The sequence below is a fragment of the Monodon monoceros genome, unplaced genomic scaffold (assembly GCF_005190385.1).
Source record: "Monodon monoceros isolate NGI ecotype Baffin Bay Population unplaced genomic scaffold, NGI_Narwhal_1 Super_Scaffold_7, whole genome shotgun sequence".
Taxonomy (NCBI): domain Eukaryota; kingdom Metazoa; phylum Chordata; class Mammalia; order Artiodactyla; family Monodontidae; genus Monodon; species Monodon monoceros.
Window position 1 is genome coordinate 12,952,481 of NW_021703784.1, and position 117,262 is coordinate 13,069,742.

Here is a 117,262-nt window from a genome sequence, read left to right on the forward strand (position 1 = left end):
ATATATATTCTCTCTATATATATCTATATATGTTTCTCTATATATATCTCTCTCTATATATATATCTATATATGTCTCTCTCTATATATTCTCTCTATATATATCTATATATGTCTCTCTATATATATTCTCTCTCTATATATCTATATATGTCTCTCTCTATATCTCTCTCTCTATATATATATCTATATATGTCTCTCTATATATATTCTCTCTATATATATCTATATATGTCTCTCTATATATATTCTCTCTATATATATCTATATATGTCTCTCTATATATATTCTCTCTATATATATCTTTTACCACTCCTGGAAATTAGCCAGGATGGGACAGGCTACGCTGCAGTAACAAAGGTGGTGGGAGAGTCAGAGTTAATGTTTATGCAGGGTTGATCGTGTGCAGGGTACTTCGTGTAGCGTCTTGTATGTATCATCTTAATTTATGCAACACCCATATAATGTACATATTATTGTGATCCTCATTGTACAGGTGAGGAACCTGAGGCTTAAGGAGCTAGAGTGTGGTGGAGTCAGGATTTAATCTGAGTCTGTGTGACTCTAGAGCCCCCGTGCTCTCAACAAGTATGAAACAGGAGAGAGGAGAAGTGCTCATCCTTCTCTCTGCCTCTTTCCTTCCTGCTAAAGCTCAGCTCTTTCAGAGCATGTCTGGACATTAGCCCAGAAGGACAAGGGCATCTGGAGCTTGGAGGGGTGCATGGTGCCCCTCAGAGTGCCAGTGAATAGCATGCTCCCTGGAAAGGGCTTTTCTCTCTGCTCGTCCCCAGCCCTCTCCCTCCAACAGCACAGGATCGGGGAAGGGACTCCAAAAGACCTCCTTCCATTAAGAGTCTAGAGAAAAATCCCAAGCTCGTCAATAACCACAGGCTCCTTTTGGTCATGATCTTGTACAGGGCTTATCTGATCCCCCTCCTCAATCCCACGAGCTCAATACACACAACGCAAATTAGGGCCCCCCTCCCTGACCTGAGCCCACCACTTCCACAAGCGTCTAGTCCCACATCTAGAGGAGGGGCCTGGTCCCTGGGCACTGCCAAGATGACAAGTCATAACCAGAGCTCAACCCAACACTCCTGGTTTCTTTCTCCCCACTCCCTCTGGGGGCGGGGGAGCTGCTGGGGCCCCAGGTCTTTTCCTTTTCTGGTACCCCACATCCCTTCAGACAGAGGAGGTCCAGCCCCTGCTTCCGGGTTAGGGTATGGGTTAGGAAGTGCTGGGCTGAAGTGAGCAGAGCTGTGGCCTGTCCTTTCCCCAACCCCCTTGGCTCTGACCAGAGGGAGGGAGGAGAGAGAGAGGAGAAATTCCCACTCATCTTCCTCCCCACAGGGCCAGATGCTGGTGGAGGAGGAGCGGGGAACTGCCGTGGCACCCGTCCCTCCCTGGTCAGGAGAGGCTTGGGAAGGACAACACCACAACCCTCCCGGGCCTCACCGCTGAGAGATTTCGCAGTCTGCAGAGACTTCCCACCGTTTCTTTTGTCTCACCACCACGACAGCTCTTGAAGGTCAGCAGGGAAGGGCTTGTTCGTCCCCATGGTGTAGATGAGGAAACCGAGGCTCAGCAAGGAGCAGTTACCTACCAAAGGCTACGCTGTGAGCTTGGATTGGTGGTCTAGCCAGGACTGTCCTCTGCTACCTCACGTTAACACGTGCGTTTTCACCTGGGTGTGTGTGCACAGATGTATGTTTGCACATGGGCATGTATGAAGTGTTTAAATATCCCTTGTGCAAGCCTTCCTGACGCGATCAGTGCGAGGGCCATGTGCAGGGCAGTGTCTCCTTAGGCCGGACCCCAGGGCTCCAGACTCTGTTCCTGGCAAGTGTCATGCCCCCACCACCCTGAAAACTGCTTACTGCTTATCCCCACCTTCTGCCCTGCCTCCCCCTCCCACAGAGGTCCTCCTCCTTGGCTGAGATCCCCAACTGGCTTTGTTCCTGCTGCCAGCAGAGCTATGTGGACATTGTGGGGCCGCCAGCACGCTCACTGTGACACGCTGGGCCCCTACCTGCTGCCCCACCCTCTCTTCTTTCCCCAGTGCAATTAGTAGGAAGTTCACCTTGGATCTAACCTGCCCCTCTACTGAGAAAACCGCCCCCCTTCTCCATCTCAATTTGACTGGGTGCCTCCCCCGGACTCTCGTCTTCTGCTAGCCCAGGATGGCCTTTCCCTCATTGGGAGAACAAGGCTCATCCCCTCGATACTCGAGTCGTGCCTTGGGGGAAGCCTCGCTTGCCTCTCACCTCTCTCTACGTGGCAGAGCAGTGAGCGAGGAGCCAGGGCCCCCTTTATTGCCGTCAATTTTCCACCTCAACTTACCTGCGTCTTCACATGGTGTCCTCAGACAGGGGCTGTGTGTACGACAACCAGGTTGAATAAGTGTTGCATCCTTCCCATCCCCCTAATTCCCCGTCCTCTTGCTGAGGACAGCTGGGTGTCTCCCTGGCTTCCGGAGAAGATGCTGGTGTATTGTCACCTGCCTTTATTTGATTAGTGTCTTATTCAAAATGGCTGGGGCCATCGCGCCACAGAGAGGAAGAGAGAGGGAGAGGATGAGTCTCCCCTTTGCCTTCTGCTGCCGGAGCAGCTGGTCCCGGGGAGGTGGCTGGGGGTGGGGGGGGCAGGACCACAGGAAGCAGGGTGGGGAGATGGCGTCACGTGAGGTCAGGGAGGCAGGCAGAGGAGAATCAGAGGAGCCAAGCGTTGAGGACTGTGAGCCTAGGATGGAAACTCCCAGAACTCGGATTCATAAACCTTTCCAGGCATCTCATGTCCACCCTCCACTTGCCACTGTGACCCATGGAGGCCCCTCCAAGCTCCCACGGTAGGAGCTGGTTCGATACTTGGTGTTTTCCCTCATGCAGGAGAAAACTCGAGTCCTGGCGGCCCCCGTGGTGAATGCTTGGTGCCACTGTACCAGAGGCCCTGGATCCTGGTGCCCCAGGGTCCTCTGTGGCCTCCTTGAACACAGATAGACCAGAGACCCAAGAGCCATCAGACAAATAAGCACCTCAGAGCCTCGGAGCCCTGGAAGGCAGTGGCTCCATCCAGGCAGCCCTGCTCCAGGGCCAGAAGAACAGCTGAGCATTCGCTACCTTCTTACATAGGGTCATTGGCACCATCCTACTGTCTTATTCAATTTTCTCAGCAATCCTATGAGACAGCTGATATTCTTTTCATTTTCCAGATGAGACAGTTGAGGCCCAGGAAACCAGATGACTTTCTGAAGGTAACAGTCAGCAAATGGTAGAACCAAGATGCAAAACTAGGTCTTCTGATGTCAACACCAATCCCCCCGCCATAACTCAAGCTAGTCTTGACAGTGGCTGAAAGGGTGGCCCCTGCTGACACGTGAGCTGCTCACCTTACAAGGCACGTCAAGAACACAACAGTCAGGAAGGCGGAGGCCCGTCCAGCCCCCTCAGACAGGTGTCTCCTTGGGTGGCTGTCTTCTTTTGCAGGTAGTCGTGAGCCAAGCTGCCGGATGTTTGACACAGATCCCTACTGAACCACAGCTGTGACATGCATCCTCACGTTCACTTCCAATAGACTGGCAGATGCGCCCGTGTGCCGAGCTTGCTGGCGTTCCTTTTCACACCCCCGCCTGCATCCCCTGGGAATCTATTCAAAGCTACTCAACGGAGCAGCCAGGAGAAGAAGATAAACCCATATCCACACTGTGTTTCTCTTCGTCTCTCTCCTTGTGGAAAAAAAAAAAAGGAACAGTACAAAGCCTCATCCAATATTCACTGGGAATCATCCTGACATGATCCCAGGAAAATAAGTTCTTTTCAAAGCCACAGTTCCACTGCATCCTCTCCCGTGGCTGAGAGCAGGCAGAGCGGGCTGTGTGCGGGGCTCCGTGGCTGGCAGAGGCACCCGGCGGTAAGGCTTAATTATGATTCACGGAGCTGCGTTGCGGAGATGGTTTAAAGCCACTTAATTAGTGTAGGAATAAACCACCGTAATTTTCCTGAAATATGGCCTAATTAACCTATGGAAAAGCCAGGGCCACTGGTCAGGAATGCCGGAGACGTTAATAGTCTATTAATATACCCGGCCCACTCTCTGGCACAGCTTTGGGGGTTCACTGGGCTGGAGGAACAGACAGAGGAGAATGGGGTTTGCCCTGCAGGGTGATGATTTAAAAATATATGAAGTGGGCAGGGAAAGGAAAAAGGAAATAAGATTTACTGAGCACCTATTATGAGCCAAGCAGTGTTTTAATCCATTCCTTATTTAATCCTCAAAATAATCCTTTAAAATAGATACTAAAGTTCAGAGAGGTCCATTAATGAATCCAAGGTCACACAGCCATGAAATAGCCAAACTGGAATCCATTCTCTAGTCAGGCTGTTCCAAAGGCCACACTCTTCCCTTTATTCCTCACTGCCTTTGGCAGGTACAGAAGACTTGGGGAAATGGACATAATAGAGAAAAGAGGCCCCTTCAACTCTAAGGAAGCACCACTCCCTCTGACATTTAGAAAATAGAGTCATTCAAGCTTCCTGGACACTGCACAGCCCTAGGAATCCCCATTCACATAGGCTACAATGGGAATGATGTCCCCTCGAGAACACAATGCACAGCCTGCACAGCCATTCACAACAGTCCTGAGAGACCAGCTTGGATGACTTTAATTTCCTTTTCCACTTAAGTCTCCAGCCCCAACCCTGGCTTTGAGTCCAGATGTTGGCCCTAAGCCAGAAAAGCCACGTCTTGGATAATTCTTAATGAAGCAGGATTTGAACCCAGTCCTCCCCTGGGGATACTCCAGTGCCCAGGGACGCTCAGACACCAGGACAAAAGTCCAGAGCCCTCCAGGGGGAGCCCGAGAGCCAGACTTCCACCTCCCAGTCTGGCCAGCAGGTCGAGGAATATTCCAACGTCTTCATTCTTCCCCGATCAAAGGAGCTGGGATGGAACCTGCTGTAATCACCCTGTGGGGAGTTTGCTTAAAATTCCCCTAATTATGGGAGAGCAGAAAATTGCTGCCTCAGACTGAATAGAGAAATCGAAGGCGCCCTGCTCCAAGCTGCCTAGGGGATGGGAAGCCAGGATGGGAACGGGGTGGGGGGGGTGCGGGGGACAGTGCGGGTACTATGATGACCGTGAGGGGAGGGGAGAGGAGCTCCTGGTCCGTGCCAAGGAGTGGGAGAGGAAGGGAGAGAGCCAGCTGCAAGGGGGTCACGGTGCCTGGCTCAGGTGGTGCACACCGTCCACCCCCCACTCCCTGCAGGGAGAAGGGTGCAGGGGCAAGAAGGGTGGGGAAGAATTAGCCAGGACGCGCCCTCCAGTGGCTGGAGCTGGCCTTCGGGAGAGGCTGGGGTAGCCTGTAACTCTGGCTTACTTTAGAAAATAGATTCTGGAGCATCTTCTCTGCCAGGAGAGGGAAGGAAAGAGCAGAGAGACAGACCAGGCAGGGACCAAGCTGGAAGGACAGGCTGCTTCAGGCACCCTCTCTGGGCTCTGCTCTATTCCAGGCAGGTGGAAGGTCTAGAAGGAGTGTGGTGGGAGAAGGATCCCGCCCTTGGGGAGTCTCAGTCTGATGGGGCACACTGAGTGAGCGTCCCAACCCAAAGTAAGAAGCCCTGTACACCAGTGCCCAGCACATGACGGCCCTGAACTCTAGGAAGGGGGTCCGGACTGTACTGAACTGGGTGGAGTCAGAAGAGGAAGGCTTGCTGGAGAGGCGAGTACTGAGCAGGAGAAGACAGGAGGAGGGGGAAGGATGGGAGAAGGGAGGGGAATGTTCGAAGGAACACTGCAAAGTACCAAGGGGTTATGGGTATCATTTGCGGGGAGGGAAGCACGGCCCAGGGAGGTGAAGTCAGTCGTCTAATGTGACACAGCTCATCAGTGGCTGAGCTGGGGCTCAAACTCCTGGTCTGTGTATTACACCTCCCAGGGAGCAGGAGGGGTGGGGAGGGGCTGGCCGGAAGGCAGAGTGCTAGCACGAAAGGGGAGGCCGCTCCCCGACCAGTAGATGTTGACTCTGAGGGGCACGCAATATTCTAACGGGTCTCCCCTTTGCTAGCCTGACCCCTTGCAGGAGCTCCCCGGGCTCCCCACCTCTAATAGCTTGGAAAAGGTTGACGCTCCACAAGTCTCATGCTTTCCCAAGGGATTTCTCAGTTCCTCAGGCAAGTCCCTGCACTGGCCCAGCTTGGGTCCTCTGCGGCCCCAGCTGCACTATTGTGTTTGTCCCAGTTATAGGTGTTGGGGCATCAGCTGAGACTCAGGGATTGCAAGTTACAGAATCCACTCAAACAAGCATTTAACTAAAAGGGGGAGTTTATGAAAGGGACACAGGAGTGTCACGTCCCATGTCCCCCAGCGCAGGAACGCAGTCAAGCCTCAGTCAAAGGCATCAAGGACAGGGCTTCCCTGGTGGCGCAGTGGTTGAGAATCCGCCCGCCAGTGAAGGCTACGTGGCTTTGAGCCCTGGCCCGGGAAGATCCCACATGCCACGGAGCAACTAGGCCTGTGTGCCACTACTACTGAGACTGCGCTCTAGAACCCACGAGCCACGACTACTGAGCCGGCGTGCCGCATCTACTGAAGCCCGTGTGCCTAGAGCCCGTGCTCCGCAACAAGAGAAGCCACCGCGATGAGAAGCCCACGCACCGCAACGAAGAGTGGCCCCCGCTCGCCGCAACTAGAGAAAGCTCGCATGCAGCAACGAAGACCCAATGCTGCCAAAAATAAATAACTTAAACAAAAAATGTTTTTAAAAGAAAGGACATCAAAGACAGGAACGCCAGCCGGAACCTGGAGCTCCTGCCTTCCTGCTCCGCGTCTCGTATCTGCATCCCCATCTGGTCCTCGGCTTCTCCTTGTACACCTGGGCAGACCCCCAAATTCAAGATGGTGACTCAGGGCTCCCAGGCCTACATGGCTAACCCTAGTAAAGAAGAGCATGAAGAGATGGTCTCTAGGCCCCAATTCCAGTACCCCAGAGACAGAATTCTGACCATCCCAGCTTGGGTCAGGTGCCTGTTCTAGTCCGGTCAACCTCAGGCCAGGTGTCGGTCACACTGAACAAAGGCTGCTCTGTGCCCTCCACTGTGTGTGAACAGATCAGGTCAGGGACCGTGGAGAGCCGGACAGTAACTCCACAGGGAGAATGTGCTCGGGTAGTGGATGTGCGGTGGATGGGCCTGGAGGTGGGGCTGGGGGCTTACCTGTGTCAGCAGGTCCCTCAAGAGGGTGAAGCCTCCACTTGAAGCCAGGTGGTGAGTGTTTCAGTGGGTCAGACACCAAAGCTATGGCTGAGGCAAATCCTCAAGTGGGAAACTGAGGAGCGGGGGACCCGGCCTGGGCCCTGGCCCCTGGCCCCGCGGGAGCCAAGTTGTGCAGCGGCAGGCCAGTCTGCGAGGGCTGGAGTCTGGCCTGAGGCCTGTGGGAAGGCAGGCCAGCGTCTTGAGCTCCAGGGTGGTTATCTGAGACTGGGAAACCTGTACTTTAGAAGCTTGACTGTTTTCATGCTGTTTGTATTTTCTGTAATTACTTCCGTTTTGTTCTCCCGTAGTATTTATGCAAGTCCTTTGTGAAAATTCCAGCGGATCCCAGCAATGCTGAGAGGAAACAGCAAAGGGGTTTGTGTCTCTTCCTAGGCTCAAGGTAAAAGAGAAACATCCCCTGGAGCCTGGGAGGGGTGGTGCTGGCAGGAACGTGGCCAGGAGGGCTTGGGGGGCGGGGGCAAGGATGGCAGCTGGGAGGCTCCTCCTTCCCTGGTCTCTTTCCAAGCTCTTTCTCAAAGGTGGGGAGGCCCTGGGCTTCCTTTGAATATAAAGTCGGTTGTCCTGAACTGGGCAAGCGGGCAGAGCTGCCCACTTACTCTCTGCCCCATCCTGGGAGGCAGCCGAAGCCACCCTCAGACCAGTCTTGCACATAAACTCCTGAGGAAGCTGTTCCTGTGCCCTGGATGCTCCTTGGGTGCTGGGGCAGGGAGGGGACCACCACAGGTGCTAGCCCAGGGCAGGGACCCTGTCTTGAGACCCCGGGAATGGGAACTTGGGCACCTGGGATAAGCCCTCCCTTGATCCCAGTCTCCACGGGGTTCTGAATCTTCCTCCAGTCTCATCTGCCCCAGCCCTGACTTCTTGCTGGGCTCTACCTTAAAAACCCCACACAGGCATCAGAGTCCAGCTAAGGTGGGGCTGGGGGTAGGGGGCACCTCAGTTTCTCCCTGGGTCTAAGGGCCTGCCCTTGGGTGAGGAGATGGGTGAGGCTCTGGTGTAGGAGATCAGAGGTACCTCTGTGGTTTCTAAAAGGGGAAGAGCTGAAGGGCCAAAGTGGTAGAAAGGACCAGAGAAAGAGTCACAGAGGCCTTTGTCCTCTGATATTAAATTATTAATTAATTATTAATTTAATTATTAATTAAGCAAATAGTCACCAGTGCATCACTGGAAAGTCCTGGCCCTGCCCCCATCCCCACCACCATGGCCGTTCCTGACCAGATGGAGTGATCCTGGGTGGCTGAGCAGCCCCCAGGAGCGACGTGTCCGCAGGCTGAGAACCGGCAATGACATGGGACGTTAGGTGCTGATGGCTTTGCCAAGCAAGAAAATTGCAGTTAAGGATGCAATGGGTCCCTCCGGGTGCTGTCAGACAGGATCTGGAACAAGACGCAAGGGAGCTGGAGTGGGGAGCCAGCACAGGGCTGCAGGGGTCCAGCCTCCATCCTCTCAGCAAGTCCGTCAACAACAGAAATATCATAACACCTGCATTTACTCAGTGCCCAGCAGGCCCCTGGTTGGCAGGCGGGAGTGCAATTATCTCCATTCTACAGAGAAGATAAGGAAACTGAGGAGTAGAGGTTAAGTAACCTGTCTGAGAGTGGAGATGGAATTCAGGCCCGGCTCCATCTGGCACCAAAGTCAGGACTCAGAGCTGCCCTGCTGCAGTGCCCTCTTCTAAGGGTTCCCCAGACTGGGCTCAGCACTGCCCCTGGGCTTGAGGCTTCAGGGTGGGGGGGGGGTGCGGAGAACCCACCCAGACTCCCCGGCAGCCACACCAGGGACACACCTCTCCACCCTGGTGTGGAGGAGGAACATCCGGCCTGGCTGACGAGTGGAAGCCACTCCAGGGAAGGTGGCAGACCCGGGAAGGTGGGAGGCGAGGAGGGGCACACACGTCCCCTCGAAGCTCCCCACTTACCTTGTTCATATCTCCCACCTTGCAGAGCCCCCTCTCCCGGTCCTCTCACCTCGGGCTTTGGGCAGTGACCTCATTGTTACTAACAGGCTCTTCCTTATCTCTACCAGCCCTGCCTGGAGGAGGGGCACCTGCACCACTCCCCAAGCCCTGCTTGTTTGCACGTGCCCACCATGCCCTAGAGTGACCTTGAGGGTCAGGTGGTATGTGGGAAGCAGCCCATGAAAAACTGTGCCCTTTTTAGGAGCTGATCATATTGCACCCAACGTGGAGGATGGGGAGAGAGTCAAGGAGGGGAGAGGTAAGATGAAATGAGAGGAAGATGAGAAATGAGGTGCTCAGAGGGCCCAAACCAGGTAGGGGCGCCTCACCGCAATGCTTGCAGCAGTGCTGACCTGGGCATCGGGGAGCCGCTGAAAGGCGGCTGAGAGCCGGAGAGACTGAGTCATTCAGTCTTGGCTCAAACCTGCTCCCTCAGGCTGGGCACTGAACCTGTCCTGGAAACACTCTTACCGCAAACTACCCGTCCAGGGTCCTGTTCCATCTGTTTGGAGCCCAAGGAGGTGAAGGGTGATTGAGACCTGAGGTTGCCCCCACAGGTGTCGCTGGTTTGCTGGGAAGAACCTGGGGGCCTGGAGCCTGCAGGACTCACTTCTGACAGCAAAGCCCCATCCAAGAGTTGACGAGAACCCTGAGAGAAGGGGAGAGCTTGCGGGTTCAGAAAGGGAACACAAGAGTGAGGGAATTCAAGATGACCCCCAACTTTGCCTTGAATGCCTGTCCCTTCATTCCCAGCAGCCCAAACCTTACCCATCCTTCAAAATGCAGCAGAAATGCCACCTCTTCCATGAAGCCTTCCCTGACCTCCAAATGAAGTTTTCTCTCTCCCTAAGTACTTTATCCACACTGGTCTCACAAGCCTTGTCATTTTCTTCCTTGCATTGTACCTACCTGGCTAGACTTGGAGCTCCATAGGGCAGAGTCATTGTCCCATCAAGAGCTCCAAACCTACCTGTCGGATAAAGGGAGGCTGAGGGAGAGGAGGGTTCACTAAGGACAGGAGGTGAAGTGCTCGGATCAGAAGGCACAGGGGGGTTCAGGAAACACCAGCTGAAACAAGACTCAGAAGAGCCATTATTCGCTACCTGAAATCCAGGTTGCATTTGGGGACCAAATACAAAGGAAGCTTGTTTCTCCAGAGTCCTGGGCAACTGAGAAACCAAATGTAGTGCTCTCACAGAAGGGGCAAGTGCTGGCTACTGGGAGAATAAGTTTTAAAGGAAAAAATGCCCACCCCCGCCCCCATGTGGTTCTGGTAATGGCAGCAGCAGAAATAAAATCATTTATTTGTTCAACAGTATTTTTCATTTCAGATATTTTATTTTCATCTTTGTAAATTCATATTCTAAAAATCTTCCATTTCTCTCCTCATCATGTTCACGTTTTCCTCTACATTTCTGAGCATATGGTGCATATTTATAACCACTGCTTTAGCATCCTTGTCTGCTAATTCCATCATCTTTCTCATTTAGGGGTCTGTTTCTGTGGATTGATTTTTCCTCTGGTTATAGATCCTACTTTTCTGCTTCTTTGCATGGCTGTTAATTTTTTATTTGATGACCAATATTGTGAATTTTCCATCGGGTTCTAGATTTTGTTGTATTCCTTTAAAGAGTGCTGGACTTTGTTCTCCCTCACAGTTATTTGGAGTCACTGTGACCCTTTTAAGTCTTGTTTTTAAGCTCCATTAGAATGGGTCCAGGGCAGCTTTTGGTCTCAGGCTAAGGTAACATCCTTCTGAGGACTGTATCCAACGCATCACATACTACAAGCTCTCTCCACTCTCGCCGGTGGGAATCTGAACCATTCCCAGCCCTGTGTGAGCTCCAGGAATTGTTCGGTCTTATGCTTTCCAGCAGTTCTTTCCTTAATTATGGTGTTTCACCCCAATTGTTTGCAAATCAATGTTCAGCCAAAGTTTTGAGGCCCCTTCTACAGATTTCTGGAAATTTCCATGTGCAACTCCCTTCTCTCCAGAATTCTTCATCACAGATCCTAACCTCCTCAGCCTCAATCCCTGTCTTATCAACTCAACCCCCAGACTCTGTCAGGGATTCCCCCCCTCCTTTGCCTTGGCCTGGAAACTTTCTCCAGGCAGTAAACTGATGAGGTAGTGGGGCTGTTTCCCTTCTCTCAGGGACCACCAACCTCTGCTAACTGTTCCCCACTGTCTGAAAGTTGTTGTTTCATACCTTTTGTCCAGTTTCCAGTTGTTTTCATCAAGTGGGCAATTACCATAGCTGTTAATCTATGGGCCGAAGGGAAGGCTTCCCATGCACTAAATATTTATTGGGGAAATCTCCAATGAGATTTCCAGTGTGTGAGGCCCTGCTCTAGGCGCTGGGTATAAAGCGCTGAATTAAATGGACAGAATCTCTGCCTTTACGGAGCTGATATGCCAGTCGGTGGGGCAGACAAGAAATAATAAACATAATAAAAAATTGTATAGCGTGTTAGAAGGTGAAAAGTGCTGTGGGGGAAAAAATAGAGCAGTACGAGAGAGAGAGAGAGAGAGAGAGAGAGAGAAAGAGAGCTGTGGAAGGGAGCAGTATTTTAAATAAGGGGCTCAGGGAACACCTCACTGCATAAGTAAACTGAGCCTAGTCCTGAAGGAAGGGAATGAATGAGCCACAGACACAAGGACGCTGAAGTGGGAGCAGGTCTGGCTTGCTCAGGGAACAGCAGGGAGACCAGTGTAGCCATGCGGGATTGAATGAGAAAGAGACACAGTCAGAAACCAAGGGGAGGGGCTAGACCGTGGCGAGCCTTAGAGGCCACAGAAGGAGAGCAGACAGTTACTGTAATAACTGAGACAAGAGAAGGTGAGACCTTGGACCTGGGTGGCGGCCACAGACATGGTGAGAAATGAATTCAGAAGATTCTGAATGCTATGTCAAAAGGCTGAAAGAGAGAGGAGTCAAGGATGAGCCCTGAGTTTTTTGGCCTGAGCAGCTGGAAGGATGGAGGTGCCATTGACCCATGCAGGGAAGGTTGCAGGTCAACTGAGTCTGTAGGTGGGAGGTGGGGGAGATCACCTTGACGGTGGACCTGTTAGGTTTGAAATGTCTCCTAGACACCCACGTGGAGGTATCCAGTGGGCAGCTGGACACTAGTTAGGAATTCAGTGGAGAGATCCAAGACAGAACGGAGGGGATGAAGCTGGGGAAATAACCCACTGGTGAGGTCTTTCCTGGTGACACCCTGGGTCACCAGAGAGCACCTTGAGAATCCTCCTCCCCGGACACCCCTCTGCCTCCACACAAGGGGGCAGGAGCTGGCAAACCAGGATGGGACCTTCAGAGGCCAGCTCATCCCTCCTCTTAGTCCAAGAAAGTTGGTCCAAACCACTAAGAGCTGTCAGATCACCTCATTGCCCAGGAACCGCCATCCAGACCTTCAAGAGGAAGCTGTATCAGCACCTCTGTCCCCCGGGGCCTGTCATCGGCGACTTCACAGGCTCCCTGGCTCTCATTCATGACTCTGGACCGCGATATTTGCTCCCCTTGGCTCTACGATGGCTCGCCTTGATACCCCACGTCTGACACTGAGTCTCCCAGCTCTTGCTGGCTGTGCTCTCCAAGCAATCCCCGGTGCATCTCTGGTCTCAGGCTGCCGTCACTCTGCCTCACAGCTGGTGTGTGACTCAGGGGAACATTTCTCCCACTCCCGATAGAGAGAAGGTCCAAGAGCCCTGGGATCTGAAAATCATTCCAGGTAGCTAACCTCCATCCTTACTGCTTTTATCTGCTGCCCCTGTTTCTTCCTCCCCTGGGTGCCCTCCGTCTCTTTGTCCTTGAGATTTGTCCGCACCTTCCTCGCTCCCCCTCTGCATGGCCTCTCCCCTGCTCTCTCACCCCACTCAATCATTCATCTCAGACAGTTAGTTTAGGGGAGTGGAGATGAAATTCTTGCTGACTCTGGTGAAGGTCCTTTCCTCTCCTCACCCCGGGGAGGCCAGCAATTATCTCGATGCCCCCAGAGCCCTCTCCGCTCCAGACGTCTCCCTCTCCCTTAGATGCTTCCCGGCCCTCCCTACACTGTCGTGCTGCCGTATCCTGCTGTCCTCACATCGTCCTGACTTTGCCAAAGAGACCTGTCCCTCAGGAGATGAACACCTTCACCTCCATAGTGACCACCCCTCCTGTCCCCCACCCATCACACACACACACGCGCACACCGCTCCTTAAGTGTGGGTCAGGGCAGTGGCCAAGAGATCCATGGCTCCTTTCTCTTCTGCTGCTATGGTAAAATATGGACAGCAGGAACCATGGGAGAAATGAGGCATGGAAATTAATCTGCTTTACAATCTTCATGAATATTTAAAAGCTGATGAATATGTAACTACATGTCTTTTCTCCTCCATTAGTGTCTGCTTTTGAGTTACTCTATAGCTCCCTTGGTTCCTTTGGGGTCTGGTTGGCTAGACTGATTTTTAAATTGGTTTTACAGATGCCTATAGCTCCTGGGTTCCCCACAACCCCAATCTTCAGAAGAGGATTGGTCCCTTTAAAATTCCCCAGGAAGACCTGGTAGAGAGAGACAGAGAGAGAAAAAACTCCCTCTGAAACTCACACTGTGGGTTCCCAGAGGGAAGGGCAAATGTTGAGAGAGTGGGACTCCCACCTTGCAGTGGGGCTCACAGAGCGCTCCCTTTGGGGGATAAACCACCTCCCTCTTCCCTGAGCTTCGGCTTCCCCTTGAACACAATGGTAGGCCCTCGCTCCCCAGCCATCAAGGGTCTTTCAGGGCCATAGTCCAGGGTAGCCTTGAGAAACCAAGAAATTAGGTGGCAAAATGTTACCTTCTTCCTACTCAGAAGAATCCAATATTAGGCTAACTGTTTGGTACTTTGCAACCATCTCCTGGCCCCTGGCACAAGCTACTCCATCTAGAACCATGCTTCGGAGCATCCCCGGTCATCTCTCTGGCCTGTCCTCCCTGCCACTCGTCTTTGGCTACCCTGGAACCCTGCTTCCCAACCACTTCCACCATCTGAAGCAGTGTGGGAGGAGGCAGCCTCCTCACCCACCCACCGCAGCCATCAGTCACCCCAAAGGGAAGCAGAAGGAGCAGGAGGGCAGCTTCCCAGAGCACCAAGATTTGTCTTGGAGCCTGAGGCCGAATCCAGCACCGAAATGGCATCCTGTAGAGGGAAGGCTGGGTACTGGCTGGGTGGAGGAAGGCGCCATGGGGCGGGGCAATGGGCTGTGGGAGACACCCATCCGGGCAGCAGGGCTGGGTCAGAATGTGCTGAGGGTCCTAAAGTACCACAGCTGTCCAGAGAACCCCAGGTTCCGTAGCCAGCACCCGGAATTCCAGGTCATAGAGGACTGCTGTTAATTCCCGGGTGTTCATCCACCCACACCTGTCCTCAGTCTCTCCATCCGCTCCTCATTCTACACAAAGCCTTGCAAAGCATTTCACACTGTTTTGATCGTATTTCTTCCCTACTAACCATCCCCAGAGGCTCCTTAATTTCTGGCTTATCAAATTCACATCTGACCTGCCAGCTCCACCGTCAGCAACCCCAGGCCCCTCACCCACCCTAAGTCCCCCAAACCACAGCCATCCAAGCTAACATGCTCCCAATCCCAAACATGCTTTCACCCCTTTGCCCCAGAGCCTCTGCTTCCCCTCGAATGGCACCTGTCCTCTCCTTCTTTCCAGGCTCTTCTCAGAATTGCCTCCATCAGGAAGCCTTCCCTGGTTGACCCCAGCCCTACTGAACCACATGTCATCTTTTCTAGGTTCTCAGTTTTTCAGTACAGAATCCACAGGGTGTTCATTGGCACCATCTTCATGTGTGCGGCACACAGAAAGGACTGCTTGTCATGCAGTGTCTTTTAAAGCAGACCCACACACAGACGGCAATCAGTGTCGCAGCCTCCTAGGATGCAGGAATGGTGTCTGTGGATACACTCACCAGGCTGTCTCACTCTCTCAACACCTGTGCCTTCAAGTCAGCCTCACTCCACCTCCTGTGAATGCCTGTCCTGCTGCAGGAGCATCCCAATACAGGGACCCCTCAGGAAAGGGAAGGTGAGCTGCCCTTTCTCCCTCCTCTCAATGACCACCTGGGCCTCACACACACAGGGCCTCTGGAGTGACACGGGGCTGGGGACTCCATGGGAGGGATTGCCCAACTTGGGGACAGAGAAGTCTCCCCGAACAGCGAGTCAGGAAACCAGGCTCAGGAAACCAGGCTCAGGACCTGGCTGCGGACCAGGCTCCACCCTGCTATCTTGACAGAGCCACCTAATGTTCTTGGGTCTCCCTTTTTCACCATTCAAATGGGACTAAAGTTCTGTCCCTACATCAAAGGATTATGGTGAGAATCAAATGTGAAAATGCTTTGAAAAATACAAAACACTACATAAATATTAGGTACCTCTGCTATTAAAATAATTAACAATAAATTGTTATAAAAACCAGAGTATGTGACATCCCCAGCTCCCTCTGTTTCGAGGGGTCCTTCCTGGGCCAGGGGAGGGACAGGAGGCCCAATTGGATGAGTGCCCCTTGGGATCAGCATCTCATTATCCGCGATGGGTTCCCCAAGCAGCAACGTCACCTTCAGCCCCTGGCCTCTCCGCTCAGCTTCCCAGTTGCCTCGACAGCAGGAACAAGCGTGAGCCTTGTCAGACAAGCCCTGCATCTCCGTAAAACATGCTCTAAGCATAATTACCCATCGGAGAAGTGCACGGGCCCCGCCCTTATCAGAGAGCTGCTGCCACGGCTGGATTTTCACTGCTGCAGCAGCTGAAGGCTGACTTGTCCTGGACCAAAGAAGCAGGGGCAGTGCTCTAGCTAAGCAGGGTCGGATATGACCAGGCCTTGGATGGGAGCCCCGGGCCTTGGTTGTGAAGGCCCAAGCCCCCATTGGCCCAAGCAAATGCTGAGCTCAGCTTCTCTCCTCCCTTTCATCAGCCACCAAGTTAGCCCCTAACAGCCCATCTTGAGGCCCCCTCTGTATGGGGGCTGTACCCACCCTAGGCTCCCTGTCCCCTGCCTGAGCTCCTCTGCACTGGCACCTGGGTGGCCCTCTTATTGGTCCTGCTGCCCTCCCTATCCTGAGGTGTCACCTGTGTCTCAGGTGTGGTACCAGCAGCAACCTAGGCAAGTGACAGTGCTTGGAGATGCAGCCAGGCAGTTAGGGTGGGTCGCATTCCCCAGAGCCAGGTGCAGGGCAGGACAGGAGAGCTGCCACCTCCCACCTCCATCCCCTCCCCGTCTGCCTACATGCCTTTTCCCGGGAAACACTCCCAAACAACCTTTTGGGAAGATGTGTTCCTGTTTCCTCCACATCTCACCAGGCTACTGCCTGATTGATTTCATACCACGGACGTCACTCCTCCTTCCTTCTGGGGAATGGGAATGGCCCAAGCCCCTGGATCCAGCAGAGGTCTGTGTCTTCCACCTACCCGTCTCTAGACGGTGACTATTTCTAGAAAGAGTTGGGGAAACTGAGCCCTGGGCTGAGCACCCAACTCTTCCAACTCATTCTTCTGAGTGGAACACAGGCCAGAGGGTGGGGGAGATGTGTAGGGGTCCTTGGGAGGCAGTCCTCCTGGCCAGGCTGTCAGAAGAAGCAGGGGCACCTGAGGTGCTCACTGTTTATCCTTCTAGCAGTCTCACCTGTGGGAGCAGGTGCTCTGAAGGAGGGTGATTCTGTTTGCCCTCTTCCTGTGGGGGATAACCTGAAGCGGAAGAACAAGTCGACTTCCTTTATCCCCCAAGGCACCTCCTGGCATCCCACCGTCTGCCAGGCTCAGCCCCAGGGAGGGGCCGGCAGGGCTCATGCTATCCTCTCCTGAGCCAGGTGTGGGTTCCTCCAAGCAGCCCCAAGCCTAATCTGGGACCCCACATCCCTGCCCCCCAGGATACCCTGCCCAGTGCCATCTCAGGGCTTCTAGGGAATTATGCCCAAAAATCGAACTCCACACTGAGACCCAAGCCAGATCCTTCCATCCAGGATTGGAGGACATCCACACCAAGCACCAGGTTGCTTGAACCCTGAGCCTTATCCCAGCCTTTCCCCGCTAGAGCTCAGCTCCTGTGGGAGTGGCAGCTCTGTGGGAAGGATGCATTGAGACAAATGGGGCTGTGATTAACCAGCCATCAATATCTCTTAAAGGCCCATTACCTCAAAAGCTGGCAGGTCCCTCCAGGTCCCCCGCCCTGAGCCCAGCAGAGATCCCCAGGGCAGCTCAAGCCTCCCTCTTTCTCCCTCCTTCCCTCCCTGCTCTGGCCACATCAGCCAGATGGATTATGTCTTATTTCTCTTGGATTTGGCTGCAGGAACCAAACAGCATTTAAGGCCATTGATCGCTCAGAAGGCAAAGTGTATAACGCACCAGAAAATTAGTTTGGAGTGCCCGGCAGGAGAGCGGCTCCGCTCTGGCCTCAGATTTGCACTGCTCTGGTGACCAGGAGGGGGAGAGGGGCAGGGCCCAGTGTACCTTTCAATCTCTCCAGGAAGTTCTAGGAAGTTGTCCTCTCATCATGGCCACGCTGAGCCCTTCTTACCAGCTATGTGCCCAGGTGAGCTGCATGACAGTCAAACCTCTCCTAGGTTTCAGCCCCAACCCACTCGTCCTCCCCCCAAGACACACAGGCACAGACTACACTCACATTACACACCCAAGTGTTTTTTAAAATACCTGCACATATGCATGCACATGAGACGGGCATGTCATGCACACGCTTACCTATGTACACGTGAGACTGTCTTGGAGTCTAGACAAGAGGCATTCCCTTTGTCTGAACATTCTGGTGCCTAGGAAAGTACCTGACACAAAGAAGGTGATCACTGGGAATTCCCTGGTGGTCCAATGGTTAAGCCTTGGCGCTTTCACTGCCCAAGGCCCAGGGTTCAATCCTAGTCAGGGAACTAAGATCCCACAAGCTATGCCGCGCAGGGAAGGGAGGAAGGAAGGAAGGGAGGGAGGGAGGGAGGGGAGAAGGAGGGAGGGAGGGAGGGAGGGAGGGAGGGAGGAAAGAAGGAAGGAAGGAGGGAAGGAAGGAAGGAAGGAAGGAAGGAAGGAAAGAAGAAAAAAGGTTATCACTGATGTTTATTAGATCAATCAAAATGGCTTCTTGGCTAAATGAATCAGAACCATGGACAGATCCCATTGACCTCCTCTCCCCTCCCCTCTGTGATCAATTAGTTCACTGGGCCAAAAGCAGCGCCAGCCCACAGCCCGCTGGAGCTGTAGTGATGACCATCGTGGTAATCATAAAAATGGCTTTCGTTTTTGACCTCCTACTGTGCACCAGTCACGAGCCAAGCTCTTAGTATGAATCATCTCACTTGGTCCTCACCACCTCCCAGAATGTAGTTATTGTTATTCCCACACCACAGATGACAAAACTGAAGCTCATAGAGGTGGAGTGATTTCCCAAAGTTTTCATCGAGCTTGTCTAAAATGACAGAGGCCTGTCTAACTCCAGGGGCCCCTATTATATTGTACATACTTCATATGACAATAACTTTACCAGATGGGTTTTCCTTGAAAGCAAAGGAGGAGAGGTTGACATGTATCCGCCCACAGCAGCAACTCCTCCACGTCAGCCAGCACACCTTTCCTGCCTCCACCAAGGCCCCAGCCTGACGGAGCCAGGAAGAGTGTGCTGAGTGAGTGGGTAGGCTTGAAGCCTGAAAATCAAGGCCAAACTGAGCCAAAGTCATGGAGATCTTGCAAAGGGGACACTTGAGAGGCTCAAAGAAGTGTGTGAAAGTGAGATAATGTCCAAGGCAGTGGTATGTTACACAGATTCACCAGGCTTAAAGAAAGGAGGATAAGCAGGACTTTGCCAGAAGAGTTGCTGGCAGAACAGTTGTCCAGCCCCCTCCCCCCTCCTCCCCAAGTCCACTGAAAATATTGAAAAAGGTAAAAAAGATCCCATTCATTGAAAGAGATGATTAACAGTGAGAATGATGGCTGAAGAGTTCAGCTAACGCAAAGAAACAGAGTTCCACAAGAATACAAGTAATTGTGTTGTAAAGTTTGAGCTGCATTCTTGTGATAGAAGAGAGAGCTGTCTCATTATTGTGTCTTCCAGATAAAGTCAGACTGAGCAACACCTTTGGCAAGAAAATGATAATCAATGAGCTGCTTTGCCCCGGCTAAGCCAAGACCAGAGAGCCCACGTATTTGCCAGGAGAACTCCAGCTCCCCTGGCCAAAAAGAGGCTCCAAATCATGAGAAAAGATCATGGATCATTTGGTTTCAAACATCAGTGCCCTCCTTTCCCCCAACCCTCTCTCCCTTCAAATAACCAATCAAGCTTTATTTCACATGTCTAGATTCTGAAACATTTGAGAAATCTCTGTACCACCCAAAAGCTGGGGCCTGTGGAACAGTGAGTGTTGACACTACACTTCACTGAGAACTGTTTTCAAAGGTTTTTTGATCCAAAGAACAATCACCTACTTTAGTGCCTCACCTATTCTCCAGTCTTGAATCCAAATGACTTTGGGGTATTTCCAAAGATCCAGGTCACCCCAAGATAAACACTCACCAATATTCAAAACCATATGCCACAGACTTCCCAAGGGGAGTTGCGAAGGTGTGTTGACAGTGGGACATGATTGGAATATGTATCAGACTTTCCAAGTGGATTACGTTGAATGTAAAAGTTCTGACTTTGTGAGAAAAGAACTTCAACTAATTTTCTTGTCACATAAGCAGCAGCCACCAGAAGTGGATCTGAGTCCTTTCTTGCGTTAGTTGATTACTACCTTTAGCCCTGAAGGGGTAAGAAGACAAGAATGGTTTGGTGACATTGGAGTCAGGAGTCCTGGGTTTGATTCTGGCTTTACCTTTGACCACTGCGTGACCAAGGAGCTGAACCCCTTTGAGGCTTGGGTTTATTTCCTTTACAAAATGGTACCAGTAATGCCCCCTGCCCTCCCGTGGGACTGGGATTCTGGCTAACTGAGATAGACGACCCAGCACAGTGCTTGGCACGGCACATAGTATTCATTTATTATGTTAGTTGATTCTTCAGAAGGAAGGGGTCAAGCAGCCACAGGTCCTGGATAAGGTCCTGAAGCCTGGAAAGAACAAAGGTGAAGCTGGGCATTGGGGAGATAGAGAAGGAGGGCATGAATTGGTGGAGATGGGCAGGAACCTAAGAGACGAACTTACCCTACGTAACTACTTTGTCTAGGGATGGGTCCTATCACAGGGATACAGGAAGGAGGCAGGGTTTCATCACTTCTCAAATTGAATCTAGGACATGAACTCAGAAGGAGAAAGACAGCAAAGTGTGTTCTTAGAGAGAAGGATGCTCTTCACTATCCTAGTGAAGGGTTCAAATCGGCTTACATTGCATCAAAAGAGGGCAGTTAGACAAGAGGAAGAACTTCCACCTAGATCCACTAACTCCTTAAACAGGCTGCCGAGACAGGCTCAGGAATAGAACAAGCAATCGTCCGGAGACAGGGGAATGGATGAGGTGAACTAGTGAGGGACTAGATCTTCCATCTCTGAGGCTCTGTAAGTTGAGGTCCATCTTAAGAGCAGCTCTCAGCATCAGGAACGGGCTCTGCAAAGCCCCGGGAAAACACCAGTGTGGCAATTTAGTGGTGAGCAGAACGCTAATTAGTGCCAAGAATAACAGTGGCTTCTTTTTTTTTTTTTTTCCTCACTGTTGTGGCCTCTCCCGTTGCGGAGCACAGGCTCCGGACGCGCAGGCTCAGCGGCCATGGCTCACGGGCCCAGCCGCTCTGTGCATGTGGGATCTTCCCGGACCGGGGCACGAACCCGTGTCCCCTGAATCGGCAGGCGGACTCTCAACCACTGCGCCACCAGGGAAGCCCCAACAGTGGCTTCTTAACGGAGCCCTTAATGAAGACTCATTTTGGGTTTTATTAACATGGAGAAAAAGCACACACTCTCCCCAGCTCTCAGAGAGCAGACAGGATGAAGAGCAGCCCCCAAAATGGGGCCGATCCTATTCCGGGACCCTGCTTGGGATACCATAATAGGCTCTGGGAAGTGGGGTCAGAAGGGCAAGCTTAGAGCCCTGAGATGTTCCTTTGCCCTTTGGGCGATCCATTTAGACCTGTAGATCCCATACAGCCTCGGGGGAGGTTTCCAGCCGGGCTCAGCCCTGCAATTTACAGGCAAGCTGCAGATAAGAACGCAAAGGAGAGCCACCCGCAAGGTGCTGGCCGCGATTTCAAAGGCAGACGCATCCCATGGCATATTTAATTAGGGGGCTTCCCCGGTGGCGCGGTGGTTGAGAGTCCGCCTGCCGATGCAGGGGACACGGGTTCGTGCCCCGGTCTGGGAAGATCCCACGTGCCGCGGAGCGGCTGGGCCCGTGAGCCATGGCCGCTGAGCCTGCGCGTCCGGAGCCCGTGCTCCGCAACGGGAGAGGCCACGACAGTGAGAGGCCCGCGTACCGCAAAATAATAAAATAAAATAAAAAATATATATATTTAATTAGAATACAATCCCACCAAAGCTCTCGCACCATAAGAGACTAACAAAATGCAGCCCTCTACCCAATGCTGCTCACTTATTACCAAGTATACAGTCTCTGTTGGCTTCAAATATGGCAAGAAGGATTCAGGTTAGACCTAGAAATTCGGAACTTTAAAACTTGTGTATGACCTTGGAGGTCATCTAGTCAATCCCTTGTATTATGAGAAACTGAGGCCCAGAGAAATTAGAAACACTCAAAAATCAAATAGCTAGTTGTGTCTGAGCCGTAATCCAAGACATCTCTGGAAGTGCTCCCCCTTGACACCAGCCTCTGCCCCTGCTTGCCTCCCTCGCCCAGGGCTACATAACCTGGTTACTCAACCATCCTTGGGGCTGGGCCGGCATGAGCAAGATGGTACCTGGGGGGCACTTGTGGCTGAGATCTTGAGGTGTCTCCAATGCCCAAATGCTAACCAGGATGCAGCTCAGAGACGGCTTTCCTCAATCATTTAGGTGCTCAAACTCTCTTTGTGGAATGAAATAGGAGAACCCACTTTTGTAGATCTTTGACACCCTAAACTCAAAAGGGAAACCTCAACAGAGGGATGAAAATCATCCCCAAATAGCTCCAGCACTATTCTGGCCACACCTGCAACCCCTTCACCAAGAGTTAATGCACAATTACCAGGTTTGTAAGATGAACGGCCTGAGAGCCTGAGAAGGGAGTGGAGGGGGGACTTCTTTCTCATTAGCCGAAACCTGCAGGACGGGGACTGTCTCCGCTTGGTGCTCAGGGAGACCCAAGAGAGAGGGGAGGCAGTCTCTGCCTGGAAGGACCCAACCTGATGGGGAAAAGATAACAGTGCAATTGCTGAGCAACTGCTGTATGCCCTGCATCATACGAGGCACTTAACACAAGTTATTTCTCATTTAATTCTCACAACATCATTGTAAGGTAGGTATTACTTTGCCTCTTTCAACAGAAGAGGACAAGGAGACACAAATGGCTTAAGTCAACTGCCCAAAGTCACACAGCAAGAAATTGATGGAGCTGGGCTCCACCTCCAGCCACACGCCAGTACTTGCAAACTGAACCCCTCAGTTCCCAGGGGATCCTGAGCAGGTGACAGTCACTGCAGGGAGCAAACTGTGGATGGTCTCCTGGACAAAGTTCCCTGGGACTTTTGAGAAAGGCCAGCAGTAGCTGGAAGGACCTCATTAACGGTGGCAGAACTGTCAGAAAAAAAGCTGACATTTATTGAGCAACTGCTATGTGTGCTGAGCTCTGTGCCATGCGGCTCACTATCCAATCTCGTCTAATGTTCACAACAACCTTCTGACAAGAGTCAGGTTCAGACAGAGCAAGTGACTTTCCCAAGGTCACACAGCGAGCAAATGATCAATTTGGGATCTGAACCTAGATCTGTCTGGTACCAGTTGGAGAGGACAAAACCCAAGGGAATTTAACCTGAGGGGAGAGTGGGTGCTGGGGGGAGGCTAAGAAATAGCTCAGAGGCCACCACTGGAGACATCTCTTTCCTGGAATACAGGAGCTTATTTGAAGAGGCTTGGCTCTGAAAAGGCAGGAGAAGGGACCAGGTGTGCCTTGACCCGAGGGCCTTTTACCACTGCATCCATCCTCTTCCCCCAGGAGAGCCCATGGAGATGACAAAGGATCACATCGGTAAGATTCCATTAACACGCAAGGTTATTGCACAGCATTTAAGCATCACCACGGCCACTTTAATCTGTTTTCCCAGAGAGGTTTACGCCGCATGTGTTCACACAGCCCCTGGCACAGCACTGCTCACTGGAGACTGCTGGTTGGCATCCCCGTGAGCCCCGCAGCTCAGGCTGCCGGCAGCAATGCAGGCTTTCGAGACAGACAGAACAAAGTTCAAATCCTGGTTTCCCCAGCACTGAGCCTCTGTTTCCTCACCTCTTAAAAAGAGCTAATCATGCCTGTTTCCTAGGGTTGTCCTAAGCATTAAAGAGCTTGTCCCAGCCTCCCCCAAAGCCACCCTTCACTGTTCCCTGCTCCACACACTTCACTGGCCATTTTGCCTTCAATCATGGAGGAGGTTGAGTCCTCTGAGGCTCTCTCTACTCTGCATATAGAGCCACCCCTCCCTGGTGGAAAGGAGAGGAGTTGAGAGAGCTCCACCTCTGCGGAGGACCAGAGGGAGGTGATCCCAGAGGGTGGGGAAGCAGGGAGACAGCCCGGGAGATCCTGGAGGCAGAGGGATCCTGGGGACCCCAAGACTAAGTGGGCTGATGCCAGGAATCAGACCCCCTCTGCATTGAAGGCGTGCTGGGAAGAGCCTCCAGCTTCACTGGCCCTGTGTTGGGGAAATGGAGGCACTTGGGGAGTAAGACGGCTCCCCTTCCTGAGGGGCCTAAAAGGGGTCAGTGACAAAGGATCCAAATGCCCAACTCCATCCACACAAGCTCTCAGCATGCCGTGGAGGGAAACTGTGCCACGGCAATGTCACCAAGCCCAGGCAGCAGCTCTGCCTCCAGAGCCTGCTCCATCTCCAGAAATTCCCGAGGGATGAAGCCCAGCCAAACCCGCCCCGTCCTTCTTCCCCTGAAGTCATACTAGCCTCCTCAGGCCCCAGACCATGAACCTTCTCACCTTTGAGCCTTTTCTCACACTGGTCCCTTCTTGGTGATGCCTCTTCTTTGCCTCAGCATCTCCCTAAACCAGCCCAGCCTCCAAGGATCATCACGAGCCATCTCCTCTGTGAACCCGGGTACTGCCCTGGGACAACTCCTCACTCCTTCCCCTCCAGTGGGTCTTGTCTCTCCCCCACCTCTCCTCTGAGCACACACAGCCTGTGTGAAAGGAGTTCTTCTCACCCATTCCCAGAGCCCTGGAAGGCAGAGATGTGGCTGGTTATCCCTGTGTCCTCAGCACTCAGCACAGAGCCTGGAAGGAGCGGGTACCTGGGAAATACCCATAATTAACTAATTGCTGAGGAAGCCCTGTTCTTTCTTCCTCTTCCCCTTCTTCCCTGGCACCAGAGATTGGGTCTATGGAAGATGTAAACACAGGACATCTGACCCAGGTCAAACTTGGGTGATGCCCTTGACTGGGAGGCAAGGGATTGGTCCCAATGCCTCCTTGCTCCTGTGATAAGAGAATGATTTTTTTTTTTTTTTTTTTTTTGGTCCTTTACCTCCCCGCTGTAAAGCTCTTAAAGGGACCTCAGCTTCTTATTAGCTCCCTCCTTCCTCCTGCCAATTCTAAACCAAATGTCTGCTTCCTCTGGAGCTCCTTCCTCCCAGGTCTGCCACGCCTCCCCACCTCCCACGCTCTCCCTCCCACCCCATCCCTGTAGCAGGGAATGCAATTAGGCCTTTCCCGAGCACAGCACCCCCTCCACGCAGCTGAACTGCCTGTCCAACAGGGGATAATTTATGGAAATGGGTAAAGGTGTTTTTAAATTATTCAATTTAAATGTAAATAGGAGAGATGGTTTCTCTGAATAAATTGTCTTATTTATGTTCCACCCAAATCCCCTCCCAGGGAAATACGGAGCAGTTTGGAGCCCTCAGGAGACCAGAGCCCTCCACTTCTCTTTAAGGAATGTGGGAGACGGCCAGGCCCCTGGGGGGCAGTGACTGGGAGACAAATGTCCTGACAGCTGCTGTCCCAGCTGGGGTCACAGGACAGGCCGAGCTCTCACCAAGGGCTGTTTCACCCCACTCCACCCTGGAGAGCTGTGGCCAGGCCATGGCCCAGATGTGGACAGAAAGCAATTCCTCCATCTTTGTTTGCTGGGGAGTGACAATGGGGCAGGGGCTCTGTGCCCCTCCCCTTCTTCCCAAGGTCTCTTTCCATCTGACACCAAAGCAATGGAGGGCTTCACACATCCCTGATAAAGTCCTTCACTCTCTGAGATGCTAACTGACTGTGGGCCATCTTTCCTTGGAGCATTTCTGTCCTAAACAGGGCCTCCTAGACACAGGGCTGCCTTGAAAGTAAAGCCCTTCCTTGATACATCTCAGGCACTGTCACATGTGTCAATGGGAAGGCCTCTGAGGGTGAGGAGAGGGGCCGTTCTTTAGCCCCTCCCTTAGTACCACCTAGATGCCAGCATTGCCATCTCCTGAGATTGAACCGCCATTACATGGGAGCTACATGATCCATGTAGCTGTTAGGGGATTTTCGGGGGCAAAGGCCAGAACATCAAAGTAGCTGAGATTATATGGAAATTTACTAGCCCTGGAAACCTGGAGGCTGGGCAAAATTCAGGTGTAGATCTGGCGTGATCTGGAAGCCTTATCCTGTTTCCCTGTGATTCTTTTTTGTATATCCACCATCCTTGGACTAGATTACGAGATGGCTGGGGGCAGTTAAGAGCCTTAGATCCAACCATGGCGATGTTCAGAGAAAACCAGGAAAGGGCAACTCTCAGAGACTCTTCAAGAAGTGTGAAGCAGGCTCCCCGCCAACTCCTCAGAAAAACTCTCCTTGGGCTTCCCTGGTGGCACAGTGGTTGAGAGTCCGCCTGCCAATGCAGGGCACGCGGGTTCGTGCCCTGGTCCGGGAAGATCCCACATGCCGCGGAGCGGCTGGGCCCGTGAGCCATGGCCGCTGAGCCTGCGCGTCCGGAGCCTGTGCTCCGCAGCGGGATAGGCCACAACGGTGAGAGGCCCGCGTACCAGGGCTGGGGGGGAACTCTCCTTGCATCTCATTGGCCCATCCTAACCTAATGTGGGTAGACATTACCACTGGCGTAACGGTTGAATAGTTGAAATCAATACATGTTTTAATGGTTGAACATGTTTGTTTCAAACCACCCCCCGCTTGAAATGGCTCAATTCCTTTCTGCCTAATCCTAAGATCCCCAGGACAGCACCCCTCCACACAGCTGCCCATCTCCCAAAGAGTAGAGTCAGACCAGAGACCCAGATCTCAGGCTGATTGGCAAGACTGGACCAAATCAGACACAATCGCTGTCCAACACCTTAACTCTTTCCCAGGATACCCATAAATGGAGGAATGGCTTGTCCGAGCCCCACGATCAGCGTCGCCCCCTCACTGCCATTTATTCACTCATTCTACAAGTATGTCTGGCCTGCCTACCTTGTGCCAGACACAAGCGAGAGGCAGAAGTTTCACTGGCAAAAGAGAGCCCATTTCCTGTTCTTGCAGACTTACCATCCCTGCAGTGGACTTTATCATGTTTGTGGCCAGTTGTTTCGGCTGCCCACAAACATTTTTGCCAAATTTGGGAGTTTCCAGCCTCAGTGAATCACGCCTTCCCAAGGTAGAAACCAGAAACTCGGTTACCTGGTCTCCTTTGCAGCTAGGGCACAGACATGTGACTCAGACCCCACCCATCAGATTCACTCATAAGAGACTTTGCTCTAGAAGGGAGGGATTTGAGTAAGAAGGCAATGCCCAGAATGCACTGTGCTGGCAAGGGTGGAAGTGGAGATGTCCCGCTTTGGGTAGAAGTGGCAGCAGGGTTCAGTTCCTGGCCCGGAAGAGCAATCAGTGCGGAGCGGCATGAGAGGTTCCCTGGTGCCTGGTGGGAAAGCAGCAGCAGCTGTGGTTTCCCCATCAGTCTGCTTCTGTGTGCAGTGGGGCATCAGGCCTGGAAGCTTAGCCTCAAGCCTGGCTCTCCAGCCCTCCGTACGACTAGATAGGACACACCATATTCTTCTAACATATAGATTCCTCAGTCAGTCAGGGTCGCATCTATTGCCTAAGGCCACTAACCCGCCTGATGAAGAAGAATGTCCCATCCTTGGTGAGGGTTACTCATTGTGAAGACCTCGCCCAGGTAGCCCCTTCCTGGCATCCCACTTAGCCCAGGACTTTGCTCATGCCTCTTAACAGCAGTCTTTTTTTTGTTTTTTTTGTATTTTGGCCGTGCCAGGTCTTAGTTGCGGCATGCAGGATCTTCGTTGCGGCATGCAAGCGAGATCTAGTTCCCCGAGCAGGGATCGAACCCAGGCCCCCTACACTGGGAGCACAGAGCCTTACCCGCTGGACCATCAGGGAAGTCCCTTAACAGCAGTCTTAACAAAGGCGTGAGCCCCTCTGTGTGTCTCCAGTACACCCCACCCCCAACACACACACTAAACTCTGAGCTCCTTGGGACCTGGGACCACACCTTTTGCACCATTATATCCTCAGGTCTGTTTAGAACCTGGGTCAGAATAGGTGCTCACTAAGTATTGGCTGTGATGCGATCATTGCCACTGTCTTCATTAATGACACCAAAAAGGCCACCAATGGCTGACTCTGGGTTGAGCAACACACACAGGGAATGGCCCGTATCTTGTCCTACCTTCTCCAGAATCAGCGACCAGGTTCATATCCATGGGCTCCAGGCACTTCAGTCCCCACAAGAAAGTCCCCTAAAATACCACAGGACTGCCTTCTAACCCCTGCCCATTTCCCTAATCACCCTTGGCAGCCTTGCATTTACTCCTGCCAACCAGCTGGTCCCATCTCAGCCTTGCCCTCCTTCCCACCCTGCCCTGGGCAGCCTTGGGAAGATCTCCATCCTTGGACATGGAGATGACATCCCGAAGGCCCCTAGAGAGATATGCCCAGATGGGTTACTTAGCCAACCCAAGGGTATCCTTTATCCTGACCAGCCCTGCGAGTGTGCCCACACACACACACACACTCTACCCCCTCTGCAGGAAGAGCCAGAGGAAATGGACAAGGTTTCTGGAATCAATTTCACACCTTGGGCATGATAAACAACCAAGCAGAGAGCAGCACCCATCCAGGGAGCTAATGGCCTTGGTATCTGAGTGATACATCTCTCCATGAAAAAGAAAGCCTGGCCTTTTCTCCATACACCGCTCCGCTTGGAGCAGACTCACGCCAGCCCCATCTGCACCTTCCTGGGCGTGGACGAGACAGGCACTTCCCCCTTCCCCAGGCAGCACATGGCCTATCCTCAGCTGGGGGCCTGGGGAGGCCCAAGGCAGAAAGCACCTGACCCACTACCTTAGCTAGCAGGGCCATAGTTCAGATAGAGCCCAGCTACCTGGGTTCAAACCCCAGATCCACTTCTCACTCTCTGAGTGACTTTGGGCAAGCTACCTAAATAGTACCCAAGTCACAGGTTCTTCTGAAGATTAAATGAGGCTTTCTGCAAAGAACACATAATAAGTCTTCAATAATCTTAGCTATTGTTATTATTATTATGACTCCCTGTAGCCAGGAAGTTCTTGGTTCATCTAACTTGAATCCTACCCACTGCCTTTTAGGGCCATTGTAGTTGGTTCTCTTCCTGGTGGGCATGGAACTCAGCCGTCTCCAGTGTGATGCAGTAGGGAAAATAATGGTGCTGGAAGCAGAAGAGCTACGTTCAAACCCATCTCAAGTCTGTTAGCCATGATTCTCCTTATATCCAATCAGTGTAAGACAGATTCTAAATACATGATTACTAGCTGTGTGGACAGACAGATGTCACTCTGCTTCTGTGGGCCAGAGGCCACAGCATCCTTGTTTGTACAATAGGAAAAGAGCCAAAGGTCATAGGATGAGGTCAGATGCAGTAACATCTAAGAGAGTGCCTGGGACAGCGGGTGATCAGGGATGTTAGTTGAACCTGGATCTGCACAAATGCTCGAAGTGAGACTTAGTTCCCTAAGCCTGCTCTACCTGAGACATATAATGACCCCGTTTCTACAACCTTCTCCACTTACTGTCCAACTCAGCAAATCCCTCCATGTTTCTTCAGCCTGAGGAGCACTTATTTAATGGTGAGAAACCAACATCAGATTTTACCGGAAGTGAGTAAAATCCTTGCAGCCGTCCACGGCAATGCCGATGCCCGGGAGAGGGCTGGTGAGTAGCCATTGATGTGTGTCCCACACTCAGTAGTTAACAAATGTGTTCTCGGGTAGTATCTTAACAAATACTTTCCCAGTCCAGTTTTGCCAATGGGGAATCTATCTCAGAATGGGGCGCCAACTTCCCCTAAAGTGGTAAAGAAGGATGTGAACCCATTTTGCAACCAGTCTTTCGCCAACTCCCTTGGGCACTCTGCCCTCTTCCCGTACGTCGTCCTGCGCCAGCCTGGAAGGTCTTTACTGATCTTCTAGCTCTATCCCTGGCATAATGCCTGGCACAGAGTACAGTCCCAATAAGTAATCGTCACATTTAATCCAAATACTTCATTTCACCCACAGGGAATCTGAGGCAGAAAGAGACGTAGTGAGTAGCCCACCATCACACAGCTGGAAGGTGATGCGATGGATCCGCTAACAGGAGAGCATGAGCTCACCCCAAAATGTCAGAACTAGAAGAATCCTAGAAGGTCATGTGGTCAAGGCCCTGCCAGGTCTTCCCTGGTAATCAAAGCCAAGTTCTCCCACTCAGACCTTGGAGGGGGGACAAGAGGCTTCTGAGGCTGGAGGATATAGTAGATTGATTACAGAACGTCCCCAAATCCTCCCCTACCGATATCCATGCCCCTTTACAATGTGGCTTTGCAGCTTCTCCCAAGAAGAAGTAGAGTCTGTTTCCCCTCCTATTGAAACTGGGCTGCCTTGTAACTCGCGTTGACCAATAGAATTCAATGGAAGTCATGGTGTCCCAGTTCCAAGGCGAGACTTCAAGAGACCTTGCCAGCTTCCATGCTCCCTAGAGCCCTGCCAGCACCCTGTGAGCAGGCCTGGGCTAGGCTGCTGGAGGATGAGAGACAAGTCAGTAAAAGGCCAGTTGTCCCAGCTGAGGCCTCCCTACTCCTGTCTACGGCCAGCTGATCCCCCAACACGAGAACCCATCCTAGAGCAACAGAGGTACCTCCTCTGCCCATAGCCAACCACAAGGACATGAGTGATTCCAGCCAAGACCAGAAGCACCACCCAGATAACCCATAGGCTCATGAGAAATCATAAATGTAATTGTTTTAAGTCCCTGAGTTTTGGGGTGCTTTGTCACAAAGCATCATCTAACAGATACATTGGGCCTTAAGAAAAGACCCCAAGTCATAGGGCTGGAGAAGCTGAGGCCTGTGCTCCTGCAGGGCCTTGAGGGAGCAGAGCTCTTTTCTGCAAAGAGCCTGATTGAGTTTCTACCTAGTCTGTCCAGTCTCTAGGTCTGGCCCAGCCCAGGACCAAGGAAGTCAGTTCTAGCTCCAGCCCTACCCTTGCCACCCACCTTGGCACCTGCAATACCCACCCAGGGCAGTGTCCAGGAGGAGTCCATACAGGGAGGGCTGCGACAAGAGTCGAGGCTGTCCACAGACCAGGAGGAGTTCGCCTCAAAGACAAAGCCCAACAAAGTCCCGAGGTGGGGTCTCCATGGTAGAGAAGAATCCGAGACCAGACGACCCCCCCGCCCATCACCCAGGGGGAGCAATCAGCCCCGGAGGAGCTGAGCAGGCCGCTTGACATTTGATGGGAGTCATTATCAGACACTTATTCCCAATCAGGGCTCAAGTGTCTCTGAGGGCCCCTCTGCTGCCTTCTCATTCCAGGGAGCATTAACAGGAGGAGGGGAGGCGCAGGTCTGGGCAAAGGCCCTCAGACCCACCACTCTGACTCCAGTCCCCTTCTTGCTTCCTGGGGCCCCCAGGGGCAAGCTACCTCATGCCAGAGTGTGGAGAGTGGGGGACTCCAGAGTGGAGAGCTTGAGTCCTGGATCCTCGGGCACAGAGAGGCTCAAAGAGATGTGTGCAGGAGGGCTGGCTCAGAACTCAGATTGCTGCCGGGCCCAAGAAAGGCTTTGTCTCCAAGCCTCATGCCTCTGGGAGTCCTGAGTCCCCGCCCCAAGCAGCCACCTCCTCCCTCAGACAGTCCGGCAGGACCAAGGCCAGGCTCCTCCCCTTGCACAAAGACCAGAACTCTCTCTCTCTGCAGCCAGACAGCTCCGCTCAGAGAGAGCCATGACTCAGGAGTGTGAAGGCCTTGTAAGGCTCTCCTGCCTCCACAGAGAGATCTTGGCCAAGCTACCTAATCTCTCCTGCTCTGGAAAGAGGGCAATGATCCCTGCCCTGCCTCTCTGCACAGGTCTATTGCGAGAATCCTATTCTTTACTGCATGGGAAAACACTTGGTAAACTGTAAAATGAGGGCTGGGCACGATTGTCCCCACTGGATCATCATCACAATATAGGCGAGCTCAGATGAGCCAGGTGCAGGCGTGTTGGTGGGGTTGTGTGAGTCTGTGTGTGTGTGTGTGTGTGTGTGTGTATCTGCACTGGTGTCTCACTGTGTGCTTCTGCGCTCCAATACCAATATTTCATGGTTTCGGATTATCTGTGAGTTTTCACCATCTATGTCTCTATTCAGGCAGTGAATCAACTGTGTTCATGTGTTACAGCCTGAATACAGAGGCAGAGTTCTGAGGTTACAAAAGAAAGGGAGTAAAAACACCTTGTAGTGGGGTTTGACAGTTGAGAGAGAGAGAGTACAGACACACACACACATACACACGTACACACACACCTGTGCTGTCAAGGAACCTAAGGACTCAAAAAACCAAATGCAAAAAATAGAGAAAGAGGTGGGTGGAAAGTCATGGAATAATGGGCCCTGAGAGTGGTCAATCCAGAAGGCTTCCTGGAAGAGGAGGTAAAGTCTGAGCTGGATTTGGTAGAAAAGCAGGAAAAGATGGCTTTGGGAGAAGAATAGACATGAATGGGTTTTAAGTATTCTGTTATCAAATAATGGTAATTAGGGCTTCCCTGGTGGCGCAGTGGTTGAGAGTCTGCCTGCCGATGCAGGGGACACGGGTTCGTGCCCTGGTCCGGGATGATCCCATATGCTGCGGAGCGGCTGGGCCCGTGAGCCATGGCCGCTGAGCCTGCGCGTCCGGAGCCTGTGCTCCACAGCGGGAGAGGCCACAACAGCAAGAGACCCGCGTACCGCAAAAAAAAAAAAAAAAAAAGGTAATTATACTTTACCCTGGCAGAGCAACTGAGGATTTACAAAGCTTTTCCACATGTATTTTCTCATATGCGTCTCATTACAGTCCTCTGATCAAGACAAGTCAGGTTTTATAATCCCCATTTAATAGATGAGAAAACTGAGGCTCAGAGAAGATGAGTGATTTACCCAGTGTCTCCAAGCTCATAGGCAGTGGGGCTGGGATCCTGACTCCTCCCTAACCTGGTGCACTTTCCATTGTCTCTCTGCAACCCCACCCCACCACTTGGTCTGGTTCCATCTGTAAGCTCCTTGGGGGCAGGTACCATGTCTGGGTGATGGACTCTGGACAGTGCTTGGGAAATTAGTCAGTAGAGGGGAGTGGTGGCTTTAGAGTCAGAAATGAGGCTCAACCCAAGCTCTGCCATTTACCTTGACTTTGACTTGTTAGTTCCTCTCTGAACCTCTTGTTTCCATAGGCGTAGAAGAGATTATTATGAGGAGCAGAAGGGAGAACGTTTCTGAAGCGCTTAGCACTGTGCCTGGCACATAGTACTTGCTCAAATAATGGTAGCTACTGTCATTAACCTCTCAGTTATTCGTTTATTATTGCTAATTAAGAAGCCTTTCTTTCTTTTTTTTTTTTTAAGAAGCTTTCTTTTTTTTTTTTTTTTTTTGCGGTACGCGGGCCTCTCACTGCTGTGGCCTCTCCCGTTGCGGAGCACAGGCTCCAGATGCGCAGGCTCAGCGGCCATGGCTCACGGGCCCAGCCGCTCCGCGGCATGTGGGATCTTCCCGGACCAGGGCACGAACCCACGTCCCCTGCATCGGCAGGCGGACTCTCAACTACTGCGCCACCAGGGAAGCCCTTAAGAAGCCTTTCTTGATAGCCATTTTTCACCCATTTCTCCCTTCCAGGATAAATGGGTCCGTCATTCAACACACACACTGCCCATTCATTACTGTTATGAGAGATGGTCCCCAGTGGGCAAAAATAATTCACTTCTCCCTCCATCCACCTGGGCCCACATGTCCAGTCCAGACCCCACACCATGGAGGGGCTCTAGGGATGCTCCTGTACAAGTTGGTGTCGGGCCTGACCCCTCAGCCACCTGTTGAAATCCATTTCAGTCGCCAGAGCTCTCATTTCTATTAAAACTTCATTTGCCAAGAAAGCGGAAAGGTAATTATGAATCCTAGTCTTAAATCACTCTGCCGCTGAATTATTAAAGGGAAGAATTAAAAATAATCAGGCTTTTTCATTACACTTCATAGCAGGGAAATTAAAGGTCTAAGAATGTATTTTTTCCTCGAATTTAAGTATTCATTTTGGAGATTTATAGAGGAGGTGAAATGATTCCCTGCATGCGCAGCTTTCCCTTTTATAAAAGGGGGAGAGAGGAGAAAACCTTGTAAAATTAAAAGAGAGATAGAGCAAAGAAGGGATTTAACATAAAGAAGTACAACTGAGTGTTTTGCATTTTAATACATTTTTTCTGCACAATTACACCATTGAGTGATATGGCAGCGGGAGATTAGGTTGCTGCTAATTTCAGATACTGGGTAGGGAAATGCTAAGGGGTCTCACCAGTCGTTGGGTCAGAAAAGCCTACTGGGGCATCTGAGCCGGCTCCTTGGATATCCAAGGCCTGTGAAGCAGGGACCAGTTCAGCACCAAGCTTCCACACCCTCTCTTTTCTTCGTGGAAGAACAGGATGAGGGGCCAGGTTCATTTCACAGAGCAGAAAATCCAAGGTACCAAGGTGGGGCAAGCAGCATCTTGGGGCCTGAGACCAAAAGAGGTGGGGCACGGAAGAACTTCCCAGCTGGTTGTCAGATCGGGGTGACACTCCCTCTGCACTCCCGCCCAAACCCCATGCTCCAAGGCTGAGTGTGAGAAACAGAACTGTCTGAGCTAGGACAGAGACAGGATTCGGGAAGGCCTTAGAGGCCCTGATGGATGAGGCCAAGAATTGATCGAGGGCTTCCCTGGTGGCGCAGTGGTTGAGAGTCTGCCTGCCGATGCAGGGGACACGGGTTCGTGCCCCGGTCCGGCTGGGCCCGTGAGCCATGGCCGCTGAGCCTGCGCTCCGCAATGGGAGAGGCCACAACAGTGAGAGGCCCGCGTACCGCAAAAAAAAAAAAAAAAAAAAAAAAGAATTGATCAAGTCTCTGTTTCCCCATTCCCAGCCGGTCCAGAGGATGCAGACCAGACTCCCCCAAGTCAGGTGAGAAAGAGGTATAAACGCCTCCTCCCCTGGACCAGATGCCGAAGGAGGAGGAAATGAGAGCGGAGCAGAGCTGGAGGGGACCCATCCCGGGAGGCTTCGGGAGGAAGGGAGCAGGGGACAGGGACAGAGTTTGCAGGCAGAGAGAGAGATGGCAGAGGACAGAGCACGGCAGTGCTTCCCGCTCCACAGCAGCTGGAGACCACTGTGTTCTCTCCCTTCTGGGGGCAATGCGACAACAGAACAAGAATTGGGACACCATCAACACACAAGCATCATTGGCAGCAGCTGGGTAGTCCCAAATCGGACCCAAGGGGGGGTGCTAAGAGCAGGCTGTTCCCATCCAGATATTCTCCAACAGCTGGCCTGCCTTTTGGTGGGGATGCCAAGCCTCTATCCTGCGTCCCTTCCACCCACACAGGCAACAACTGGACAAGGAAGGGGGCGGGGCTCCCCATGGATCCGGGCCCAAGAGCTACTCAGCTGCCTGCCCCCCTCCCCCGAGGTGGTAATGAATTGCAGGGGAACGCTGCTGAGAGGTGTCAGAACAATTTCTATTAAACATAATTTCCTAATGAAAAGGTTACGAGGGAGCCCAGTGGAGCTAATCAGGATTGAATGCTCACTCCAATTTACTCCAAGGGAGGGGGCTCGAGGCCAGGGCCTTGGTTCCACCTGGTGTGGACTGGAGGGACGGGCCCCCGGGGCTGGATAAGGCCCTGAGCAGCTTCAGTGCATCCCTCTCAAGGTCTTGCATATGCCCATTATCGCAGGGTGCCAGGCACTGTGCTAAGTGTTTCCCATGTGTCATATCCTCACAACATCCCTGCAAAATTGAAATTATATTCCCATTTGAAAGATGAGCAAATTGAGACTCTGAAAGGTCATGTGACTGGCCCAAGGTCACCTCTCCGGAAATTAGGAAGCAAGGGTCAGATTCGAACCCAGGTCTGTCTGGCTGAAAGACGTACCACATCGTCCCTTCCCACCTCCCAGGGTCCCGTCCTACCCCAAGGTTGTAAAGTCCTTTGGAAGGGCAAATGGAGCCCTAGAAATGGGGCCGGGCTGGGGCAGGCCAGACGTGCAGCCGAGGCTGCCTCACTCCTGCCCAGCTATCCACACCTTGCCCTGTCTCTGATGATCACCTGGGTTATCTGTGAATAAAGAAACCACAGTCACAGATTCTAAATGATTCTGTGTCTCCTCAGAGGCTGGCGTGGTGTCCTACTGAGCCCAGAGGGGACATGTTTGTCCATGCAGCCAACTCAGGGGTGCTGAGAGCCCCTTGAGTCTATATCTTGAGAAAAGAAGTCACTGACCCCATGCAGACCCCCACTCTGGTCCCAGGCAGTGTTCCCAAGCCAAGCTTGTCTCTGAGCAGGGACCCTGCGCCTTTTTCTGCCCCATCACCCTGGATCTCAGATGCTGAATTCCTACATCAGGGCTGCGCTGAGGGTGGGGGCAGTGTGGCCAAAACTAAGAGAAAAGAGGGGGCATTTTTAGAACGTTCAGGGATTCTTCCCAAGCCCTCAGTGACAAGCTGTTTAAAAATGAGGGATGGAGGAGGAAGGAGCAAACAGGATGTGAATCTGAGACCGAATAGTAATGAGCCCTATTCGCTTCCATTCAGAGACTCCTGATACCACCAGAGCCCAGTTGGGGGAAATTACAGGAACACTGGGGCTTTGCTCTGCCAGAAACTTCTGCAACTGTTGAGATATCTCTTTGTAGGGAGAGGAATGTTCCAGATGTGCCCCTAGGGACAGAGGCAGGCCCTTAGAGGCTACAGCTGAAAATCTTCCAGGAAACTCACCGCCATCCTTATATCCTGGGGGAGGGGGGCTGGGCTACAGGAGGGGCCCAGATGACAGATTCTCCTCCTCTCCTGCCATCCAAACCCACCCACCACCTCCCCTGCCCCTCCCTGCTCCGAAGTCCCTCCACCTCGCCATGAGCTCCAGGCTCTACACCCCGCCCCCAGCTGGGTGCGTCTCCCATCCTTCATTACAATGAAGCTGTCACAGACTGCCATGTGCCTGCCTTCCCAGGACCTTCAAAGACTGGAACAGCATGAAATCTGCAGCTGCCTTCCCCCAGCGCCCACTCCCCACTCAGTTCCCTCCCTCTAATTGCTCTGCACAGATTAAACTTGGATGTTGCAGCTCTGGCTGAGGACAGCCAACACTAACGTTCTCCAAAAACATAGGAGGCTGCTTCTGCCTCTAGGCAAGAAGAGCTCGCTTCCTGGGTGTCTGGGGTGCTACCCCTCCTCACACACACACTCCCTGTGAGAACATCTCCTCTCAGCCCATCCACCCCTTAGACGGAAGGCTTCCTAGAAGGCAGGCAAGGTTTTTGCTGAGAACATAGAAATACAAATTCTCAGGCCCTACCCCAGATTCATTGAATCGGAAATCGGGGGTGCGACCTAGCAATTTAGGGTTTATCAAGCCCACCAGACAGCTCCAATTCACTGGTTCTGATTCAAGTTTGAGAAACATTGAACTAAGGACCAGTTCAATCAACATCTGATCAACTTGATGGAGCTCCCCGGGCGCCCAAGCCTGTGCTAATGCTGGCAGAGAGGGAAAATACCACCTCCCCTGCGTGGGCCTGGCAGTCTGTGACCGACAGGAGGGGCGATAATCAAGTACCCCGTGCAAGACCAACCTGAAAATCTGGAAGATGCAGAGGGGTTAGCTGGATGCCGCAGGAAATGAAGGCTCCATGGATGAGGGGAGTTAAACTAAATTGGGGCCTAAATAAATTGAGACCAAATGAAAATCAATGAAATATCACCTCATACCTATTAGTATGGTTACTATCAAAAAAAAAACCCATAAAATAACAAGGGTTGGTAAGGATGTGGTGAAATTGGAACACTTGTATCCTGCTGGTGGGAATATAAAATGGTGTAGCCACTATAGAAAACAGTATGGCGGTTCCTCTAGAAGTTAAAAATAGAACCATTATATGATACTGCAATTCCACTTCTGGGTATATATCCCAAAGAAATGAAAGCAAGATCTCAAGGAAATGTTTGTACATCCATGTTCATTAGAGCATTATTCACAATAGCCAAAAGATGTAAGCAACCCAAGTGTCCCTCAGTGGGTGACTGGATAAACAGAATGTGGTCTATACATATGATGGAATACTATGCAGCCATAAAAAAGAAGGAAATTCTGACACATGCTACAACACGAATGAACCTTAAGGACATTATGCTAAGTGAAATAAGCCAGTTACAAAAAGACAAATAGTCTTCAATTCCATTTATATAAGGTTCCTAGAGTAGTGAAATTCAGGGCAACACAAAGTAGAATGCTGGTTGCCAGGGGCTGAAGGGATGGGGGAACAGGAAATTGTTGTTTCATGGGTCCAGAGCTTCAGATTCACAAGATGAAAAATTCTGGACAGGTGTTGCAAAATAATACAATTACAATTAACACTACTGAAACATAGGTTTAAAAATGGTTAAGATGGCAATTTTAGGTTATGTGTATTTTACCATAATTAAAGACAAAAAATAATCTGGGCCAAAATTTGAGCAGGAAAAGGGACACGAACTCCAGCAAGCCTCGTGTGTGCAGTGCATCTCGTTGGGAGAGGAGCAGAGCAGGAGTGAATATCTGATTTTACAGGGAGACAAGCCAGGGAGGAGGGGTGCCCCACCCAAGGTCTGGACGCAGTGAGTGGAGAGCTGGGCCTGGGGCTCAACTCCTGACCCCCATGCCAGTCCTTTCCTCTCATGGTAAAGAGCCCTCCAGGCCCAGGAAGCTGCAAGCCCGCACCTTGGCAGGATCTTAAGGAGTTCAGGGTGGGGTTGGGGAGCCCTGGGGTCAGGCTGCAGGGGTGAGCCCATGATGTCCACGCCAGTATCACACCTGCTTCCCCCCACAGTCATTGACAACAGTCCCTTCAGTCTCAGCAATGCCCCAGTTTGGAAGACAGGTTATATATTCACCCCAACTACAAGTGACCAGAAAGCCAAGGAGCAGAGTTGGGTGGAATTTGGCAGGAAAAAGGAAGCAGCCCAGATTCCTGGAGAGGAGAGTCCTCAGGTGCATCTCAGAAGGTCCCCCTGGCTGTAAGCAGAAGACCCAAAGGATGAAGGAGGGAGGCTGTGGAGGAGGGGAGAGTCAGTAGACCGTGGACCCCAGGACCATCACGTGCCTCCTCCCGGCTGTCATGCTTCCCCACCCACCTTTTCCATCTCATTCCCTGGGTTCTCCATGTGGAACACAAGGGCAGGCCCTGCAGGAGGAATCAGCCATGGGGTTCTCTTCTCCCTCTGAGCTTCCCCACCTCGAGTCAAGGCAAAGTCCAGACCAGCCTACAGAGGCCATCCCATCCCATCCACCCATCTCAGCCCTGGCCAACCTCTCTTCTTCAACTCCCACCTCAATCCCCAACTCACCCCTCCCAACACTGTGCCCTGTAGCTAGAAAACCCCTGCGCCCTCAATCCTGAGACCCTCCGCATTCCTCCTCTAGGGCCCCTTCCACAGCTCCGAGGCCTTGCAGCCAGAAGACTTGCATCTGACTCCCAGCTCCTCCAGCTTGTATCTTTGTGATCTGAGGCAAGTCATTTCACCTCTCAGAACCTCAGCTTTCTCCGCTTCAAACTGGGACTGCATCCCCCACTCAGAGAGTGCAGTGAGGATTCAACAGGATGAGCGTGGGAGGGGCCTCTTGATGCCGGTGTTGTGTCTGATACTTCCTGTGCTGCTCAGCTCTACTCAGCATTTACGTACAAAGCAGTCCCTTGCCTTGCCTCTGTGAAAGTTTTCTCCACGAGGGGTACCCTTGTTCCCCTTTCCACCCACACCGGGGGCACGATGGACCAGAGTCAGAGACACACGGCAGGTGGAGAGTTGGGGGCAGAATCCAAAGCAACCCATGGCCCACCTTTATCCTTTGCCTTTGGAAAATGATAACGATGTCTTCTGCAAAGACTTTCCGCCTTGGGGAATGTTGTCAGTGCTGACATTGGCATGAGTTTATCAATCCCTGGGCTCCCCCGTCTGATAGAGAGGGCACTGGGGGCACATGGCCAAGCTCCCTAAGAACAGGGGCGGTGTGACACATCTCTCTACGCCCACACAGGTGCTCAACCATGTTTATAAGGAGGGAGAGAAGAGGAGGGAGTGGGGAGCCAGTCTTCAACCAACCCCAAGACTTTAGGGCTCAGGTATAGTCTGAGATTAGGGTTAGAGGTCAAGTGCCGACCAATACTAGGGCTGAGGTTAGAAATGAGGATAGTGTTTAAGTTAAGATTCATATTAAGGAAAGGATGAGGGTGGGGCTGAACTTCATATCTGTATTGGGTTCAAGTCTGCATTCTTGTTAGAGTTCTGGTTAAGCTGAACACTAGACTATAGGCTATAATCGGGTTATTGTTATCAGGTTAGGTTATTGTTATCAGGTTAGGTTATTGTTAACAGTAAGACTTGAGGTAAAATTCACCTTAGAGTTAGGTATGCCTGAAAGTTCTGGGACTTGCAGCAGGGGTCAGTGCCATGGGCTTGGGCAGGGGTTCTGGACATGACAGGCCTGGCAGACAAGCATCTGGAGAGATGTGGCCAGCAAGGCTGTGCCAGATGAGATCTGAAGCCAGCACCGTGGACAGCTCCAGGGAAAGTGCCTTGGTGGGCAAAGACACCGTAGACATTCCTAGTTGCCTTCCCCCACTGCCCCCTTCCACAGCATCACTTCCTCTGAGCTATTAGCCCAAGACTGACCCCTGAGAAGGCCAAGATAGCACCATATCCTCCAGTGAGTTTGGGTCTCTCATCTTTTTTTTTTTCTTTAATTTTTTTTTATGTGGACCATTTTTAAAGTCTTTACTGAATTTGTTACAATACTGCTTCTGTTTTTATGTCTTGATGTTTTGGCTATGAGTCATGTGGGATCTTAGCTCCCCAACCAGGGATCGAACCGGCACCCCCTTCATTGGAAGGCAAAGTCTTAACGACTGGACCGCCAGGGAAGTCCCGAGTCTCTCATCTTAAAGCCTTTGCCTTTCCTTCAGCATCATTCTCGTCTCTGACCCTATATCCCCTGGGCCTAGAATCAAGATCCTAACTGGGAAATTTCTGGTTTGGGCTTTTACGAGATGATCTTTTTCCTAAAAATCAAAGTTTTTCGAATTCCTCTTTTGACTGCCAGATTCACTCTACCATGTATGACACAACTCTTATTCCTCTGATCCTTCTTCCCCACGGGGAAATCAGGGAGATACCCAGGCCTGTCCCTCTCGTCTCTCTCCTCTCATCTTCCCTTCATCTCTTGAGCCCTGAGGAGTAGGACAGAACACAGGTGACGGCCTCAGGATGGAACACAGGTGAGAGCACACAGTGAACAGTCACCCAGAGGCAAGCAGTGCCCAAGGGTGCAGATTTCCACCCTTCCCTGGCGGACTGAGAGCTGCTCTTCCCTGATTATCCCCAGATACCCCAGCACAAGCAGAGTAGATGTGGAGCAGGGTCCTGCTAAAGGACCAAGTGCTGCACACACTCAGACCCAGGCCCTGGGAGGTCCGAGAGAAGACTTCCAAGGTCTTCGCCTCAGCCTACCAAGCCAGCCCCACAGAGTAGGGGGAAGGTAACCAACATGCATTTAGCACCTACTGTATGCCAGACTTTACCTACATTTTTTTCACTGAATCATCAAACAAGCCTAGTGTGGATTCCTTTCTACACATGAAGAGACTGACGCTCACTAGCAAATAGCAGATCTGGGATTTGAACCTAGGCCATCTGGCCCTAAGTCTGTAGACCCAAAGCCCATACATCTTCCACGACATCATGAACTCCGGTTGTTAAAGTGCCCTTCAAGTCAACTTGGCAGGAGCTCTCAGCCTTCGTATCAGATGCCATCATCAGGTCACCAGTCTGGCCTGGATCGCCACAGACATAGCCTTGTGCCCTGAAGCCTGGGAAGAGGGGTCTTATCCTCTGCCTGTGGCGAGCCCCCTCTAGGGCCCGGAAATTCCTGTGAGCTGCCTCCTAGTGGGCAGTGTGTCCATGCGATGGCCAAGCAGTTCAGCATTGTTGTTTCTTCTGATTCCTTTCCCCTACCCCTTCCCCGCTCCCGCGGGGCATCTCCAGGGGACAGATCTTCATGTGCTACAGGTACAGCTTGAAATTACCCCCTAGGGAGGGGACATGGGAACGTCCTTAAGCCCCTTTATGAGCCCTGGGGATGTATCCAACCCACCCGTTGGAGGTCACGGGGGTGGGGGGCAAAGGTGAGCCTGGAAAACAGGAAGGTACCAGCCTGGGGAGGCTCTGGGGAGCTGCAAGCGGAGCCTGGCTCCCCTCCTGTCCTTCTGTAGTAATTAACAGGCCTTTGTTCCTGTCCCTGATCGTGTCTGGCAGAGCCTTAATCATCCTTTTCCCTGCAATGAGCAGCCTTCTCATTAGGGCCTTAAGAACCTCTATTATAAACATGTAAATGGAGCTCAACGAGGAGGGAAATATTTGACTGCTCCAATTTCCTTTGTGCTGCTGCCAGCTTCGGGCTGCGCACGCCTGCGATTTCACTGCTCAGCAGCCCGGCGCCAGCACGCTGCCCCCACCGGCCTGTCACACCTCTCCATCTTCTCCTATCGGAATTTAATTACCTTCGCTGGCGAATGTTTGGAGAACCTCTCTCCATCGATCGATTCTGAAGTCAGATTTTGATTCCGAGATACTTAATGGCACTTGGGCTGTTGGGAGCCTGGGAACAGGTGGACCTGGGGCGCAGGGAACTCTTTAAGAGCAGGGTTAGGATGGGTCATCACCGTTATTCCCCTGCCTCTAAGCAGGTTAATATTTCAGCCAGCCCATCTGGATAGGAGTCGCTCTTCTTTAAGGTCTAGAGAGAAGCAATTCCTGAGACTCCTGCTGGTCTGGACTGGAAGTTCTTCCTCACGTCTGCCTGAAACTGGGTGAGCCATTTGGCCTTTTCTTTTCATTTTTGTCCTTGATGAAAAAGGAAGAGCCCCATTAGATAGAACGTCTGTCCACTGCCTGAGAAAAAAGCTGATGGTATGACCAGCACCTCTCCCAGGGCCATGATGGCTCTTGCCCATCATGGGCAAGATGGTGACTCACTCCCTGCAGGCCCAGTGCAGCTGCGGGTAAAGGACTCCCTGGGCATGGTGAGCCCTTCACGCAAAAGTCACGTGCCCCGGGCTTCCCTGGTGGCGCAGTGGTTGAGAGTCTGCCTGCCAGTGCAGGGGATACGGGTTCGAGCCCTGGTCTGGGAGGATCCCACATGCCGCGGAGCAACTGGGCCCATGAGCCACGGCTACTGAGCCTGCGTGTCTGGAGCTTGTGCTCCGCAACAAGAGAGGCCGCGACAGTGAGAGACCCGCGCACTGCAATGAGGAGTGGCCCCCGCTCGCCGCAGCTAGAGAAAGCCCTCGCGCAGAAGCGAAGACCCAACACAGCCATAAATAAATAAATAAATAAATATTTTTTTAAAAGTCATGTGCCCAAGTCCTCCTTGATTCAGAGATACTGGAGATGTTTGTCCCCACCTGCCTTCCTTCTGAAGCCCTTTTCAGATCTAAACCTCCATTCTGCTCATTCTTCAAAACCCAGATCATTTCCCTTCCTCCACGAAGCTGTCCCACACCATTTCTCCCACTACTAACTTCAGAGCACACCGTCTGCCCTGTTTGTCCATTTAATGGGTGTCACCAGTGTGACAGGTCCCTGCTGACCCTGAACTGGTCTTATGTCTCCCCAGCCTGGATAATTACTCCAAAGTGTTTCTCCTTCAGGGTGGAAGCTGTCCTCATAGCTCTGAGCACAGTGCCTGGAATGGGGTAACGTCAAGAAAACAGACTCAGACATAGAAAACAAACTTATGGTTACCAAAGGGGAAAGGTGGGGGGGGAATAAATTAAGAGTATGAAATTAACAGATACATACCCACTAAAAAAATAAAAAGAAAGAACACTCTTTTGCTGGGTTGGCTGGTAGGTGGGTAGATGGGCTGGTACATTGGTTAGAGGATTGCTAGTTGGCAGGGTATGGGGTGGGTTGTTGGAAGACTAGGCTTCTTAGCTGATTGGCTGATTGGCCCATGGACTCATAGGTTGGTTAGAGGCTTCCTGGGTTGGGGGGGAGGTGAGAGAATGGGCACGCCAGTTATTACCTTATTGCCTCTCAGCTTCAAATCTACTCTTCATTACCTAGTCTGTGATCATGGCTGGACTCTAAATGTTTCTCCTTTACCAGCTGCCTCTCTGTTAGGCTTTGTTAGTTGAAGCGGCTAAACACAGCAGGAGGAAGGGGTTTCCCTTCCAGGCCCCTGCAGTAAGGCCTCCGCAGCATACAGCTTCCTCCAGCGCCCCAAAGGCAGCTTCCCAGGAAGTTCCACCAGTGTGGCACCTCGCAAATTCTTCTGCCATCGTCCAGGGGGCCTCGCCAGCCATTCCCTCCCTTAGCAGGGTAGTGACGTCATCAAGCCCGGGGGCATGTTTCTGGGGAAAGGCTCTTCCAGGTTTGCTCCTTCCATTGTGCTCTGCCTCAGCCCCAGAGGCAGTGGCCTCTCCCCATGTCTGCTATTCCTTTGTTTCTTTAGAGTAGGTAAGCAGTCTCCTATTAAAATAGTTGGTAGGTAATCTTTAGGAAGTTATCCCCTGTCATAGTTAACAATGTCCGTATTAAACCCTTCCTGTTAATATTACCGTGTAGTTTCTGTCTTCTGATTGGACAGTAAGGTGATGCGTTGACTGGCGAGTTGGTTGATAGGCTAGTTAGTGGGGTGGTAGAATGGCGGAAGAACAGGTTAGCTGGCAGACTGGTTGGTGGGCTTCTGGTTGGGGGGTTGGTTGGTAGTTGCTTAGAAGGTTGCCAGGGTGGTGGTGTGGCACCATGTAGGGTAATACATTGGTTGGTGGTTACTGAATTGGTTAGTGGGGTGACGGCTTGATTGGTAAGTTGGTAGACTCGGGTGGTTGATGGGTTAGTTGGAGGGTTGGTGCTTTAGAACATGGGGTTAGCACCACGTCAGAGAGAAGGACAAGACCCGGGCAGGCCCCTCCCGTGGGCCTCAGTCTCCATTTCTGTCCTACCCACAGGGGCCCATCCTGCCCCCCAAGCTGGAATCCTCACGGTTGTGCCGTGGCTGCCAGAGCACCTCTGCGAACAGAAGCAGCGGCTGACGAGGACGCCTCTGGGGAACGTGGAGAATGGAGGGCAACGGAACCCTGAGGCTACAAGCTGGCCCTTTACCACCCATGCTCCAGAGGGCTCGGACAACGCCCCCGAGGGACCACCTGACTGCGCAGCACCCAGAGGGCCTTCCAGAAAAGGGATTAGAATTCACTGTCCTTCAGGGGGGATTTGTGCCTCTGCCCCATGAGATCGGAGATCCTGACCCAAGGCAGGGGCCTCCTTTAGGTGCTGGGCCACCCACGACCCAACCCCAGCAGGCTGGGATTCTCCGCTGTACCTTCCCCCACCCTTCTGCCCATCAGGACCCCCAACCCCTTCCTCTGGTCCGTCTCTGCCGCCCTCGGTCCTCAGCGTTCCCTCTGCCACACTCTCCCCCGCCCACACCTCCCCCTCTGGCCTGACCTTGAGGGCTCAGCTGGAACCCAGCAAGGCCTTAGTCCCTCCCCACCTCCTCCACTGCCCCCAGCCACGCCACAGGGCCCACCCAAGTGCCTTGTAGGTGGCCTGGCCCACACCCCAGCCAGAGGCACCGAGACATTTCCAAAGTGCATCTTTTAAGAATCAGAAAAAGAGATTTCAGGAGGAAATTGCTTTCCCCCCCCACCCCCAGTCCAGATGGGTTATTTTTTACTTGTCTTTTTCCCGCACTTACAATCTCAGTAAAAAATGAAATCATGTCTAAAGCTTTTCCCTGGGTTGGGGCCAGTCTCTAGCTGTCCTGAGGCCTGGAGGCACCAGAGAGGGCCACACCCCAGGAGGTGGGGGGCAGGCACCCAGCTTCCAGTCCTGCAGATGGGGCTCTATTCTAGGGCTCCCCAAGTCCAGAGCCAGGCCCTGGCAGCTGCCGGAGGAGGGTGCATGGGTGTGCTCACAGCGGCAGAGAGTAGGGCTGTGTTGGGACAAAGCTGTGAAGTGGGAGGTTCGCTGTGTCTCCTGAAGCCCCGTCCCCACCCACAACCATAACCTCACACTCGCACCTACCACCATTCCTGGCGGCCCCTTTCCTTCCCTCCAGGCCTCAGAGCAGAAGCAAAGCACCTGATTCCTCCCCTCACGCCAAGAATGACAGCCACCTGGGCCAGGCTTTGAGGGCCAGGCTTTGAGGGCCAGTCCCTGAGCCGGGAGGCCCAAGTTCTAGCCCAGCTCAGAAAGTCACTTCCCCTCTCGTGGCCTCAGTCTTCTCACCTGGAAGGGGTGTGGTGAGCCCTGCACTGCTGGCTCAGAATTGAGGCCGGCATCCGATGCGGTGATGCATGACCAGCACCTCGTAAAGTGACAGCCTCGTGCTTCTTGACCACTCATGCCACGCCGCACACCACGCTGAGTGTCTTAAACACTTGGTCTCGTTTTGTGTCCACAAGAACCTAACAGCTGGGTCTGTTGTTATCTCATCTAAAGAGAAGGAATCAAGGCTCAGAGAGGCTGTGGAGCTGCCCAAGGTCACACAGCAGACGAGGTGTGGAGCCAGACCTCAGGTTCCTGTTCTTAACCCTCACATGGTGTTGTCAGGTGCTATTTTGTGTTTCTTCATTGGAGCCTTTGGAAGAACTATGATCCAAAGAAATAAGTGGAGGAGGAATTCCAGAAGGAGATATAGGGGTGGGAAGAACCTTCAAGAACATCTCAAATGATAATAATGGTGGCTAACACTTATTGAGCACTCATTGTATGCAGACATTCTGCGGAATTCTTAGCTGTAAACTCAATTAATGTTTACAACACACCTGTGAGAACCCTTATCTCCAATGTGCAGGTGCAAACACTGAGGCACAGAGAAGTTACTTAACTTGTTCAAAGGCACGTTAGCAGCCACACCTTATAGCCTCAGCGATGGCACCAAGGAAGTTGCTTCCCCTACTGAGGTTCCTCTTCCTAGACCAGGGGGTATGTTGGGGGATGGGGGCAGCGAGGGGAGGGGGGCTAAGGGTCAGAGTGAGAACCCTGGACCCAGAGCCCACAGGGAGGGTGAGGATGCCTCTGCCTCTGGTTTTCAGGCCAAAGTCCCCTTCTCTCTTGGTCACGCCCCTCTCCCACCCCCAAGAGTCTAGTTAGTTGCTCAAGGCTGCAGTGCTGATGGAGGGAGAATGTAGTTAAAGGCTGACAGACGCGGGCACGCCTGTGACACGTTGGCCAGCACCCCATCCCCCCGAGCCGGAGCCTCCCAATCTCCCCCTTGAGGGTCTCCCGCCTCTGGCCCTCTGTGCCAGCTGCCCTTGTCTCCCCTACACCCATCTATCCCTTCTCCTGGCACCAAACTTCAGATCCAGGGTCGCCCCGGTCACAGTAACAGGGGGCCAAGGACAGAATGGTCCATGATTTCATGCCGGAATGAGGCTGTGAAGTCCAAGACTGGCTGAGGAGGGGGGAATTTATCAGGAGATGGCAGGCTGGTGACAAAAGTACACCTGGCCCAAGCAATGTCCGGGCTGTGGCTGAGCGAATCACATTGACTTTTAAAGAGGGCCTGTCAAGAGGAATGGCAGCGAGGGTCCCTCCCCCCAACACAAGAGGGGTATCACCTTCAGCTTCCTCTCTCTGGGGAATCCTCTACTTGGTCCCTCTCTCCAGCTGGAGCCAGCCTGACCCCACGCTGCACATATGCACATTCATCTCTAAGCAGGAATCTATGCACATCTTGCTGCCAAAAGATTCTGAAATAGTTAAAAAGAATGCATGTAATAGTCTAAGATTAAACATATAAATGGATGATTTCTCCAAAGCAAGAGTAGTGGGGTCCCATACTCAGCCGTGTCAGTGGGAAGGCAGGTCCGCAAGCGACAGAAGAAGGAAGCAGGGGAAAGAGACACAGAGGTAGAGGTGAAGACGCCAGAGACAGGGACCCAGAGAGGTTCCAGAGAAAGACCAAGGGGAAGCCTTGGTCCCCAGCCGCTTCCCGGAGTCCAGAGCCAGTCCACCAGACACTGTCCACTCATGATGAATTTCCCTTTTCTGTTAAAAATGATCAAGATTCAGGAAGAAGAAAAGTAGAATAACAAGGTATTTGGGGGTTTAGTGGGCAGGGGCTCCTGAGGGATCAGGTATGGGGTGTGAGGAAAGGAGGGAAGTGGGATGCCTCACCTGGCCCTCAGGGAGGGAGGGGGAGTTTGTTGCACAAGCCAGGAACAGAGCAGAAATAAAGTGCTGGCCACCAGCCTGGGAAAGGACCACAGCCTGTCCAAAGGCCCCCTGAGGGTTTCTGCTTCCATGCCGGCTCCGCACTCCGCCAGGTCCTCCAGGGCAGGACTGCAGCGTGCTCCTCTTCGACCTCAACACCTACACCTTCGAGGTGGCTCCTTGGATGAGTGACCCCACTAATTCTCTTCCTGCCACATCAAATAGAGGAGATCTGACCTGTCTAGAATTTAGTAGTTTGTAACCTTTCATGGCTTTGAGAGCTTGCTGAGAATCTGATGAAAGCCAGGGCTGTCCCCCTCCCTAGAAAACACACACACACACAAACACACACGTCACCTGTGATTTTAGTGACTTTGTGTTTCAAGGGTTCATGTCCCCTCTGGGACCCCAGGTTGAGCGAGCCCTGGGCTAGGATCTGGGTAAGGGCCCCTCCAGATCCGAGGTTCAGCCCCCGTTGTCCTGAGCCCCAACGTGGAAGCCTGGAGAGCCAAGAAGCAGACAAGGTGAGACAGGCTGGGTGCTGGCAGGAGGGAAGTGCAATCCTGGATGCCGGCATCGCTCCCTTCATCCAACTGCCTAGGCCTGGAGGGTGGAAAAAACCAATGACACCTGGTCTAAGAGAAAAATGAAGAAAGAAAATGAAGGCAGAAAAATGAGCACTTGCCATGTACCCAGATGTGTGCCAGGCACAGCCCTCATCTCCTGTCCTGACAATCACCCAGCAACACGGTGACAAGCCGGTCCTGCCAGCTGCAGTGTCACCCCACCCAACACACATGCACCAGGGCACATCTCCCTCCACCCCGCAGGACCCTGAGCCCGCACGCTCCCTCCAGGCCTGGCCCCTCGGCCTGCGCTGCATCTCTGGCTCACTTACACAGAAAGGCTTCTGGTTCTGCCAACGACAGCACGGTGGGCAGGCTGAGGGGCCGAAGAAGGCAGCGTGGACATCTGTGATGACGCCCCGGGGCCAGGCCAGCACAGCCCAGCTCTCCGGGTCCTAGAGCTGGTGGGAAGCAGGAAGGAGGGAGCAGGATGCTGGCAGGCGAAACAAAGATGAAATATTGATGCTCGTGTCCTGGTAAAGCAGAGAACGTCACTTGTCCATGAATAAAAGATGCGCTGGAGGAGCAGGCTGGGCGGCAGATTAATTAATCTAAGTGAGCGCTCTGCCCTGTGCCATGGGGCAGAGTGCGGGGGGGGGGGGGCAGTGGAGTAAACAGACTCATCTCCCAGCTGCCGGCTGCCGCCCCAGCCCTGCAGGCCCAGAGGGGCCAGCAGAAGTCCTCTGTACCAGGCAGGCAGCTGGTTAAAGCACGGACACGGGCAGAGCAGCAGTGCCAAGCCCAGATGGGTGGAGAGAGGGACAGAGGCAGCCGGAGTGTCCAGGACGGGCCTGGGCCTCTCTGCCCCATGCCTGCCAGGGGCCACACGAGATAGCAGTTTCCCCAGGCAGGTACAGGGTCTCTGAGGTCAGCGAGGGGGAGCATCTGGGGCTCCTCGGTCCTTTCCTGCTGCCTCCGTTTCTTCCTCAGGGAAATTGTGAGAATCGGAAAAAAGAGGGGGAAGGTAGGAAAAAGGGCAGAGGCAGGAGACCTAAGATTTGGCAGAGAAAGTTGGGCACAGGCCGGCATCGCTCTAAGGAATGCTGGCAGGGAGGATGGAGGACCACAAGTTCTAAGGCCCAGGGAAGAGCTGGATGGTGCTATAGCTGTATCCGTCCTCGGAAATGCTAAAGCCAAGACCCTGACGGCTTCTCACCTTCAGCGTAACGCGGAAAACGTGCTCATGGAAGGGAGTGGCCCACGGGTTCTCTGAGGTGGTGGCAGAGTCTCAACAGGAATTGGCGCTCACGGCCTCGGCTTGTATTTGTCTCCACAGTACGTGGCTCTGGAGAGTGTATGTTGCCTAAAGGTTACACTGGACTTGATGGGAAGGGCGGCAACATCCTTCATTACTCTCCTCACTCCAGGGTCCTACAGGAGGGCGTCATCTCCAGCATCTGAAGTGTCCTAATGACACGCCCCCAGAAGGAGCTCCCGATCCTGACGGTGGCTCCTCCCCCACCCTCACCAGCCTCAGTGGAACCAGGGTGCCCTTTGCTGGGGTCATCATCCTGGTTTGCTCTATGGACAGCAGTACCATCCCTGGAACCTCTCCCTGGGCAATTCATCATGAGTGGCCTGCTGACATCTCCTGTGCTCTGTCTCATACTTGTTATTTAATTATTTTCACCTAGGTTTAGTCCCGTATCTTCCATTCATTCTTAGCCCCTTGAATGCCAACCAAGTCTTTTTGGTCCTGATAGTGCCTCAAAGCCCTACACAGCCCCTGGGCTCACAGGAGGCACATCAGCCTGTGAGGGCTGCCCGGACAGCCCTCACACTCCTGTCTTTAAGACGGGAACTAGAGATTTCCCTGGCAGTCCAGTGGTTAAGAATCCGTGCTTCCAATGCAGGGGGCACGGATTCGATCCCTGGTCAGGGAACTAAGATTCCCACATGCCATGTGGCATGGCCGAAAAAATTAAAAAAAAAAAAAAAAAAAAAAAGATGGGAGCTAGTCCTTACTGAGGTGTTTTACAGGCACCCGAATTTCCCCACAATGAGGCAGGTACATCTCTCCCATTGTACAGATGACAAAACTGAGGCTCAGCTTTTGGCAAGGTCATCCAGCGGGCAGGTGACAGAGCCAGGAATGGGCCCTGCTCTGAGCCCAGGGTCCTTACTCATTCCTCCATGTGCTGATAGCGAGAAGCCGCAGGAACACAGAGCAGAGGGCACTTAGCTTTCCTCACTTCCTGTGGAGGAGGAAAAGGGTTCCCCTGGCTGCTGAGACTGGTCGGAGCTGGACAGAGCCCAAGTGCTCAAGGCTGCCCCGGGAATGCGGGACGGGTCCCATGGCTGAGAGCAGAGAGGAGACAGGTGGTGAAACCCCACTCCTCTCCCAGGGCTCCCTGGAAGATTCCCCAGGGTCTAACCAAATCCATCCAGCTGCCAGAACCTGGCTGCCCAATTCCAGGCACCTCACCATCACCTGTGCCTGGAGCTGAGGGCCGGGGCTGGTGATGCTCCTCAGCCCGAAAATAATCACAGGTCTTCAGGACCGCTGACAGGAGACAAAAAACTGGCAGAAGACTGACCTGGGAGGCGCATACATTGTCACACACACACTCCAGCATTTTATTGCGGAAACAGGGGCATCTAAGTGAGTGAATTTCTGGGGAAAACAGTGGCTGGGAAGCCAGGGACCTGCCATTTCTGTAGTCACAGTGCCACCTGCTGGCAGTACCTGGCATGGCTTATAGGGGCTGTTCTTGAGCCTGGAGAAGAACTTCCAGACCTCTGGTATCGATTCATTCATTCATTCATTCACAGATATTTATTCAGGGCCTGCTGTGTAACAGGCATTGTTTTAGGGGCTGAGTATATAGTAGTGAACAAAACAGACTAAAATCCCTGGCTTTTTGGCGCTTATATTCTAGTGTGGGAAACAATAAACAAGGCCCACAGCATGCTGTAAATATACAGCATGCTAGAAGGGTGAGCACTAGGAGAAAAACAAATCAAGAAGAAGGTAGGGGGCTTCCCTGGTGGCGCAGTGGTTGAGAGTCCGCCTGCAGATGCAGGGGACACGGGTTCGTGCCCCGGTCCGGGAAGATCCCACATGCCGCGGAGCAGCTGGGCGCATGAGCCATGGCCGCTGAGCCTGTGCGTCCGGAGCCTGTGCTCTGCAACGGGAGAGGCCACAACAGTGAGAGGCCCGCGTACCGCAAAAAAAAAAAAAAAAAAGGAGAAGGTAGGGATTGCCCAGGAGGTTGTGATTTTAGATAGAGCGGTCAGGCATGACCTCTCTGAGCCAGTGACATTTAAGTAAAGTCTGGAAGGAGATGAGGAGAGAGCCGTGTAGATTTCTGGGCAGGAACATTCCAGACAAGTGCAGAGGCCACACCATGCCTGCTGTGTCTGGGGAACAGAAGAGGCCAGTGAGGACTAAGTGGAGGGTGGGAGAGTGGTAGGAGGTGGGACCAGATTCCGTAGGAGCTCAGAGGCCACTGTAAGGCTGTTGACCCCACAAAATGGGGCTTCATCGCAGGTGCTGAGCTGAGGAATGGCACAACCCAGCTTGAGTTTTTAAAGGACCTCTCCGGGCCCTGTGTGGAGTCAAGGGTGGAAACGGGGACACTAGTTAGGAAGCCACTGAAACCTCCAATAAGGAGGTGATGGTGGCTTGGCCCGGGGGTAGCTGAGGCAGTGGGAGGGGTGGCAGGATTCCCTGGAGGGGGAGAGAAAGAGAGGCACCATCTTCGACTCCAAGGTTCTGGCATAAACTACAGAAAGAATGGTGTTGCCCTTACTGAGATGCAGGATTTGCTGGCTTGACGGGAGGAACTGGGAGCTTCATTTAGGGCTTGTCCAGTCAGAGTTGCCCATTGGATGTCCAGGGGACAGTTGGATAAATAAGTCTGGAGCTCAGAGGCGAGGTGCTGCCTGGAGATACAATTAGAGTCATCAGCTCTTGGATGACATTAAAGTCATGAGACTGGATGAGATCCAAGAGGGTAGAAAGAAAAGCGAGGGACCAAGGACTGAGCCCCGGAACCCTTGACTTATGAGGTCAGGAAGATGCAGGAAAATTAAGAGGAAGAGGCAGCAAAGAGAGGGAATCAGAAGGCTGGGATCCTGGAACCCAAGTCAAGAGAGAGGAAGGGGTGGGCAATCATATCAAAAGGCTACTGATCCCCATCAGGGCTGAGAAGGCTCTACTGGATTCAGCAAGATAGAGGGCGCCAGTGACCTTGAGAAGAACAGTTCTGGAAATGGATGGAGACAAAAAGAGTAAGTGCAAGAAAGAATGAAAAGAGAGAAATTGGGGACAAGTTGAAACCACTCTTTTGTGGATTCTTTTGTAAAAGGGAGGAGAGATGGGAAGATAGCTGGAGGAGGAGTTGGTTTGGGGTTTTTTAAGGTGGGAAAGAATAAGGACCTGCTTGAATGCTGGCAGGGGTGATTGCAGAGAGAGAGAGAAACCTGTTGGAGGAGACGTAGGGGAGAATCGTGGGAGCACTGTTCTCCAGCAGGTGAGAAGGGATGAGATCTGGTTGTTCATCCCGACGAGGTACCACTTCACACCCACTATGACCGCTAAGACCCAAAAGACAATAATAAGTGTCGGTGAGGATGCGTGTAAGCAGCTCTTTGAAGGAAACTGCCCTCAGCAGGAAGCCCCTTTTCCTGTCACTTTAACAGAGCCATATTGTAACCAACTTTTAAACCAGGCACCCCTATGCTCTACTCATCTCTGGCCCCAGCACACCTTTCAGATCTTTAAGTCACACAATACCTTGTCTAAATTGTCAGTTCTTTCCATAGATCGAAGAAGTAGACATGAAGAATAAGTAACTGGTGACCAGATCTCTTCCCTAGCTTCCCCTTCAGCAACCTTCTGAACAAACTGGGTGACCAAACTTTGCGGACAAGTTAACGTCTAGAGGAAGATGCCAAGGAATCGACAAATCCTCACATAAGCCTGCACACAGTGGGGGATGGCGACAACTCTTACCCCCTGTCTCAGTGATTAACTAGATTACTTCCCTGTTTCCCTTTTAAAAGCTTTCATGGCCGAGCAGAATCTTTGGAGGTGGTTTGGGGGGAACATTGTGTCCACCACCTCCCCAGATTGCCGGCATCCTGATTAAAGGCATCTTTCTTTTCTACCAACATCTGTGAGTATTGATTTTGTAAGCAGTGAGCAGCAGGACCCGATTCAATTCGACAACATGTGGAGAAATTGAAAGTCTTGTACATTGTTGGTGGGAATGTAAAGTGGTGCAGCTGCTTCGGAAACAGCTTGGCAGTTCTTGAAAAAGTTAAATGCGGGTGACTATAGTTAATAATACTGTATTGTATATTCGAAAGTTGCTAAGAGAGTTGATCTTAAAAGTTCTCATCAGGGCTTCCCTGGTGGTGCAGTGGTTGGGAGTCCGCCTGCCGATGCAGGGGACGCGGGTTCGTGCCCCGGTCCGGGAAGATCCCACATGCCGCGGAGCGGCTGGGCCCGTGAGCCATGGCCGCTGAGCCTGCGCGTCCGGAGACAGTGCTCTGCAACGGGAGAGGCCGCAGCGGTGAGGGGCCCGCGTACCGCAAAAAAAAAAAAAGTTCTCATCAGAAGAAAAGAAATTTTGTAACAATATTTGTGATGGATGTTAACTAGACTTCTTGTGATGATCATTTCACAATACATACAAATATTGAATCACTGTGTTGTACATGTGTGTGTATATAACATAATGTTATATGTCAATTATATCTCAATAAAAAAAACTTTAAGTTAAACATGGAGTTACCATATGCCCCAGCAATTCCACTCCTATGTGTACCCAAGAGAAATAAAGACATACGGCCACACAAAAATGTGTACACAAATGTTCATAATAGCCAAAAAGTGGAAACTGAAAAGTCCATCAACTAATGAGTGGATAAACAAGAGTGGTATATCCATACAGTGGAATATTATTCAGTCATAAAAAGGAATGGACTACTGACACATGCTGTAACATGGATGAACCTTGACAACCTTACACTAAGTGGAAAAAACCAGACACCAAAAGCCACAGATTGTATGATTCCATTCATATGAAATGTCCAGAATAGGTGAATTCATAGACACTAGACTTTTCCATAAAGTAGATTAGCTGCTACCAGGAACTGGTGAGTGGGGCACAGAATGGGGAGCAATTGCTAATGGGTATGGGGTTTCATTTGGGGGTGATAAAAATGTTCTGGAATCAGGTAGTGTGTGATGGTTGCACAACTCAGTGGATATGCTAAAAAAACATTGAACTGCACCCTTTAAAAGGGTGAATGTTATGCTTTGGGATTTTTTTTCTCAACAATAGTTGTTGTTGTTTTTTAAAGACCCGGTTGTGCAGAGTAGGGGGGCTGCCTTGGCCCCAGGAAAGACGCAGAGGACTCGGGCACTGAAGCAGGTAGGCGGTTGGGTGTGGTAGTGGGCGACTGTGGACGTTCTCCCCTGGTGGCTTCTACTGCCTCAGTGAGACAGGCGGTGAGGTCGTCAGCTGAGGGTGAGTAGGGGGGCGCTTCCAGGAAGAGCGAAGGTGAGGAATGAAGCAAGAGAGGAAATGGATGGACTCCACTCGCGGGACATTGAGTAGGATTGCAGGGCGGGGCTGAGGCCCAGGCGAGGGAGGCGGAGGAGCAGTAAGGATGCGCTGGGGGGCAGGGGGGAGCCCCAACAGCCTTGAGAGTATGGGGACCTGGGTCAGGGGCACCATGCTCCCCACACAACACAGCTCTCCTGATCTCTGAACACACAGGTACACACGTGGTGGTGCTGCACCAGCAAACCCTAAAGATGCCCACCCGTGAGCCTTCACAATTGTAAATGCACATCCCTCTCACCCTGGGATCCATTCCCCTTAGGGAATCTAGCCTCAGAGACTCTTGCACATAGACACAAGATGTATGTACAGGATGTTTGTGGCAGCTTTGTTAGTAAAAGATTGGAAACAGCCCGAATGTGCATTACTGGGGAAATGGTCAAATAAATTCTGGTCCGTCCATGCTATGGAAGCGCTAGAGCAGTAAAGACACTGGAGGAGCCTGTGTGTGTGACGGGGAAGGATGCTAAGACGCAGCATCATTAGGTGGGGAAAGGTTGCAGAACAATATGTGTAATGTTACGTGATTTTCTTTTCTTTTTTTAAAAACAAAAACAGTATTTATAAGTGTAGACATAGGTTATTAAAAGGTACAAAAGATCTAGAGAGGATGCAATTTACATTGTTAATGGTGTTTAATCTTGACGTGTGGGTTTTGGGAAAGGAGTTGAAGAGGGTTAAAGGGATCAAAAGGGTTTTAGAGGGGGACTTTCATTGTTTATTTGATACGTTTTATGGTTTTTGGACTTATAACATGGAGCATAGATGTTTTTGTAATTTAAAAAGGGAAGAACTGCTGTGCCCCCCACCCTATCCCTGGCTCCTTTCCTGCCCTGGGTCAGGAAGCCCTGCGGAGCCAGCGTCCCCCCAGCCCAGACAACGATGCCCTGCCATGTCCCTGGAGGCAGACACAAGGCCTGGCCAGAGCGCAGTGGGTCCCCAGCAGCCTTCCCTCTGCCTGCCCTTCCCAGCTCCACCCCCCAACCTCCCCTTCCCCTCCCCCCATACAACTGTTCCCCTCCAGCCACTTCCCTGGGGAGGAAGGTATCTGATCAATGCACTGGAACCAAAGGTACCAAAGGCAACGGAAGCAGCTACCCTAATGATAACACCCAGCATTTATATGGCATTTATTGTGTACCAGGCACAATTCTAAACACTTCATATATGAACTCCCAACAACCCCACAGGTTCCATATATTACTATTTTCACTCCGTAGCAGATTTTTAAACACAAACAAATAAGAAGGAGGCACAAAAGGCTAAGTCCCTTGCCCCAGGTGCTACAGCCCACTGACCTGAGAAAGAGGCCACCTCCCGGGAACCCATGGTCCAGGCCGGCCTCCTCCTCCCACTTCCCTCTCCCGCAGCTGTCGGTCCTGTGATGTTCTGATCAGGCCGTGTGCCTTCCAGGGCGAGGCTATGGTTTCCTCAACCCAGAGCCCCAGCCCTGCACACGCCTGACACACAGGCAGCACTCATCATGTTTGTTGAATTAATTGCTCTGTCCCCCCATCCCCCAGTCCACCGTGGCCCAATGGGCTGTGCCTTGCCCTCTGGGAATTGGTTTCCTCATCTATAAAATGAGGGGGTGGGTGCACTAGACGGCATCCGACCACCACTTCAGGACGAGAATTAAGGTGAAGCCAGTAGGGACTTCCCTGGTGGCACAGTGGTTAAGAATCCGCCTGCCGATGCAGGGGACACAGGTTTGAGCCCTGGTCCGGGAAGATCCCACATGCCACAGAGCAACTAAGCCCGTGCGCCACAACTACTGAGCCTGCGCTCTAGAGCCCGCGAGCCACAACTACTGAAGCCCGCACACCTAGAGCCCATGCTCCGCAACAAGAGAAGCCACCGTAATGAGAAGTCCGTGCACCGCAGCGAAGAGTAGCCCCCACTCGCCGCAACTAGAGAAAGCCTGTGCACAGCAACAAAGACCCAATGCAGCCACAAATAAACAAATAAATTTATTTTTTTAAAAAAAGGTGAAGCCAGTGCTCATCCCAATGGAGTGGCTGTCAATGGTGGGACGTGAGGGCCAGGGTGGAAGGTGGGAGAGCTTTTGAGACGCCTGCCCTCGTGGGCCTTCGGGAGCTGGGAATGCGGGTCTCACCCAACCACAGGCACAGACAGACACTTCACCCAACTGTCCAATCGACATGGCTCCAGGGGACAACAGCCCACACCCTGTGCTGTGGGCTCCGCAGGGGCTACCCCTGCCCAGCTTTGTGGAAGGTGGGGAGCTGCTCCTGTCACCAAATCAAAAGTCTTGGGACCCAGGTGGCCGCCACAGGTGGAGGAGATCACATGCCATGTGGGCGGCACGTGGTGGCTACATGTGGCAGCGTGGGCTGGTGAGCCTGTCTGGGACTCAGGGACACAGGGAGGGGTGGGGCTGAGCAGTGTTTCTGGTCTCCTTGGGCTGCGGCAGCCGGGGGGTGGGGGGGTGGGGAGGTGTGGATGTGCCCTCCCACAGTGCTTGTCTACCCAGCTGGAAAGCGCCAGAACAACCTGGGGGACAAAGAGCCAGTGGAAGGAGGAGGGAGGGGACCCCTCGGCACTGCCCCAGCAGCCACATTCACACATCTGTTCACAGTGCCCCATAGGAATTGGCTTCCTCATTCCTCACAGATGAGGAACCCGAGGCCCAGAGAGGCCAGGGACAGGGCCTTTGTAGCCAGCTGGGACCTGAACTCCACTCCTGAGTCCACAGCCCATGCCTCTCCTCATTCCATCTCCTCTGGGTGAACCAGGATTCTGCGCTGGGGCTCAGATGCAGCCGCCAGCCCTGTCCTGCCCCAGCCCTGGGCTTCCAGCCTCAGCTCTGGAGCCAACCCTCGGCGCCAAGGCAGTGAGTGGCCTCAGATCTGCGATCCAAGGGGTCCTGGGCTAGATTCCACCGGTGGATTCACCGTCAGCTCCTGAGCCCCCAGCCAGCATTCCCCCCACCTCCCCACCACAGCCCCTCATCATCCATAACGGCCCCATCACTTCTCAACAGAGTCTCCCAGCCTCCCAGCCCCATCACTGAGGGTCACACAGCCGGGCAACCGCAGGCCTCAGACTTCAAAGGAGGTCCAGGTGACCCATAGAAAATAAAGGGGGAAGGGGGGGTGAGCCCCTCATCCTCCATGCCCCAGAGATCACCCTCTGAGTGTTTCCTTTTCCCTTTCCTGGAACAGATTTAGGAGCTCTCTGGGGGAGCGCTGGACCTTGACCCTCTCGCATGGTACTAGGGAGGTCTGTGGTCCCAGGGACAGCTCCAAGCTGTTGGCAGACCCATAACCAAGGTGAGTATCTGGGAAAGCCGTCCCTCCGGCACGCCCATGCCACACAACCACGCTGAGACACGGCCACTCCCCCAAAGAGGACTCAGGCTACAAGTGCCCCCGGCCCCCCTACTCCCCCCTCTATCCCAGTCCCAGGTTGCCCACAGGTGGCCTCCAACCCCTGTGCTGCCAACTCAGAGGATTCAACAGACAGATGACAGCAGGCAGCCCTTCCCCGCCGCCTCCTCGGAGCCTGTTCCTGGGCCAGAGGCCAGAAGGATTTTCCCAGAATTTCTAGAGCCTCTGGCACAAAGATATCAAGAAACCTGGGGGAAGAAAGAACAGGACAGAAGCCGGCAGAACAAGCGGGGATTGGGGGGAGGGTGTTACCATGTGGGTCATCCATGTTCCCCCCACCCCTCCCTGTGCCCAGCGCTTGCTGCTTCCCTGCCTATGCACATGAAAGCTCTCACCCACCCCTCCCCAGAACAGACACAAAAGTCAGGGAGGCGGAACTGCAACCAGGTAACATCAAACCAAGTATAGAGGATGCTGCCCAGGCACAGAGGAGGGCCCCATCACAGACACTGTGGATCCAGGAGGACTTCCTAAAGGGAGTGCTTCCTAAGGCCTTGGGGGAAAGACCATTTCAAGGAGAAACAGCTTGTGCAAAGGCCCTGAGACAACAGAAAGCGTGGTGAGGATTGAGGAGAGTGGAAAGGGTCTGCACGGAGGCGGCAGCCAGAGCAGCCCCGCTCCACATTGGTGGCCGGTGGCTCACTCATCCTGCTTCCTAGACATGGCAGGAATGCGCCCAGCCTCCTGCTGGCCCCATGAGCATATTTGGGAAAGTATCTTGTCACAGACCTCAGCCCAGCCCAAGACTCCTCTGACCTCCCACATCCTCTCTGAGGCCGCTGCTGGGCGGGGTCTCAGCCCTCAACCCTCAAGGAGTTCCTGACTCATCGTGGAAAAAGCTAAAAAGACCAGTCTTCTCAAGAATCAGTCCAACTCTGGGGGGAGGGCGGCTGTGACCCCAGCTCCAGGACACAGGGACAGTGGAAGGGGGGGCGGGCAGGGAGCAAATCAGAGACAGAAGAAGATGCAGAAACAGAGACCCGGGCAGAGACTGATGGAAAGAGAGACAGGAGGTGCTAATCACAGACACAGGGACAGGCAGCCCAAGGCAGCAGGACAGAGATATACCAGGCAGTGACAGCTAACATAGGCCAGAAACAAAGCGATACCCCTAGGTACACAGAACAGGCTGCCAAAGACAGCCAAGGACTACAAAGTCAGCTGATCAGCTGATCCAGAGCCAGCCTGTGGACCCCAGAAGAGATTGGGTGGGGTGCCGGAAGGCAGCTCCCAGCTGTGGGATGGGTCCAATGACCGCACTTGCAGAGCAAGCCATGAGGGGGCGGTGTTGCTCCAGCCACTGCCCTTCAGCCGGGAGCCCAGCTCCCCAAAGACAAAGGCAGACTCCCTCCATCAGAAGCAGCAGACAAAGACCCAGGCTCACTGAAGGTGTAAGAGACTTGGATGAGGGAACCCAGAGCAACCACACCCTAGCCTGGAGACCCCCTCCTCATCCCAGCATCTCCTCAAACCTACCCCTTCCCTCCACATTCCCCATCACCATCCTCGTTACCCCTTTCCTGACCCCTGCCTGGAAAGCCCAGAGCATAGAAGGGCAGAGCCTGGGGATGCCGGCCAATTTCCCTGCCCTTTCTGTAAAGGACATGAGCAGATGCTAGGTCTGAGGACTGCCCTTGGCTCCTGCCACAGGACCTGGTCCCCTCCTTTACATCTTCCCTTGTAGGCTCTTAGATTCAAAGCATCCCTCACAAAGATACAGAGGTCTGAACCCACGCTTACCAGCAGACAGCAGTGCTAAAATCACAAGTGCAACCTTGGGCTGCATTAATAGAACCTGATGTCCGGTGGAGGACCGTCATCAGCGATGAAGTCCAGGCCTCTGGTCACTTCTCTTGAAGGGAAGTTAATAAACCAACGTGACCCAGGAAGAAGGCCACTGTGGAAACATGCTACACATACAAGATCCATCAATGAGCACCAACACTGCGTCAAACACTTCATATATTTATTTCATCTCACCTAATCCTTACGTCAACTTGCATTATCGTACCCATTTTACAGACAAGAAAACTCAGAGACGCTCCTCTTCCAGTGCCTATCCCGTAGGTGTATTTCTCAAAGCTCCATCTCAGGCCTCTTCTCTTCTACTTTGTACATATTTCCCGAGCATTCACATTCATTCCTGTGACCTAGACTTAATTCTCAAGTTAAGCCTTTTGCCGAGATCTTTCTCCCGGGTTCCAGATCAGTCCATCCACCTGCTTTCTCCTGATCTCCTCCTGGATGTCTTCAGGGACCTAACATTCTACATACCCAATGGCGACTCCAGATCTTCACGCAGTGGGTGACCCGGGCACACAGCCAGCTCCCCTCAGCCAGCCTCCACCACTCCCAACCCAGTCAACTTCCAGCAGACTCTGCCCTACGTGAGTCCAGGCACTGCTCTCCGCCCCATTCCATCTCCCTGGGCCCTGCCACCGTCATCCTTCACCTCCACCCCGCCACCAACTCCAAGCTTCAATATATACGGATGGACTCGTGTCATTCCCCTGCCTAAACCCATCCAGTGTTTTGAATTGCTCTCAGGGCAAAGTTCAAAGTCCTCACCGGGGTCTGAACTGCCCTGATGACCAGCCTCCCTCTCCAGCTGTCCATCGCCACGCCTCACTCCCTCCAGCCAGGCAGCCCTCCCCCACCACGGACCACCCTATGCCGCAAATGCCTCTTCCTCCTTTCTGCCCTGAAGCCTGTCCTGAAGCCCCCCTGGGTTAATGCTTGAAGAGCCCTCTAACCCTCTCCTTAGCATCCGTCGGGATGCTAACATGCTCTCGACGCAGTGATTATGTTCTCAGTGCCTGCCATCCAGCAGAGGGTGAGCTCTGAGGCGGTCGGACTCCATCTGTGTTGGTCACTGCTGGATCCCAGCCCCTGTGAGCCTGCACGAGTCTGGAGCTGAGTAAATGTTTGTTCAATGAATTCTGCCCCTTCCACACCTCCCGGGGTAGCTCAGCATGGCTCTGGACAGAGATGACTCTTGGTCATGTCTTCCTCCTAGTGAGCTGAATCCTCTCAAGTTCTTGAATCAACTTCCATTAGGGCAACTGGGGGAGGGTCAAGCGGCCATCCCTCTTCCTGCATCCAGCCTGATCTCTTCCCCTCTCCCTCCTCCACCCGAGGGCCCCTACGCCCTCAGCCAGCCCTCCTGGGCCAGGAAACTGTTGAGGCACCTCTCGGGCTCCTAGATGTCATCTTTCCTCCTCCCAATGTGTTCCTGGCAGGGAGGAGACGATGTGTTCCCTGTCTTCCGTCTCCAAGCCACCAGCACACGTGTGCACGCGCGCATGCGCACACACATACGCAAAACACACACACACACACACACACACACACACACACACACCCCGGCACACATCCTCCGACTACCTCACCTGAGCACACTGCTCCCTCTCTGCCCCAGTAGGGGGCGCCCTCTCCCTCCTCCAAAAGCTCCCCCACCCACACTCCCCCAGCCTCGTCTTGCCCCAGCGCCTCAGTCCTGGGGTCCCCCAGTCTGAGAAGCCGGCCTTGGGCTGGGAGTCCCTCGGTGACTTGTTTGTGGCCTCGGGCTTTCCCTCCCAGACCTCATCTCCACTTCAGTAAAAAGAAATGGTTAGATCATGAGATGACTTCTGAGGTCTCTCCCAGCTCTCGAATCCTGTATTAGTTTGCTTGGCTACCATAAAAAGTACCACAGACTGGGCGGCTTGCACAACAGAGATTTATTTTCTCACAGTTCTGGAGGCTAGCAGTCCCAGAGCAAGCTGTCATCAGGGCTGGATTTTTCCGCTGCCTCTCTCCTTGGCTTGCAGATGGCTGTCTGCTCCCTCTAGCTTCTCTCTGTGTCCTGACCTCCTCCTCTTAGAGGAGCACCAGTCATAGTGGATTAAGACCCACCATGTGGCTTCTTTTTACCTTGATCACCTCTTATTTTTTTTTAATTTTGAAGCCCAGTTTATGGATCTTTAATTTTATGATTAACACTTCTTTATTGTAGTAAAATATACATAAAATTTACCATTCTAGCCAATTCTAAGTGTACATTTAGTGACATTAAGTACATTCACGCTGTCGTGTAACCATTACCATCTCCATCTCCAGAACTTTTTCATCATCCTCCCGAACTGAGATTCTGCACTCATTTACACTAACCCCCACTCTCCCTTCCACAGGCCCTAATAACCACCATTCTACTTTCTGTCTCTCAATTTGACTATTCTAAGTACTTCACGTAAGTGGAATCATATAATATTTGTCTTTCTGTGTCTGGCTGATTTCATTTACTATAATGTCCTCAAGGTTCACCTTGATCACCTCTTTAAAGGCCCTGTCACCAAATACAGTCACATTCTGAGGCCCCGGGGGTGAGGACCTCAACCTATGAATTTTAGGGGGACACAATTCAGCTCACAACAGATTGAGGAGCTCGCCAAGGACAGCTCCCGGGCCCTTGCCGCTTGCTTTCTCCGCGCCTGCGCGGTATGCACCAACCAGGTGGGATACAGAGTAGGTGCTCCAGGCCTTTGCACATGCTGTTTCCCTTGCCTGGAACACCCTTCCCCTCCCCACACCCATCCCCATACAATTCCTCCCACACGTTTTAAGCTGCTTAACTTACCTCCTCCAGGAGTAACAAAGCCTTAGGTGTCACGCCATCTGGGAAGACTTGCTTGAACTCCCAAGGTTATGAGTGCCATGCCCCCAACCCACCCCACCTCTCCCCTTCCCCCAACCTCCCACCTCAGCTAAAGTTCTAAAGATGTGGTGTAGTTGTGACTGATGGTGTGGGCTCCAGAGTCAGAGTCCAGAGGAGGCCTGCAAATCCTGGCTCCTTCACTGACCAGCTGAGGGACCCTGAATAACTTACTTGCCTTCTCTAAGTATCAGCTTCCCCATCTGTAAAATGGAGAGAGTTTTTTGTTTGCTTGGGTTTTGGTTTTTCTTTTTTTTTTTTTTCAGCTTTCTTGAGATATAATTTACCTAGAACAGTGTGTAAGTTTAAGGTGTACAACATGTTGATTTGATACACTTATATATTACAAGATGATGACCACCGTAGCTTAGCTAACATGCCTTCCTGTCACATGATTACCATTTCTTGTTTGTGGTGAGAACATTTCAGATCTACTCTCTTAGCCACACTCAAGTAAATGATACAGTATTAGCTATAATCACCATGCTGTACATTACATCCCCCAAATTTGTTAATCGTCTTTTGTAATTATTGAGCTATAATTGACGTCTAACTTTATATTAGTTTGGGGTATGCAATGTGATGATTCAATATTTGTATATATTGTGAAATGACCACCACAGTAAGTCTAGTTAATGACAATTACCACACATAATTACAAATTTTTTTTTCCTGTGATGGGAACTTTTAAGATGTACTCGCTTAGCAATTTTCAAATATACAAAGCAGTGTTATTACCTACAGTCACCATGCTGTACTTACACCCTCAGGAAAAAATGAAGGTTTTAACAGTACCTATTTCATAAGACTATTTTGAAAATCAAGGAAGAAATTCCCCACAAAGCAACTTAGCACAGTGCCTGTCAAAGGCAATTCAAAACAGCACTTAGTAGCTATTATGATTATTTTACTACTGTAGAAGTCATTGCATTAAGGAACAACCCTCGAGGGGGCACCGCCTCTCTGGTTTACCATGAGACGTCTTAGCGGTGATCCTGCCGCAAAGTAGGTGCTCAATATAAAACTGTTGAGTAAATGACGACATTAACCCCTTAACTGATACCACTGAACCCTCTACTTCTAGCCATTTCTCTAGTTTTTCTGGTCCAGGCTCTTGGTGCTGTGAAGTGGGGATCCACCTGGCGGGAGAGGGTCAGAATGAGAGCCGTGGGAGGGAGGCGTGGCCAGAAGTTGGGAGAACCACCTGAAATGCCAGCGACAGCCTGTCAAAGACCAGCACTGTCTGCCAGCCCCTCTTGCAAGTGAGGCCATTCTGAGGGTCCCTTGCCGCCTGCTCCATGGGCCAGTTCTCTTTGCTCTTTCTTCAAACTGCCTCACGAGGTTTGCTATTAAACTTTCCATGATTTTTGCACCACCTGCTGCCAATAAATATGGGACAGGAGTAAAGTTGACCAACAGTTCAAAAAAAAAATTAAAAAAACGACCATCACTGTCCCATTAGGGACCCAGGGCCTGAGCGGGGGCAGCCTGTCCAAAGTAGAAACGTCCTTTCAAGGAAGCATCTTCTTCCCTCCAGCACCGCCACCCTGCTTACTCCAGGGTGCCCCTGGGTGCCTCCCAGACCCTGGGTCTTCCTTCTCTGCCCAGCTGGTTGGGAGTCGAGGTGTGCTGAGGAGTTACCCTTCCAGGAACAAGAGAAGGAACAGAGCATAGAGAGGCCTTGGGGAGCAGAACGTAAAGGTGGAGAAAATGAGTGGAGGCATCTCAAGTTAGAATTTAGGCCTGGAGACCCCCAACATCTGATGCAAGAGGCTGTGGAGTCTGGTGGCTCTGAGTTCTTCCTAATTTCAGTCCTGTCCCCAACTTGCTGTGTGACCTTAGGCAGGTTACTTATCTTCTCTGGATCCTAGCTTCCCCTCCTGTAAAATGCAAATTGTGATATTGTAGTAGTGACGACTATCACAGCTTGTCCAGCCAAGTTCAAGGGCAGTCCCACGGTCACTCCAAGTGACCACAGGCCCTGGGTGGGGTCTCCCTCTTCCTCTTGAACTAACAGATACAGCAGGAAATGAGGACTGAGAGCAAAAGACCACGTGATGGCACTTCCCTGGAGGTCCAGTGGTTGGGACTGCACCAATGCAAGGGGTGTGTGTTCGATCCCTGGTCGGGGAGCTAAGATCCCACATGCCCCATGCCCAAAAAAACAAAACATGAAAGAGAAGCAATCATGTAACAAATTCAATAAAGACTTTTAAAATGGTCCACATCAAAAAAAAAAAAAGGCCATCATCAAAAAATCTAGAAACAATAAATGCTGGAGAGGGTGTGGAGAAAAGGGAACACTCTTGCACTGCTGGTGGGAATGTGAATTGGTTCAGCCACTATGGAGAACAGTATGGAGGTTCCTTAAAAAACTACAAATAGAACTACCATATGACCCAGCAATCCCACTACTGGGCATATACCATGAGAAAACCATAATTCAAAGAGTCATGTACCACAATGTTCATTGCAGCTCTATTTACAATAGCCAGGACATGGAAGCCACCTAAGTGTCCATCATTGGATGAATGGATAAAGAAGATGTGGCACATATATACAGTGGAATATTACTCAGCCATAAAAAGAAACGAAATTGAGTTATTTGTAGTGAGGTGGATGGACCTAGAGTCTGTCATACAGAGTGAAGTAAGTCAGAAAGAGAAAGACAAATACCGTATGCTAACACATATATATGGAATCTAAGAAAAAAAACATGTCTTGAAGAACCTAGGGGTAAGACAGGAATAAAGACACAGACCTACTGAAGAATGGACTTGAGGATATGGGGAGGGCAAAGGGTAAGCTGGGACGAAGTGAGAGAATGGCTTGGACATATATACACTACCCATAGCACAGGGAGATCAGCTCGGTGCTTTGTGACACCTAGAGGGGTGGGATGGGGGAGGTGGGAGGGAGGGAGACGCAAGAGGGAGGGGATATGGGGATATATGTATATGTATGACTGATTCACTTTGTTATAAAGCAGAAACTAACACACCATTGTAAAGCAAGTATAAAAGATGTAAAAAAAAAAAAAAGACCACATAATGTGAGGGCTGAGGCTGCCACAGTGGGCTTCATGCCACAGGACTTACAGGGAAGCAGAAATCTAAGTGAGTGGAGCAGTCTGGCTGGCAGAGAGGGGAATGGATGCAGAGAGAAGCAGAGACAGCAGAAAGGCCATTCCTAGAGCTGCTTTGATGTCTCTGCATCCCCAAACCCCAATCTCTGGGTATCCAAGCCACAAATACCCCTTGTCACCCTAAGGTCAGAAAAGCCATAGCTGGAACCTGTATCCTGCTCACAGGGTCATCTTGAAATGAAAGCATTAGCCCAGAGTCTGGCACGGAGTTGGTGCTCAGTGATAATGATGACAGGGGGATGAGAGCCCCGCATGGGTGAGAAGTCTCAGGAAGGCCCCTGCCCTGATGCCCGCATACACGCTCCATAGTCCCCTGGGGGGCAGAGGACGGGTGGTGAGCGGCTGCACTCACTAAGCCTTCCCCTCCTGTTCCTCCCAGCAGCAGCCCGCCAGGCCTGGGCAAATGCCGATGTCCCAGCAGGGGCCATAAAGGTGAGGGAGGTGGAGACACACCCACAAGGACAGCCCTGGCAGGGCTGGAGGTTGGGGGTGGTGGTGAGGGGGACAGGAGCCGTGAGGCGGTGCCCCAGTGAGGTGCACTTTCGGGTGGCCTTGTTTAAGAGCACAGCTCTGAGCCAGAATGCCTGAGTTTGACCCTCTGTGCGACCTTGGGCAGCTCACCTAAGCTGTGTCTCAGTCTCCTTGCAGTAAAATGGGGATAAGAGCAGAACCTACTTCCTAGGGTTGAGGGGGAGGTAGAAAGAGGTCAGGATGGGCCAAAGTCAGAAAAATGCAGCAAACAGACAATGAACACTGCAGTTGGTACCTGCAGAGAAGTAGGCAGATGCAGACGCCGGCTTTCACTGGAGGAGAACAGGCCTGGCCTGGGTGCTGGGCTCCCCCAGCCGCGGTCTCAGGACCGCTGCCTCTGGGCTGCTCTGGGATTCCCACGAGCACCGTCTCCTTCCTCCGCCCACAGCCCTGCAGCCCACCTACCCCTCATTCCAATCTCGAGCTCCTTCCATACATCCTTTAGGCTCTCGCGCAAACATCAGCCCCTGGGAGAAGCCTCCCTAGGGGTCCTCTTCACCCAGGGCCCTCTGCTATTCTGTCTCAGACCCTGGGAGCATTTATCATAGAGCTTGAATCACAGGAAAGTCCTGCCATAACATTCATTCAGACAGAGGCACAGTTGGGGCTTTCCTCGTGCCTTCTAGCTACCCCCCCCCCATCAGCTGGTGGTGAACAAGGAAATACTCAAGTTCACGTCTTTGGGGGCAGGGACAGGATGTCCAAGAAGTACAGCCTGTGACCATTCGGGACTTTCTCATGTCAGTGCCAGTTTAGTTATGCATAGTGTAATTTGAACTGTCTTTACGTTTTGTGCCAGGAAAATAATCCACTTTTTAAATTCAGTGTTTGCTTTATTTCCGCTTGCAAAACAAAAATCAGTCCCCAAACTAAAAATGTATCAATTTCAAAGTATTCTTATACTATGACATTTGACTATGAAAATCATTTAATATGTCTTTTAAAATTATTTCATACAGGGCATCTATTTTTTTTTTTTTTTTCTTGTGGTACGCGGGCCTCCCACTGTTGTGGCCTCTCCCGTTGCGGAGCACAGGCTCCGGACGCACAGGCTCAGCGGCCATGGCTCACGGGCCCAGCCACTCCGCGGCATGTGGGATCTTCCCGGACCGGGGCACGAACCCGTGTCCCCTGCATTGGCAGGTAGACTCTCAACCACTGCGCCACCAGGGAAGCCCCAGGGCATCTATTAAAGCTCTGGGTTGGGCTGCCTCGCTGAGAGCAGTGCCATAGCTCAGAATTTTTAGAGGCATAGCAAAGGTATTTACTACATTTTAAAATTTATTTTATGCAGAAATTCTTTTAGGACAGTGACTATGGCTACCTAAGGTCTCCTTTTCTTGATGATGCTAAGAAACCGTGTTCCCAAACCAGAATATTTTTTTCTTTTCCATTATGGTTTATTACTATATTGAATATTACTATACTCAACTAGTAATATTGAATATTACTATATACTTATTATTATATTAAATATAGTTCCTGGTGCTATATAATAGGACCTTGTTGTTTATTCACTCGGAATTCTTGTTTTCATTTGGAATTTTTTAATAAACATCTTTTTAGAGCAGCTTTAGGTTCATAGCAACATTGAACAGAAGGTGCAGAGATTTCCCGTACAGCCCGACTCCACGTTGCATAGCCTCCCCCATTATGAACATGCCCCACCAGATAATACACTTTTCATCAACTTCACAGGAGCATGGTCTCTCCTTTTATAATTGGACTATTTGGAACCCATTTAGCACAAAACTATGGGGATTGAACCTTAAGACACTTACTGGGTACCTGGATGTCTGCTCCCCCAGTGGGATGTAAGTTTCACAAAGGAGGAGTTCAGTCTGGGCTTCTCAGTGCTGCATCCCTGGTAGCCTATATAATGCTTCCCAGGAGTGGGAGCTGAACTTGAGAAAATGAATAAGACCCGCCACAGAAGCAGAGATCAAGCCACGGGTCAGGAGGCCTAACCAGGTAGCCAGTGATCACAGCCACATCACTTATCCTCAGCGTTAAGGGGAGATCCAAAGGCCAGCAGGCCTCACCCCAGCCCTCTCCTGTGATCACAGGATTCCAAGAAGCCCAAAAAGAAAGACCATGACCTCTCTTACTCCCTGGGGAATATGGCTCCACAGCTGAACTGCTGGGGGCTCTGCTCTGCCCTCACCCAGGAGCGCTGGGGGTGAGCCAGGCTTCCTCAGTACCCCCAACCTTACCATGATTTATGGAGAAGACAAACCCAGGAAGGAAGCCTCGATCAAGGACCTGCCAAGAAACATAATAAGTTAATGAATTAAGCTCATTTGGATGGTTTGGGGGTTTTCTCCATTACATTTGTATCTTGATTCCAATGGTGTGTCTCTGGTGGGACCCCCAATACATAGGTGTCTCTGGTGGGGGGGGCCCAATAAATAGTCTGGTTTCTGAACAATTTGAGAAATAAAAGAGTAAAAAAAGAATCCACCAAGATGCAACAGTGGGGACCTTGTTCTCATGCAGGGCCATGTTCTCCCAGGACAGAGAAGGTGGGACAAGGTGACCCCTGTCACATGTGAAAGGTCAGGATAGAGCCCTGGGTGGAGCAGGGAGATGCTCCAGCTGGCACAGGGGTTGGTTTCATGTTACTTTCTGTGTTTATTTCCCCTTCATCATCCCTGAAGCTTGTGCAATGCTTTGTTAAATACCCCAATCTTGACTCAGCTGTGTTTAGGGAAATCGAGGCAATGATCCCAGTTCCAGCTCAGGCTGGACCAGCCACCTAAAGCCAACGGGAGTGGCCACGGAGCTCTTTAGTGACAGAGCCAAAGGAAGCAGAATCCCGGGGGAAATTTGAGACTTCAGAATCCATTCGTGACCTGGAAGGGAAGTTTTGCTCTACACTGCTAACCCTGGAGAATTGGGACTTGAATTTATTCTGAGTCAGCCAGACCCTATGTAGAAATTCTCCCGGCATTCAGGTCTGCTCCCCGGCTTTCCTCACCAGGAGATCTCCCAAGGGTCACGTCACTCATGTCTTCTTCCATTCCACACCCCCAGAGGTGGAGGCAGATGCCCTGTTCCCTCCAGGTTCTCCATTGGTAGGAAAATCCTCCCATCTTTCCTTCCTGCCCAACTCCACTCTCCCTGAAGAGCTAGCCTGCAGCCACCCAAACGTGATCTTAAATGAATACGTTCTCACCAGAGAGCTCTCCCACTGGGGGACGGGTGTCTGTCAACAAGGTTACTGTGGATTATGAACTGGATTTTCCACAGACTTCCACTAGGCAAGCAGAGATGTGTTTCTTCCCAAAAAAGGAGGGCAAAGGAGCAAAGTCTGGGAGTGGGAAAAGAAGTAAGCGAGGCTACATAGAGATCTCATTAACCCAGGATGTGGTTTTAATTCTGTGCTTCCCTTGCAGCCTCTACCCTGCCCCCAAGTTTATTAAGGGCTCCAGATTAAATATACAAGATGTACTTGTAACATGGAGACCCTGGCTCAGTCTCCTGAGACTGTCAGGGGAAAGAAAACAACCACAAATCGAGGAACAGAGAAAAAGCAGTCTGTGACTTTCAGAATCTCCTTATTCAGTTAATTGCTTAACAGAATAAATAGAAGGAGGGGTTGGCATATCAACCAGGTGCTTGCAGCTCTAAAATCAGCCTTCAAAACACCTGTTTGCCAGGCAGAGCATATTCTCTGTGGGCCCCACTCCCATCTGCTAACCTTTCTGGAAGGCCAAAGAAGAGTAGAGAATTTGCCTTTACAATATATTTATTAAGGAGGAGTTGCAAGCAGGAAGGGTGCTTAAATCATTGAGTCTTTAGATAAGGAGCTTATGCCCTGAATGCTTCTATGAGTGCTTAGCTCCTGATTGAGAGACACATCTAGGGCATTAACAAAAGAGCTCTGATGATGTACCATAGAAAAAATTATCTTTGGGACTTCCCTGGCAATCCAGTGGTTAAGACTCCACGCTCCCAATGCAGGGGGCATGGGTTCGACCCTTGGTCAGGGAACTAAGATCCCACATGCCATACGGCATGGTGGGAAAAAAAAGAAAAAATTTTCTTTCTCCCCAGGGTTTAACCAGGGCCATCAACTGAATAAAGGGTCCCTGGTACCTAGCATGGTATGAAACATAAAATGACACTCAAAAATTTGAAAATCAATGGTTGCATGGATGGATGGATATGTGGATGGATGGATGGATGGATTCATGGATGGGTGGATGGATGAAGGTGAAGTAGCTTCCCTTTTTGGGAGTTCCTTCCTTCAGCACTATCCCTAGAAGGGTCCAATCACATAGACACAAATTGGTTCAGCTGAATGAAGACTAGACAGCATATTAGGGTATGTGAAAGGAAGGAGGAGTACAGAGATAGCTTCCAGAATGTATGGAAAGAAGAGACTGTTGCCAACTTATCCTAGTTCTTCATGTATCTATTAATCTAGCACTTTGATTGTTTTTTCTTTTTCAGCCACATTTAGGAGTGCTACCACCTTTTCCCCACCACCTATCTCCCTTTGTCAGGGGCACCAGAGACTAAGCCAGAGGACCTTATGGACCATCTAGTCCGAAGAAGCACACGGTCCTCAGACATGTTTTGTTTGGCCTCTGCAGTTATTTAAAATTTTGATTTGGATATTAACATGTAAAAATCAGATTTTATGTAAAAATACAGTTTTTTTGTTTTTCTTGGGGAAAAAAACCCCAAAGACCTGGCAATATTTCCTTGGCACTTTCTCTTAGTGACAACTGACTGGTGCTGGGAATGGGTTGCCCATGCCAGTCAGGAGTACACTGTCCACTTAGCCACAAGCCTCACCTTGCTCTACTGTACATACTGCCTGCTTCCCTCATTCAACAGTTTCTGTCTGTTTTGTCCCCAAAGTATATGAACCATTTACACAAATCCAATACCCTCACTCTACAGATGAGGAAGCTAAGGCCCAGAGGGGAAATGATTTGACTAAGTTCACACAACAAGCTATCAGCAGAGCCAGCACAGGAACACTAGTAACTACTGGTTTGTTTGTTAGTGTGTAGCATGGTGGATCTTTTAAATACTGTGGAATAAATGAATGTGTGAACTAATTAAACATCCATTTTTCCAGCTACCTTGAAGTTTGCCCCATCTGTGCTATTATAGCTGTACCCTCCATGCCCACTCAAAGCACACATGCCAGGAGTTATCCTGGGCCAGCTCTCCCTGGACCAGAACTCTCCTGCCGATCTCTGTACCCTGAGATGGTCCCACTGAGATGTGGTGGCTGGGCTTGCCGTTCCAACATTCCTATTATCTACTGTCAAGTCCAAGTGTAAGGGGTTTTCTCATTTTTTGGTTGCCCAGCACCTTTCTCCCCTGCTTTGGTAACTGTCTTTCAATTTTCTCCTCCCCCATTCTCCACCTGTGAGCTTTTCCCTGGAGTTGATGGCCATTCTATTCCCAGAGGTAAGGGGTGAGGGGAGAGGCTGATTGGCTTGAACCAAGACATGGACTCTAAGAAGTCCCTTGAGTCTGGTAATAGGCACTACTCCATTCAAAGTCAATAAGTCTGGAGCAGGTAGTCACTGTCCCTCTAGGAAAGAGATTCTCTGGAAGATGCTGACTGTCATTTGGGGGCCATGATGAGAATGTTTATCTGACAATGGAGCCAACACAGAAGAAGAGGCACTGAGTAAGGGAAAGAGAAACTGGGTCCCTATTAAGTAGAACCCTGGGCATAGCCTCACCTGAAGTTAACATACCCCTGGATTGTTCAGCTAGTGAGCCAACAAATTCTCTCTCTTGCCTAAGCCAAGTTGGGACAGGTTTCCTGTCATTTCCAACATAAAGAGAACTCCTGGGGACCAAGGCACTTTCCCAGATATTCTCCTCTAAGGAATAGAGGGTGTACAACTCTCTGGGTTGCAAGTGATGTATGCCACGCGACTGAGCATCCTCTTAGAGAGCGTGGCACAGGCCTCTGCTCTGCACTAGGAACTGAGGTTGCAAGGATGACTAAGACATATAGCAGTCACGGCCCAGTAACAGGGGGAAGTCTCCTCCTGGAAAGTGGATAAGACTCAGCAGGAGAGGACATCTTTGTAAGCCATTTAAAGGAGCTTAGACTAATTTTGGGGGTGGAGGGATGGCCACGATGGCCTGAGCTCACCTCCTCTCACAAGTACACCAAAACTGCAAGTATTTACAGAACAACTATCAATGAGAAGGACCCAAAGACTAGCAGAAGCGATTTTCCACAGCTAAAGATATAAAGAACCACAATGAGATGGGCAGAGAGGTGGAGGCACAGTATGGTCAATACTCACACCCCCAGGCGGGCGACCCACAAATGGGAGGATAAATCACAATTGCAGAGGTTCCCCCCAAGGAGTGAAGGGTCTGAGACCCATATTGGGCTCCCCAGCCAGGAGGTCCTGCACTGGGAAGATGAGTCCCCAGAACATCTGGCTTTGAAAGCCAGTGCAACTCATACATGGGAGAGCTGGAGGACTGTAGGAAAGAGACTCCGCTCTTAAAGGAGCACACAAAATCCCACATGCTCTGAGACTCAGCGCAGAGGCAGTAATTTGAAAAGAGCCTGGGTCACACCTACTAGCTTATCTTGGAGAGCCTTCCAGAGAGGCGGGAGGTAACTGGAGCGCACCGTGGGGACATAGATGCTGGCAGCAGCCATTTGGGGAGCTCATTCTATCATGAGAACAGTGGTGCTGGCAAGCTCCATTTTGGACTCCTCCCTCTAGCCCATTAGCCCCAGGGGCTTACCTGTCCACTAACTGGTCAGCACCAGTCTCAGGAGCCACACCCCCACCAGGCCAAGAAGCCAGACCCACAGTGACCCAGCCCCACACACCAGTGAGCCCGCACCAGCTCTGGAACCCCCTCGGCCCCTGCCAGCCACGCCAGGACCAGCCCTGCCTCTGCGTAAGGCAGAGCCTGGCAGCCAACTGGGCCAGGGCAGGTCCCGCCTACCAGTGTACCCACAGCAGTCACATCCCCAGTGACAGAAGGGCCAATGTAACCCACATACAGGGCACCCCTAGAGCATATAACTCTGATGACCAGAGGGGAGTGTCTTGCCAACCCCCATAGGACATCTCCTACATAAGGCCACTTCAAGATCAGGAAACGTAACGAACCTACCTAATACACAGAAATAAAAAACAGAGAATTAGGCAAAATAAGGCAACAGAGGTATATGTTCCAAATAGAGGAGCAAGGTAAAACCCCAGAAAAAGAACTAAGCAAAGTGGAGATAAGTGATCTACCCAATAAAGAGTTCAAGGTAATGATCATAAAGATGCTCAGAGAACTTGGGAGAAGAAGGGATGAACAAAGTGAGAAGTTAGAAGCTTCTAACAAAAAGTTAGAAAATACAAAGGAGAGCCAAACAGAGCTGAAAAATGCAATAACTGAAAAAAAAATACACTAGAAGGAATCGACAGTAGATTATATGATACAGAGGAACGAATCAGTGAACTGGGTGACAGAGCAGTGGAAATCACACAAGCTGAACAGAAAAAAGAAAAAAGAGTTTTTTACATTTTTATTTATTTATTTATTTATTGGGGGCTGTACCACGTAGCATGTGGGATCTTAGTTCCACAACCAGGGATCAAACCCACGCCCCCTGCAGTGGAAGTATGGAGTCTTAAACATTGGACCACCAGGGAAGTCCCTAGAGTTGTTTTTTGGGGGTTTTTGGTGGGGGGGAGGTTTGGCTGTGTTGGGTCTTCATGCTGTGCACGGGCTTTCTCTAGTTGCGGCGAGCGGGAGCTACTCTTTGTTGTGGTGTGCGACCTTCTCATTGCGGTGGCTTCTCTTGTTGCGTAGCACAGGATCTAGGCTCACGGGTTTCAGTAGTTGTGGTGTGCCGGCTCAGTAGATGTAGCTTGAGGGCTCTAGAGCGCAGGCTCAGTAGTTGTGGCACAGGGGCTTAGTTGCTCTGCAGCATGTGGGATCTTCCTGAAGCAGGGCTCGAACCTGTGTCCCCTGCATTGGCAGGCGGATTCTTAACCACTACTCCACCAGGGAAGTCCCTAGAGTTTTTTTCAATAAGGATAGTTTAAGAGACCTCTGCGACAATATCAAGGGTACTAACATTTGCATTATAGGGGTCGCAGAAGGAGAAAAGAGGGCAAAAGCATCAGAGAATTTACTTGAAAAAATAATAGCTGAAAATTTTCCTAACCTGGAATGGAAACAGATACCCAGTCCAGGAATTACAGAGAGTCCCAAATAAGATGAACCCAAAGAGAAAAGTACCAAGACACATTGTAATTAAAATGGCAAAATTAAAGATAACGAGAGAATCTTAAAAGCAGCAAGGAAAAAGCAGCCAGTTACATAGAAGGGAATTCGCATAAGACCCTCAGTTGGCTTTTCAGCAGAAACTTTGCAGGCCAGAGGGAGTGGCATGATATATTTAAAGTGATAAAAGGGAAACACCAAGAATAGTCTAGAGCCAGCAAGGCTATAATTCAAATTTAAAAGAGAGATAAAGAGTTTTACAGACAAGCAAAAGCTAAGAGTTCAGCACAACTAAACAGGCTTTACAAGAAATGTTAAAGGGGCTTTTCAAAGTGGAAAAGAAAAGACCAAAACTAGAGATATGAAAATTACAAAAGGAAATATCTCATTGTGAAATATGATGTCAAAAATATTAAATGTGGAGCTTCCCTGGTGGTGCAGTGGTTGAGAGTCTGCCTGCTGATGCAGGGGACGTGAGTTCGTGCCCCGGTCCGGGAGGATCCCACATGCCATGGAGCGGCTGGGCCCGTGAGCCATGGCCGCTGAGCCTGCGCATCGGAGCCTGTGCTCCACAGCGGGAGAGGCCACAACAGTGAGAGGCCCGTGTACTGCAAAAAAATTAAATGTGGAGGGGGATAAAATGTAGTCTTGTTAGAATGTGTTATAACTTAAGAGATCATCAACTTAAAACAGTTAGTTAGTTTGTTATAAACCTCATGGTAACCATGAGGTAATCTATAATAGATACACACACCAAAAAAGGAGAAAGGAGTCAAACACAAAGGAAGAGAGCAAAAGCAGAATGAAGACCCATATATATGTTGCCTACAAGAGACTCACTTCAAATCTAATGGCACACACAGACTGAAAGTAAGGAGATGGGAAAAAGGTATTCCAAGTAAATGGAAACAAAAAGAAATCTGGAGCGGCAATACTTACATCAGAGAAAATTGACTTTAAAACAGAGACTCAACCATAGAAAAGAATGAAATCTTGCCATTTGCAACAACATGGATGGACCTGAAGGGTATCACGTTTAAGTAAAATAAATCAGACCAAGAAAAACAATCTACAGATTCAATGGAATCCCTATAAAAAACCAATGGTATTTTTCACAGAACTAGAACAAATAATTCTAATATTTGTATGGAAACACAAAAGACCCCAGATAGCCAAAACATCTTGAGAAAGAACAAAGGTGGAGGTATCATGTGCCCTGATTTAAAACTATATTACATAGTCATAGTAATCAAAACAGTATGGTATGAGAACAGACACATAGATCAATGGAACAGAATAGAGAGCCCAGAAATAAACCCACACTTATATGGTCAATTAATCTATGACAAAGGAGGTAAGAATGTACAATGGAGAAAAGACAGCATCCGGTATTGAGAAAACTGAACAGCTATATTCAAAAGAATCAAACTAGATTACTTTCTCACACCATATACAAAAACAAACTCAAAATGGATTAAAGACTTAAATGTAAGGCCTGAAACCATAAAACTCCTAGAAGAACACAAAGGGAGTACACTCTTTGACATTGATCTTAGTAATATTTTTTCGATATGTCACCTCAGGCAAGGGAAACCAAAGCGAAAATAAACAAATGGGACCTAATCAAACTAAAAAGATTTTGCACAGTGAAGGAAACTATCAACAAAACAAAAAGGCAGCTTACTGAAAGGGAGAAGATATTTGCAACAGATATATCTGATAAAGATTTCATATCCCAAATATACAAAGAACTCACACAACTCAATGTCAAAAAAAACAAACAAAAACAAACAACAACAAAAAAAAAAAAACCCCAATTAAAAAATGGGCAGAGGACTGGAACAGACACTTTCCCAAAGAAGACACGTAGATGGCAACAAGTAAATGAAAAGATGCTCAATACCACTAATCATCAGGGGAATGCAAATCAAAACCACAATGAGATTGGAACAGAATAGAGAGCCTAGAAATAAACCCACTTGCCTATGGCCAATTAATCTACAACAAATGAGACAAGGATATACAATAGAGAAAAGACAGTCTCTTCAATAGTGGTGCTGGGAAAACTGGACAGCTACATGTAAAAGAATGAGATTAGAACATTTTTTCGCACCATATACAAAAATAAACTCAAAATGAATTAAAGACCTGAAACCATAAAACTCCTAGAAGAGAACACAGGCAGAACACTCTTTGACATAAATCATAGCAATATTTTTTTGGATCTCTCTCCTAAGGCAAGAGAAATAAAAGTAAAAATACACAAATGGAATCTAACTAAATTTAAAAGCTTTTGCACAGCAAAGGAAACCACTGACAAAATGAAAAGACAACCTAAGGAATGGGAGAAAATACTTGCAAATGACATGGCCAATAAGGGTCTAATATCCAACATACATAAATAGTTCATACAACTCAGTATCAAAAAAAACAAACAACTCAAAAAATGGGTAGAAGACTTGAATGGACATTTTTCCAAAGAAGACATACAGATGGCTAACAGGCACATGAAAAGATGCTTGATATCGCTAATTATTAGAGAAATGCAAATCAAAACCACAATGAGATATCACCTCACACCTGTCAGAATGGCTAACATTAAAAAGCCTACAAATAACAAATGTTAGCGAGGATATGGAGAAAAGGGAACCCTTGTACACTGTTGGTGGGAATGTAAATTGGTGAAACCACTGTGGAAAACAGTATGGAGTTTCCTCAAAAAACTAAAAATATGAACTACCATATGATCCAGCAATTCCACTCCTGGGTACATAACCCCCAAAAGTGAAAACACCAATTGGAAAATATACATGAACCCCATTGTTCATAGCAGCATTGTTTACGATTGCCAAGATATGGAAGCAACCGAATGTCCATCAACAGACAAGTGGATAAAGAAGTGAGATAGATAGATATATATAGATATATATAGATAGATAGATAGATATAGATATATAAATGGAATATTACTTGGCCATAAGAAAGAATGAAATTCTGCCATTTGCAACAATGTGGATGGACCTAGAGGGTATTAGGCTCAGTGAAATAAGTGAGACAAAGAAAGACAAATACTGTATATTATCACTTATATGTGGCATCTAAAAATTAAACAAACCAATGAATATAACAAAATAGAAACAGACTCACAGATACAGAGAACAAGCTAGCGTTACCAGGGGAGAAGGAAGGGGAAGGGGCAAGTTAGGGGTATGGGATTAAGAGCTACAAACCACTGTGTATAAAATAAATAAGCAACAAGGATATATTGTACAGCACAAGGAAATACAGCCATTATTTTATAATAACTTTCAGTGGAGTATGATCTATAAAAATATTGAGTCACTATACATACACCTGAAACTAATATAACATTGTAAATCAACTATATTTCAAATTAAAAAAACAATGTCATAAAGACAACAAATAACAAGTGGTGAGGATATGGTGGGAATGTACACTGCTGATGGGAATGTAAATTGGTGCAGCCACTATGGAAAACAGTATGGAGCTTCCTCAAAAAATTAAAAATAGGACTACCAAACAATCAAGCACTTCCACTTCTGGGTATCTTTCCAATGAAAACAAAAACACTAACCCAAAAAGATATATGCACTCCTACGTTCACTGCAGCATTATTTATAATATCCAATGTATGGAAGCAACCTAAGTGTCCTTCAATAGAAAAATGGGTAAAGGATGTGTGGTATATATGTACAGTGGAATATTACTCAGCCATAAAAAAAAGAAATGAAATCTTGCCATTTGCAACAAGATGGATGGACCTGATGGGTATTATGCTAAGTGAAATAAGTCAGACAGAGAAAGACAGATACCATTGATTTCATTTACATGAGGAATCTAAAAATCAAAACAAATGAACAAACATAACAAAACATAAAGAGACTCAGAGATACAGAGAAGCAACGGGTGGTTGCCCGAGGGGCGGGGGTGGAGGAGGAGAGAAATAGGTGAGGGAAATTAAGAGGTACAAATTCCCAGTTACAAAATAAATGAGTCATGGGGATGAAACGCACAGCATGGGGAATATAGTCAACAATATAGTAACTTTGTGTCTGATGATAACTAGACTTATTGTGGTGATTATTTTCTAATGTATAGAAATATAGAATCTCTATGTTGTACACCTGGAACTAACATAGTATTGTAGGTCAATTATACTTCAGTTAAAAACAGTAATAATGAATAAACAAACAAATAAATAAAGGAGTTAAGACTAGTCAAAGGGTAACAATTCAGGATTTTTTTTATTTTTCCAGTATAAAAATAATACTCGGGCTTCCCTGGTGGCGCAGTGGTTGAGAGTCCGCCCGCCGATGCAGTGGACACTGGTTCGTGCCCCTGTCTGGGAGGATCCCGCCTGCCGCGGAGCAGCTGGGCCTGTGGGCCATGGCCACTGAGTCTGCGCGTCTGGAGCCTGTGCTCCGCAGCGGGAGAGGCCACAGCAGTGAGAGGCCCGCGTACCGCAAAAAAAAATAATAATAATAATAATACTCATTTGTTTAAAATTCAAAAACTATACTAAAAAGTATAGATATTTTAAATCACCCAAAGCCCTACAAATCAGAGTAATCACTGTTAGCATTTTTTGTGTATTTCCTTCCAGTCTTTTTTTCTTTGCATAATTTTTTAAATTTTATTTTATTGTGGCAAGAACACTTAGCATGAGGTCTACCCTCTTAACAAATTTTAAGTGTACAGTAAAGTTAACTATGCATGAGTTGTACAGCAGATCTCTTGAACTTATTCATCTTGCAAAACTGAAACTTTATGTCCATTGATTAGTAACTCTTCTTTTCCCCCTTCCCCTCCAGCCCCTGGCAACCACCATTTTACTGTGTTTCTAAGAGTTTGAATATTTTAGATACATAAGTGGAATCATACAGTATTTGTCTTTTTGTGACTGGTTTATTTCACTTAGCATAATGTCCTCAAGGTTCATCCATGTTGTCACATATTGCAGAATTTCCTTCTCTTTTATGGCTGAATAATATTCCATTGTATGTACAGACCATATTTTGCTTATCCATTCATTGGTTGATAGACATTTACATTGTTTCTACATCTTGGCTATTGTAAATAGTGCTGTAATGTACAAGGGGTGCTAATATCTCTTTGAGATCCTGATTTCAGTTCTCTTGGATAAATACCCAGAAGTGTGATTGCTGGATCACATGGTAGATCTATTTTGGATTTTTTGTGGAACTGCCATACTGTTTTCCATAGCAGCTGCACCATTTTGCATTCCCACCAACAGCGTACAAGAGTTCCAATTTCTCCACATCCTTCCATAGTTCTCATGTTTTGGATTGTTTAAGAATTGTGACCCTAGCCTCTTCCTTTCAACCTGTGATGCCTGAGGTGAAGGTCTGTTTTCTGAGGCCAACTTTGGCAAGGTGGTGGGAGAAATCTTAAATAGTGGCTCACACACACAGCAGCTGGACGGAGATGGACCACACGCTGGATTGTGTTGGAAAAAGAACTTCTCCTCTGCTTTCCATCGCCTCTCATGGAGGTCGGGAGTCCTGATCTTATTCCCTAAGGAGGCCAATGCAGCAGAAAAACCCGCCACCTCGCTCCTCGGTAGCTAATAAGATGCTCTGGTGCTTGATGCCATGGGGCCATGTTTTGTTGGCGAGTGGGCCACTGAAGCAGGTGTGGCGTGCCCTATTGCCCCTTCCCCACGTCCTTGAGCACTCCCTGAGCTCTGGCCGTGCTTTTTGTTTGCATGGGGTTCACACACCTGAGCATAGCCCCACCCTACCGTAACCCATGAGAACGCCCGTCATTCCCTGTACCTCATCTGCCCACGTGAGGCAGGCCTGCAGGCCCATTCCACATGGCTGACCCAGAGGGAGGGACACTCTAAGTCTGCTCTGTTGGCCTGTCAGAGCTCCATGGCACGCCACTCCCAAGGTTTAGATTTGTGGGGAGAGAAGGGGCCGCATCTAAACTAGAGATCTAAGCTACATCTTCAAATTTAGCTTGTATCAGAGAACCTGATATCAGATTCCCTATAGGTAGGGAACTATACATCCCAGTTTTCCTGGGATGGTCCCAGCTTATGCTTGTCCTTCTGGCATAATTATTAATAGCATCCCCTTTCACTTTCAGAAGTGTCGCAAGTTGCACAATACATTATAGGGTGCTTGTGCATATTAAGAAGATATGAAATTACCTTCTCAGTGGCTGGTGTAATCTCTGGTGGTGGAGGGGAAGGGAGAGGGATACAATTTGTATCCCCAAGCCCCTTCCAGATGGCACAAGTACCATGGCTTATCGATCCCTGGTTTTAGCAGAAGTCACTGTAACCACAGGAAGTTCCAGGCAAGGAAGCAGGACAGTTCTGCAGGGAACGATCTCAGGGAAGATATTCCTCCATTAAGCCGTCACCCAGCTCCCAGGCGGCACCCACACAACCTCAGGCCTCCAGGACCCTCTTGCTCTTTGTCTTCTAACTCTGAACCTCTCGCCTCAACCTGCACCTCAAGGTTTGCTGCCAGCGCCCCACAACTTCTGCCCTCATCCCCTTGTTTGGCTGTACTGAACCCTTCACACCTGACTCTACTTCTCAAGGCTCTCGGCCTTGGCCTCCTCCTTGACTACAGCTCAGTCCAGCTCCATCAGGGACCTCCCAGCCTAGGTTGTACCCACAGCAGGGACTTCACCCTGTGCCTCGAAGGCTCCTGATGGAGGCCCACACACTAGACAAGACTGTAACCTTCACAGTTTGTCTTCTGAAATTCTGCCTTTGGCTCACTTTAAATTTCTGCCCCGTCTTTAATATTTTCCACTGGCTCCTTCCCTTCACCATTAGACCTTTGTATGTTTATTTATTCATTCATTCATTCAGTGTTAATTATGGGCCTTTCAGGGTGCCAGGCGGAGGATGCAGGTCTTCCCCCTCCTTTGTCACTGCTGTCCCTACCACCCAGCTCTCCTTCCTAACCTAACCTCTCCAGGAAGTGACCTGTTCACAGCTTCCATTTACTTGCTCCCACTTTGCAGCCTTCTGCCCCCACTGATATTCTAAAACTGCCCTTGCTATGCTCACCAGTAACCTCCGCGTTGCCAGACAAGGAACTGTCCCAGCCTCTTGGCCTTGGCACCACTGGCCCATTTCTTCTTCTCTTGGTGACCTGGACGTTGCCTCTCCCTGACTCTTTCCTGCATCCCACCTGCATCCCACCATCTCCACCCACCCAGGATCTCCCATGTGTCTTGAGAGTATACTGACCCAGTCCCTGGAATTGACTTCATTTTATGGTCCAGCTTCTGTGTCTAGGGGAAGGGGGCAGACCCACCTCTGACATATTTCACTTAGTATAATGCTCTCAAGGTCCATCCATGTTGTCACAATAGCAAGATTTCATTCTTTTTTATGGCTAAGTAATATTACAGTGTGTGTGTACACTAGATAGATAGATGATACATACATACATACATACATACATACATACATACATACCTCATTTTCTTTACCCATTCATCCATCCATCACTGGACACTTAGGTTGTTTCCAGATCTTGGCTATTGTAAATAATGCTGCAATGAACTGAGGGTGTAGATGTCTTTTCAAGTTAGTGTTTTCATTTTCTTCAGATAAATACCCAGAAGTAAATTGCTGGATCATATGGTAGTTCTATTTTTAATTTTTTGAGGAAACGCTATACTGTTTCCATAGTGACTACACCAATTTACATTCCCACCAAAAGTGCCCAAGGGTTCCCTTTTCTCCACATCCTGACTAATACTTATCATTTGTTCTTTTTGATAATAGCCATTCTGACAGGTGTGAGGTGATATTGTGGTTTTGATTTTCATTTCCCTGAGGATGTGATGTTGAGCATCTTTTCATATACCTGTTAGCCGTCCATATGTGTTCTTTGCAAAAATGTCTATTCAGATCTTCTGCCCATTTTTTAATTGGATTGTTTGGGTTTTTTGCTATTGAGTTGTATGAGTTCTTCACATATTTTGGATATGAACGCCTTGTCAGACATATGATCTGCAAATATTTTCTTTCATTCAATAGGTTGCCTTCAGTGTGATGTCCCACTTGATTTTTGCTTTTGTTGCCTTTGCTTTTGAATCAGATTCAAAAAATCATCACCAAGACCTCGTAAAAAAGCTTACCACCTATGTTTTCTTCTAGGAGGTTTACGGTTTCAGGTCTTACGTTCAAGTCTTTAGTCCATTTTGATTTTGTTGTTTTTTGTTTTTTTTTTTTTTCTGCGGTACACGGGCCTCTCACTGTTGTGGCCTCTCCCGTTGCGGAGCACAGGCTCCAGACGCGCAGGCTCAGCGGCCGTGGCTCACGGGCCCAGCCGCTCCGCGGCATGTGGGATCCTCCCGGACCGGGGCACGAACCCGTGTCCCCTGCATCGGCAGGTGGACTCTCAACCACTGCGCCACCAGGGAAGCCCTAATTAAAATTTTGTAAAATTTTTGAAAGAACTCTCTTGTAAAAGCCTATAAAACTTGTTTTAATGTTATAGCACTATTCAGAATTTTGGTAAGTGACATATCTTCTAGGGATTTGTCCATTTTATCTAACCTCAAATTCATAGATGGTATTATTTGTTGACATTATTTTATTCAACATTGTTGTATCTGTAGCTATATCCTCTTTTCACTCATACTGTTAATTATATATATCTTTTTCGCTCCTTCTCTCTCTCTCTTCCTCCCTCTGTCTCCTCATTACACCAGAGATTTGTCTATTCGTTTATCTTCTTGAGAAACCAACTTTAACTTTTGTTGAGTCTTTCTGCTGCATCAGTGTTTTCCATTCCACTGATTTCTGCCCATATTTTCACTACGTCCTTCCTTCTGCTTTCTTTGAGCCTATTCTGTTGTTCTTTTCTCAACCACTTACTTTGGATACTTATATTAATGTTCATCAGGCTTTTTTCTTTTCTAATATAAGAATATAAAACCATAAATTTCCCTTGAAACATCTTTGCTGTATCCTACAAGTTTTTATATGTAGTATTTCCATTGTCAGTCTGTTTTAATTACTTTTCTTTTAACGTGACATCTAACGTTGCCAACTTTATCTTGTGCATTTGTGTAAGAACATTTAGTTTACAGGTTTCGGGGTTCTCTCAAACTGTATAATTTGCTTTGAGAAGGACACTCAATACAATTTTTTAATTGTTTAAAGCTGCGTTCAACATCAAACTTACCTTGGGTAACTTTTGACATCTGTGGACAAAGCTAATTGTGTTTTTTTAAACATCAACAGCACCTTGCCTGAACAGGACTTTAAAGAAATTAATATATTGAAAAAACATATTTGAACCCTTATTTGGTTACTTTAATTGCACCATTAAAACATTTGACTTAAATTATCGGACCATTCCAGTCAGTGTACTGTCCTGATTTCTCACTGTGTAGGCCAATTTGCCTGTCAGCGTGCATGTCTTGTTCGCTGGTCTTATAATTTTTGTGCAATAATTAAAGGCAAAGGACCAGATGCACTATTGTGTAAAGAGATTACACATGACTGTACCCTATTGCACTTAATCAAATAGTATGTGGGGATTTACAATCGCTTGCACTGTTTCACAAGATAAATATCTCATGTCAAATACTAGATAAGCATCTAAGTTATTTCTACTTAATCCTGTTTAGATAATAGGAACAGAATAAACTGTGGTACAGAATAAACCTGGGCCCTCAGCTGCCAGTAGCAGCTTCAGTTTCTTGGGTGGTCAGGGGACCCGTTCTGTTAGAGGATCGAAAGTAGACCACACCCTGATATAAGGTAGGCGCTATTATCCTCGATTTGTATTTTTAAAAGTCCTGCTCCTGAGCTAGAGTTTACACCAACTGCCTACTAACCCTGCTAACTTGGGGCCCCCCTCCAGTTATTAAGCACCAAAGCGGCTAGACATGGCACTTGTGCATACCTGCCCTTCAGCACGTTCTGCCTTGTACTCAGAAATGATGCACATTTCACCTAAATCCAGGAGGGATCGTTATCATCTAGAACGTGGCTTACGAAGGAGTGACTGTGCATTTATTTAGGTGCCTATGTTGTGCCCCGCAATGCACAGAACCCTGTCTTTGTGAGCTGTTCAAGCTATCTGGGGCATATCCAAATAAGCAGTTGACCCTAAACGGCGGTTTTTCTAAGTAGTCCGCGAATACACCTCAGCCAGACGAGCTCAGCCCATGCAGCTCAAGGCCGGGAGCCAGTTCGTGTCAAGTGCACTACAGCGCTCAGTCTGTTCAAGGCCACAGCCGGATTCTCACCTCCCCTCCCTGCAGACACCCTCCACGCCGCGGTTGAATGAACCTGCCCGTCTCACTGATTTCCACGGAGAGGACAGGACACTCGGACTCACAGGACAGGCACAGGAATAAGCAGAGACTGCAGGACCCCCGAGGTCTTCCCCAGCCCCCAGCCCCGGCAGCCCAGGGCCGCAGTCTAGCTCGCTGCTAAAAGAGCCGCCGCCGCGGGGCAGACGGCCCCAGTTATGCGCAAGCGCATGCTGCTCTGGCGCTGCAGCCTGACCTCCCCGCCCCCCCCACGGCGCCACGCGCAGGCGCGGCGAGGGCTCAAAGGCAGCGCGTTTAATTACTTTTAAATATATGCGATGCTTTCTTCTTGTTCATGAGACAGGTTTTGGTTTTTTTTCCAAATATATAGAAAATGTTTTAAATTGTCCTTTTGTTATAAACTTCTGTTGAATTGTTTTGTAAACAGAGAGTCTATTATAACGCCTACACTTTAAAATATGTAGGGAAATTTTATCATTAATTTTTATGAATGTTCCATGTATACTTGGGGGAAAAAAAATGTTTTCTAATTGTTCGATGCCAAATTTTATATAGGTCCATTAGAAAAAGTCTGTGTTGTGTTTCCATTCATTATACCACTGCTGATATATATTTTTCTACTTATCAATAATCAAGAGAGATGCATTGAAATCTTCCACTAAAATGAAGGATTGTTCATTTTTTCCTTATTGTACTATTAATGATAGATGTGACTTGAATCCCTTTGGATACTGCCTGTCCTTCATTCTTTCTCTTCTCTCCTTTAATTAGACATTTATCAGACCATCTGATTTCTAGCTTCTCTCTCTTAATTTCTCATATTCTCCATCTCCTTTTCCTCTTTGTGGCATTCTGGATAATTTCTCCAAATACACCTTTCCGTTTACTACTTTTTTCTTCAACTGTGTCTGTCAAAACTGTGCTTTTTAAACCTATCCACCGAGTTTTCATTTCAACAATTACATTTTTCATTTTGAGGTGATCCTTTTTTGTGAGGTTATATTCATATAACTTGAACTTAATCATTTGAAGTCAGTAGCATTAGTACATTCACAATATTGTACAACCACCACATTTGGTTTTTTTTATTTCAGATCTCTTTGTTCCTGATGATTTCCTATTCTTTGTAATTATATTTCTTTGAAGCACTGCATTTTTATACGTTTAATTCTTTAAACATTTCCTATATAACTAGTCTATATTGAATATCTGACACTCCGTCATCTGCAGTCCTTGGAATGTACTGTTCATTGTTGTCCATTGTTTCTGTGACTCTCAGGCACAGTAACTTGGCTTCTCATGGGTTTGGTCATCTTTATTCAAGAGCTCATGGTAATAATCTGTGAGGGTCCTTTGAGCCTAACTTGAGCAAGCTTTCTTCCAGGGAGGGTTTGCCTCTAAGTACTCTGCTTGCTGGAAGGCACCTCCAAACAAAACCACCTCAGCCTCCATGGAGAGTCTGGCTCAGAAAAGGAATCCAGGCTCAGCATCTCCACCCCACCTTCCAATGTCAGTGAACACGTGGTGGTGTGGATATATGATCCGACCTCAGGGCTCTCCCCCCACCCCACCCCCATGCCTACTTGTCCAGCTGGTTCCCACCACCCTGCTCCACCCCAGCCCCTGATCCAGCCACCTTAGCTACCCTGAGGGGAGTGAGAAGCTCCTTCTACAACTCTTCGCCATCAAATCCCAGGCGCTAGCTGCCACAGATGGGGCTCTAGCCACTCTACGACTAGACCATGATTGTTTGTTTTGGGTGGTGGACCTCTGGAGACCTCTCCTTTTGTGAGAACAGTGATGTATCAAAGATTATGTGCTATCTGGGGTCAAGCTGTGGTGCAGCAGGGGACTCTCTGAGCCCCCAGTAGTCATAATTCTGGTCCACTCCAGCATTTACCCATAATTAAGCTGATATTTCTATCTCCACCCTGTGTCTCTGTCTCTCAACTGGCTGTGAATTCAGGCATGGAAAGGGGATTTATTTATTGGGTCCCCTCAAATGCCAAAAGAGCATAGCCGGGAGGAATTGGGAAACACAGAAGGGGGTTGAGTGAGCATGGACTGCCCTCTCTGAGCCTGTTTCCTCTAAAATAAAATGAGTATAATCCTACCTGTGCTGACTAGTTCCAGCTCATTGTACAATTAAATGAAAAGACAGGTGGGGAAGATCTTTGAAAGCTGAAATAACTCAATAAATTTACAGGATTGTTAGTACAGCAAATATTATTACTGCTAAAATTAACCGTAATAACCAGCACCAGGGTTTCATGAACCAGCTCCACAGACAGGAAAGATGAAAAATTTTCACAATGCTCTTGGGTTTCTTGCTTTGCTAATGGTGTGGAGACATGGTGACAGCCAGTTTCTCAGCTGCAGTTATTTTGTTTCATGCCCTTGAAATAAAATATTTCATGCCCATTTCCTGCAAAAATGCCACCCAGATAAAGTTCTTGAGCCACCATTCTAATGAGCTTGTTATTTTCAGCCTAAACAGCCCTCTCTTTCCCTTCTCCCTTGATTAGGTGTAACCCCGCACCCCACTCACTCCCTTACATGAAAAGAGGTCGAAGTTGCAACTGAGTTCCGCTAAATGTGGCAATTCAATATTTTTCAACCTTTTTTTACTGCAACTCATGGTAACATATTCAATTTACACAGCAACCCAGTACAAATACGCACGCACACACACACACACACACAGATTTTCATAAAGCAATTCCTACCTTACATATCATGTATTTTCATACTTTCAATCCTATTCTATCCTATACTATTATAGTCTATTTGATTTTTTTTTTTTTTTTTGTGGTACGTGGGCCTCTCACTGTTGTGGCCTCTCCCATTGCAGAGCACAGGCTCCGGACGCGCAGGCTCAGCGGCCATGGCTCACGGGCCCAGCCGCTCCGCGGCACGTGGGATCCTCCCAGACCGGGACACGAACCCGTGTCCCCTGCATCGGCAGGCGGACTCTCAACCACTGAGCCACCAGGGAAGCCCGGCCAGTTGGTTTTTAACAAGGGTGCCCAGACTATTCAAGAGGGAAAAAATAGTCTCTTCAATATACGGTGGGACAGCTAGATATACATGCAGAAGAATGAAGTTGAACCCACATGTCACGCCATATTCAAAAATTAACTCAAAATGAATCAACAACATAAATGTAAGGGCTAAAACTATAAAACTTTTAGAAGAAAAGGTAAATCTTCATGAACCTTGGATTTGGCAATGGATTCTTAGGTATGATACCAAAAGCACATGCAACCAAAGGAAAACTAGGTAAATTGGAATTCATCAAAATTTAAAACTTTTGTGCATCAAATGACATCATCCAGAAAGCAAAAAGACAACCTAAAGAATGGGAGAAAACATTTGCAAATCATATATCTTTAAAATGTCTAGTATCCAGAATATATAGAGAACTCTTAGAGTTCAACAACAGAAAGACAACCCAATTTTAAAATGAGCAAAGGATTTGAATAGACAGTTCTCAAAAGAAAATATACAAACAATCAGTAAACACATAAAAGATATTCAACATCATTAGTTATTAGTGAAATGCAAATCAAAACCCTGATAACATACCACTTCACACCCACTATGATGGCTGTAATTTTTTTTTAAAGGTAAGTGGTAGGGAAGACGTGGAGAAACTGGACCTCTTGTGCGTCATGGGTAGGAATGTAAAATAATGCAGCCTCTGTGGAAAACAGTGTGATGTTCCCTCAAAAAGTGAAACACATAATTATCATATGACCCAGCACTTCTACTTCTCGGTATATATCCAAAAGAATTGAAAACAAGTATTCAAACAAATACTTATTAAAACAAATAGTGTGCACAGAAATGTTCACACTATTCGAAGCACTATTGACAGCAGCCAAAAGGTGGGGACAACTCAGATGTCTATCAATGGATGAGTGAATTAGTGAAATGTCGTCTATCCATACAATGGAATATTATTCACCCACAAAGTGAAATGAAGAAGAGATACCTGCTAAACAGGGACAAACCTTGAAAACATTACATTAAGTGAAAGAAGCCAGAAACAAAAGGTCATATATGCGTCCTTTTATACAAAATATCCAGGATAGGTAAATCCCTAAAGATAGAAAGCAAATTGGTGGTTGCCGGGGAGAGTGGGGAGGGGGAATCAGAAATGACTGCCTAATGAAGACAGGGCTTTCCTCTGGGGAGATGAAAATGTTTTAGAACTTGATAGAGGTGGTGGTCTCACAGCATTGTGAGTATATAAAATGCCACTGAATTATACACTTTAAAACGGTTAATTGTATTTTGTGTGAATTTCAACTCAAATTTCTTTTGAGGGGGGAAAAAATGTCAGGCTAGGGGTTAACCTCATCCTGAGCTCGTGCCTGGAAGGGGCACAAGGGTGGCTTCTGGGGGGCTGGTCGGTTTGCTTTCTTGGGCTGGGTTCTGGCTGCACTTGTGCGTGAATTTGTGAAAATTTTCAGCGAGCTCTATACAGATGATGTGTGCTGTGTCTTCTATGTATTTTATACTCTAATAAAAGGAAGTTTGTTTTGTACTTTTTTGTTGTTTTTTGTTTGTTTGTTTGGCCATACCTTGTGGCTTGCGGGATCTTAGTTCCCTGACCAGGGATTGAACCTGGGTCCCGGCAGTGAAAGCACAGAGCCCTAACCTGGAACTCTGGAACACTGGAACACCAGAGAATTCTTTGTTTTGTACTTTTTTTAAAAGGAAATTCTTCTTGCTACATTTAAGATGCTGACAACAGTCCTTCTCTTGTGACGGGGCCAGGATAAAGGTGATGCAAGCAATGTGAATCGTGCAAGTGTTGACTCAGATCCAGTCTTTGTTTCAAAGGCTGGTATTTTGTTCATCGTGGCTTTTTTTGCATTTGTTTTGGTTTTTGAAATATTGCCAATAAAATATTGTTTATCTCTGTCACTGAGGTTTTGGGCATCCTCTGAAATGTTGCACCCCAGACAGTGTCTTACCTCACCCTAGTCCCCTCCCTAAATTTCAACCCAGCACCATTGGGAACTGAAGGATATGCAGTCTGAATAGTAGGGGGGAGCTCGCCCCATTCTGCCTCTTCCTGTGAGAATAAGGGGCTTCCTGAAGTGCATCCCTCAGCCTCAGGTGGCACAAACAAGACCCCCACCCTTCTTCCTGACACTCCCCCAAGCCTCCTGACCCCCACAGGTTCCAGGCCCCCAGAGTGAGGCCACATTGCTCAGGAGGCAGGGACGTGAGGCCCCACGCTACCCAGTAAGGAGCTGGATAAAAGGTAGCTGCCAGAGTTTGTACTGGGGAAACCTCAGGGGGACCCTAATAAATGGGCATGCCCTATTCCCTTCATCCTTAGCAACATTCATTTCTGGAAGTGTTGCTTTCCCTTCTGTTTTCTGAGTGGGCTAAAGTAAGTGCAGGCATCTTGAGCGTGCATTTAAGGAGATGAGTTGGAGGGCGTGGCCTGGCTTGTCCAGTTCTCTCTCTTTCTTACTCTCCTGGGGGATTTGCTTATGAAATCAGATCCTCCCACCATGAAGAAAAAGTTTAACTGTGTTACTCTCCCTTGAATGAAATAGGAATTTTAAAAGTAAATGTCTATGAAGCAGTATATATTTTTTAAATGCAGCAAAGTAGAGATTTCTCAAAAAAATGTGGTGATCTTTAAATATTCAACAATTTAGAATATCCTCTCTAGTTAATAATGGTGTATTCTATAAAGAGAAAACAATATACTTTAAGTACATATTATAAAAGACAACCTGTACCACTTATAGATCTACATCTATATGAACATATATATGATATATATACTTTATTTTTAAATGGGATCAAATTCTAGAACAATGTAGTCCAACAGACATTTCTGCAATGATGGCAATGTTTTATATCTGCACTGTCCAACACGGTAGCCACTAGCCACAGTTGCTACTGAGCACTTGAAATGGAGCTAGTGTGACTGAGGATCAGAATTTCTAATTTTATTTTATTTTAGGTAGTTTAAATTTAAATGTATTTAAATAGCCACAGGTGTTACTGTGCTATATTAAGTGGCACAGAGCTGTATAGCATTTCACAAACATTTAATCCACTTAACATTGATTGGCAAGGTCTTTCCAGTTCAACAAATATGCTTCTCAAACATCAGTATCTATGTACATGATAACACTAATAGGTTAAAAAGTGTAATGTAAAACTAGGTTAAAAAGTGTAATGTAAAAAAGTGTAATGAAAAAAAAACTAGATAATTTTTTTTTTAAGACCATACATGACCCAAATAAAGAAACCTAGAAAATCTCATTAAGGTATTTTTTAAAAGGAAGAGGAAGGGCTTCCCTGGTGGCGCAGTGGTAGAGAGTCCGCCTGCCGATGCAGGGGACACGGGTTCGTGCCCCGGTCCGGGAAGATCCCACATGCAGCGGAGCGGCTGGGCCCGTGAGCCGTGGCCGCTGAGCCTGCGCGACCGGAGCCTGTGCTCTGCAGCGGGCGGGGCCGCAACAGTGAGAAGCCCACGTACCGCAAAAAAAATAAAAATTAAAAATAAAAGGAAGAGGAAGAAGATTAGTAACAGTGGAAGATGAGGTGGGACGGGACTGAAATATCCAAGGACCAAAAGACAGACTGTCAAGCATGATGTTGGTGAGGAAGATGATGCTAGGTAAGGCAAAGAGAAATGCAGAGCCTACACATGCAGTCCCGTATAGGAATTTGAGTTTTGTTCTAAAAGAAAAGAGAAAATATTGTCATTGAAGAGTTTTATTTATTTATTTATTTATTTTTAGCAAATGTGGGTTTTTTTCTAATATTTAATTTTTTAAACATCTTTATTGGAGTACAATTGCTTTACAATGGCGTGTTAGTTTCTGCTTTATAACAAAGTGAATCAGCTATACATATATATATCCTCATATCTTTTCCCTTTAATATTTATTTATTTATTTGGTTGCACCAGGTCTTAGTTACAGCAGATGAGCGCCTTAGTTTTGGCTCGCGGGCTCCTTAGTTGTGGCATGTGAACGCTTAGTTGCAGCATGCATGTGGGATCTAGTTCCCTGACCAGGGGTTGAACCCAGGCCCCCTGCTCCCTCTGGGAGCACAGAGTCCTATCCACTGCGCCACCAGGGAAGTCCCCACTGAAGAGTTTTAAAGAGGAGCAGGACATGATCTGCTCCATGTCTAAAAAGAGCATTGATTTGGAAAATGGCCTGTAAGGGGCACAAGGAAGATTATTTAATAAATTTAAGGAACAGTTGAAAATAGTATTCAAGAGCTCAGCCTCATACCTGTTGATGAACTTCTCTGTGCCTCAGTTCCTCATTTGTAAAATGGGGTTAAAAATGGTACACCTACCTTGAGGGTTATTTTGAGATTAAAAAGAACTAGTGTTTGTAATACACTTAGACAGTGCCCGGCACATAGAAAGTGCTTTATAAGCCATTTACTCTTATTATGACTGCATTAGTCCAGAGGAAAGATGATGTAAGCTCTGAGTGGTAGCAGTGAAATTATTTTGGTGGAAGACTGCAGCTGTAGGAGGCTGTGGAGTTAAAAGGTTTATGGAAGGTAGATGGGAGACGTGAGTGGGCGGCATGGGAAATGAAGTAAGCATAGATGACTTCAGAGTTTTTGGCTTAAGCAACTGTGCTGATGGGGGTCCCATTTATGCAGTGGAAAAGACTGGAGGTCAATTTAGGACATATCAGATCTCCACGTGGCTCTACTAAGTAATAGTTGATCAATGGGCCAGAGCTCAGGGAAGAGTTTGGACTGAAGTTATAAACATGTTCTTCATTTTTTTTTTTTCATGTTCTTCATTTTTGCAAGAGGGAAAATATTTAGTAATATAATTTGAATTGGACATTTAGTAATAATATTTAAAGGCACTCAAATCCTAAGAAATTTGATAGATCAAACACATGTAAAATTATATTTGTATAACTCATTCACTGAAGCATTGTTTGTAATAGTACAGTTTGTAAATCACCTAAATAGCCACTGATAGGGGACTGGTTAAAGAGCCTGTAATATGATCATAAATGGAATATTATACCACTGATAAGAGAATTAGTCAAATCCATATGTCCTGATATATCATGAAAATGATGCTCAAGAGACATTGTTCAGTGAAAAAATAAGATGCACAGCAAAATGTATAAAAGACTATATTTGTGTGTGCTCCATACCTCTCCTCTAAAAAACAGATTTGCAATGTTATATTCATGGATTATTTCAGGAAGGATACACGATTGCTAACAACTGTAGCAATGGCTAGAGGACAGGAGTTGATCAAGATTTACTTTTTACTCCATGTTCTTTGGTATCATTGAATTTAGAACCACATACATGCATTACAAACATTTTAAGTATGTAAAAAAATTTTTTCGGGGGAAAAAATCACTCTGGTAGCACTGTGGAGCAATGTGCAACAAACTGGCATCAGGAGACCAATTAGCAGGCTACTGCAATACTCCAAGTGAGAGAAGATGAGTACTAGCGCTAGGGCTGTGTCAATGAGGGTGGAAAGAAGAGCTGCCTCCAAGAAGCATTTTACAGGTAGAACTCAAACTCAGAGGAAAGGCTGGTTATGGGGGTGAAAGCAAGAGAGGATGACTCCCAGGGTTTGGGCTAAGAAAGATTTTGTACTCGGAGTCACTCCCCACCCAGGTCTACCCATTCCTCCAATAGCTCCTGGAAGGCTGGATGGACAGAGATCTTCCTGGGAAAGCTGAAGAGAGGGGCTGGGGGGAGTGTCTAAGTGAACAGAGAGCTCCAGCCACCACCACTGCCCCCCCCACACACACACAGCATCACACGGACTCCTGGACTGTACCTCATGCTCTCACCAGAGAAGCTGAAACACATGCTTTCCTACTCAGTGCATTCGGAAAAAAGAATACCCATCGACATTCTCCTCCCTTCCTTCCTGCCAACGAGCAGCAGAAATGCCTCCAACATAAAGAAAAGATTTCTATTTTTTTTTCATTTTCCCCGTCTAAGAGTTGAATTTCCCCTCTTAGAGAAAATTCCTCCTACTTTGGATTAGCCTGACCCAGAGTAGCTGCAGGATGCTGTATTTGCATGCCGCCATTCTATTGGCTGAAGCCAGCTGGAAAGGGGTGTTGAGTAATTGTCAGCCTCTTCAGAAGGAGTTAACATATTATGAGCTTGCGAGTCAGGAGGTAACAGCTTGCTTACAAGGCAGCTTTGCCCAAGATGTGTCCTGGCTCTGGAAAGTTAAGGTGGAGGTGGCTTCAGACAGCTGTGGGACCTCTGCCCGTATTTTTTTGTTTTCCCCAAAAGCCAGTAAAAAAAAATGCTAACTCTGCTCACATTCCACAAGGATGAGTCTTGTTTATCCCTAGGCACAGCGGTACCCGCCAAAAAACTGCTAATCCGTTTTCCCTTTACTGGAGAGACTGAGTCAGGACTCAGGGGGGCTATTCTCACCTCTCAGACAGCCCTTTCTGGCCCTCCTCTGACTTTGTGCAGACTGAGAAGAGCTGAGCTCAGCCAAGCCAAAACCCTGAGGTTGAGCCTGAAAAAGCCCAGCAGCCCCACAGCCCATGCTCTCAAGCATCTTTGCCAGGCGCTGCTGCCCAGGAGATGGGCACGAGCAAGATCTCACCAGCGGGCAGGTCCTGACCTTCATGGGAGACTCCAGTCCTTTGCTTTGGAAACCAGCAACCCCCCTCACCACCTCTAGCCACCTATGAGAGAAGAGGAAACCACCAGCAGCCCCTCACATACAAGGTTCACATCCTCAGTCTTTTCCGACTCACTGCCCAACCCATGACTATATTAACCAGGTAGTTTATTTTCTGTATTCTGATGCTTTGACATCTGGGGTGACCGCCCCTCCCAGGGGCAGCCAATTCCTGGAAGTAGTAAACCACTCACCCACCAGTGCACCTTTCAAATGCAAACCAACCAATTCAATCAACCAAACAAATTAACCAATCTAATTCAATTAACCAATCGGGTTTGAGGGTGCCCACACCCTCAACCATCTCCTTTATCAGGCTCTCACATTCCAGATCACTAGCCACCTGCCCTAATCATCCCATGGCCAGGTACCAGCCAACTGCAGACACCCTTGTGCCCCAGAGACCACTGAGATTATTCAAACTAGCCAATCCTAAACCTGTTTAATCTGCCTTATCTGTCCCTTCCCACAGAAACCACAAAAATGGCTCTTGCCCACAATTTCCCCTTTGCCGCCGCCTCCAACACTAGTGCCTCCCAGTGCAGCCCCCCCACCACCCGTAGAGTGGCGTGCATCCCTCTTGAGATCTATGAATATAACCAACTACCTCTTCATTGGTAGTCATCTCCTCATCTGCTGGCCCTGCCATACCTAAATAATAATAAAACCTATATTTTTAAACAATGACCTCAGACCTCAGCTCCCACCAGCTTCTGAAACTGTCCTCACCCGGTGACCACCCTGTGGCTAAGTCTAATGAATGCGTTTTAGTCTTTACTTGACACCACTGACCACTTGCCCATTCCTGGGGTGCGGCTCTCTCCTGGCACTTCCTCACACTCCTTTGTGGCTTAAACACCAGTGCTCCTTCAGGTCCTGTCCTGGGTTTTGTTTTCTTCTAGGACCACGGTGCCCCCTGGGCGCTCATTACCACCTATTTGCCAACACCTACTAGACATTTGCCCTCCGCTCAGACCTTGCTCCTCAGCCCCAGCCTGGACCTCTGCACTGCGCGTCCCACAGGACCTCAAACTCAACATGGCTGACATTGAACTCATGATCTTTTGCCCCAAAGCTGCCTCATCTCTTCTCTTCTTTCAGAGCAACCACACCAAAAACCTGGGAATTCTTGCCAGACCTCACCAAACACACCTATGAAGTGCCCGTGTGCTGTGAATTCTCCCATGTGGGTCTCTCTCATCTGTCCCACCTCTTCCATCTCCACTGCTCCTGTCCCATTTCAGGTCCTCATCCCCTTCAACCAAACTCCTATGGTCCCAATTGTGCTGCATCCAGTCCTGTGCATCCTTCCAATCCCACACCATCGCATCAGTTTCCACTCATCTCTCCAGAAAGCAAGTCTCATCACACTTCTCCCTGTTTCAGAGCCTGCCATGGCTCCCCACTGCTTACTGGATAAAGTCTAAAACCTTTAGCCTTATAAATCCAGTCTTCTGTGATCTGGCTTCTTCTCCCTCCCCAGCCACATCTCAGGCACCATCCCTCCACTCCCCCTGCCCACTCCATGTGTGAACCACACAGAACTTCAGAATGTGTTGTTCCCCAGACACAGTTCACACTTCCATGCCTTTGTTTCTGAGACTCCCTCTGTTGGAAACGCCTTTCTTCTTCTTTCTCCCAAACTCTCCTTGGAATTTCCTCCCTTTTTTGCCTGACAAACAGCACCGACGATACTTGATTGCTCTTATTTCTTTATATGTTCATTCAAAAATATTTATTAAGAATCTGCTTTGTGCTAGGACCCGGAGGCCCTAGAGATACAACAGTAAATAAGGCAGACACAGATCCTGACCTCAAGGAAGTGTCTATCACACCACCCTGTTCCCCCAGAAGCTGCCTTCTGCCTCTCTACCTCTGCTCTGAACCCACTACAAGACGAAAGGACCAGCTGAGCAGGAGACACTCCATGTGGCCCTCTGTTAATCCCCTACACCGCCCCAGAGTAATCTTTTGAAAGAAGGCATCTCTCTGGCCATTCCACACCCTTCCGATAAAACTCTGATGACCTCACATTACCCACGTTCCTCAACTGGGTCTTCCCCATTTCGCCAGCGATCCCTCTCAACATTCATTGCCACAGGCAACCCCCAAACCACCTGTATTTTCCCACATCCGCTTTGCTTTGCTTTGTCTCTACGCCTTTGTTCATGCCTTCTCCTTCACCTTAAATGCCCTTCCTTCTCTTCACCTGGTTTATTTGTTATCTACTGCTGTGTAACAAACCACTTGGACTAGTAACTAAAGGCAACAACCATTCTGTGAGTCAGCAGTTTGGTCAGGGGTCAGCTGGGACGGCTTATCTGTACTCCATACGGACTTACAGGGCTCACCCATGTATTTGTTGTCAGTTGACAGGTGGACTGGGGGCTGGACGAACTTAGAACGTCTCACTCAATACCTGGCAATTCGGTGGGGCTGTTAACTGGAGCATTTCAGTTCAGCTGTCTCCATGCGGCTAGCTCGGGCTTCCTCACGTGGCAGCTGGGTTCTAAGAAGCAAGCGCTCTTCCCTTTTACAGCCATCACTGAAGTGCCAGCGGCCAAAATAAAGTTCAATCCCTTTGTGACTTCTGACTGATGGAAAACCGGAAAAGGAATTTCAGTGCACCTTCCCACATTCGCAGGAAGATTATGTCTTCCCCTCTTTCTAAAGAGCTGAGACAGAAGTACGATGTTCGATCCATGCCCATCCGAAAGGATGATGAAGTTCAGGTTGTACGAGGGCACTACAAAGGGCAGCAAATTGGCAAAGTAGTCCAGGTTTACAGGAGGAAATATGTCATCTGCAATGAGCAAGTGCAGTGGGAGAAGGCTAATGGTACGACTGTCCATGTGGGCATTCACTCCAGCAAGGTGGTTATCACCGGACTAAAGCTGGATAAAGACCGCAGAAAGATCCTCGAATGTAAAGCCAAATCTCACCAAGTAGGAAAGGAAAAGGGCAAATATAAGAAAGAAACAATTGAGAAGATGCAGGAATAAAGTAATCTTGCATACAACTTTCATTAAAAACTGTTAAAATGAAAACAAAAAAAAGAAGCAGCAAGCCCTAATGCACAAGCATTTATGAAGTTTCTGCCTGATCACATTTGCTCAAATCCCATTGGCCAACGTATGTCATATAGCTGAGTCCAGAATCAATATGGAAGAGGTGTGACTCCCTGGAGAGCCATGAAGGTAGCAATCTACCACGGTCTGCCCTCTACCCCTAATGATGCACACCCTTCCCACATGTGAAATATACACCTACCAAAACACCCGAAGTAGTATCCAATCATGACAGCAGGCTCAAAGTCCTTGATCTCATAACATGCAGCAGGTCTGGATGTGGCTGAATCTCCTGGGGTACAACTCCTCGGGTGTGGCTCCTTTTGATCCAGAAGTCTGTGAGCTAACAAGACAAGAAAACTGCTCCCCACGTGCCCAGCATACAATGGTAAGTCACGCACAGGATAACCTCAATAGATGCTCCCCTTAAAAGGGGGAGAAACAGGAGGCACATAGCAATCGTGGAATTCAAAGCCATTCTGGAATCCAACCAGGCACTATTATCAGGACCCCTACTCCAGAGGCAGGGAATGTTACTTGAATAGAGCTCAGTTCCCCTTGGCTTCTAGTTATATCCTCTGGGCTCTTGGTTCTGCCCTCTGAGAGGATTTTCTTTTCCATAAGAAAAGGCCTGTGTGAATATTGGCCAGCTTACTGTCCATAGATAGTTGGGGGGCCCAAGGCCTCTTTTCATTTTTAACTGTGTCATTCCCTTTGAGTCCAAACTGATAGAGGTTTTTGCCAATACAATACTCTTTAAAACTTTATGGGTTTTCTGTATTATTGGGTTCACTTTGTGCACCAAAAGTCACATGCATAATTAGTTTCAAGAAGACTCTATTTCTGCTATGGGACAGCATCCTTAATTTTCTCAGAAGCACTTTTTCTTAACTGAGAAGGTCTACTAAGCACCATCTTAAATCTTCCTGGAGTCTGAAGGAAGTTTCTACAATCATATGCTTGATTTAATCTTTACCCTTAGGCTAGTTTTCACTTTGAGAATCTATTGCCTGCTGACTGGAAATGAGACCAGGTTTCTTTTCCATCTCAGCAAACTGGACAGATCCTCATTTAGCTCATCTCTCTTATAATACCTTATCATGCCAGCTAGAAGCACCCAAATGACACTTTCAGCATTCTGTCTCTAGATCCCTTTAGCTAAATCCACACTCAGTAGGTGCGTTTTCTGTTACCAAAAGCAATGTTTTTGCCAATTGTTTCTCCACCGTATATAACATGAGTCGCCCTTGGTCCAGCCTCCAAACAGTTTCCTTACTGCTTTCCCAGCCTCTCCCGCCAGTTCATTCACAGCCCCTCCAGCCTGCACTACAGCCTCCTTGCTGCTTATCATGCAGACCTTTGCCCACCACCCAGTTCCAAAGCCACTGCCCCATGTTTAGGTTTTTAAAGCATATTTAGGTACCACACTTCTAGGTACCAATTTATGTATCAGGTACCTATTGCTACATAACAAATCACCTAAAACAGCAGCTTCAAACAACCACCGTTTTATTAAGTTCATGGATTCTGTGGATCAGGAATTCAGACTTGTCTCTGTCCCGCAATATCTGGGACCTCAGCTTGAAAACTCGGACAGTTAGGCGGACAACTCAAACAGCTTGGGGCTGGATTGTCTGGAAGCTTCTTTATCTACATGACTGGAGCCTGGGCTGAAATGACTCTGAAAGCTAGGTTCACATGGGTCTAGAGTGTTTACATGGTGCCTCTCCACAGGACGGGGGCTTCAACAGCATAGCCTTAGGGTCGTCAGACATCGCATATGGCGGTTCCAAGAGCAAGTGTCCCAGAAAACAAAGTAAAAGCTATATGGCCTTTCTAAGACCTAAATTCAAAAGTCTTTTAGCATCACTTCTGTCATATTCTGTCGGTGGGAGCAGTCACAAATCCATTAAGACTCAGGTGGGACACAGACTTCACTTCTTGAGAAAGGAAGATCAAAGAATTTCTATCCAGGTTTTAAAACCACCTTAGTAGGCTTACTGGGGGTGGTTCATTTCTGTTCTTGGTGGCATCAGTTAGGATTACACATGTGTTTGTGATCTTGTGGCGGGTTAACTGGGGGCTAGCTGATCCCAAGTGGTGGTTGATACAAACTGAGGCACCTCAGTTCTCTACGTGGTTGCTCAAACTTTCTCATGTGGCAACTGAATTCCAAGAAGGCAAGTCCCAAGTACAAACACTTATCAAGCTTCTGCTTGCATCTCATTTGCTGACAGCCCATTGGCCAAAGCAAGGCACATGGCCAAGTCCAGAGTCAATGAAGATGGAGATCACATGAGGGCATGGATATCAGGATACATGATTCACTGGAGGGCAGTACTGTAATCTACTGCAGCTGGGTAACTCCCATTTTTCTTTAGACTCAGTTCATGTCTCCCCTCTTCCAACAAGGCCTCTCTTGACAGACTGGGTCATTAGTTGTCCCTTCTTTGAGCTGCCATAATACTTTACACACATCTCTACCTCTGCACTTACCCTATTGTTTTCTAACTATCTATTTACCATTTTCATCTCCCCCACTGGACAAGCCTTCGAAGGCAGGCTGTGCTCTATTGATCTTTGTATTCCCAGGGTCTAGTCCTGTGTCTAGAACATTGTGCCTAACAATAATGTCTTTCAGGACTTCCCTGATGGCACAGTGGTTAAGAATCTGCCTGCCAATGCAGGGGACATGGGTTCGAGCCCTGGTCCGGGAAGATCCCACATGCTGCGGAGCAACCAAGCCCGTGCGCCACAACTACTGAGCCTGCGTGCCACAACTACTGAAGCCCACGCACCTAGAGCCTGTGCTCCACAACGAGAGAAGCCACTGCAATGAGAAGCCCACGCACTGCAACGAAGAGTAGCCCCCGCTCACCACAACTAGAGAAAGCCCACTTGCAGCAACGAAGAGCCAAAGCAGCCAAAAGTAAAGAAATAAAGTTTTAAAAATAAAAAATAATGTCTTTTAATTATTTGATTAAACATTCATGAATAAACCTTCTTAAATAAATGTTGAAAGTGTTATCTCCATTGGTGCTTTGACCTCTCGCCCTCTGCCCTGCATTCTAAGAGAAACTTCTCTTTTTTGTCATACTCTCCAACCAAACATGCATTTCTTCGGGGAGTGATCTCACGCAAGGAGTTGACCTCAACTAGAGATTAGGAGAGGCAGCAGAGGGTCAAGCAGTGGTTCCAAGATTTTTCAATTACACAGACTACTCATATTTCCAAAGAAGTTTGGGGAGCAACAGAAAGTTACCACTTTTTGTGCCTAGAAGGGACATTAAAAACACACCACCTACCACCATCAGTTCAAAAAAATGGAAAGGTATAACCTTAGAATGAAAAAATAGACCATTGCAAGGAAGGGCCAGTGTGTGGCCTCAATTAGCCCAAAATTAGGGCTCAAAAGCTGTCTTAACATGTGATCCAACTGGGAAGGTCTCAAGTGGCCTAACCACAAATTCTCCTTCCCAATTATCAGTTTCTGCTGATAAGCTCTTCTGGTCAATTAACCCTCCTTTTCACAGGGACCAGGTATAATCCCTGCTTATCCCTGAGAATCAGGCTTCCGTTCCCTGCCAGCCCACAGAATTATTCAAACAAGCCAATCATATCCTCCTGCGGGAAATGAGCATTCCACCCTTTGGGTACGACAAAGCCTGCCTCACAGCTCCCGCTTTTTCACTGCTCCTGAGTGCAGCTCCTGAGTGGCAGTGCCTGGCATGTGGTGTCTTCCTCCGGGCTGTGAGTACAGGTGACTAATAAACTGCTGTCAATCACATCTGTCCAGTGTCAGGGGTCATGTGTTCAACCATCTCCAAAACCCTAGGGTGGGAATCTGGGAATCCTCCCTTATCAACAGAGTGAATAGGAGGTGATCAGAACAAAGCAGCAACCTGACAGCTATGTTCAGAGCACCCCACATCGGCCTTGTTTCTCTCATCTCACCATGCACCAGGGAAGCCAGTCTAGCAGAAGTCTGAAGACCCACCCTGGGAGCAGTGGAGAGCACTGTACATGGAGTCAGGGGATCTGGGATCTAGCTAGTCTTGCCTGTGCTCCAAAATCTTTGTCTGACCTTTGACAAATCATTATCCTTTGTGGGCCTCATTTTCCAGCTATAAAATGATGAGATGGCTTCTGCCACCTCTGTGATTAAAAAGACAATCTGATGAAATAGGGAAATAAAAAGAGTGAATGGCTGGTAGTCCCTTGGTCATCCTAAAGGAATGTGCATTTTTATTACTTTGTGGGTTGTTTTTTATATTTATTTATTTATTTGGTTGCACCGGGTCTTAGTTGTGGCAGGTGGGCTCCTTAGTTGTGGCATGTGAACTCTTAGTTGTAGCATGCATGTGGGATCTAGTTCCCTGACCAGGGATCGGACCCAGGCCCCCTGCACTGGGAGCGCAGAGTCTTAACCACTGCGCCACCAGGTAAGTCCCAGAATGTGCATTTTTAGAGGTGTATTTACTCCATGTGTCTCTAGATGAGGCAACTGGAGATGATGGGAGAGGAAAGATCTAAGGGACCAACAGGGCAGCCACAGTCTGCCAGTAAATCTTGCCTTGGGTGGATTCCTCTAAACCCTTCCTGCTTTCAGCACTCCTATCCTGTGCCATTAGCAAATGGGAGTTTTAAATCTCCTCCCCATCACCACCCTGTGTTCCATCCCAGCCCCTAAATGTCTCACTTGAGCCATTAACTCCATCCAGCCGGAGACCTTGCTTTAGCAGACACGCAATTGCCGCACTCTCTAGAGTCCACACTCCCCACCCCTTCCTGAAGTGAAGTGCTTGGGGACCCAGAAAATAGGCCAGGTCCTCATAAACTTATCAAAATAGCACAGCTAGGCCTTCCAACCAGCAACAACACTCAGAGACTGGGCCATAGAGTGGAAAACAGAGCATGCAAGGTCTTGTCCAGACAGAGCCCAGATATCTCCGGTAGTTAAGGGGCCTCTGGGTATCCTCATGTCTTGCCAAAAAAAGTAACCACCTCCAGCCCCATCTGTGTGTGTGTGTGTGTGTGTGTTCCAGTGGCGGGGTGGGGGTGGTGAGGCTGAAGCTAAAGCAACTAAAGCAACTGTGCTCTGATAGGAAAGATCCCTGGACTGAGAACCAGAAAGCTGTTAAGCAGGAAAGACACTGCGTGGAGTGCCAAGGAGGAGGCTAGCACGTATTGAATGCAGCAGGAAGATGAAAGGGAAAGATGAGGTGGTGGTGGAGGTCAGCTGCCAGAGGCCAGGACATCCAGGGCCTTAAAAATTACCCTCCAGACAATGAGAAGCCAGGTCACCTGATCTTTGAAGAGGGATGGTCCCAGGCCTGGGAGCTTGTGAAAAGTGCAGACTCAGGCAGCTCTACTACTAGACTAGGGAGATCCCAGGTGGGCAGGGACAGCTGCATTTCTCATAAAGTGCCCCAGGAGCTTCTGTTTTTTTAGCAGAGCCAAGGGCCCCTGGACTTGACCATCTGCGAGGCTTGTTCCAGTTAGAAAATTCCATCATTGTAAGCGTTGGGAGGCCACCTAACCTCCAAGGGAGGGAGAGGGAAATTAATCTCCCACTTGCAAGCCCAGGGATGGCTTCCAACAGTGCCATCACACTAATGGAAACTGCAGGGAAGGAGCCAGAACCAATGTCTATGAAAGAATAGGAGAATGGGTAGGCGGGGGGCAGAGCCAGCCCACAGGATGTCCCCACCAGAATTCACAAAGAGGCCACAAGGATGCAACTCAATCAAATAAACCTTTGTTCAAAAAACTTCACCTCACCTGTGGCTAGGAGAGACAAGTCATTAGCACTGGCTGTTAAAAAAAAAAATCCAAGGGCCTCTGATGACTTCAAATTAATGGGGCAAGGACAGGTGCCCCAGGGGATTAAAAGCGTGGTATTCCTTTCTAGTTGGTCCTGTCTCCTCCCCTTTCCCACAGTTCCACAATTTCCCCCTCCCACCGGTCTGGGGTGCAGCCGTGGAGTGGCTCAGCACTGAGGACTTGGGGCTCCACACCCCAAGTCGACCTGCCAGCTCTCCCACTTACTAACCATGAAGTGGGATGGAGAGTGGGCTGAGATGAACCCAGCAGATTGTGGCCATGGATGTAATGTGCCCATCAGAACGCTTGATAGAGGGTGGCACCCTTTCCCTTGTCTGAAGACCAAGAAGACGGTACTCAAGGACTTGGGTGGGAGTGGGGGCAGGAGGGGTACATGAAATTGAGAAGAACCTTCTAGCTGTCTGCACCAGGAAGTGCCAGCCCAGGAGCTGAGGGAGACAGTGCCCAAGAGCAGAAAGCCTCTGAAGGGCCGGGTGTTCTAGGTTGGGTGAGGGGGTGGAGCAGGGCTGGGGACCAGGAAAGACCAGTGCTGCCTTGCTTCTGAAGGGCTGCTCCAATGTGGAAAAACACCCTACCATCCTCCTTTGGAGAAAACCTGGAATACTGCGACACCAAAAACCTCTCACTGGCGGCTCCTGTGGAGATGGGCTCCAGCTGAAAAGGAAACGAGGAGGCATGGGCGCTGCCTAAGGGGGCTCAGTTGCTGGCCTCCATCATCCATCCCTTACCCCTTGGTTTTCCCACAGGCTTGTGAAGCCTAGGTCAGAAGAAAGGATTAAAGCCGTAAAAGGGGAGCGATCTTGGCGGGGCTCTGGGAAGCGGCTAGCGGCCCCACCCTGATCTCCAGGGTCCTGAACCCCTCCATCCCTGGTCAGGTCCGCCAGCCACAGTGAGGGCCCCCTTTGGCTGCGGATGGCCACTCTCCCGCACCAATATCGGACCGCCTCCTCCTCCCTCTGCCACCCTTTTTCCGCTACCCACTCAGCCTCTGATTGGCCGAGCCCCCGGGCCCTCCCCGCTCCTCCTCTCCCACCCCTGGTGAAAACTGCGGGCGCCGGGCAGGGTGTAGCAACTGGAGGCGGCAGCGCGTCTGGAGGAGGCTGCTGCGGCCGAGAACCGGAGCCCAGGTAGGAGCCAGAGGCAGGGCGGGACCCGGGGCGCAGGGAGAGTAGGCCCCCTGGCGCCCAGGCAGGCCCTCCCGATCCGAGGCTTCGGAAAACGGTCGCAGGGCGCCCTGGGAAGGAGCCGCTCAGTGCTTGAGGAGGGGGCTGCTTGCCAGGCAGGGGCAGGAGCCGGACGCAACTGCTGCAGGCCGGGGGCCGCGGAAACTTTCGCCCGCTGGGGAACGTTCGCCTGGGGCTGGGGTGCTGGAGGAGAACCGGGAGGAAGGGCGCCAAGGAGAGCCTTGCGTTCTGCTCTCCAGCCAGACGTCCCCAAAGCCAGCCTGCGAAGGCGGGACCAGGGGTGGGGGGCGGTGAAACTGGGGGAGCAGAGGACCGCAAACTGAAGGATATCTCTGCCCTGCGACCTCGCTGCGGGCTGGGTGCGGGGCATCCAAGGAACGGGAAACCGCAGTGCTGCGGGCGGGGGCTGGGGCGGGGACTGGGAGGAAGGCTGGCAGACGGGGGAGGCGAGAACTGGAAACGGATGAGAGAGGGGGAAGAAGGACCTCAATTGGGAAAGGAGAGGATTGGAATAGGGACACGGAATAAGGGTGGGGTTAGTCGAACGCGGGCTGGAGAGGAGGGAGCGCAAAGCTTCTCCGGGTTCTGAGCTGCGGGGACGCAAGGCCGAGGAAAGGCAGACTGCACCTCCCCTCCAGCTGTCTACCCCTCCCTTTGGCTCTACATCCCCTTGAGTCCCAGCCCCATTTCTTCCTTTCTAGTTCTAGCCGCTGCTTCCCCCGCTTCCTCTCCTAGATCCCAAGCTCGCCACCCCCTCTGTAACTCAGCGTATGCTAATCTAAACCAGATGTCGACCCCCCTTTCTTCCCCAACGGCACCTCCGGGTCCCTCTCAGCAGGGGTCTGAGAGGGAACCGACTGCAGCCGCAGGCACCCGGCAGCCCCAGTCTCGCCCCTCCCTCCCCCCCTCCCCCCACTGGGCTGAGCGCCTGGGACCCTAGACGCGGCTAGCGGCGCGCCCTGCACAGCAGGGCGCACGCACCAGGGCACGGCCCCGCGCACTCGCAGGCACACGCCCCTGCTGTGGCCTCTCCCTGGCGAGCACTGCTGCAGGCGGGCTAGGCTACCCGCTCTGTGTCGCGTCGCCGGGATATAGATTCAGCCTAGGCTGCAAAAAAAAGACAGGGCAGAGAGCCTAGGCAGGGAGGCTACCGAAGCTGGACTGGAAAGCTGCAGGCCCAGGAATCCTGCCCAGAGAGCTGGACAATTGGAAACATCTTGGTTCTGATGCAGAGAACCTATGCAATAGGATGGCACTGTCGCCTTCCCCACACACAGTCGGGAACACCCTTAGCGGTGTGCCAAGTACGGTCCTACCTGGGGCCCCACACATACCTGACCACGCTCGTCTAAGAGGCCGGCGACTAAGGCCGTGGATCACTTACTCTCCAGCAGTGCCAGATGTTTGTCATTTTTCTTAATCCCCATCACAACCCTGTGGGTATCTAAAGCCCAGGTTCATTCAGTACCTTTCGGGCATCTGTTGTATGCCAGGAACTGTTTGGGCACTGGGGATTTTCTTCTGAACGAGAAATAGGTAGGCCCTGAATGAGGAGTTTTTGTTTCATGGGTAGAGAGTTCTGATTTTGCAAGATGAAAAGGGTTCTGGAGATTGGAGACTGTACACTTAAAAGTGGTGAAGATAATAAATTGGGTGTTCTGCAAATTTTACAATTAAAAAATTAGGAAGTCCCTGACTTCCTGAAAGAAGAGGAAACAGTCAAGTTAAAGTCACTTACTCAAAGCCACCCAGCTAGTAAGTGTTCAGCACACATATACACCACGGAAGGGTGTGTTCTCCAACCCCCTTGCTTTCCCAGATGGGGAAGGGCTGAGTGGCAGTGTCACATTCACTGAGAGGTGGGAAGGGAGAGGGCTCTAGAGAGGGGCTTGGATGCCCACCGTGGCCATTATGGCATGTCTCCCAGGGGCCCCCAGCCCTGGCAGTAAGTGCGGGCACACCTGCCCCACCTCTTGGCTGATTCCCATCCTGTTGCACCCCCAGATCCAGGACTGAGCTCTCGGCACCATGAACCCTACCATTGGCATCACTCTCTTGCTGACAGGTACCGGGCAAGGGGCAGGGCTGGGATTCCAAGCACCCTGGCTGCCTTCCTTTCAGAGAAGCTAGCTTCTTCCTCATGACCTCAGAAAGTAGAGGTGACTAAGGGAGAGAGAGGGCTCCTTTTATCCCTAAGTCAGCTGAGCAACGTAGTTGATCTTCTGACTGCCTGGGATGGTTTTTGGAACTCAATTCACTGAGCCTGCCCCATACTGAGTTGGAATCTCCAAGTGTGAACCAGGATGTTGCATCAACTTCCCCCAAGGGCTCCTGCCCCTGGAAAATACTGGTGGGACCAACGACTGGAGTAGAGGGAGGTAGGCTGGGGCCTGCAGTAGGGAAGGTAGACTGGCCCTCAGGGACCTCTGGGCGGGGAGAGGTGCTCAGAGAGCAGACCCTGTGCCCTTCCCTGGCCAGGCCTTTCTCTACTGTTAACGTGGATGGGAGGCCCCCTGCTCTACAGGTCCTCACCAACTTGGAGGGGGCACTGCTGGTGCCAGTCTTACAGGTGGCCCGTGGGCAGAAGGTGACCAGCCTGACAGCCTGCCTGGTGGACCAGAGCCTTCGTCTAGACTGCCGCCATGAGAATACCACCAACCTGCCCATTCAGTACGAGTTCAGCCTGACGCGTGAGACCAAGAAGCACGTGCTCTTTGGCACCATTGGGGTCCCTGAGCACGCATACCGCTCCCGAACCAACTTCTTCAGCAAGTACAATCTCAAGGTCCTCTACCTGTCGGGCTTCACCACCAAGGATGAGGGGACCTACACGTGCGCACTCCACCTCTCTGGCCAGACTCCCATCGTCTCCAACAGGAATGTCTCTGTGCTCAGAGGTGAGGCAAACCCCCAACAAGACCAAGGAAGCTGGGAGAGGCAGGCTGGGGAGGAACGGGCTGGCTGGGACAGCTGGCAGTCCCCTTGGCTGGGCCACAATAGGGAGTGGCCCCATAATTTCTCTCCCCTTCCCCCCACTGCTGCCTATGCCCGGGGGAATCGCTACCTTCAGCATGAATGGGGGGAGGGCTAAGGGGACAGTCAGACAAGCAGAGTGGTGTGGCAGACGCTTCCCCCATGACTGCGGGCAAATCACTTGGCCTCCCCAAACCTCCTTCTCCCCACCTGGAAAACAGGATGGCACTAGCTACCTCACCCACAGTTTCCTTGTGATGATATTTGTTCAAGGGCTCAGGAACCTGCAAATGGGAAAGATGGTTGGTTCTGTCAGACCAGGTTGGCCCTGGTTCCAGCCAAGACATCATGGCGCCACCCTCCCCAAGGGAAAGCAGCCTTGCCCTGGGCCTGGGCCTGCCCGAGTCCCGGCCGCTCTTCATTCCCGCCCTGCCTCTCTGCCCCGTCCTCTGTCCACAGATACACTGGTCAAGTGCGGAGGCATAAGCCTGCTGATCCAGAACACCTCGTGGCTGCTCCTGCTTCTGCTCTCGCTGCCCCTCCTGCAGGCCATGGATTTCATCTCCCTGTGACTGGCTGGGCCCATGGAGAATACAGGAAGCCACAAGGCCCAGTCCAGAGACCCTACTTCTCGGAGTCAGTTGACCCCCCTCCCCCCAACCTCCCACACACCTTGGGGAGAAGTGGGGACCCCACCGCCCCTAAGGAATCCCACTGCTGCATGCCATTATCTCCCATCCCCCACTGCCACCCCCTACCCTCTCCGCACGCCACTGCCTATTTGTATCCTTTGTTCCAGAGCTGCTTCTGTCTGGTTTATTTAGGACTTATCCTACCTTTTCTTTGGCAGTTTGCGAAAAGGGAAGCCAGGGTTGGGGACCTGATGGAGAGTGAGGGGATGGGAGGGGTATCAGTCCCTGGGGCCGGTCATCCTTGCCCACCGGGACTAGAGGCCTGGGAGAGACCTGGGCGAGGAGGGGAAGGGGTGTGTTTGGCCCTAGCACATCCCTCAGCAGTAGGGATGGCGCCTGAAGACCCCGGATGTGAGGGCGCTGCCAAGCGTTTGTGGCCCATCCTGTGAGGAGAGAACCGAGCGTCTCCACGAGCACTTTCCGTCACAGAAAAAAGCCGCCTTCTTACCCTACAGAAGTCCCCAAGGGGCCTTGGGCCCGGCGTCTGGTCCAGTGAAAATGCAGATTCTGCCCGGGAAGCAGTGCTGATGGGCTGGTGAGGCAGGTGGAAGGCAGGGTCCATCATCCCTCCCCCCACTGAGGAAGCTAAAAATGGGAGCTAGTGTCTCTCACTGGCTCGGCCAGCAGCTGGGAGGTAGCAGAGGAGGACAGGCCCCCTCCCAGGCTATCCCAAGCTCCTAGGAGCTTCCAGAACTCAGACCTGGAAGCAGTAAATCAGGTGGAGCCCCTGGTTGAGCCACACAGAGTTCGGCCCACGTGTTCCTCCAGGAGGCTCTTCCGTCTTCCCCCAGCAGTGCCCGAGCCTTCAGATAGGCCCCCGCCCCAGAGGCCTGCCTTCTCAGGGACCTCTCGGGGGCCTGGGGCTGGCTGTGGGGTGATACCCATAAGTGGACATGCCTCGAGGGGTGGCTTTTCCCAGCAGCCAGCTCTGCACCCGGCGGCTCTTCCCCGTCTTGTGACCGTGTGTAGTGCCACCCCAGCTTATGGCGTCTCACTGAGGAAAAAGAATACTGTACAATAAAACCAAGCCTCTGGAATCTGTCCTCCTGTCTGTCTCTGCTTTGCTCCTCTCTCCCCAGGCCCGCCCCCCTCCCTTAGCCTTGAGGGCCGACCCGCCACCTCCTCCTCTCCCCCATCCCTGCTTTCTGCAGCCCTTCTCCTCCCCCCTGCCCCCCAGGGGTGGACCACTGCATGCCCGGCTTCTCAGAACCACTCTAACACGGCACATTTGCCCGAATAAACAAATGTTCCCTCTCTGTGGACTCACCTGCCCCATGTGTGGGCCAAGCCGCATGGCGCTGGTTCCAGAACGTGCTAACAGGCACTAAGGCACGGAGTCTGCCTTCTCGGGTCTGGATGTCCTCAGAAATGCCCCGTCAGCTTACAGCTGCTATAGAGAGGGGCACAGAGGGGAGGCTCGGGAAGCGAGGCGGTACGCGGGAGCTGCCGTCATCATCAAGGTGTGAGGACAAGCATCTCTTCTTAACTCCAACATGGCCACATAAAGCACTGGGGGTGGGGAGAGAACACTGAGGCCCGTCCCCAGCTCCCTCCCCTAAAAGTCACTGAGTAGAAAGCGCCCCCTGGTAGAAGGGACTAGAACAGCATCACAGGGTGGTTCTGGGTCTCAGTTGCTGCCAGAGTGAGGCAGCCCCCAGAAGGGAATCTGGGGGAGGACAGTAGTGACTACCCAGAAGCTGACGCATTTGGTATTTAGCGCTGGGTAGGATGGTTTTTCTGAGCATTTACTTAAAGGCCCAGGATCTAAACTCACGCCACTGACTCCCACTCTTGCGACACCTCCCACTGATACCTGAGCTTTGCCAGTGACCCCCGTAGTGGCCAGGCCGGAAGAGGGCAAGAGAAGCCCTCAAGGAAGAGAGGGAGCTGCCCAAGTCACCGACCACGGGGACCCACCCATCCCCACATGGGCTGTTGGCCACTCAGGACAGTGTAGCCAGCCTGGACACAGGGCCCTTTTGCTCTGCCCTGCTTGCAGCCAAAAAATGAAGAGCCTTTGTAGGGGAAGGGAGTTCAAATGCCACCCTCGGGGTAGTAAGAGCTAAAGCTGGAAGGTCTTTCTGGAAGGAACTGGGAAGCCAAGTGTGCAGCCTCAATTGTGAGAAGCCATGAGACCCTGGCACCTGTGTGAGCCTCCTGTGTGGTCTTTGTCACCCTGGCACTGTTTCCTTGAAGAGTTTAGCGGCCCCTCAACAAGGGTCTCTTTGCAGCCACGCCTGTGGGAGAACAGCCCAAGGCCACGGCGAGTGGGCTTAGCTTCAGAAGACACAGAGGCCTCTGAGGCCTAGGGGCTATAGGAAGGCTGGGACAGAGAAGAAAGGAACAGGCCTGGACCTGGGAAGGGGTTCGATGATTTAAAGGCAGGGCCGTCGGGCCTCACAGCACAAGCCAACCCAGAAAGACTGCGGGCCAGGGCTGCGGTGGGCTCGCGGGGCCAGTCCACAACGGCAGCCAGTTCCTCCCTGGTCACGTCAGGAGAGCTGAAGAGGGCTGCGGCACGTCTGCAGGGGCTTGGCTAGTTACAAAGAGGGCTGGGGCCGGCCCTGGTTCCTGCACACATGCCCAGAGCCCACCCCACCGAGCCCCTTCCCATTCCTCCTCACCCCTCCCCCACATCCCCCTTGGCCATCTTGGTCCTTACCTTAGGGCATGGAATCCTTGCTCAGTAGAAAGAGAAAGAAGCTCCTCTCCACACATCCGTCCACTGAGACAGGAGCACCTGCACACGGCGCAGCGTGAGGGTCTTCCCAACACCTAGCGGCTCCCTCGGGAAGAACAAGGGGGGTCACCGTGGGGAGACGCAGGGACTTTCTCTAGCCAACCAATAAATGTACCCAGCGTCCAGGGGACCCGTGACACACATCCTCCAGCCCCTGCCCCGCCCCCAGCATGATGTCCCTGTCCTCACTGTGTCTGCAGCTCCCGGGTTGTGATGGGCAGGTTTGTCTTTACATGTGAAAGAAGCAAGTCCCAGGTTAGGAGTAAAGCACTTCCTCATCTACCGCTGAGGAATCAGTGGGCCTGGAGTCCTTCAGAGTTCTGGCAAAGCGTGAGGGTCGTCAGCTGCCTCCTGCTATCCCTGAAGCAGGGCTTCTGGACAAAGGTGGGATTGCCTCCTGCCCAGGGCTCTCAGGCCCCGAATGTGTCCCACCCCTCAGGAGTATCATGTCATGTGAAGACTCCCGGGAGGCGTCTTTGCCTGGCAAAGGGAAGACCTGGGGGCAGGGAAGCTATGGAAGTGGGCACATGCTGTAGAGGGCAGTGTAGGACCAATGGGAGAGTTCTGCGGAGACCAAGTGTGGCTCTACACCGGAAGGGGCCTTTGATGGCTGGAGCCGCCCAGCTGCAGAGGCAGGAGTGCCTGGCAGTGGGCATGGTCAGGGGAGGCCACCTGTCCAGCCTGCAGGAAAGCAACTTCCTGAATTCAGTGGGAACCTGGGCTAGATGACCCTAGTCACTTCACCCTTCAGTGCCTCATTTTTCTGATTTCTGAAATAAGATGGGGGACGGGAGGTGCATCTGGTGGTGCAGTGGTTTAAGAACCCGCCTGCCAATGCAGGGGACACGGGTTCAATCCCCGGTCTGGGAAGATCCCACATTCCACTAAGCCCGTGTGCCACAACTACTGAGCCTGCACTCTAGAGCCTGTGCTCCGCAACAATAGACGGCACTGCAACGAGAAGCCCGCGCACCACAATGAAGAATAGCCCCCGCTCGCTGCAACTACAGAAAGCCCATGTGCAACAACAAAGACCCAACGCAGCCAAAAATAAAATAAATAAATAAAAATAAGATAGGGGAATTCCCTGGCTGTCCAGTGGTTAGGACTCCACACCCCCACTGCAAGGAACTAAGATCCCGCAAGCCGTGCGGTGCAGCCAAAATTAAAATAAAATAAAAAATAAAATAAGATAGTAGTGCTGGAATGATTTATTTGTACAAAAAACGTTAAGTACCTGGCTGTGCTAAGAGGTAAAAGACATAGCCCCTGGCTGAAGGAATCTACAGCCCAGTAAGAAGTGAGGAATTGATTTCAGTGCAGTGATTGGTGCTAGGAGGCAGAGAAGCTGTGGCAGACACTGCTTGAGGGTTTTCCAACATGTATTCTCTCTTTCTTTCTCAGCAATAGGACCCACAAATTAGAACTAGATTATATGGTCCAGAATAAAGACTACATTTCCCAGCTCCCTTGCAGCAAGATGTGCACATGTGTCTAAATTCTGTCCAATGGAACATTAGCACAAAATAATGTGTACAATTTTTATGAAGTGCTCTTAAAGGGAGAATGTGTGCTTTTCAAACCCTTTCACCTTCATGCTGGCTGGAATGTGGAGTCAATGGCTGGAACTGGAGCAGCCATCTTGGCACATGAGATAGAAGTTTTATGTTACACATCACAAAGTACAACAGCCTGGATTCCTAGTGATGTTAGAACGGTCAGAGCAGCCATGGAATACCATGTTAGAGTTACTCTTATTTGGATTTCCTGCACTCACAGTTGAACCTAAATGTACCTTAAAAAGAAGCTGTTATTTAACACAACTAAACTGTACACTTAAAAATGGTTAAGACAGTAAATGTTACCGCACACAGACACACACAACACACACACACAAAGTCAAATTTAGAGAGACAGAAAGTAGAATGGTGGTTGCCAGGGGCTACAGGGAGGGGACATGGGGAGTTATTATTTAGTGGGTACAGAGTTGCAGTTTTGCAAGATGAAAAGAGTTCTGGAGATGGATGGTGGTGGTAGTGGCACAACACAATGTGAGTGTATTTAATGCCACCAAATGGTTATATGTATTTTACCACAATTTTTTTTTTTAAAAAAGGAAACAGCCAAGGCACAAGGGAACTTTTTGGTGTGCTTACACGAGCACTTACGTTTGTCAAAATTCATCAAACTGTACACTTAAAATGGGTGAATTTCCTCAAATGTAAATTTTACCTCAGTAAAGTGCTATGAGAATACATATGTAGGGCCCCTAGCCAGGCTAGAGGGCTTCCCAGAGGAGGGGTCATGGTAGGAGTTAGCACGAAAAGCAGGCTCTACTATTTCGTAAGCTGATCACAAAGAAAGCAATGTTATTTTATTTCTTCTATATCCTGAAAGACTTGGGGAGGGGAAGTAGAAGCCATTGCGGGTTTAGTCCGAGGACAGGCCTCAGTCCCTCTCTCAGGCAACACAACTGCTGGCTGATACAACAGCCCTCAGAGCACATGGGCCCTTCATCAGGGTCCCTGCCCCAGTCATATCCATTCAAACATTTACTAAGTGTGCACCCCATGCCAGGGAGTGTAACTACCTGTGCAGGGTAATGAGAAGAGACCTGTGAATGGTACAGACAAGTTCCTTCCCCATAAAACTTATACTGTGGTACAGGAGATGGACATGAAGCAAGTAAACCAATAAGTAAGTCATTATTATAGACTGGGATTGTTTACACATGAGAGGCAATAAGAGAATGACGGGCTCACTTTAATTGGGATGATCAGGGAGAGCCTGAGGAGGGGGGCATTGAGCTAAGATGGGAAGGGTGAGGAAAGGCAAGACATTTGAAGGGCTGCAGAAGCACAACCAGACGGAGGGAACACGAAGGGTTCAAGGTGTCAAGGCGAGGAGGGGTACAAGATGTCACTGAAGGCGAATTCTCTGGAGATCCAGTGGTTAGGACTTGGCGCTCTCACTGCGGGAGCCCTGGGTTCGATGGTCAAGCCACGCAGAGCAGCCAAAAAAAAAAAAAAGTCACTGAAGAGGTAGGCGCAAGACAGGTCCCACAGGGCCTTGGAGGTCATGGTGAAGAGTTCGAGTTTTATTCTAAGGGCAACAGGGAAGTGATAAAGGACTTGTTCTAATAATGTTTTTAGAAGATCCCTCTTGCTGCTTTGTTGAAGATGAACTGGAGAAGAATAACAGCAGAGGCAAGAAATCAAAAGGATACTGCCATAATCCTAAAAGAGATGATGGTAGCTTGAACAAAAATTGCATGGCAAAAACAGAAATGGTGACTTTGAGATACGTACAGAGTTAAAACTGGGAGGACTGGTGAATCTGAGTAAGGTCTGTGGATTTTACCAATATCGATTTTCCCAGTGTTGATACTGTACTACAGTTGTATTAGATGTTACCACTGGGGACTTCCCTGGTGGTCCAGTGGGTGAGACTCCATGCTCCCAATTCGGGGGGCCCGGGTTTGATCCCTGATGGGGGAACTAGATCCCCGCATGCATGCCGCAACTAAAACAAAAAAGATCCCACACGCTGCAACAAAGATCCTGCATGCCACAACTAAGACCCTGTGCAAACAAAATAAATATGTGTGTATATATATATATTTTTTAAATGTTACCATTGGGGGAAATTGGATGAAGGGTACGCAGGACCTCGTCATACTATTTTTGTAACTGTTGTAAATTTTTAATTATTTTCAAATAAGAGTTTTTTTAAATTCTCAACAACCAAAAAAAAAAAAGATGGCAAGTACTAACTCCAGAAACGCCAGAGGGAGGAAAAAAAGAATTCTAATCATATAGCGCATTACACAGCTTAGATGTGAAATATTTACAGAGTCATACTAATATAAACACTACACAGTGATTTTAACCAAAAATTGTGATAAAGCTATATTGGAGGTTGGGAGAAGGCTAAGTATATGTGTTTAGTGGGGGAGAAAATGGGCATTAAGAGAGCTAAATCTCATTTTCCAGAGGTGAAAGTCAACAGATAAGACTTAAAACTGAAAAATCAAGAAATAGCTAGCTATATGAGAAATTTTTAAATATAAAAGTAAAGCAAATAGCAGAAAAACTAGCTGAAATAGTTGAGAGTAGTTGCTTTGGGGAATGAGAATGTAGGATAGGGTAACAGACTGCTTTTACATTATAAACCTAGTAATACTTTTAGTCTCTATTAGTTTACTAAGCAATATAAATCAAATGTATTTAAAGAAATATATTAAAGCCCAACCCCCAAAAAACAGAGAGGACTTGCTTACTAGTGGTTTAGATGGAGGTGGAGTGTTGAAAGGAAAGGAGACGAAATCCTGGATGACCCTTGGGTTTTTGCTTGAACAGTTAGTGGATGATGGTGTCATGTGTTGAGACAGAGAAGGATGGGGAATACTGGGGTGGAGAAGTGGATTTGTTAAATCTGCGATGCCCATTAGATATCCAAATGGAGTATCGAGAAGACAGCTGGCTCTCCCAGTCCTGAGCACAGGTGAGAGATGGGGGTTAGGGAAAATTCGACAGACATCAGCATTTGGGTGGTAGGCACTGACCGCGGGACAAGTAAGATCATGCAGGGAGGTGTTATAGAGAAATAATTGAGCCCAGGCCTAGAATCTGAGGTGGTCCAATATTTAGAGTTTAGGGGGACACAACGGAGATTAAAGAGCAGCCAATGAGGAAAGAGGAAAGCCAGGGGTTAGCAGAGCCAGAGAAGGAAAAGTTTTGAAAAAGAGCAATCAACTAGGTCCACTTCTGTTAAGAAGTCAAGTAAGACGAGGACCAAGTTGTTGGTGACTATGGTAGCTAGTCTCCAAAGATGACCCCCTAAATAAAATATGCCCTTGTGTAATCCCATTCCCTTGGGCCTGGCATGGCCTGTGTCTTGCTTATGACCAATAGCGTATGATAGACATCATGCTACATGACTTCCAAAGTTAGGTCATAAGAAGGCTTGCAGCTTCCACCTGGTTCTCCAGGAATGCTCACTCCTGAGACACACCCTCCTGGAACCCAGCTACCATTCTGAGAGCTCAAGTCACATAGTGGCCACATGTAGTCACTCCAGTCACCAGCCCCAGGTAAGCTCCCAGCCAACAGCCAACATCCAGTGCCAGCCGAGTCACTACGCCATCTTGGACATCCAGCTCAGGTGAGCCTTTGGATGACTCCCGGCCCAGCAGTTGCTGACTGCAGCCTTGTGAGAAAGAAACCCCAAGTGAGAAGTTCCCAGGTAACCAAAGCAGCATGAAACACATTAATAAATTTTTTAAAATAAATTTATTTATTTATTTTTGGCTGCGTTGGGTCTTTGTTGCTGTGTGCGGGCTTTCTCTAGCTGCAGCGAGCAGGGGCTACTCTTCGTTGCAGTGCGCGGGCTTCTCACTGCGGTGGCTTCTCCTGTTGCGGAGCACGGGTTCTAGGGCACGAAAATACTGAGCGCGGGCTTCGGTAGTTGTGGCACGCAAGCTCAGTAGTTGTGGCTCACGGGCTC

General features: G+C 49.8%; 1 protein-coding gene, 1 long non-coding RNA gene, 1 other non-coding gene and 1 pseudogene across 3 annotated transcripts; 2 read left to right on the top strand and 2 right to left on the bottom strand.

Moving 5' to 3' along the window:
- The first annotated feature begins 15,784 nt into the window (after window positions 1–15,784).
- On the top strand, window positions 15,785–98,258 carry LOC114886870 (annotated as a pseudogene).
- LOC114887848 lies at window positions 85,701–85,848 on the bottom strand. The gene has a single exon (XR_003791612.1). It is a non-coding gene; the product is annotated as a small nucleolar RNA SNORA76 (small nucleolar RNA).
- Window positions 98,259–105,219: 6,961 nt separating the features above from the next.
- THY1 (Thy-1 cell surface antigen) lies at window positions 105,220–110,273 on the top strand. The gene is made up of 4 exons (XM_029206811.1): window positions 105,220–105,295; window positions 107,357–107,417; window positions 107,914–108,249; window positions 108,785–110,273. Exons 2-4 carry the CDS (start codon window positions 107,381–107,383, stop codon window positions 108,895–108,897), a joined length of 486 nt encoding a protein of 161 aa, XP_029062644.1. The 5' UTR covers window positions 105,220–105,295; window positions 107,357–107,380; the 3' UTR covers window positions 108,898–110,273.
- On the bottom strand, window positions 109,814–111,832 carry LOC114886383. The gene is made up of 3 exons (XR_003791334.1): window positions 111,680–111,832; window positions 110,285–110,407; window positions 109,814–110,011 (listed from the first exon to the last, which is right to left on the bottom strand). It is a non-coding gene; the product is annotated as an uncharacterized LOC114886383 (long non-coding RNA).
- Window positions 111,833–117,262: the final 5,430 nt, after the last annotated feature.

Coding starts and splice junctions, on each gene's coding strand:
- THY1 (XM_029206811.1), top strand. CDS start 107,381: ATGAACCCTACCATTGGCATCACTCTCTTGCTGACAG. Junction 107,418..107,913: donor CATCACTCTCTTGCTGACAG/GTACCGGGCAAG, acceptor TGCTGGTGCCAG/TCTTACAGGTGGCCCGTGGG. Junction 108,250..108,784: donor GAATGTCTCTGTGCTCAGAG/GTGAGGCAAACC, acceptor CTCTGTCCACAG/ATACACTGGTCAAGTGCGGA.